Here is a 144,179-nt window from a genome sequence, read left to right on the forward strand (position 1 = left end):
GCTCCTAGCGCGACTATTAAAGAGGCACTCCCACTTGGTAACATTTTTAAAAACACATTTTTTTAATGCCAACTGTCGATATTTGACTTGGGACTGCGCGCGGATCACGAGATATCGATGAAAACATTTCCTCAAAAAAGTACAAGTTTGAATTGCGGTGGCCCACATAAATTCAGCTTCCGAACATCGAACGTTCGGCACTGCACTGGTGCCATTGTATAGTATATGGAGTACGAGTCTACGCTAATGCTAGTGTACGCCACAGTACCACTCGCGTCGGTGATCGGTCATGCCCCGTGGGGAAAGCCGAGTCTTACTGACTTGGAGAAAAAATGGAAAACAAAGTTGCTGATTCCACCAGAATTCGCATAGGTGACTAGCACAGATACGTGCGGTTGATACATAGCGGCCGCCGCGTGGTATGCACTCATACCACGCGGCGGCCGCTATGTATCCACAGGCGCACACGACTCTTTTAAAATAACTTGTCTGTAATTTTAATGTTGAAACATGCTTTTATTAAAATCTGTGCAAATGGAAATCGTGCGGGCAGCTTTTGAGACATACAGTGAACAGTGCCCCGTGCACGACTGTGGCCGCTCGGCTCTACTGTTAAGGTTACGAACTTTATACAAATGGCAAATTTTAAATCACTTGTCACAATTTTAATGTTGAAACATGCATTTTATTGATAACTGTGCGAACGGAAATCATGCAGGCAGCTTTTGAGACATACAGTGAGCAGCGCCCAGAACACGGCTGTGGCCGCTCGGCTGCTGTACACATTACTCTAAAGGTACGAAACTATTTGGAAAAATAATTTTTAAATTAGACAAAATTAAGGTTATTGGCCATCCTCGAGATTCAAACTTCAACTTAATCAAGGGAATACTTACAAAAATCGATCGATTGGCTTCCTAACTTGTAAAGTCAACATCGGTCCTATCTACGGCTGATAATCAGCGCAATGTTTATTTTACGGACAAGTCCCGTACCAGCGCCATTTTCAAAGTGTGCAGCTTGAAGTTGATGCACGCGCATACTTTCCTTTTAAACCAATACGTCATTGTTATTCGTACTGAGGAATGGCCTTCAAATGGCGGTGTCACGGGAGTTGTCCGGAGGTAAAATTTAGCGACTTACCAGCAATGACATGGCCCAGTTGCAGTTTTTTGTTTCAAGAACCCAGTCGATCGATTTAGTACCACGCATGCGACAACACAGAGAAGTTTCAACCCCCAGGGTTGCCAACACGTTTTATTTTACGGATTTTATTTAAATCATTTCCCAATACTTTCATACCTTAGAGTAATGTGTACAAGACAGCCGAGCGACAACAGCCGTGTTCTGGGCGCTGCTCACATATGTCTCAACAGCTGTCCGCATGATTCCTGTTTGCACAGTTATTAATAAAATGCATGTTTCACCATGTTTCACCATTCAATTACAGACAAGAGGTTTTAAAATTCGCCGAGTGTATAAGTAACAGCAGAGTTAAACGGCCACAGCCATGCACTGCACTGTGTGATTTGCACTGTTCACTGTGTGCCTCAAAATCTGGCCGCACGATTTCCGTTTGCACATTTGTTAATAAAATGCATGTTTCAACATTAAAAATTCAGATAATTGATTTTAAAATTCGCCGTGCGCCTATGCATAATGCTGTATATAAAGTCTTCGCAGTGGGAGGTAAAATTGCGTCGTTCGAACTTATTATGGACTCACTAGAATCACAGTCCCTTGGTGGGCTATTCAGCTCTGAGACTATTCGCCCCATAGACGAGTGTGCAGAAGCGAGAAACAGCGCTTCTGTACACTCGTCTATGGGTCGAATAGTCCCAGAGCTGAATAGCCCACCAAGCGACTGTGACTAGAATATCGTCAATCAGCACAACAACAAACCTTTGGGGAATTTCGGGTCATACTCAGAAACGATCGTAAAACTTCGGGATGTGAAAAATACGCGCGGGAAATGACATGTTTTAGCAATATCTCGCGATCCGCGCGCAGTCACCACGTCAAATATTGACCGTTGGCTTTAAAAAATGTGTTTTAAAAATGTTACCAAGTGGGAGTGCCTCTTTAATATTACTCAGATCACGGCAAGCTGACTGTGTTGTCGGGCACGCAAATTAGCTAGCGTTGCTCTGATAGTCGATCGAAGCCCGAAGGCCCGGAGTGCGAAACGGAGCCACGGTATAGTAGTATAAAGAATGGGACATGGAAGGTTTGACACAACAAATATGCAAGAACACCCCCCCCCCCCCCCCCAAAAAAAAAAAAAAAAAAAAATCGGCGGAAGGTTTGACACAACAAATAGGCAAGAACACCCCCAAAAAACCAGATGTGAACTGAATGTGCTCACGTGTTTTACAACAGGTTCATTAATAGTAGTGTGCTTCACAGAACAATCAGATATATGTTATATCATTATATGTAGCAGGTTTCATCAACTTTCGCACAGTACTCTCAGAGTTAAATAACTAATTGCAAAACCTAATTTAATATGCAAATGAGCTATTTATTTTTATGACACTGCTCAATTTTTCATAGGACAAAAGATATCTCTCAGATCCATATATATTGCACGTTTTAATCAAATTTATGGTAATATGCTGTAATTTTGGAGTAATATCACTAATTAAAAAGTTTATTAATATGCAAATAAACTTTTAATTAACTTGACACTGCTCAATGTTTCATAGCACAATTAGATATTTATCAGATCAATATCTGTAGCAGGTTTCACCAAATTTGGTGCCGTAATTTTAGAGTTATATACCTAATTACAAAGTTCATTAAATATGTAAATGAACCCTTAATTAACTTCATACTACTAGCTGCTTTACAACACAGTCAGATATCTGTCGGATCAGTATCTGCGGCAGATTTCATCAAATTTGGTGCATTTATTTCGGAGTTATATGACTAATTACAAAACTTCATAAAATATGCAAATGAGATATTTATTAACTTGACACTGCCCAATGCTTCTCAGTACAATTAGATATTTATCAGATCAATATCTGTAGCAGGTTTCACCAAATTTGATGACGTAATTTTAGAGTTATATACCTTATTAAAGTTCATTAAATATGCAAATGAACCAATAATTAACTTAACACTACTATATGCTTTTTACCAAAGTTAGATATCTGTCGGATTAGTTTCTGCAGCAGATTTCATCAAATTTATTGCAGTTATTTCGGAGTTAAACGACTATTACAATACTTCATAAAATATGCAAATGAGCTATTTATTAACTTGACACTGCCCAATGCTTCTAAGTACAATTAGATATATATCAGATCAATATTTGTTGCATGTATCATCAAATTTGGTGTAGGAATTTCGGAGTTATATCACCAATAACAAAAGTTCATTAAATATGCAAATGAGCAGAAAATTGACATGACACTCACAGTATCATCATAATGTTCTGAGATTGTCATCTGTCAAAAGTTTCATGAAATTTTGTGCAGTATTTCTTGATATATGTCGACACTGCCATTACCGTCTCCATAGGAAACCATTATATGAAAAAATGATATTTCATAACTTCATTAATATGCAAGCCACACTAACCAAAATCTAATCAGTTCTTACCATTAGCATAGGGTACCTGTCTACCAAATCTGACTTGAATCCGTTCAGGCGTTTTTGAGTTATCGTGTAAACAGACAGACAGACAGACAGACACACACACAGACAGACAGACAGACATCGCTACGACATTAGCTCACGTGTGTGAACACGTGAGCTAAAAACGAAAAAAAAAAACCAAAAAGTCACACACACACACACACACACACACACAACAAAGAAACAAAGAAACACACACATGACACTCTCACACACATATATGTCGAGAGAAACAGAGAGATAGGGCTAGGGAGACAGAGACTGAAACATTGACATGTCGTGGTGTGCGGTTGGTAAATTAAAATTGTGGTGACTAATGTTAGTCCAACAATATAGGGTTGATATACGGCCCAGATATGAAACCGGACAAAGTGAGTAGCCCTCGTATTTCATACAAGTTTATTTGATAAACACTACCAACGTTTATATCCTACACAGAGGAACTCAATCAGGATCAAAAAATTGCGAGAACAAAGAAATTGTAAAATTATGACAATATAGTAAAACAGTTCCAACAGACCAAAAAGGGGACACACACACACACATATACCGTAACAGACAAAAAAGGGGAGGGAAAAAATTAAATGATGTATGCAAAATAAAAAAGGCATAAGAAAAAAATAGGAAAAACGTACACATAAAACACTTTTCAAGGTTTACTGGCTGACAGAAGTGGAAAGAATAAAAGAAGCCAGGTGTACTCCATGTACTGTGTCCCCTTAGGTGAACGAGTAAATGCAATAAATACCACTCTTTTTGTGATAGTGTATCAAGGGAATGAATGCAAGTGTTGTCTGCAGAAAGAATCATTTTGACGTTGTATCATGTATCTTCGGTTTTGTTTTTACAAACAGAATAAACTTAGACGCTATACCATCCTATCACACGAGGACATTTGTAGAACTGCGCTTTTTATACTTATTTGTAACCAATCTATTAAAATGGGAAGTGTGTGTGACCTTATTGGTAAATTTTAAAAAAGGGTTTCGTTTCGATTTTTTTACAGGCAATGAGTGATTTCATTGTGTTTGTTATCAAAAATTGTGTGACATTGTTGCGCCAGATGAATGAAAATGAACAGAGTTGACAGATAGAGGTCTTAATAATGTTCTAACTCTCAAATATATAAATATGTGCAATATAGCACTCATATCAACGTTTTTCATATAAGACGAGCAGAATCAATGGTAGAAGGGCCTGGGGAGTAACTGGGGCTTTAAAAAAGTTAGGTTGTGAATGGGTGTTGTGATGTCATAATAGTTGGACGGAATTTTCTCTATCTTCTATGTGTCGCTGTAATATGCTTATTAGTTCACAAACCATCGCTTACAATTATATTCTCTGTTATACGATGATCCGAGGCCTTGTATTGAAATAAACTCAACGTCCAAAACAGTTACTTAATTATATAACTGCAACATTTTAATCAATAATACCTCACAACATATCAACGTCGAATTTGACACCATAAATGTTGTGATGATAAATTTCTGTTCGCATCGAAATTAACTTGCTAACGACGTAATAATGCATTGTACGCTAAATGGTTCATAGTGAATGCAAGTTTTCACAACGAAAACAGACACAGAAAAACTATGGAAATTTTTGGAATTAATAATGACATTCCTAGATTATGATTTTTATTGAATGATAATTCAATATGGAGTAATCTAAAAACCAAAATCCGTCAACATTAAATACCTCAAAATTTTACTTCACAGTACTGCTGTCCAAGACTGCCTGGAGGCTGGTAATAGGGACGAGTATAACTGGTCGCAAGTTTTACAGAGGAACATTGTAGAGGTACTTACAAATTCTTAGCAGGTGTGAAGAACACCTTGGCCATGATAAGCTGCAGGAAAATTCAACACCATCCCACATGGTATATGGCACATTCAGAGAAATACTGATCATTACCATGAGATAGATGGCCCAATGTTCGTAAGGTGTGTCTATTTCTTAAAATCAACTACATGGAACTCAAGACGTTTAACTCGTAGATTATTTTTTCTCTGTATCAACAGACGGTAACTCCTGTGCCTGAAGGTAACGGCATTGATGCTGATGAAGATGTACCTACAAGCGTTGATCCCGGGCATTTGGAAAGAGATGGGACAGAATGACAGTGTCACTATAAAGATTGTAGTACTATTTGTAGTGTGTTAGGGTGTCCATCTGATCTAGAAAAATGCCAACAATGCAAAGTTCATCTCATTCAAATTGAATATTGTAACGCTCTCCTGTTTGAACTAACTTTCAAGGGCATCAAGTCATTCTAACATGCCTAAAACACTGCTGCTAGTTTTGTGGCAATGATAAGGAAATTTGACCGCATCAACTCTAAACTCAAGGAACTTCATTGGTTACCAGTACAATACAGGATCTAATACAAAATACATACTAGGCATCAAATGGCACTGCTCCTGTGTACTTATCAGATCTACTTCACATCAAACCTTCACCTCCCTTACTTCGATCAAATGAAAAAGTCTTCTTCATGTGCCACGGTGTAACCTGCAAACGTATGGAAACGCTCCTTCTCAAGATGTGCTCCCGTTTTGTGAAAGTCTTCTATTGGAGCTTCGCCAGTCGCCTACGTTGATCACCTTTAAAAAGGGTTTGAACTCGCATCTCTTTCAAAGAGCTTTTTGATATTTGTGTTCTTGTTCAGCGCCTTAGAACATTACGTAGTAATGGATTTTGGTGCTATATAAATGTCTTTTATTGATTGATTGATTGAAAGTTTGCAGCTTACAGACCGAAATTGACGGACATGAGGCTAGATAAAGATATTTATTAGAATTGCTTGTCTTAATAAAATTTCATTTGTACACATAATTTAAAAGAAATAAATTAAATTGCACGATGAAGGCTTTGTAAGGATGTTATTTGGCAATGTTCCTCATCGCCTTATCTCTGTTTAATATGACACCAAACAAAAACAATTGTAGGGTTCCGACTACATGCTTTTCAAAAATAGAGTAGGAAGGTCGGGATCGGTTTTTTCTGCCAATGAATTTATTTCTAAGTGTTTTTGTTTAACAATTTTAACAAAACTCATATCAGTTCCTCTAGAGAATAATAGACTCTCTATAATTGACATTGAGCACAGTGCACTAAGGTTTTAGTAGACGCATTTATGATTCCCCGTTGTTAATTTGATCACATTCAAAACTAATATAAATAAGGATGAACACATGACATTTGTTCTCATCAATTACAATATTGGTATTCTGCCTTATATAACTGCACACCCCTTTAGTCTGATGACTGGTTTTAATCAATGCTTTGTTTTTTAAGAGAAAATAGCACAAACTATTGTAAATTGCATCAGATCGTCCAAGAACATGAAATGCGATTATGGTTTTCTTGGCAGTTACCCCCATTCTTAAACTTCTCGCAATAAAGCGAATATATTTTATGATAAAGTTCTCAATTGCCATACCAATATGGAACACTGACATTAGTCTGCTGCACTTCCAGCCATGGTCAAATGATATCGCTAGCAAATTCAACACAAAAAGAGTGGGTTGTACGATACGGAAAAGCTGCAGACGTTCTCTAAAATTTGTTCGAAAGTCAGCTTGTTACCAAAAACAGCGAGAAAGCGGCCAAAGATGTTTGTCTCTACGATGGTATTTGCTGAATGAAATTAATTACATGTTATTGACAACACCGACTCCTATGTTGCTTGTTGCCGTGTGCGATAATGAAGAGATCTCGCTGTTTGTTTGTTTAATTGCCAAATTGACATGTTTTTGTTCCTTCTTTCACATCTGCATTCAGGGTCGGAGGGTAAACTTAGGATAGGTCAAATAACCGGAACCAAAATGTTTTAATATTAAAAACATGATGGTGTTGTAGAATTATACGAAGGCTTGCAAATGTAATAAAGTAAAACCCCGAAACTAACAGTGTAGTGGTGTAATATTTCATCGTTTTGTTGTAGTGTCGCGATTTCTCTGTGTTATTCCGGCTCCATGACACTACTAAGCCGCCACTCGTGACCTTAGCAGGTTATGAAGTGTTGCACCATCAGTGCATGAATTTCGATGAAACGGGATGTAGCGGTATTTTGTATTATAACAGCCACATATAAATGTTACTGCAAATATCACTTTTCATCGGTAAGGTTGAAACACGTGCCGACAACTAAGCTGTTCGTGCAAAAATGTGTTCGTGCAACACCTGTTTGAAACTGCGAGGTCGCTGAACGTGTGTCGGATCTCAGGAAGTGCAAAATTGTACGTCTGTCACTCGAGGGACGAAAGAGAAGGATGTATTGGACTTCAAAAGGAATTCCAGTGCTATGTGCAGATTAGAGGCCATGTGATGGTGGAATCAGAGACAATGAGAACATCAACAAATTAGTAAGAAGCCTCTGCGCTAAAACACCGTTAAGTTAATTCTAATAGGGTAGGAAACGACTGAAACTAGTGTCCAGCAATACATACACGTGAGCTATCTGTTTGTTTGTGCACTCAATATGGTTAATCTTTCTCTCCCTAGCCTTTCCCAGTTGCTAGTAAATTTGTGAATTTGGTTTGAAAAAATTTAGTGAGCACAAATTATGTAATTTTGTACTCCCGCTTATTTTTAACAAGCACTTCTGGTACAAAAGCAAATGAAAATTTGTTTACATAGAGTATGAATTTTATTTACGCTGAACACTCAAAATGTGATACGTATTTTCAAAATATTTATTTATAACGCTCTGCTTAGCATTGAGCACTGTAATTTCCCACTAGGACATCTGTATACATATATGTATATGTAATGTATACTCACACACACACACACACACACACACACACACACACACACACACACACACACACACACACACACATATATATATATATATATATAATATATATATAATAATATATATATATATATATATATATATATATATATATATATATATATATATATATGTTCGACTGTGGTTTTTCAGGTTGTCCCCAGTGTTGTCGGTGGCGTGGTTATGATAAATTCGTTTGTAGGATATTACACACGTACCAAACGTTGTGCTGTTATAATAACTATTTGAACCAGAAGATTGGTACGTGTGTAATATCCTACAAACGTATATTATATATATATATATATAGATATATATATATATATATATATATATATATATATATATATATATATATAATATATATATATATATATATATATATATAATATATAATATATATATATATATGGCATTTAATTTTTTAGTTCCTGCAGAACAGCAGATGAAAAGTTCTCTCTGCCACAGCGTAGAAAAAGATACCGTGATCAAATTTCCATAACACATTAACCAACGAAATGAAATCCATACAGAAACCAGCTTTAGTTATTTCGTCCAACCAGAATCAACGCCCCGTTTGATAAGACTGGTCTAAATTACTCTCACAACTGTCAGAAAAATTTTGGTGGCTGTGAAGAAGTGAAGCTTGTTCACTGATCCGTTGGTGTATTTCCAAATTATTGGTTGGTAACTGTTAGACCTTGAGTGACTCTGTATGGCATATGTAAATTTCAGAAACACATAGCATTTATCCACAATCAAACGAATCTTATTCTTCTTACCTTCCCTTGTCCTGCAACATGCATTCGCGATTCCCATTAAAGCGTCCGGCAAATCGCTGGATAATTGAAGCTGCAGTCCTTGGCTAAGTAAACTTTGAACGGGAAATAAAATCCTTCGCCGGTATCTGACATCGTCTACTTTTATCCTCGAAATAATCGAATATTGTCTTGGAATAGGAGTGTTATGTTTGTCAATGGTCCTTTTCTAATGATGACGGTGCGAAAACTAACTTTGAATTGGTTTTCGTTTATTCCACAGTACTGATCGAAACCAGCTCACCTGTAATCTGAAAGTAATACAGAATGTATGTGGGTGGTTTATATTTGAGTAGGAAAAAACAGAAGTAAAACTTTGTTACCGTTACAGTGAACTGTAACAATATGCTAAAAAGATATTGAGGCGCTAGGCCAGATAAACATGATAAATTATCTAATGGGATCAAAGTTTCTATGGTGATTGCGCACTTCATTCTTCGAAAGTTTGCGCACGCGGTACTTTGAATAAGACTAATGCACTATGGAGTCTACGCGGGCGATTGCTAAATAAAATTGACACGATTAGAAAACATATTTTTCAAATTTCTCAAACGTTTTACTTGCCATATAGCTGAATGTTGTAATATTACAAATTACTCATAAAAACAATGGTGTAACTTCAAAAGAAAAGTAGATCAGCTTACATTTGCAGGTTAAAACGACCTTACTTTACCATCCAATTATTGTCCCAAATTAGTTCCAATCGTGTTAAATATGTTTAGTAGGTGGCGTTCCGATATGTAGGTGAAAGATATTCACGCATTCACTTTGATTTCGAATCAGTATTGATGGGAATTTCAGCTATCCCTTAACATGATACACCAATTCATATTCAAAGACTATTGTATTGCGTGTTATTTCGGATAACAGTCTTATTTGTGACAGCCTCTTCCCCGTCGACCGTGAATTCCACAACAGTGCTGTCGTGTGACAAACTGTTACGTGCATATGTCCAATGGAAACAAGATACAGCAGTGCAACAACTGTATTATTTGAAGTATGCTATTTCTATTTTAGAGGGCAAGACGGTCTCCTTGATGATTTCTATGTAACATCACTCAGATTACAGAATAATTGTGTTATTAGACCTTTGTATAAAATGTCTCGGGGCACCGCAAAAAGCCCGAACATAGAGTCAACGTAAAAAAACAAAGCTCAAACATTTTTGGGCCCAATTTTAGTGAAGTTTAAGGAACAGAAGCTGCAATTTTCAACACTTTTGTTCTGAGTGTTTTTTTAAATTTACTTGTTCTACTCCGAAAAGCACGTGCATAAATGTTCAGCATTCGCTTTGCACACACTGCTTGTAGTGTGCATGACCATTCTTGACAATAAAGTCTTCTCAAAGTCCACCATAACTACATGTGCCGGGAGTGTTGTGAGCTGAACATCGTCGATTCAAAATTGTCAAGTACGCCGTTCACCCTATTTTCTTCTGTCTTTTTTCTGCTGTAGTAAAAACACTGTTTGATTCAAACTATGGTGAAAAAATATAAGGAAGTCGACCACAAAATTAAAACTCAAAACTACTGAATAATATAGAAAATAGCAGCAACTTTGCCCTGGTCCACTGAAAATAATAGTGTCTGTTCTAGTGATTTTTACTCAGCATTCATCTTCATAACATTATTGGTTATGATTTTAAACGATGCCTGTTGCTATTGTTGCTTTGCCAAAATATCAGAGAAAGATTTTTGGGGCGGGCGGCCTAAGATTAAATTGCATCTATTTGTAATACGAAAGAGCATAAATGACATGCCATTATCCAGTCGTGAGGTCGGTAAGTTAAAAATGATGGACATACTGTAAAACCTGTCAGCTTAGGGTAAAATTCGCTTCGGGGACAGATCATTATTTGGACACTCAAATTTTTAAATTCTTGTCTGATCTACTACTTGTGGGGGTTCATTTTAAAGCGCTTGGTGTAAGAAAACTTTTCACCGGCTTAGCTTTTCAAAATTCGAAAAATTTTATTTTTCTCCATAGAGTTAACACACGGATAGCGGCCATTTTGAATTTCAGATATCGGTAAATCCTGAGTTATTTGTTTCTCTAGTACCAAAATTTGCACGGTCCCCGATTTTTATTCTTACTTTTGAAAGAGAACGAATGAAAGATTCCTCGAGGAAAGTTTGAGCAAACTTTTAAGTCGTTTACTTTCGAGGCACATACTACTTTAAAAAAATTGTTAAGAAGAGTGACTTTATCAAGGCAACTTGAAGAATAACTATCAATGCTATTACTTCATGAAAAAGTTGAAACTTTGTACCTTCCCGTGACAGAGTAGCATTGCATGTCTTCCAAACTTTGCTGCTGGCCGACTTAGACTGTTTTGATTGGTTGATACGATGAGGACAGACTCGTGAAATTTTTAACGATTTGTTTTGCCTAAAAAGTTATGATACCGGATAAAGAACAATTTGGTAGATATGACAAACAATGTATTTTATCGGTGGAAGTTACCAAGTCAATCAACCCTCCACTGCTATGCTCTGAACCCAGTTTCAAATGCAAATCTTTCGACTGGATACTATCACTTTGCCATGGATTTCAATTTTACGTTAAATAAAACATCAAATAAACGCAATCTGGAAAACAGAGCAGTTCTGTATTTTTTCTTCGCTTAATTTTGGCAATTGGGTCAAATTAGCAGTTTTTCATTATTCCGGTTGAAATGAGATGTTTGTCTATGTTTAAGAGAACATAAAAATTTATCATAGCGCACAGTCCAGGTTTTAGTAGTTATGACCCGATCTATCAATTTTACCTCATTCAAAACTTATGTAAATGAGACTGAATACGTGATATGTGCTCTCATTAATCACAGTATCTGTATTCTGCATGTGCACAACTAGTACGCCCCTCCTTCTTTATCAGTCCGGGTCATCTCCAAAATTGGCGACTCATTATGATAATGCATTCCGGCATTCAGCCAATCATCGACCAGATTACATCATTAATAAAGTACAGGTCACGCTGGGTCACAAATTACCCACCAAGTGTGATCGGCAGTTTTGGGCCGCTTGGGGACGGACCATTAGATCTTGGGAGGGGGGTGGTCAAAAACAGAAAAAAAAAATTTTCAGAGCAGAAAGTTAGGAAAAAAAAATCTTCAAACTAGTTTGCAAAATAAAAAAAAAATAAATAAGAAGACAAAGGCGTAAAAAAAAAATCTGCAAAAGTCTTTAAAATTTTGAATTTTTTTTAGATTTTACCAACAGTAAGCAACTTTCTGTATTTTTAATACATCCTCCCGGCACATTTTTAATTTTAATTTATACATTTAGAGTGACTGTATCCCTTATACTGGAAGTTGTGATTATCTTATCTTTTCAGGACTTTTGTATTCTGATCACTTGAAAATTATGAAATTATAGAGCCTGTTTTCTACTTGTTTCCTGCGTACAAACAAGCAGGTACACTAGGTAAAACACTGAAACTATGGTATGGTTGTCAAGACAGAAAGTTGTATTTGCCTTTTAAGATCAAGGTAAACAGATGCAGGCCACATCAGTTTTCTTTTTTTTCACAGCATTTTATTACAATGATGAATGCAAGAATGGGTGAACAAGTAGAAACACGTAAATAATGATAAAACAACATATCAAGTCAGTATGTATTATTTTGCTTTTAAAAAGGCATTTTAATTTTTTTTTATCAAAAACAGCCTCAAATAACAACAGCAACACATGTTTTAACATTCAACAATACACTACGTAGAATGCCATCTATCCAACAAATCCCAACACAAAAACACATAAAAGGGTTGAACTTTGAAAGTTTCTCGATAGCAAATACTGAATAAATCTGCATGGTTAATCGTTTTTGTGTAGCAAGTTTCAAAGAAATTGGACAAGCCCTTTCAGAGAATACAGATGTTTTGACCATGAATGGCATAAATTGCCCAAAAAGACAAATATTGAAATTTCAACACATCTATACACATCCAATCAATTTGGACATGCTGCTACAGAGAAATAGATGTTTTGATCAAAAAAGGGAACAATTGCTCTAAAAACACAAATATGCAAATTTCACTATATTATTTAGCTTATTTTAGCTTCTCAGCTTGTCAAAATCAATTGTAAATCATGAGATAAGCATGATGTTTGGTGGGGTGAATGTAGGCATTTCACCACGCAGTAGAAAGGGAAGCCAGGAAACCAAAATAGTCAATTTTCAAAACTTTACGAAGCTACTGAGGAGCAAGAAACCATGTTTCAGAGGAAGATGTGTAATCCGAAAAAATGCTCCCAAAGTGCCACAAAATAACACCATTTTTATCTCTATTTTTGAAAAGTTCCAACGGCAGGAGGGGGACACCCTCTCCTGACCACCCCCCGCAAAAATACTCCCCAAGTACCACCAAATAACACCATTTTAATCTCTATTTTTCAAAAGCTCCAACAGCAGGAGGGGGGACAACCCCCTCCTGACCTCCCCCAGCAAAAATACTCCCCAAGTGCCACCAAATAACACCATTTTAATCTCTATTTTTCAAAAGATCCAACGGCAGGAGGGGGACACCCCCTCCTGACCTCCCCCCGCAAAAATACTCCCCAAGTGCCACCAAATAACACCATTTTAATCTCTATTTTTCAAAAGCTCCAACAGCAGCCGGGGGACAGCCCTCTCCTGACCTCTTCCCAGTGACCGCTTGCGTGGCCGCTTGTGGTGCTTGGCACCACATGTTTGCCCTCTTTATCTTCAGACAGCGACGAACGAAAAAAAAATTATAAATCTGAAAATTTACTCTGAAAAAAAAATTTGCACAGCTAATCTCAATTGGAAAAAAAAATTTCAGAAATTTACAATAGTAAAAAAAAAATTTTCACAATTTCATTGTGACCACCCCCCTCCCAAGGTCTAATGGTCCATCCCTTAATAAGCCGCTGTCTTGTGAATTTCGACGAATTTCGACAGTCAACATAATCCACGTGTTCTGCAGAAGGTCATGTCCAACAAGTAGTCCGATTAGTGAACAAATATTCGAAATATTGACGATTCATTTCTACCCCCAGTTTATCGATTTCGCTCAAGTACCGAGAATCATTTTGTGGGTGTTCGTCATCTCTATTAGAAATACTGTTATAAAAATTATTTGTGTAGGTACGCGTATAACATTTTGCAAGAAAGAAGAGCAATGTCAGAGCTTTAAAACGATGCCTGTTTTGTAGTTGTCAAACGCAGACTAAAAATGGTACGCGATTTTGAAAATGTGTTGACAGAGTGGCCACACAACTGTTCCCCATACGGTAGAATTTGTATCGCTGCCATCTCCGATACAAATGGGGTATTCTGAACGAGCTGTGTGGGTCCTACTAATTACTGCCCGTGACTGCCCGTAGCTGCCCGAGAACTGCCCGAGGAGCAAGTAGGCCAAATTTCGCCAATTTTAACACTAAGCCAATAGCTTGAACTTATATTATGCCAGGCTAACCAAAAACATCATTGATTTAGTGTTTTCTTTAGCGGCTTTAGAACCCGAAAGACGCCGGGCTTTCGACGAAAAAGACGTCCCCATCTTGATTGTGAGATCATACCATTCAGTGCAAGGGGTGGTAGGCTATCAAGCTGTACGCACTCGGCGAGGTTATTGTACCACCTCTCGGACTAAATGGTATGATCTCACTATCATTGCGGATGTCCTTTGAGCGGGGCCGTCTTCAGAGTTCCAAAACCGCCGGAGAAAACATCAGGTTAACGCCAAATCAATGATATTTTTGGTTGGCTGGGCATGATATAAACTGAACCTATCGGCCTAGTGTTAAAATTGGCGAAATTTCAGATGCCGCCAACTGGTAAATTTCATGAATTTCGCAAAATCATCTCAAAACATGTTTTGAAGGCTGATATACCGATTTTTCGTATTTTTGACCTTGACCCAAAATTTGGAGGGGAAAGTAGAGCTGTTCGTAACTGCCCTCCCACTGGCATACGCGGAAAATATGCCTCCCACTGAATTTTGATGCCCACTACCCTCCAGTATCTATAGTCTGCCCGCTCCCCACTCCCCACAGCATTTGATGCTCCCCTCTGCCCTCTCCCCACTACTGAAATTTTCCATTGCCAACTAGATGCCTACTAGGCAACCCAGATCAACGCAAACCGTGCGAGCAGCTGGCAGTATAGCTTGGAACATTGCTCCCCTCTAAGTTAGGCGCTAAATCTCCCCTCAAGTTCTATCAACCACGCCGCTTTCCCCTCCCTCTACGTATCTTCCGGTGCCCACTGTCAAAAATTTTCTCCCCGCCCACTGAAAATGGTGAAATTTCTTCCCCGCCCACAGTAAATATAGATTTTTTCTCCCCGCCCGCTGATTAGTTTTGAAATTTGCCCGCCCGCTGAAAAACTTCGCACGATCGTACGAACACCTTTGTGCACGAACAGCTTAGTTGGCGGCACCTGAAATTTGGCTCACTTTTTCCTCGGCAGTGCTCGGGCAGTTCTCGGGCAGTCCTCAGGCAGTTACGGGCAGTCACGGGCAGTAATTAGTAGGACCGAGCTGTGTAGGTACACGATTTATATTTCCCAGGATTTCAAGCCAGAGTCTAGGAATCACAGCGATGTATGGGGTTTGGTTGTCTTAGCCAGAATAAACTGGTACGCGATTTTGAAATTGTATTTTGACAGAGTGGCCACACAACTGTTCGACATTATGACAGAATACAGCGCGGGAGTTCGACACAGTATGGCGTACGCATGTGGAGGTTGCCAGGAAATACAATTAATATTTTTACTGATGGCGCGCCGCGCTGGCCGCTGATTGGCTAGTGAGAGGGGGGAAATATTATGGTATAGCGTCTCCAATTTTGGAAGTGACCCGGACTGTTTATAGGATTTTGAAAACACTGTAAGTCCCAAGCCCGGGTCCCAAGCCTAGTTTAGCTCAAATATGTAATTCAAAAAATTGGCTATGGTATGGCTTGATCGATCTTTTGTTGCTGTTTGACTAACGATAGACTTGGAAGATCTCTTCTCTGGTCATATCTCAAGGATGTCACCAGAGCCATGCAGCGATGGCAGGAGTACGAGGATGTGAAGGGATTAAAAGCCATAGGGGGAATATTTCTGTTTATGGGTGCGCAAGGGTTAGGGGACAGTTATAAAATTATATTCTGTAAAATCACTTTTTACTCCAAAACAATTGTAAAATGTGTTAAAATAATGCATCATCGAAGTTAGTATTTATTCTTTTCAGACTTTAGTAATTAGTATGTATTCTCTCCAAACACAATTTTACTGACTTTCTCTTTTGAAGTTTTTGACCATTTGTGTTGACATAATAGAGAAATCACAGACGACATTAAGTCTAGCCATATAAGTATGCACTGAAGAAAGTCCTCATTTATTTTGATGACATGGTATTAATCTATATTTTGTCTTTCTAGGTAAATGGCTGCAAACAGTGAAAAACGCATAGGATCGTCCATGAACACATAACATGTTTAAGGTTTTTCTTTGCAGTTTACCTTACAAAGTCTCCAAGCTTTTGTTATTCTTAAACTTCTGGCAATCGCTAAAATCTGAAGCTAATATTTTATGGTGAAGTTTTCCACGGCCTCACCAGCAGGCAACATTGACTGATATCAGTCTACAGCACTTCCAGCCACGGCCAAATAATATTGAACTGGTTTTCGTGATTCCACGGTACTGATCGAGGACGAGATCACTCTCCCCATATTAAACAGCAGTTTTACGGAATGTGGGTGGTTCAAATTTTAAACAGAAAAACAAGAAGCAAAAAACGTGCTGTCGCTAGAGTGAACTGTATCAATAGACTAAATTAGAATAAGATTAGGCCAGATCATTTCAAGGAATCATATTTTCTACGGAATTTCGAGAGTTTGCGTACACGGAACTTTAAAACCTTAACTCCTCACTTCCCCTGACAGAGTAGCATTGCATGTATCCTCAACGTTGCTGCTGGCCGACTTCAGCGACTTTGACTGTTTTGATTGGTTGATACGATGAGGACAGACTCATGAAATTTTTAACGATTAGCGTGGCCTAAAGGGTTAAGATACCGGATAAAGTGCATTTGGTAGATATGACAAACATACATTTTGTCCCCGTCGTTGGAAGGTATCAAGTCAATCAACCACCCACTGCAATGCTCTTAACCCAGCTCGAAATGCAAGTTTTTTGGCTCGAAATAATAAATCACTTTGCCATGGTCAATTTTTCATTATAAATAAAACAGCAAATAAGTGTAATTCGGAAAACTGCACAGTTCCATGTGCCTCAGGGTGGCAAAGCCTAGAAGTGTATTCTTTTTTGCTTAATTTTTGACTTTGGGTCAATTATCAGCTTTGATGATGATGATTCCAGTTGAAATGGGATGTTGGCGTATGATGCTTTACAATAAAATTTACGATGAACAAATAGTAGAAGAGTTTCGTTTCGTAGCGATTTTTTTCTTGCAATGAGTCAGTCGGTTAATGTTTGTTATCGTGTAAAACTGTTTTCACCAGAATTGATCACTAGAACGAATAAAGTTGAAAGATAAAGTCATCGCAATGTTTTGGAAGTAACGGCAGAAATTGGGGCCATAAAAATTACCCGCGGAAGGGAGTTGTGAAAATTTAATTAAAGGATCTCCGTTGTTTATTGAAAGCAGGCCAGACTTAATATCACTGATTTGCAGAAGAAAGAAAAATTAAAGCTGCAAGCAGCGTTGGCGGGGCCCAAGCGGATAACATGGTTGAAAGATCTTGCACTAATGATATTATGTGCAAAATTCGATCTTGGAAAAGTATGATTTTGAACATCATCTCATAGTTACTGTACGTGTCAGTGGGAATTGCATGTTTTACGTAAAATCCAATATGGCGGCGAAATATGAAGGATGTAGCACTTGTGGTTACTGAGTTATGGACATATACTCATATTTAAGGGCAAGGTCGTCGAGGTCACGTGACATTTTGTCAAAAAAATTGCAAAGCTTAGTTATCCCTATATACCAAAAATCAGACCTCTAGCTCTATTGGCTGGCTCAGAATTAGATATGCGCATAATTAATGAGGTACAGGATTTGGTGTCATAAGGTCTCCCATCATACCAAATATGAAGGCTGTAGCACTTGTGGTTACTGAGTTATTGACATATACGTATATTCAAGGTCAAAGGTCATCGAGGTCACGTGACATTATGTCAAAAAAATTGTATTGCTAAGTTATCCCTATATACCAAAAATCAGACCTCTAGCTCTATTGGCTGGCTCAGAATTAGATATGCGCATAATTAATGAGGTACAGGATGTGGTGTCATAAGGTCTCCCATCATACCAAATATGAAGGCTGTAGCACTTGTGGTTACTGAGCTATGGACATATACGTATATTCAAGGTCAAAGGTCATCGAGGTCACGTGATATTTTGTCAAAAAATTGTATTGCTAAGTTATCCCTATATACCAAAATCAGACCTCTAGCTCTATTGGCTGGCTCAGAATTAGATATGCGCATAATTAATGAGGTACAGGATGTGGTGTCATAAGGTCTCCATCATACCAAATATGAAGGCTGTAGCACTTGTGGTTACTGAGTTATTGACATATACGTATATTCAAGGTCAAAGGTCATCGAGGTCACGTGATATTTTGTCAAAAAAATTGTATTGCTTAGTTATCCCTATTTACCAAAAATCAGACCACTAGCTCTATTGGCTGGCTCAGAATAAGATATGCACATAATTAATGAGGTACAGGATGTGGTGTCATAAGTCTCCCATCATACCAAATATGAAGGCTGTAGCACTTGTGGTTACTGAGTTATGGACATATACGTATAATCAAGGTCAAAGGTCATGAAGGTCACGTGACATTTTGTCAAAAAAAATTGTATTGCTAAGTTATCCCTATATACCAAAATCAGACCTTTAGCTCTATTGGCTGGCTGAGAATTAGATATGCGCATAATTAATGAGGTACAGGATGTGGTGTCATAAGGTCTCCCATCATACCAAATATGAAGGCTGTAGCACTTATGGTTACTGAGTTATTGACATATACGTATATTCAAGGTCAAAGGTCATCGAGGTCACGTGATATTTTGTCAAAAAAATTGTATTGCTAAGTTATCCCTATATACCAAAAATAAGACCTCTAGCTCTATTGGCTGGCTCAGAATTAGATATGCGCATAATTAATGAGGTACAGGATGTGGTGTCATAGGTCTCCCATCATACAAATATGAAGGGTGAAGCACTTGTGGTTACTTAGTTATGAACATATACGTATATTTAAGGTCAAAGGTCATTGAGGTCACATGACAATTTGTCAAAAAAATTGTATTGCTAAGTTATGCCTATATACCAAAAATCAGACCTCTAGCTCTATTGGCTTGCCCAGAATTAGATATGTGCATATTTAATGAGGTACCGGATATGGCACCATAAGGTCTCCCATCCTACCAAATATGAAGGATGTAGCACTTGTGGTTCCTAAGTTATGGACGTATATGTATATTTGAGGTCAAAGGTCATCGAAGTCATGTGACATTTTGTTAAAAAAATTGTTTTCCGTAGTTATCCCTATATACCAAAAATCTGACCTCTTGCTCTATTAGATTGCCCAGAATTAGATATGACTCTTACATAGGCCAGAATAAGCCATTTGTATAGCTTAGCTGCAGAGGTATAGGGGAGGTCAAAGGTCATTGAAAAATCAGAAAAATAATACTTTAAAAATTTTCTTCTCAAAAACTGCCTGGTTAATTTCCTTGAAATTTATCATATAGCATCTAGTAGTGTTGCCTATTAAGTTTGCTAAAAGATTTTGGTGTTAGTTCTGGAGAAGAAGTTTTTGAATGATTAAATTGCGATTTTTCGAAAATCCAATGTGGCGGCCAAATCATGCGACCGATCCATATGTCTTTCGCAAACTTAAAGAGATCACTCTAAGGATGACATGAGTAAAATTTAAGTTAAATCGGTGTGTTTGGTTCTGGAGAAGAAGATTTTAATGATTAAATTGCGATTTTCGTCAAATCCAAGATGGCGGCCAATCACGTGACTGATCCAAACGTCTTTCGCAAACTTGAAAGAGATCACTCTCAGGATGCCATGAGTAAAATTTCAGCTAAATCTGTATGTTGGTTCTGGAGAAGAAGATTTTTAAAATTAAATCGGTATTTTTCGAAAATCCAATATGGCCGCCAGGTCACGTGACCAATCGAAATTTGTATACCCAGGTGCACGAGATCTCATAGGTACCTATTAGCCCTGCAAGTTTCAGAAGTTTGCGGTAAGCGGTGTTTGAGTTCTAGGTCGACAAAAAAAGAGCGGAAGAAGAAGAAGAAGAAGTAGAATTAAAGCTGCAAGCAGCGTTGGCGGGGCCCAAGCGGTGAACATGGTTGAAAAATCTTGCAATAATGATATTATGTGCAAAATTCGAGCTTGAAAAAGTAGGATTTTGAACATCATCTAATAGTTACTGTACGTTTCACTTGGAATTTAATATTTTACGGAAAATCCAATATGGCGGCCAAACCACGAGACCGATCAAAACCTTGTTCACAAACTTGAACCACATCACTTTAAAGATGGTATATGCAAAATTTCAGTCAATTCGATGTTTGTTCGGGAGAAGAAGATTTATAAAGATTAAATCACGATTTTCGAAAAATCCAATATGGCGGCCAAACCACGTGACCGATCAAAAGGCCTTTCGCAAACTTAAAAGAGATCACACTAAAGATGTTACATGTCAAATTTCAATCGAATCTGTGTATTGGTTCTGGAGTAGAAGATTTCTAAAGATTAAATCACGATTTTCGCAAAATCCAATATGGCGGCCAAACCATGTGACCGATCAAAACGCCTTTCGCAAACTTGAAAGAGATCACACTTAAGATGTTATATGTCAAATTTCAGTTGAATCGGTGTGTTGGTTCTGGAGAAGAAGATTTTTAAAGATTAAATCAGGATTTTCGCAAAAATCCAATATGGCGGCCAGACCACGTGACCGATTAAAACGCCTTTCGCAAACTTGAAAGAGATCACACTTAAGATGCTACATGTCAAATTTCAGTTGAATCGGTGTGTTCGTTCTGGAGAAGAAGATTTTTGAAGATTAAATCACGATTTTTGCAAAATCCAATATGGCGGCCAAACTACGTGACCGATCAAAACGCCTTTCGCAAACTTGAAAGAGATCACACTTAAGATGTTACATGTGAAATTTCAGTCAAATCGGTGTTTTGGTTCTGGAGAAGAAGATTTTTAAAGAATAAATCACGATTTTTGCAAAATCCAATATGGCGGCCAAGGTCACGTGACCGCATGCGATTTTATTGGCAAATTCTAAAGACCTTAGGCCATGCTTGCTATACAAAAAATTTCAAATCGACTAGACCCCTGGGTATTCTGGAGAAGCCATTTTTAGGTTTTTGGAAAATCCAATATGGCCGCCAGGTCACGTGACCAATCGAAATTTGTATACCCAGGTGCACGAGATCTCATAGGTACCTATTAGCCCTGCAAGTTTCAGAAGTTTGCGGTAAGCGGTGGTTGAGTTCTAGGTCGACAAAAAAAGAGCGGAAGAAGAAGAAGAAGAAGAAGTAGAAGAAAGTTGAACTCCTATAAAACCAATAGGGGCCCAGCCGGTCGGCTTGGGCCCCTAATTAAAGCTGCAAGCAGCGTTGGCGGGGCCCAAGCGGATAACATGGTTGAAAGATCTTGCACTAATGATATTATGTGCAAAATTCGATCTTGGAAAAGTATGATTTTGAACATCATCTCATAGTTACTGTACGTGTCATTGGAATTGCATGTTTTACGTAAAATCCAATATGGCGGCGAAATATGAAGGATGTAGCACTTGTGGTTACTGAGTTATGGACATATACTCATATTTCAGGGCAAAGGTCATCGAGGTCACGTGACATTTTGTCAAAAAAATTGTAAAGCTTAGTTATCCCTATATACCAAAAATCAGACCTCTAGCTCTATTGGCTGGCTCAGAATTAGATATGCGCATAATTAATGAGGTACAGGATGTGGTGTCATAAGGTCTCCCATCATACCAAATATGAAGGCTGTAGCACTTGTGGTTACTGAGTTATGGACATATACGTATATTCAAGGTCAAAGGTCATTGAGGTCACGTGATATTTTGTCAAAAAAATTGTATTGCTAAGTTATCCCTATATACCAAAAATCAGACCTCTAGCTCTATTGGCTGGCTCAGAATTAGATATGCGCATAATTAATGAGGTACAGGATGTGGTGTCATAAGGTCTCCCATCATACCAAATATGAAGGCTGTAGTACTTGTGGTTACTGAGTTATTGACATATACGTATATTCAAGGTCAAAGGTCATCGAGGTCACGTGACATTATGTCAAAAAAATTGCATTGCTAAGTTATCCCTATATACCAAAAATCAGACCTCTAGCTCTATTGGCTGGCTCAGAATTAGATATGCGCATAATTAATGAGGTACAGGATGTGGTGTCATAAGGTCTCCCATCATACCAAATATGAAGGCTGTAGCACTTGTGGTTACTGAGTTATGGACATATACGTATATTCAAGGTCAAAGGTCATCGAGGTCACGTGATATTTTGTCAAAAAAATTGTATTGCTAAGTTATCCCTGTATACCAAAAATCAGACCTCCAGCTCTATTGGCTGGCTCAGAATTAGATATGCGCATAATTAATGAGGTACAGGATGTGGTGTCATAAGGTCTCCCATCATACCAAATATGAAGGGTGTAGCACTTGTGGTTACTGAGTTATGGACATATATGTATATTCAAGGTCAAAGGTCATCGAGGTCATGTGACATATGTCAAAAAATTGCATTGCTAAGTTATCCCTATATACCAAAAATCAGACCTTTAGCTCTATTGGCTGGCTCAGAATTAGATATGCGCATAATTAATGAGGTACAGGATGTGGTGTCATAAGGTCTCCCATCATACCAAATATGAAGGCTGTAGCACTTGTGGTTACTGAGTTATGGACATATACGTATATTCAAGGCCAAAGGTCATCGAGGTCACGTGATATTTTGTAAAAAAAATTGTATTGCTAAGTTATCCCTATATACCAAAAATCAGACCTCTAGCTCTATTGGCTGGCTCAGAATTAGATATGCGCATAATTAATGAGGTACAGGATGTGGTGTCATAAGGTCTCCCATCATACCAAATATGAAGGGTGTAGCACTTGTGGTTACTTAGTTATGAACATATACGTATATTTAAGGTCAAAGGTCATCGAGGTCACATGACAATTTGTCAAAAAAATTGTATTGCTAAGTTATGCCTATATACCAAAAATCAGACCTCTAGCTCTATTGGCTTGCCCAAAATTAGATATGTGCATATTTAATGAGGTACCGGATATGGCACCATAAGGTCTCCCATCCTGCCAAATATGAAGGATGTAGCACTTGTGGTTACTGAGTTATGGACATATACGTATATTCAAGGTCAAAGGTCATCGAGGTCACGTGACATTTTGTCAAAAAAATTGTATTGCTAAGTTATGCCTATATACCAAAAATCAGACCTCTAGCTCTATTGGCTTGCCCAGAATTAGATATGTGCATATTTAATGAGGTACCGGATATGGCACCATAAGGTCTCCCATCATACCAAATATGAAGGGTGTAGCACTTGTGGTTACTTAGTTATGAACATATACGTATATTTAAGGTCAAAGGTCATTGAGGTCACATGACATTTTGTCAAAAAAATTGTATTGCTAAGTTATGCCTATATACCAAAAATCAGACCTCTAGCTCTATTGGCTTGCCCAGAATTAGATATGTGCATATTTAATGAGGTACTGGATATGGCACCATAAGGTCTCCCATCCTACCAAATATGAAGGATGTAGCACTTGTGGTTCCTAAGTTATGGACGTATATGTATATTTAAGGTCAAAGGTCATCGAAGTCATGTGACATTTTGTTAAAAAATTGTTTTTTCGTAGTTATCCCTATATACCAAAATCTGACCTCTTGCTCTATTGGATTGCCCAAATTAGATATGACTCTTACATAGGCGAGAATAAGCCATTTGTATAGCGTAGCTGCAGAGGTATAGGGGAGGTCAAAGGTCATTGAAAAATCAGAAAAATAATACTTTAAAAATTTTCTTCTCAAAAACTGCCTGGTTAATTTCCTTGAAATTTATTATATAGCATCTAGTAGTATGGCCTATAAAGTTTGCGAAAAGATTTTGGTGTTAGTTCTGGAGAAGAAGTTTTTGAATGATAAAATTGCGATTTTTCGAAAATCCAATGTGGCGACCAAATCATGTGACCGATCCAAATGTCTTTCGCAAACTTAAAAGAGATCACTCTAAGGATGACATGAGTAAAATTTCAGTTAAATCGGTGTGTTTGTTCTGGAGAAGAAGATTTTTAATGATTAAATTGCGATTTTCGTAAAATCCAAGATGGCGGCCAAATCATGTGACCAATCCAAATGTCTTTCGCAAACTTGAAACAGATCACTCTAAGGATGACATGAGTAAAATTTCAGTTAAATCGGTGTGTTGGTTCTGGAGAAGAAGATTTTTAATGATTAAATTGCGATTTTCGTAAAATCCAAGATGGCGGCCAAATCACGTGACCGATCCAAACGTCTTTCGCAAACTTGAAAGAGATCACTCTAAGGATGACATGAGTAAAATTTCAGTTAAATCGGTGTGTTGGTTCTGGAGAAGAAGATTTTTAATGATTAAATTGCGATTTTCGTAAAATCCAAGATGGCGGCCAAATCACGTGACCGATCCAAACGTCTTTCGCAAACTTGAAAGAGATCACTCTAAGGATGACATGAGTAAAATTTCAGTTTAATTGGTGTGTTGGTTCTGGAGAAGAAGATTTTTAATGATTAAATTGCGATTTTCGTAAAATCCAAGATGGCGGCCAAATCACGTGACCAACTCAAACGTCTTTCGCAAACTTGAAAGAGATCACTCTAAGGATGACATGAGTAAAATTTCAGTTAAATCGGTGTGTTTGTTCTTGAGAAGAAGATTTTTAATGATTAAATTGCGATTTTAGTAAAATCCAAGATGGCGGCCAAATCACGTGACCGATCCAACGTCTTTCGCAAACTTAAAAGAGATCACTCTAAGGATGACATGAGTAAAATTTCAGCTAAATCGTACTGTATGTTGGTTCTGGAGAAGAAGATTTTTAAAATTAAATCGGTATTTTTCGAAAATCCAATATGGCCGCCAGGTCACGTGACCAATCGAAATTTGTATACCCAGGTGCACGAGATCTCATAGGTACCTATTAGCCCTGCAAGTTTCAGAAGTTTGCGGTAAGCGGTGTTTGAGTTCTAGGTCGACAAAAAAAGAGCGGAAGAAGAAGAAGAAGTAGAAGAAGAAGAAGAAGAAAGTTGAACTCCTATAAAACCAATAGGGGCCCAGCCGGTTGGCTTGGGCCCCTAATTAAAGCTGCAAGCAGCGTTGGCGGGGCCCAAGCGGTTAACATGGTTGAAAAATCTTGCACTAATGATATTATGTGCAAAATTCGAGCTTGAAAAAGTAGGATTTTGAACATCATCTACTGGTTATTGTACGTTTCACTTGGAATTTGATATTTTACGGAAAATCCAATATGGCGGCAAAACCACGTGACCGATCAAAATGCCTTTCGCAAACTTGAAAGAGATCACACTTAAGATGTTACATGTCAAATTTCAGTCGAATCGGTGTGTTGGTTCTGGAGGAGAAGATTCTTAGAGATTAAATCACGATCTTCGCAAAATCCAATATGGCGGCCAAATCACGTGACCGATCGAAATCTGTTTGACAAACTTGAAAGAAATCACTCTAAGGATGACATGAGTAAAATTTCAGCTAAAACGGTGTTTTGGTTCTTGAGAAGAAGATTTTTGAAGATTAAATTGTGATTTTCGCAAAATCCAATATGGCAGCCAAATCACGTGACCGATCCAAATATTTTGCGCAAACTTAAAAGAGATCACTCTAAGGATGACATGAGTAAAATTTAAGCTCAAACGGTGTTTTGGTTCATAAGAAGATGATTTTTGAAGATTAAATTGCGATTTTCGCAAAATCCAATATGGCGGCCAAATCACGTGACCGATCGAAATGTTATTCGCAAACTTGAAAGAGATCACTCTAAGGATGACATGAGTAAAATTTCAGCTCAAACGGTGTTTTGGTTCATGAGAAGAAGATTTTTAAAGATTAAATGGGTATTTTAAAAAAATCCAATATGGCGGCCAAATCACGTGACCGATCGAAATCTTTTTCGCAAACTTGAAAGAGATCACTCTAAGGATGACATGAATAAAATTTCAGCTCAAACGGTGGTTCGGTTCATGAGAAGAAGATTTTTGATATTAAATTGCGATTTTCGCAAAATCCAATATGGCAGGCCAAATCATGTGATCGATCGAAATGTTATTTGCAAACATGAAAGAGATCACCCTTAGGATGACATGAGTAAAATTTCAGCTCAAACGGTGGTTTGGTTCTTGAGAAGAAGATTTTTGAAGATTAAATTGCGATTTTTGCAAAATCCAACATGGCGGCCAAATCACATGACCGATCAAAATGTTATTCGCAAACTTGAAAGAGATCACTCTAAGGATGAAAAGAGTAAAATTTCAGCTCAAACGGTGTTTTGGTTCTTGAGAAGAAGATTTTTAAAGATTAAATGGCTATTTTTCAAAATCCAATATGGCGGCCAAAGTCACGTGACCGCACGCGATTTTATTTACAAAATCTGAAGACCTTAGGTCATGCTTCCTACAGAAAAAAATTCAAATTGACCAGACCCCTAGATCATCAGAGAAAATCCGTTTTTAGGTTTTTGAAAAATCCAAGATGGCCGCCAGGTCACGTGACCAATCGAAATTTGCATACCCAGGTGCACGAGATCTTATAGGTACCTATTAGCCCTGCAAGTTTTAGAAGTCTGCGGTGAGCGGTGTTTGAGTTATAGGTCACCAAAAAAGGAGCGGAAAACGAAAAGAAGAAGAAGAAGAAAAGAAGAATTTGAACTCCTATAAAACCAATAGGGGCCCAGCCGGTAGGCTTGGGCCCCTAATTAAAGCTGCAAGCAGCGTTGGCGGGGCCCAAGCGGTTAACATGGTTTCAAGCTCTTGAAGAGGTGGTAATATGTGAATAAATTGAGCATTGAAAAGTCTTTTAGTTTGTTGTAAAGAAGGATTTTTAACATCATCTCATAGTAACTATAGGTTTCATTCGTAATCATATGTTTTACACAAATCCAAAATGGTATTGCGATTTTCGCAATATCCAAGATGGTGGCCAAATCACGTGACCGATCCAAATGTTTTTTGCAACCTTGAAGAGACCTCTCTAAGGATGACATGAGTAAAATTTCAGCTCAATCAGTGTGTTACTTCTGGAGCAGAAGATTTTTGAAGATTAAATTGGTAGTTTTTGAAAATCCGATATGGCGGCCAAACCACGTGACCGATCAAAACGCCTTTCGCAAACTTGAAAGAGATCACACTTAAGATGTTACATGTCAAATTTCAATCGAATCAGTGAGTTGGTTCTGGAGAAGAAGATTTTTAAAGATTAAATCACGATTTTCTCAAAATCCAATATGGCGGCCAAACCGCGGTGACCGTTCAAAACGCCTTTCGCAAACTTGAAAGAGATCACACTTAAGATGTTACATGTCCAATTTCATTTGAATCGGTGTGTTGGTTCTGGAGAAGAAGATTTTTAAAGATTAAATCACGATTTTAGCAAAATCCAATATGGCGGCCAAACACGCGACTGATCGAAATGCCTTTGCAAACTTGAAAGAGATCACACTTGAGATGTTGCATGTCAAATTTCAGTCGAATCGGTGAGTTTGGTTCTGGAGAAGAAGATTTTTAAAGATTAAATCACGATTTTCTCAAAATCCAATATGGCGGCCAAACCACGTGACCGATCAAAACGCCTTTCGCAAACTTGAAAGAGATCACACTTAAGATGTTACATGTCAAATTTCAATCGAATCAGTGAATTGGTTCTGGAGAAGAAGATTTTTAAAGATTAAATCACGATTTTCTCAAAATCCAATATGGCGGCCAAACCGCGTGACCGTTCAAAACGCCTTTCGCAAACTTGAAAGAGATCACACTTAAGATGTTACATGTCAAATTTCATTTGAATCGGTGTGTTGGTTCTGGAGAAGAAGATTTTTAAAGATTAAATCACGATTTTAGCAAAATCCAATATGGCGACCAAACCACGCGACTAATCGAAATGCCTTTTGCAAACTTGAAAGAGATCACACTTAAGATGTTGCATGTCAAATTTCAGTCGAATCGGTGTGTTGGTTCTGGAGAAGAAGATTTTTAAAGACTAAATCACGATTGTCTCAAAATCCAATATGGCGGCCAAACCACGTGACCGATCAAAACGCCTTTCGCAAACTTGAAAGAGATCACACTTAAGATATTACATGTCAAATTTTAGTCAAATCTGTGCGTTGGTTCTGGAGAAGAAGATTTTTAAAGATTAAATCACGATTTTCTCAAAATCCAATATGGCGGCCAAACCATGTGACCGATCAAAACGCCGTTCGCAAACTTGAAAGAGATCACACTTAAGATATTACATGTCAAATTTCAATCAAATCGGTGCATGGGTTCTGGAGAAGAAGATTTTTAAAGATTAAATCACGATTTTCTGAAAATCCAATATGGCGGCCAAACCACGTGACCGATCAAAACGCCTTTCGCAAACTTGAAACAGAACACACTTAAGATGTTGCATGTCAAATTTCAGTCGAATCTCTGCGTTGGTTCTGGAGAAGAAGATTTTTAAAGACTAAATCACGATTGTCTCAAAATCCAATATGGCGGCCAAACCACGTGACCGATCAAAACGCCTTTCGCAAACTTGAAAGAGAACACTCTAAGGATGACATGAGCAAAATTTCAGCTCAATCAGTGTGTTGGTTCTGGAGAAGAAGATTTTTGAAGATTAAATTGCGATTTACGCAAAATCCAAGATGGCGGCCAAATCACGTGACCGATCCGGATGTCTTTTGCAAACTTGAAAGAGATCACTCTAAGGATGACATGAGTAAAATTTCAGTTCAATCGGTGCGTTGGTTCTGGAGAAGAAGATTTTTGAAGATTAAATTGGTATTTAATGAAAATCCAAGATGGCGGCCAAGGTCACGTGACCGCATGCGATTTTATTTGCAAATCCTTAAGACCTTAGGCCATGCTTGCTATACAAAAAATTTCAAATCGACTAGACCCCTAGGTATTCTGGAGAAGCCATTTTTAGGTTTTTTGAAAATCCAATATGGCGGCTAGGTCACGTGACCAATCGAAATTTCAAGGGTCAGGTGCACGAGAACTAACTACCAAGCACTTGCCCTGCAAGTTTGAGAAGTTTTCGTTCAGCCGTTTAAGAGATCTAGGTTGACAAAGAAACGGCAGAAGAAGAAGAAGAGGAGGAAGAAGAAATAGTAGAACTCGAGCAATACCAATAGGGGCCCAGCCGGTCGGCTTGGGCCCCTAAGAAGAATATTGAACTCCTATAAAACCAATAGGGGCCCAGCCGGTAGGCTTGGGCCCCTAATTAAAGCTGCAAGCAGCGTTGGCGGGGCCCAAGCGGTGAACATGGTTGAAAAATCTTGCAATAATGATATTATGTGCAAAATTCGAGCTTGAAAAAGTAGGATTTTGAACATCATCTAATAGTTACTGTACGTTTCACTTGGAATTTAATATTTTACGGAAAATCCAATATGGCGGCCAAACCACGAGACCGATCAAAACCTATTTCACAAACTTGAAACACATCACTTTAAAGATGGTATATGCAAAATTTCAGTCAATTCGATGTTTGTTCGGGAGAAGAAGATTTTTAAAGATTAAATCACGATTTTCGAAAAATCCAATATGGCGGCCAAACCACGTGACCGATCCAAACGCCTTTCGCAAACTTGAAAGAGATCACACTAAAGATGTTACATGTCAAATTTCAATCGAATCTGTGTATTGGTTCTGGAGTAGAAGATTTTTAAAGATTAAATCACGATTTTCGCAAAATCCAATATGGCGGCCAAACCATGTGACCGATCAAAACGCCTTTCGCAAACTCGAAAGAGATTATACTTAAGATGTTACATGTCAAATTTCAGTCGAATTGGTGTGTTGGTTCTGGAGAAGAAGATTTTCAACAATTTAATCAGATTTTTCGCAAAATCCAATATGGCGGCCAGACCAAGTGACCGATCAAAACGCGTTTCGCAAACTTGAAAGAGATCACACTTAAGATGTTATATGTCAAATTTCAGTCGAATCGGTGTGTTGGTTCTGGAGAAGAAGATTTTTAAAGATTAAATCAGGATTTTCGCAAAATCCAATATGGCGGCCAGACCACGTGACCGATCAAAACGCCTTTCGCAAACTTGAAAGAGATCACACTTAAGATGCTACATGTCAAATTTCAGTTGAATCGGTGTGTTTGTTCTGGAGAAGAAGATTTTTGAAGATTAAATCACGATTTTTGCAAAATCCAATATGGCGGCCAAACCACGTGACCGATCAAAACGCCTTTCGCAAACTTGAAAGAGATCACACTTAAGATGCTACATGTCAAATTTCAGTTGAATCAGTGTGTTGGTTCTGGAGAAGAAGATTTTTAAAGATTAAATCACGATTTTCGCAAAAATCCAATATGGCGGCCAAACCACGTGACCGATCAAAACGCCTTTCGCAAACTTGAAAGAGATCACACTTAAGATGTTACATGTCAAATTTCAGTCAAATCGGTGTTTTGGTTCTGGAGAAGAAGATTTTTAAAGATTAAATCACGAATTTCGCAAAATCCAATATGGCGGCCAAGGTCACGTGACCGCATGCGATTTTATTGGCAAATTCTTAAGACCTTAGGCCATCCTTGCTATACAAAAATTTCAAATCGACTAGACCCCTGGTCTTCTGGAGAAGCCATTTTTAGTTTTTGGAAAATCCAATATGGCCGCCAGGTCACGTGACCAATCGAAATTTGTATACCCAGGTGCACGAGATCTCATAGTACCTATTAGCCCTGCAAGTTTCAGAAGTTTGCGGTAAGCGGTGGTTGAGTTCTAGGTCGACAAAAAAGAGCGGAAGAAGAAGAAGTAGAAGAAGAAGAAAGTTGAATTCCTAAAAACCAATAGGGGCCCAGCCGGTCGGCTTGGGCCCCTAATTAAAGCTGCAAGCAGCGTTGGCGGGGCCCAAGCGGTTAACATGGTTGAAAAATCTTGCACTAATGATATTATGTGCAAAATTCGAGCTTGAGAAAGTAGGATTTTGAACATCATCTAATAGTAACTGTACGTTTCACTTGAAATTTAATATTTTACGGAAAATCCAATATGGCGGCCAAACCACGTGACCGATCAAAACGCATTTCGCAAACTTGAAAGACATCACACTTAAGATGGTATATGCAAATTTCTGTCAAATCGTTGTTTGTTCGGGAGAAGATTTTTAAAGATTAAATCACGATTTTCGAAAAATCCAATATGGCCGCCAAACCACGTGACCGATCAAAACGCCTTTCGCAAACTTGAAAGGGATCACACTAAGGATGTTACATGTAAAATTTCAGTCGAATCGGGGTGTTGGTTCTGGAGAAGAGATTTGTGAAGATTAAATCACGATTTTCGCAAAATCCAATATGGCGGCCAGACCTCGTGACGGATCAAAACGCCTTTTGCAAACTTGAAAGAGATTACACTTAAGATGTTACATGTCAAATTTCAGTCGAATCGGGGTGTTGGTTCTGGAGAAGAAGATTTTTGAAGATTAAATCACGATTTTCTCAAAATCCAATATGGCCGCCAAACCACGTGACCGATCAAAACGCCTTTCGCAAACTTGAAAGAGATCACACTTAAGATGTTACATGTGAAATTTCAGTCGAATCGGTGTTTTGGTTCTGGAGAAGAAGATTTTTAAAGATTAAATCACGATTTTCGCAAAATCCAATATGGCGGCCAAGGTCACGTGACCGCATGCGATTTTATTGGCAAATTCTTAAGACCTTAGGCCATGCTTGCTATAAAAAAAATTCAAATCGACTAGACCCCTGGGTCTTCTGGAGAAGCCATTTTTAGGTTTTTGGAAAATCCAATATGGCCGCCAGGTCACGTGACCAATCGAATTTTGTATACCCAGGTGCACGAGATCTCATAGGTACCTATTAGCCCTGCAAGTTTCAGAAGTTTGCGGTAAGCGGTGTTTGAGTTCTAGGTCGACAAAAAAAGAGCGGAAGAAGAAGAAGTAGAAGAAAGTTGAACTCCTATAAAACCAATAGGGGCCCAGCCGGTCGGCTTGGGCCCCTAAATATTGAATTCCTATAAAACCAATAGGGGCCCAGCCGGTCGGCTTGGGCCCCTAATTAAAGCTGCAAGCAGCGTTGGCGGGGCCCAAGCGGTTAACATGGTTGAATAATCTTGCACTAATGATATTATGTGCAAAATTCGAGCATGAAAAAGTAGGATTTTGAACATCATCTAATAGTTACTGTACGTTTCACTTGGAATTTAATATTTTACAGAAAATCCAATATGGCTACCAAACCACGTGACCGATCAAAACGCCTTTCGCAAACTCGAAAGAGATCACACTTAAGATGTTACACATAAAATTTCAGCTCAATCGGTGTGTTGGTTCTGGAGAAGAAAATTTTTAAAGATTAAATCATGACTTTCCTAAAATCCAATATGGCGGCCAAACCACGTGACCGATCGAACCACCTTTTGCAAACTCGAAAGAGATCACACTTGAGATGTTACATGTCAAGTTTCAGTCGAATCGGTGTTTTGGTTCTGGAGAAGAAGATTTTTAGAGATTAAATCACGATTTTCGCAAAATCCAATATGGCGGCCAAACCACGTGACCGATCCAAACGCCTTTAGCAAACTTGAAAGAGATCACACTTAAGATGTTACATGTCAAATTTCAGTCGAATCGGTGTGTTGGTTCTGGAGAAGAAGATTTTTAAAGATTAAATCACGATTTTTGCAAAAATACAATATGGCGGCCAGACCACGTGACCGCTCAAAACGCCTTTCGCAAACTTGAAAGAGAGCCCACTTAAGATGTTCCATGTCAAATTTCAGTCGAATCGGTGTGTTGGTTCTGGAGAAGAAGATTTTTAAAGATTAAATCATGATTTACTCAAAATCCAATATGGCGGCCAAACCACATGACCGATCAAAACGCCTTTCGCAAACTTGAAAGAGATCCCTCTAAGCATGTTACATGTCAAATTTCAGTCGAATCAGTGTTTTGGTTCTGGAGAAGAAGATTTTTAAAGATTAAATGAGGATTTTCGAAAATCCAATATGGCAGCCAAACCACGTGACCGATCATAACGCCTTTCGCAAACTTGAAAGAGATCACACTTAAGATGTTACATCTTAAATTTCAGTTGAATCAGTGTTTTGGTTCTAAAGAAGAAGATTTTTAAAGATTTAATAACGATTTTCGCAAAATCCAATATGGCGGCCAAACCATGTGACCGATCAAAACGCCTTTCGCAAACTTGAAAGAGATCACACTGAAGATGTTACATGTCAATTTCAGTCGAATCAGTGTGTTGGTTCTGGAGAAGAAGATTTTTGAAGATTAAATCACGATTTTCTCAAAATCCAATATGGCGGCCAAACCACGTGACCGATCCAAGCGCCTTTCGCAAACTTGAAAGAGATCACACTTAAGATGTTACATGTGAAATTTCAGTCGAATCAGGTGTTTTGGTTCTGGAGAAGAAGATTTTTAAAGATTAAATGGGTATTTTTCGAAAATCCAATATGGCGGCCAAGGTCACGTGACCGCATGCGATTTTATTGGCAAATTCTTAAGACCTTAGGCCATGTTTGCTATACAAAAATTTTCAAATCGACTAGACCCCTGGGTATTCTGGAGAAGCCATTTGTAGGTTTTCGGAAAATCCAATATGGCCGCCAGGTCACGTGACCAATCGAAATTTGTATACCCAGGTGCACGAGATCTCACAGGTACCTATTAGCCCTGCAAGTTTCAGAACTTTGCGGTAAGCGGTGTTTGAGTTCTAGGTCGACAAAAAAGAGCGGAAGAACCAGAAGAAGAATATTGAACTCCTATAAAACCAATAGGGGCCCAGCCGGTTGGCTTGGGCCCCTAATTAAAGCTGCAAGCAGCGTTGGCGGGGCCCAAGCGGTTAACATGGTTGAAAATCTTGCACTAATGATATTATGTGCAAAATTCGAGCTTTAAAAAGTAGGATTTTGAACATCATCTAATAGTTACTGTACGTTTCACTTGGAATTTAATATTTTACGGAAAATCCAATATGGCAGCCAAACCACGTGACCGATCCAAACGCCTTTCACTTTTGCAAACTTGAAAGAGATCACACTTAAGATGTTACACATAAAATTTCAGCTCAATCAGTGTGTTTGTTGTGGAGAAGAAATTTTTATAGATTAAATCATGATTTTCCTAAAATCCAATATGGCGGCCAAACCACGTGACCGATCAAGATGCCTTTTCGCAAACTTGAAAGAGATCACAATAAGATGTTACATGTGAAATTTCAGTTGAATCGGTGGTTGGTTCTGGAGAAGAAGATTTTTAAAGATTAAATCACGATTTTCGCAAAATCCAATATGGCGGCCATTCCACGTGACCGATCAAGATGCCTTTCGCAAACTTGAAAGAGATCACACTTAAGATGTTATACATAAAATTTCAGTCAATCGGTGTGTTGGTTGTGGAGAAGAAGATTTTTAAAGATTAAATCATGATTTTCCTAAAATCCAATATGGCGGCCAAACCACGTGACCGATCAAGATGCCTTTCGCAAACTTGAAAGAGATCACACTTAAGATGTTAGATGTCAAATTTCAGTCGAATCGGTATGTTGATTCTGGAGAAGAAGATTTTTAAAGATTAAATCACGATTTTCGCAAAATCCAATATGGCGGCCAAACAACGTGACCGATCCAAACGCCTTTCGCAAACTTGAAAGAGATCACACTTAAGATGTTAGATGTCAAATTTCAGTCGAATCGGTATGTTGATTCTGGAGAAGAAGATTTTTAAAGATTAAATCACGATTTTCGCAAAATCCAATATGGCGGCCAAACTACGTGACCGATCCAAACGCTTTCGCAAACTTGAAAGAGATCACACTTAAGATGTTACACATAAATTTCAGCTCAATCGGTGCGTTGGTTAGGGAGAAGAAAATTTTAAAGATTAAATCATGATTTTCCTAAAATCCAATATGTGGCCAAACCACATGACCGATCAAAAACGCCTTTCGCAAACTTGAAAGAGATCACACTTAAGATGTTACATGTCAATTTCAGTCGAAGTGGCGTATTGGTTCTGGAGAAGAAGATTTTTAAAGATTAAATCATGATTTTAGCAAAATCCAATATGGCCGCCAGGTCACGTGACCGATTAAAACGCCTTTCGCAAACTTGAAAGAGATCACACTTAAGATGTTACATGTGAAATTTCAGTCGAATCGGTGTGTTGGTTCTGGAGGAGAAGATTTTTAAAGATTAAATCATGATTTTCGCAAAAATCCAATATGGCGGCCAAACCACGTGACCGATCAAAACGCCTTTCGCAAACTTGAAAGAGATCACACTTAAGATGTTACATGTCAAATTTCAGTCAAATCGGTGTATTGGTTCTGGAGAAGAAGATTTTTGAAGATTAAACACGATTTTCTCAAAATCCAATATGGCGGCCAAACCACGTGACCGATCCAAACGCCTTTCGCAAACTTTGAAGAGATCACACTTAAGATGTTACATGTGAAATTTCAGTCGAATCGGTGTATTGGTTCTGGAGAAGAAGATTTTTAAAGATTAAATTGATATTTTCGAAAATCCAATATGGCGGCCAAGGTCACGTGACCGCATGCGATTTTATCGGCAAATTCTTAAGACCTTAGGCCATGCTTGCTATACAAAAAATTTCAAATCGACTAGACCCCTGGGTATTCTGGAGAAGCCATTTTTAGGTTTTTGGAAAATCCAATATGGCCGCCAGGTCACGTGACCAATCAAAATTTGTATACCCAGGTGCACGAGATCTCATAGTTACCTATTAGCCCTGCAAGTTTCAGAAGTTTGCGGTAAGCGGTGTTTGAGTTCTAGGTCGACAAAAAAAGAGCGGAAGAAGAAGAAGAAGAAGAAGAAGAAAGTTGAATTCCTACGAAAACAATAGGGGCCCAGCCGGTAGGCTTGGGCCCCTAATTAAAGCTGCAAGCAGCGTTGGCGGGGCCCAAGCGATTAACATGGTGTCCAATTCTTGCACTGATTATATTATGTGCAAAATTTTAGCTTGAAAACAGTTAAGTTCTTGTAAAGAAGAATTTTGAACATCATCTCATATTTGTCTGTTTCATGCAAAATACGATATGGGGACAAAACCATGTGACCGTTCCAGTTGCCTTTCACAAACTTGAAAGAGCTCTCACGAAGAAGGACAAAAGTGGAATTTCACTTCCATCAGTGTTTTGGTTCTGGAGAAGAAGATTTTTAGAGATAAATTGCGATTTTCGCGAAATCAAATATGGCGTCTTAAATTGAGCACGATGACCTACCAAAAATTTGTTTCAAAAGTACAAGACATATATGAATTAGATGCTACTCAAAATTGACAATACTGGAAGGTTAAAATATTCCATCAAATGAATGTATTCATCTTTGAAATTTAGGCCGTAATAATTGCAAATTTGGTTAAAAAATAAATAATTCCATTTAGTCATATATTTTTCCATTCCATCTTTACTGTTCAAAGTTTTACTTTTGTATAATTTTATGACAAGACTGTGAAAATTTAGAAAATCAAGCATGGTGACCCCATCTTTTGTCTTTAATATTTGATTATTCTCATATGCCAGAATTCAAAAGTTTCCATGTGTTCTTTCTTGTGTTGCTGTTTGGCCTGATCTTGTTTAGGTAATGTTTCACTATCATGAGCGTCATTTGACACAAACTCTTCTTCAACTACCATGTATATCAGAGTCAGAGCTATCTCTGTCACTGCTCACGTATGCAGTAACAGTGACACTACAGTAGCAGGGCGGTATCTGATAGTGACAGTTGCCAATAGGCAGTAGCTGTATTAACTTTGATAATTTTGACAATATTTTTGTTCAGTTTATTATACAACTGTGTTCTTGTTCTACTCTCAACAGCATGTTGAACTGTCCAGTATTCAGCTTGCTAGCACAGCCTGCAGCTGTGTATGTGTACCATGCATCAGTGCTGACAACTGACTGTCAGTCTGGACTCTAATTAAACTATCACCTAATACATATTTATATATACAGGCTTTGTCGACAAACTGAACATTGTGTGTTTGAGCTGCTGAAGGGAGACCGCAAGAAACTGTAGTTGATATATTGGATAGAGATTGCAAAAATCATCAACGGTTGCAGCTTCTGCCCTGTTACTACGCTCAAGTTTGATTTGTTTACGACAATCACACATGTTTAGATTTTTTCGAGATAAAAGTCATGGAATGTGACAAAATGGTTGTAGATTCTGTTAAATTATTACTAACATTACAACATTTGAATGACATAAAGATGGTATTCATTTTCATTCAAATTACCTACAAAAAACTTGGAATCAGAAAATGTAAAACATAAAAGGACCACTAAATTTTCAAGGGCCCCCCTACAGGTAGAGCAAAATTTTCAAGCTCCATGAATTTAGCAAGCGATGCTCGGACAGCGCACAGCGTATCGATGACACTTGGGTCAGGGGTCATGACCAAAAACGTCAGTGCGTATTCACGGCCAGCTTGAATCATGCCACGGATCACGGAAATCACGGATCATAAATCCAAATGTTCATGTCTATTACGCAAACAGAACCCTACAATATAAAACACATAATGTTTTGATATGGAATAACATCTTTTTGTTTCACTGACGATCAAGTTAAATGCTCAAATATCGCGACAAGACTTGCGCATTTGCACGACATAAGTGCGGAAGTACGTCGACTCGGCAGATGAGCCGAGCGCCTTCTCTGATAACCTGTTTACGATATCACGTCACAGTACACTGAAAATTCTTGCGAATTCATCATTAAGGAAGCCAATTCACACAAGTTTCTAAAGTCAGTAGGGATATTTGCTTGTTCGCAGCAATATACCACCTACATTTCGCCGTTCAGGAGTGCCTTACTTGCTCTTCGTTGTAAAAAAACCGTATGCTTTTGACGTGACCTAACTTTGCAAATTCACAATCATAGACTTTCCGCAATAGTCGTTGGAGATTTTGTTCAATATATCACGGGTGGTGGAAACCGCAATTATCCATAATCACACAGGCACCTACAGCCAAACACGGATTTCCAACTTATCCGTAACTTGAACAGCCTCTTCGAAAAAGTTCAGTGACTCCAACCCGTTTGGTGGGTCAGCGATCACATCGGAATGATCGACACCCGTTGCACTGATACGTTGTCATCAAGAAGTTTTCTTATGATTTCGTGTTTCCTTGGCTGCCGCCTTTGGTAAAACTTGTTATGTTGTCGACAACTCTGGTGCGTTCTCGCACTGGTCTATCACCGGCTGTTAGGGGGAGGACACGGCGACATTGCACTTTTATATGATATCCGATAGTTACGGCTAATAGACTATACAATATCGAAGATAGATTGGCTCGGCTAGATCTATTAGGTGGTGAAAACAGAATCTAGTATCGTCTAGTGTCGATATTAGAGTCCCCAAATCACCGATAAATATCTGGTAAATATTGGCGATTTCACAAACCTTGCGTGCCGAGGCACAGGGCAAGTCATTCTAGTGTCGTCTACTATCGATATAGAGTCCCCAATTGCCTATAACCATGGAGTAAATATCGGCGATTTCACAGATCTGGCGTACCGAAGCACAGGGCAAGTCATTCTACTATCGTCTAGTATCGATATTAGAGTCCCCAAATCGCCGATAAATATCGGGTAAATATCACAGATTTCACAGATCCGTCGTACCGAGGCACAGGGCAAGTAATTCTAGTATCGTCTAGTATCGATATTAGAGTCCCCAAATCGCTGATAAATATCGGGTATATTTCGGCAATTTCACAGACCGGGCGTGCAATGGCAGAAAGAAATTACAGTGAAATACAATCAAGCTACAGAACTTCATAAAACAAGGTGTTGTTTTAAACCGATGTGTATCAGCGATTTTTACGACATAAACACACTGGGCTTCATGTGGTCTTGTTTACATCTTTAATCAGCTACATGCTCTCAGTTACATAACGCACAAGGGCCACTCCATGCATGTCTGATAGATAATCATAAACAAACACCACACCTTGCAATGTCATGTATCTTTCTTTTTTATTCGTGATGGATAAGTGAGCGTGCATTCAGACACCTACATATAAAATTACCCGAATAGCTTAATTTATGATCCTTGACACTCACATATCAGCTGTGCGTAGACCCCAGTAATTGTGCCCTGGCGGGACCTTGTCCCACTCTTATTCAGTCAATCACACCAGTCGGCCACCCCTTAAAGCTAGTGGCACACTCCTCTAAGTACTTCCGTGGCGGTATACTTGACAACGTCACCTGGCGTACAAAAGCTGGCCGTCAAAGTTGCCTTACACAAGGGGCCGAGATTAGGGTTCGTGTGACTGCTAGCTGACTTTGACAGCGGGCATTGCAGTCTGTTGAGCCGTCTTTAACTTTCAAGTGTACAATATAACATACATCATTGATCGATCTTCTGACTGACGAGGTTTTAAACTGCTGCCTTATGAACATTGAGGCGACTTAACCGATCCAAATGCCTCTCGCAAACTTGAAAGTGCTCGTACTAAGAAAGACATAAGTAAAATGTCAGTTGAATCTGTGTGTTGGTTTTTGAGAAGAAGATTTTTAATGATTAAATTGCGATTTTCGCTATATCCAATACGGCGAACAAACCTTCTGACTGACCCAAACGCCTTTCGGAAATTAAAAAGAACTACCACTAGGTATTATGAGTGTACAATTTTAGTTCAATCTGTGTATTGGTTCTGGAGGAGAATGTTTTTTAAAGATTAAATTACAAGTTTGCAAAACCATATACGGCAGCCAAACCATGTGACCGATCCAAACGCCTTTCGCAAACTTGAAAGAGATCACACTTCAGATGATATACATAACATTTCAATTGAATCTGTGTGTTTGTTCTGGAGTAGACGATTTTTAAGAGTAAGTTACGATTTTTGCAAAATTCAGTATGGCGGCAAAACCAGGTGACCTATCCAAATGCCTTTCACAAACTTGAAAGAGATAGCACTATAGATGATGCATGTACAATTTCTGTCGATTCGGTATGTTTGTTCTACAGAAGAAGATTTTTAAAGATGAAATTACGATTTTCGCAAAATCCAATATGGCGGCCAAACCGAGTGACCGATCCAAACGCCTTTCGCAAACTTGAAAGAGATCACACTTTAGATGATAGATGTAAAATTTTAGTTCAATCGGTAAATCGGTTCTGGAGAAGAAGATTTTTAAAGATTAAATTGTGATTTCACAAAATCCAATATGGCGGCCAAACCACGTGACCGATCGAAATGTTTTTTTGCAAACTTGAAAGAGATCACTGTAAGGATGACATGAGTAAAATTTGAGCTCAATCGGTGTTTTGGTTCTGGAGAAGAATATTTTTAAAGATTAAATTACAATCTTTTGCAAAATCCAATATGGCGGCCAAACCACGTGACTGATCAAAACGCCCTTCGCAACCTTGAAAGAGATCATACTTCAGATATTAGATGTAAAATTTTAGTTCAATCAGTGAATCGGTTCTTGAGAAGAAGATTTTTAAAGATCAAATTGTGATTTCCCAAAATCCAATATGGCGGCCAACCGCGTGACCGATCAAAATGCTTTTTGCAAACTTGAAAGAAATCACTGTAAGGATGACATGAGTAAAATTTGAGCTCAATTGGTGTTTTGGTTCTGGAGAAGAAGATTTTTAAAGATTAAATGAGTATTTTAGAATATCCAATATGGCGGCCAAGGTCACGTGACCGCATGCGATTTTATTTGCAAATTCCAAAGACCTTAGGTCATGCTTGCTATACAAAAAATTTCAAATCGACTAGACCCCTAGGTCTTTTGGAGAAGCCATCTTTAGGTTTTTGGAAAATCCAATATGGCCGCCATGTCACGTGACCAATCAAAATTTCAAGGGTCAGGTGCATGAGTACTAATTGGCTCCTATAAGCCCTGCAAGTTTGAGAAGTTTACGTTCAGCCGTTCGAGAGATCTAGGTGAGCAAAGAAACGGCAGAAGAAGAAGAAGAGGAAGTCAGTAGAACTTGAGCAATAACAATAGGGTCCCAGCCGGTCGGCTTGGGCCCCTAAGAAGAAAGTTGAACTCCTATAAAACCAATAGGGGCCCAGCCGGTTGGCTTGGGCCCCTAACAATAGTTTCAAACCTTTTCCTTAGTTAGGGAGCATTCGTTTTTTTACGGATGGGGGGTCGGTGGAAATTGAGCGACAAATAAAATGTAAAAAGCGACCTCCCTCAAAATCGAATTTCTAAAATTTGACCACCCCCAATTCATCAATTGTAAAATGTGACCCCACTCCAAAAACAAATTCATCAGATTGAATTCATTAAGTCTTCGCACCCTATGGCCCTGAGTTTGGGCCCTTCAAAAGCGTTTGCAAGAAAAAGAGTGACCCTCCCAAATTTTCATGCACAAAAAACAGCAACCCTCCCCAAGATGTCACAGTCCGTATCAATAATATCTTAATTAACTTATGATTTCCCATTTGACCTTTGAACAAAGAATCCTTTTTGAACTTTACAAATAATCACTTTTGTGAAATTCTAATACCATATCAGTTTTTCAGATCTGCTCTTTCAAAAATAATATTCTCACCATGTACATTTATATCAATTGTCAACTTTTTTAAAGAGCAGATTTAGCTAGTTTTGTATTGTAGAAAAATTTCAAAGTTGCCTCAAAAACCACCATGTATGGAGAATCAACATTTTGGTGAAATTCCAAAATCAAATTTCTTTCACACACATGAACTTGTAATCGCCCTAATCTAATCAAGTATGCTAATATCAATAATCGAGAATCTATAAATACACAGATTTACCTAGTTTTGTATTGGAAAAAAGTTATTCATAGTTTCCACATAGACCACATAGTGAATCAACATTTCGGTGAAATTCCAAAATCAAATTTCTTGCTCACACAGGCACCTGAAACCACACTAGTCTGATGCCAATAATCAAGAGTCTATAAATACACAGATTTAGGTCGTTTGTATTTAAAAGAACTTATTCATAGTTTCCTCATACACTGCAATGCATGGTGGATCAAGCACCATTTCGGTGAAATTCAAAAGTCACATTTTTTCCATAACTCTATACAAACCTTGTAAAATTTGACCCCCCCCTCCCTAAATCATTGATTGTAAAATTTGACCCCCTCAAAAGTCTTCGTAAAAGTCACCCCCCCCCCCCCCTCCATGTAAGCAGTCCCTGGCATTGAGACGATGGCCGTCATGATAGCGGAATGCTGGTCAGCAGTTAATATTTAGATCAATGACAACTGTAATGAACTTAAAACACTTGAGCTCTACAAATGTCGTTTTTAAAGGATACATGTTTCATGTTTCGCTGATTACATGTATCCTTCCTATCGCAATGCTCCTTCCACGGGGCCGTCACCACAGTCGCTCGAGAGTTGGGGTATTTCTCGCTTCTGTATACTCGTCTTTGGGGCGAATAGTCCCAGAGCTGAATAGCTCTCGAGCGACTGTGCCGTCACTCATGAACATGTACACTCGTCTATGGGGCGAATAGTCCCAGAGCTGAATAGCTTACGAGCGACTGTGGTGTAATGATTACGTGAGGTCCAGCCATTCCTAGGGAGTCCCGAAGCCTCGTTTCCAGTACGTTCAAAATGGCGTCGGGTGTTTCTCAAGCAGACGGCAACGTTGTCCACGCCGAGGAAGAGCAGATGGAAGTAGAGGAAGGGGAATCTGATTCAAGTAGTAGCGATGACAGTGGAAGTGACGACGGCGGTAACGAGGAGGCCATAACCGCACTAGAAGGCCAGGTAAGTGCCAGACGACGGCCGAGGTAAACACCTCACACACGAGAAGCCGCTAGCCGCAGCCGTTGTTGTTTACCATTTGCATGTTTGCTGCTGCTGCAGTAATGATGCACGTGGTTGATCATGGCTGAATTCAGAAAGAGGACAAGTATCTGATATAATTAAGTTGTGCTGCTATGATTCGCAACAAAAAAACAATACTATATCCGACTACAGTTCGAAGTTGTTGAAATCAAATTTTGTATTCATTGTCTGCCATCACGCCTCTCATCCGTAGGATTTTCAGGTACGTGCAGCGTGTGATAAGTGATGTTACTATTTGTGTACACTCTGACAGTGGTCCCTTGGATATTTTTCGGGGCAAAACCTTAATCATTGGGCCTTGGCGACACCAATTGTCTCCCTCTTGTCATGTATTTGCTGTAACTAGCAGTGACACAGACAGTTTTCTTTATGGTGGTTCCAGGTGTCTGCAAATCCATTTCAGTATGATTTACACGTACAGCTGATAAAATTGCTGCGGAAGGAAGGAGAACTAGACAGACTACGTCAAGCTAGAGAACGAATGCACCAGCTCTTTCCGATGAACGAAGGTAAAGAAACGTTATGGGTCCTCAATCAGAGATCAGTTCTGTTGCTGGCCGAGCTGTGTGTGCATAAACTGCCATGCCGTCACATGTGTTCGGGCAGTAGTGTTATACATGCATGCAGAGCTATTGCTCGCCATGCTGTGTTGAACTTGATGTGATGACACATGATGTCATGTTAAAGCAAGGTCATTGAAGCGGGAAATATCACATTTTCTTGCAATGTAATAGTTGTAAGTGTCGTCCATGTTTATCTACATATTTCCTGTCAAATGTCAAGAACTTTGAATAAACAATAAAAAAAAATTCTCTGTCAAAGTTTCTGCAAGTACATAATGGGAATTGCCTTCTTTTCTGCCTAAATAGAAATTAAAAAATTTCGATTTAAAAATTCATCGGCATCATTTTACAAGTGATATAGCCACAAACTGATGACGTCAAATCGCAGTACACAAAACACAGACGCCTTGTAATGATGGCACTGTGTATTGTGTACGGCGATTTGACGTCATCAATTTGTGGCTTACCACTTGTAAAATGTTGCCAATTCATTATTTGTCAATCCAAGAAAATATCTGTGCAGTGTCCCTGTAAATCAGTACTATCATTTGCATATTTAAAATCACGGTCCCTCCACAGGAGGGACTGTGTTAAAATGTAACAAATTTATTTTACCCTTGTTTGTGTTGATAGATCTTTGGCTTGAATGGCTGAAAGATGAAATTGGAGTGTCATCAGAAGACAGACGAGAAAACATCATGTCATTGTTTGAAAGAGCAGCAAATGATTACATGTGTAAGTTCCATAACTTTATCTATTCCACGATGGAATACAAGAGTTTGGTCAAACCATGTATGGAAGTTACAGAAAGATAGAAGATAAGTCAATTCACTTTGAATATATTGTGACTTGAGGGATTGTGGTTGGACCAGTTCAATCAAGACAGTGTGGTATATATGTCAGTGGTACATACCCTGTCAAAGAGGTCAGTTCTTTCAGTTCTGAGTTAATGCCTACAATGATACAGCTCTGCACATAAAGTGTAGAACAGCAGGAGGGTACCTTTCTATCTTAAATGCAAAGTTACTTATTCAATTTGAATGTAGTATTGCCGTTAACTTAACCATATATCATGTGCGACTTACAGTCATGGTATCTTCAGCAAGATGGCCTGAAAAGAAATAGCCATAAGATGGAATAAAATTGAGCTATAACTGGGCTATACATTTGCTGTATGACTTTTAATTACATAATGATGTAACATTTACAGTGTGAAACTCTGTTAGTGGTGTTATCACCATCTTCAAAACCTTACACTTTGTTTGGTTTGCCAAATCCTTTTCAGCTGTCCCAATCTGGTTGGAGTATGTCCAGTATTCAATAGGCAGTTTGGGAGATGCAGACGGCATGACTAAGATCAGAAATGTCTATGAGAGAGCCATCACTGCGGTTGGACTTCATCTCACCAAAGGTGCAGCTATCTGGGAAGCATACAGGGAATTTGAAAACGTTATCCTGCAGACAATTCAGGTAATTTGAAACATTTTCAAACTCCAAAGTTTGCAGTATGGCCTGGTAACCTATTAGCTGACAGTCTTTGATTTGACCCCATTGCTTTTAGTGGCAAGGTAGGGACAATTTACAAGGAAGTAGGAATGAAAGCATAAATTCAAACCTTACTTGTCATGTTGATTGTTGTTCTTGATAAACTTCTTTGTTGGAAGCTTCTGTCTTCTTTTAATACAGTAACTGGTGGATGTATTGCTATCCTACATTTGAATCTCTACAATGACTTTCATCACGCTCTTACTGAAATAGTTTTGGTTAAAGGGACAAAGTGGCCCATTTTTCATGAATTTTGTTTGGTACGAGATACTACTTATATTGTGTGACATGTTGAAAGATTCTGAATGAATGGGTGACCATGCATATATTCAACCTTGGCTTTAGACAAATAAAATGAAACCAGTGAGAAAATGAATTGATGGTCATGACCATTAATTCATTTGGCGATGGTTTCATGTATCATGTCTAAAACCGGGGTCGAATGGTTACCCCTTCAGTCAGTATCTTTCAACATGTCAAACAATATAAGTATAGTATCTCGTACCAAACAAAATTCATGAAAAATGGGCGACTTTGTCCCTTTTAGAAAAACATTCTTCAACTGCACTTTTGTAATTCTCCATTACTTTTAATAAATTCTTTCATGTGGTATTCTGTATGATATTTGATGTATTTCAGCCAAGTTTGGGAGCCACTGTAACACCAGAAAAACAGGAAGAGATATCTTTGCAGACAGAAAAAATTACGAGTTTATTTAAAAGACAGCTATCAGTGCCATTGATTGGTAAGTGTCAGTTGATATTAAAGTACCTCCTGGTACATTTTAGCAGAATCCTTTCACACTGGTAATGTTCATATACAGAGACTTTAAATGTTGACATTCATTCATGGAATCAGACAGGTCAGAATTTGAACAATTGAATTGTTAAATGTTCATGTGGTGAACTAGGTCAGGTGTATAGCAAGCAAATTTTTAAGAAATTACATGATGGTAGGACTGATATATGAAGTAAAAAATGTTGGTATTGTTAAGTCTGTGGTGACATTCATGGATGTTTTTCACATTGCACTTGTACTCAGTCTGGTTAGGACTTGATTTTACTGGTCAGCTGTATCACAGATGTCTGTACATAACATTCTACAAATTAAAATGACAGTTGATTTTACCAAGAAGACACGCAGAGTTGTATTGTTTTTAGTCCCCACGGACACCGTCCGGGGGGACTTATAGGTTTGGTCATGTCCGTGCGTGCGTCCGTGCGTGCGTGCGTGCGTCCGTGCGTGCGTGCGTCCGTCCGTTCACGCAGATATCTCAGAGATGCCTGGAGCGATTTCATTCAAACTTGGTACAAGGATTACTCCTTATGTCATACAGATGCACGTCGATTTGTTTTGTGATACGATCCAATATGGCCGCCAGGCGGCCATTTTATTACGATTTTTTCATGTACAGAGCCATAACTCAGGCATGTTCCAACTGATTTTATTCAAAGTTGGTACAAGGACATTGACCAATGTCATACAGATGCACGTCAATTTGTTTTGTGATACGATCCAATATGGCTGCCAGGCGGCCATTTTATTACGATTTTCCACGTACAGAGCCATTACTCAGGCATGTTTCGACCGATTTTATTCAGAGTTGGTACAAGGTTATTGACCAATGTCATTGATATGCACATCAATTTGTTTTATGATACGATCCAATATGGCCGCCAGGCGGCCATTTTATTACGATTTTTTCATGAACAGAGCAATTACTCAGGCATGTTTCGACCGATTTTATTCAGAGTTGGTACAAGGACATTGACCAATGTCATAGATATGCACGTCAATTTGTTTCATGATACGATCCAATATGGCTGCCAGGCGGCCATTTTATTACGATTTTTTCATGTACAGAGCCATTACTCAGGCATGTTTCAACCGATTTTATTCAGAGTTGGTACAAGGACATTGACCAATGTCATAGATATGCACGTCAATTTGTTTCATGATACGATCCAATATGGCCGCCAGGCGGCCATTTTATTACGATTTTTTCATGTACAGAGCCATAACTCAGGCACGTTTCAACCGATTTTATTCAAAGTTGGTACAAGCTTATTGACAAATGTCATAGCTGTGCACGACAATTTGTTTTGTGATACGATCCAATATGGCCGCTGTGCGGCCATTTTATTACGATTTTTTCATATACAGAGCCATAACTCAGGCATATCTCAACCGATTTATTCAAAATTGGTACAAGGACATTGACCTATGTCATACATATGCACGTTAATCTGTTTTGTGATACGATCCAATATGGCCGCCAGGCGGCCATTTTATTACGATTTTTTCATGTACAGAGCCATTTCTCAGGCATATCCGCATGTTTCAACCAATTTTATTCAAAGTTGGTACAAGGACATCGACCAATGTCATAGCTATGCACATCAATTTGTTTTGTGATGCGATCCAATATGGCCACTGTGCGACCATTTTGTTACGATTTTTTTCATGTCCTGAACCATAACTCAGACATGTATCAAGCGAATTCATTCAAAAGTATTTTTATCACAGACCTAATGAAGAGGACTCTATCCTCTTTGAGGACCTGTAATCAAAATACCCATTAACAAGTGGGGACTGTGTCATCAACGATGACTTGTTGTAACTACCATAGTCACAATGGGCATTGGGTTAAAATTAGTAGATTAAGAATAGACATTGCTTTTCATCTGTGTTTTCCCAATGCCTTCATGCATACATGTAGTCATCAAGGAAAATGTCAAGGATACCAGATTAAACTTTTCTAACAGTCAGTGTACTTCATACTCATAATAGGTTGAACCTAATCACAGCAAATTTACACTTAGACTGGCCTTGCTATTGACTGTGTTGTCAGTAGGTATTATGAATTGCCTTTGAGTTACGTAGCCTTTTATACATTGCCTGGAGGTGGGGGTTAAAGAGTATCTTTCACCCTATGATCACCATCTTTTTTTTCCGCAGACATGGAGAACACATTCCAGGAGTTTGAGCAATGGCTTTCTGACCCTGTACCTGATCACATCAGTCAAGCTTACAAGAAAGCCTTGGCAAAATTAGAGAAAAGAAAACCATATGAAGATGACTTGGTAAGTCTGTCTGTCTCTCTTCTGTGCTAGCAGACAATAGGCGTGCAGTCTCTCTTTCTTTTCATCAAGATCCAATTAAGATAGTATGATAGATATATTAGAAAACACACAATTAGCATTTGTCAGCTCTGATAGACTAAAATATGTCAATCCAATGACCACATGCTGTGATGGGTATATCATGGCATTTTTGACCAGTTCACAACATAAAAGGCACTTGCTGTCGCTTGTGAGATAGTCAAAACTGAGTTGTATACCTGTTGCTGTGGTAGTTTATTGCTATTATATCATAACAGTATTGTATTGAAATTCTGGCATGAACCATCAAAAAAACATTTTCTATAGCTTAGAGCATGCTTGTGTTCCAACCGTACTCTTTTCCGAATATAGCACAGTTATTTTTGTATCTTGACCAATCAGATCACTGTATTTGCGCCATCAATATGCGCTTGTATGATATAATTGTATAGCAATGTTTTATGCCATATGCTATGCATTTTATTTGCACACTGAATACTTTGCATTTCAACGTAATTTGTTCAAGAGAATTCAAAAACATACAAGTTTTGTAAATTAGTAATAATGGAAATGTTATGCAAAGCTACACGTGTTGTCTCTCTCTACCTATACAAGCAAAGACGGCATTAAAGTCGCTGTTCACTTCTATGTTTATGTTATCCACAGTTGGTAGCAGCTCCTCCAAGATATCAAGAGTACCAGTCTTACATTGAATATGAGAAGTCAGAAGGAGATCCAACACGAATTCAGTGCATCTATGAAAGAGCATTGCAAGAAAACTGCCTTGTTACAGATCTATGGAAACAATATTCAAAATACATTGTGAGTTTTGTTACAGCTTGTGTAATTGGTCAATAAGGGGCAACAAGCTACATTTTACTTTTCTTAATCCATTCAGGTTATCTCCTACTATTCATTGTACTGTATCTAACAAAACTGCTGCAATGCTGTTGACAATAGAATACAACGAACATCGGTATTGTCAACTGAATTTGATAAAATTATGACCTTGCGATTTTCCAATTCATAGTCTGGGTTAAAGTTTTTTGTTTGTCAAAAGACATTGATTTAAAAGTGATAGATTATCATCCATATCATTGTCACACCAATATTTAGAAAATGTTCAGGAAAATTTCCAAAACATCAGGCAAATTAACAATGAGGTAAAATGAACCAATCAGATTGCAGTGGCTGTTACAACGTGTAAGTATAAAAAGGAGACACTATTATTACAATATTTTGTAGTTTTTAGAGATAACTTGAAATTTTTCCATGCTATGCAAAGCTATGCAATATTACATTTCTCTGCCTTGACTTTGATTCTGTTCTCTTTGTGATTGGCATTCATCTTTACTGCTCCACAGGACGGTCAGCTGAAAATTTCTAGAGTTTCTCTCAAAGTCCATGAGAGAGCTGTCAGAAACTGTCCATGGAATGTCGGACTGTGGCAAGACTATCTGCTGGCTCTGGAAAGATATGAACAGCCACATGAACAAATCAAAGGTACAGATTTTATGCACTGAAATTTCCAGCAACATATAAACTACCCGGTTCACATAAATAGCCGTCTGTCGAGCATAGTATGTGTAAAAGAATGTGCTAAGATGAATGCAATCTGATAAACTCTTTTGACGTTCAAGTCAATACAGAAACTTCAGAAGTGTCTTTTCTTATTGAAACTGTCATTAAGATGTATAATTTATTTCACTTTTCAGTCCTCTTAAGTAGCTGACTATAAATAGAATTGTCAAGTGGTTGAGCACTGATTGAATACAAAGACAACTTGCCAATGTGTGATGTATGAGTGTCAGTCAAGAAAGAAGATATTTACATTTTGAGATTTTCCAGATTATTGGACAGCAGCAATCCCTATCTGTGATATATAGTTATTTTCATATTCAGTATATCAATCAAATATTGACATTGTCTTCAGTATTTTCTTGACAACTATACAGTACATTTCTCTATTTCCTCTCCACAGAGGTGTTTGAGAAAGCCATGAATTCAGGGCTGTCACAGGGCACAGAGTACTTCCAACTTTGGCAATCTTACATTGATTACTTGAGACGCAGAATTGATTGGAAGTCAGGTTAGTGTTTATCTGTACAGTATCATCATGTGTTGATATATCGCATAAAGATATCGACTGACATCCAAAGATTTCTTATGTTGAAAGTACCCAAAATCCAAACATTTCATTTCATTGGAGAAAACGGAATTTCATTTTGAGTGCACTGAAATGCACTGGAGAAATTAAAAAGTTTTAATGAGAATTTTAATCTCAATGAGACTCAATTGTGAAGTCATTTCCTTCAAGTGCTCTGTCATGTGATCATGGTGAAGTTGAGGAAAAGATTTCCTTTGAAATTCTTTTAATGAATTGATATTTCTTTTTTCCTCAGATCATGAAGAAGAGTTGGATGAGTTCAGAAAGACAATGAGACGAGCTATTGACTATCTTGCTGAGTGTAAGTTGTCAGTATAATGATGATAATATAAAAGAAGGGTTTTTGGATGATATGTCCAGTGTGATATGAGGATACCAATATTTGTCTCTCTGTCAGGACTGAAATTTCATGAACATCTACAATGGTTCATATAGTTGGTTATTTAAAACTGCATAGTTATGAAATGGCTCTGCCATTTACCATTACATGTAGTTGTATTTCAGGAAGTAGAATTGTGGAACTTAAGATTTCACAGACTCAAACTAACTGCCAACTTCTGTGCATAATTTTGTTTCAGATTTTGGTTCAGAAGCAGATCCCACCTGTAGTTTACAGCAGTACTGGGCAAGAATTGAGGTAAGTACATAATAATCCTTACTCACAACCTATCTCAGCTAGTCTCGGTGTAAAGGCAGCTGTACACACAGCAATCTCAGACTGGTTTGTTTCATATTTTACTCCAGGATGTGGAGCTGTCTTCTGATAATACTTTTTACCATGCCATCACTAATATGTTGCTAATCTTCACACTGGTACTAAACATTGAATGAAGATAAAAGAATAGTTACAAACAGATGATCAGGTGTTTTTCAAACTCATTGCAATTTTTTTTTCATTTTAATGTATACAGGCTGGGCACTGTGACAACAAGCAACTGGCCAGGGAATTATGGGAAGAGATCATGTCAGGTCATGCCAAAGAAGCCCAGATGTGGTTAGAAAATTACAACTTTGAAAGGTTTGCAAGTTTAGTCAGTATGATTTGTGCAATTTTGAAATAGCGTAACCATCTCATAACCATAATACTCATTGTCTAAAGTCAAGTTCAGTTTTCATCCACAAATTTTTTCTCTGTTACATTCGTTACTAATGGTAAATTTGAAACCACCTTACTTCTGACTTCAATCCTACCACACATTTGATCCAATCCTACTGTTTATAATTGTTAATCACTATCCAGCTAAAACTTGGTGTCAAAGTTGGTAGCAGACCTTGAGTGAGTTTAAACAGTTGTCACAAATTTCATGTTATCTTTTCTCTTTGCTGCAGGCTTTTCTAAATTTGAAATCTAAATAATAAATGAGACTCTGTGTGCCTGTTTGAAAGAAAGGAGCTGTAACACTCAGAATTGTAGTCTTTCTGAAACAAGTCTAGTGATGAAGCAATATGACAATGTATACAGACATATGCAGGGAATACAAGTGACATTCAGAAACAATAAATCAGTTACATTACCTTTCCATACAACCACTGCTGGAGCCATCATTTTGCACTCGTCATACAGGGAAGATAACATTTTCTTTAACAAGACCAGTAGATGTAGATACAAGATGTAGGTACATGTAACAGTGAACTACAAGTTGCCTAATGTGGAAATAATTTCAAGCATAGCTAGATTTTCTGTTTTATACTTAATAAACCAGACTAGCCTAGCTTAAAAATTAATCAATATTGTATACCATATTGGTAGTTTTGGAAGACATTACAGAAAGCGTATAGTTATGTTCTTAATGTCCACTAGTATTGACAGACAAATTATGTTGCGTTCTGTCTTTGAAATGTTCCCTCAGGGCCTTTGGTGACATCAAACACAGTAGAAAAGTACTAATCAAAGCAGTACAGTCGAGCAGTGACTGGCCGGAGTCAGTCTGTGAAGCATTGCTCACCTTGGAGAGAGAGGAAGGGACCTTGGAGCAGTATGAAGCAGCAGTCAGCAGAGTGGAATCACAGATGAACAGAGTCAATGAGAGAAGGGTGAAGGTTTGTAGTTTTCAGATGGTGTTAGCATCCTGTAGACATCGTGTACCCACAGCTTATGTGTGTCAGGGGAAGACTATTTGTGTCGTCTAATCCTATAGTGTAGATGTCCAGTTCTGAAAACTATGACACATTGAACAGTCCTTTCATGTTCTCTCATCCTATCGATATCCTGCATCCCGTAGATATCCTATTCCAACCTCTATTCCAGTATTTCCATTTGCCTTTTCTGACAGTGACATGTCCCATTGACACTGATGTATGTTGAGAAGTTTGTAAAAGTTTCACCATCGGTTTGGAAAAAATGACCTCTGATATATGATATGTATTGACATATTCTCTGTGAAAAGGTATCTTTTTCAATCTTGTCAGACTTTGTCAAGTGAAATCTTTGTAGTTGTTGAATTTTAAATATTCATCATGTACCTAACCTTCATCTTGGGTAAAAAGGTTTGAGAAAGTCTTACAGCTGCTTTTTAAGCCATGCAAATCATTGTGTTTGTTGCCTGTAACAACTGCCATTGATACCCAAGGTGCTGCTCTGTTGGTATTTTACATGATGAAATCTTTTGAAAGCGGGGAAAAACATATTTGTTTTCTTTACTGTTCAACGCCAAAACAGGCAGCGGAAAAGGAAGCTGAATTCTCAAAACAGAAACAAGAGAAAGCAGAGCAGAGAAAACAAGTCAAGGCGGAAAAGAAGGCATTTAAGAAAGAAGAAATAAAACCAGTAAAAAGAAAAGTAAGTGTTTAAGTGATATTAGAACTGAAGTGTAGGATGTGCAAGCTGAGGTTCTTTGGCCCATATTTTCTGATTTACTAGCCTGACATGTTTTACAGAAATGTATCATGATTTTCTTGTGTTTGATAAAAAATTTGTCTGATCTGTTCATGTGGATCTGTCAGGTTGGTATCTAATGGATACGTCATCATAGATAACCTCTCATTTGTAAATGTACTAGTAAACGTCAATTACATAATCATTACCTCTTTTGGTTTATAACAAGCCCATTCTCAGTACCTTAAATATGATTTGTCACTTAAGTGAGTCATAAAAGTCCAAGGTGGTTGCCTATATTTTCAATCTGGTGGAATTCCACAGGTAAAAAAACATACGGTAACATAGGTTATACAGGAATTTTATACCAGAAATTCCTAAAAAGTTGAAAAGATGCATAAGTTCAACTAGCTTCATGAACAGACGGAACTCATTGCCACAACAGCAATTGTATTTGTGGTTGAAGTATTTATTTATAAGATCACTATCTGAAATTCTTGCTGTGCTGAGAAGTCAAGTTTTTACCCATAATGCATTCAATATCATGTAGTTTGCCCCCCTAGCACATGACAAAAACTATTTAAGGTAACGAGAATTCTTGTTGCCGCAACTGATTACATAGAGAGAAGCGTCCCTAGTTCAAAGAGCCTATCTGTATGACATCACAGGCATTGTATAGTTTAAGTAGTTACATGTAATCCTTTGCATACAGTAGTTTCAATATGACTACAGTAGTTTCAATATGACTTTGTACAGGAATCCAGTTTTCTCTGTTGTTACCAAGACAAGTTTCTCCACAAAAGCTCTCAGCTGACAACTAAAAAATAAGCTCTAGCTCAACAGGCTCTAATTGTACTTCAGGAAATTTTTCATAATGAGCTATTGATGAGAAAATTGATCATATCCATTATTTTGACAGGTTGAAGATCTTGATACGAGTACAAAGGAAAGACATGACCCACAGAAAGACAAAGATGGGTTTAAAGTACCAACGTTACCTCCAGGCATGCCAACCAAAGCAGTGGCTGATGAACCACCGGAGAAGAAACAGAAAGTTGAAACAACAGAGCTTAAACCAGGGCAGGTGTTACATGACCCAAGCAAAGATGACAGAACTGTTTTTGTCAAGAATTTGTCATATGAACTGACTGAAGACAGGATCAGAGAAATATTTACTAAGGTGAGATGTTTAGGGTTTGAAAGTCACCAGTTTTTATAAGAAAAAAAGACTAACATATGTAGATAGAATAAATAGAACTCTTCATAAGAATAGGCATATTTTTCTCAGAGAAGATACTTTTAAGACACATGTATGGAGTGCAAGTGTGCTAACTTACTGGCTCTCAGCCTTTTGGCCAAACCTGCTTCCAAAATCTCTCAATTAATATATTATCAAGCTCATTCAGCTGTATGTTTTTTTGAGGCTTGCCTGTTGTTCTGCACTTGTACAGTGTATTTCACTGGAAAACGTGACACATCTTGAGGGCCTAGTAATAACCCAGGCTAGGGTCATTTGTAAAATGATATGTATGTGATCAATTTCTCATGATATTTTCATTCGCCTTTGAGTTAACATGTACACGGCAGTGTTTCTAATTTTAAAGTCAAGCAATGAAAATTGATTTATAGCTAACAGTGTTTTTTGAGAAGCACCATGAATCATTGTAAAACATGTATTAAATTATACCAAAACCAGTGTTAAGCTTCTCCATTATGTATTTGATGGCATACACATACATGTGTTACAAAAATAATCAATGTTGCATTTCCATTTACGTTGTCATCTGTTTACCTTGTTTGCTGCAGTGTGGTGACATCGTGGAAATAAGAATGGTGAGCAATTTCAAGAACAAGTTCAAAGGATATTGCTACATTGAATTCAACGATGAGGTATGTATTCCTGCGTATACATGTACATATTCAATTTTTATGGTAGAAACTCTTCCTTCCAAAATTGATGTTTGTTTGTTGCAAAATAGCAGGAGAGTTTATTAGAAAATGTGAGTCAAATAAATCAGTAACATGAGTGAGTTGACCAATCATGATGCATTATGCAACATTATGATCTGAATGCTGATTTCATGTTTATCTTGCTGATCAGTTTTCAGTGAAGAAAGCCCTTGAGCTTGACAGGCAACCTGTGGATGGCAGACCGATGTATGTGGACCCGTCTGTTGATAAAAGTAAAGTTTCATCCTCACAGCAGTTCAAGGTAGGCAGTTGTTTGGAAAATGTACAAGGAGTGGGAAATTATATTTTTAGCTCATATTTGGTTTTATATATAAATACCAAAAAGAGCTTATATGATGAGTCTAAGTGTCTGTATATTTGTGGGTATGTGCGGATGTATGTCCGTCACACACAAAGGCTCCCATACCGCCAAAGCTACTGTCTTAGTATTTGGTGTACAGGTAGATGTAGGGGTTGAGATGTGAATTTGTTCAAATGAACACATCAGTGTCAAAAATGTGCAAATGAGGTAAGAAAAAGCGAAATTCTGAAACAGGCTTGAAACAATCTTACTCCACTGACTTGAGTCATTTCCTGTCATTGTTTATGAACTGTTACATATTAACAGACCTGCTCAAACCATAGACAGTAGAGGGGAGGAAGACCGTCAGTAGAGGGGAGGAAGACCGTCTATGGTCAAACTAAGGGGGCTAGCTGCCTTTCTGCTATGCATATCATGTTGCTAAAGTTGACCTTCAGTACCTAAAGTTTCAGACCTTAATTACTTTTGTCATTCTTGTTTTTCTGGTTTAAATATTTCTTGTTGTTTTTCTGGTTGTACTGTGCAGAAATCATTGTCATAACATCAACGTAGAATTTTCCTGCACTGAACAGATAAACAACATTTATTGTTGATCTTTGGTACCCATACTGGTATGTACCAATTCTGATCAAATTTGGGGTCCGGGGGGACTTATAGGTTTGGTCATGTCCGTGCGTCCGTCCGTCCGCCGTCCGTGCATCTGTCCGTCCGTCCGTTCACGCGGATATCTCAGAGACGCCTGGAGCGATTCGTTCAAACTTGGTACAAGGATAGTACCCTACCTCATACAGCTCAGATGCACGTCGATTTGTTTCACAATGCGATCAAATTGGGCGATGTTAGAGGACTTTTTAATTTTCACCTCCATAGACTCCCATGTATAAGGCAGTCAATCCATAGACTCCCATGTATAAGCCGTCCATAGACTCCCATGTATAAGGCCGTCCATAGACTCCCATGTATAAGGCAGTCCATAGACTCCCATGTATAAGGCGGTCCATAGACTCCCATGTATAAGGCAGTCCATAGACTCCCATGTATAAGGAAGTCCATAGACTCCCATGTATAAGGCAGTCCATAGACTCCCATGTATAAGGCCAAGAAAAATAAAAATTTAGTTTCTCATAGTATTCATATTGCAAAAAGGATGCAGTGACACAGTTTTTAGTCCCCACAGATAAAGTCCAGGGGGCTCATAGATTGGGTCATGTCAGTCCGTGAGTCCATCCATGTGAGTCCATCCGTTCAAGCAGATATCTCAGACACTTTGACAATGTCACGTGACCTTAGTGACCTTTGACCTCAAATATACATATTTGTCCATAACTCAGTAATCACTAATGCTACACCCTTCATATTTGGTATGATGGGACAGCTTATGACGCCACATATTGTTCCTCATTAATTATGTGCATATCTCATTTTGAGCGAGCCAATAGAGCCAGAGGTCTGATTTTTGGTTTGTAGGGATAACTTAGCAATACAATTTTTTGACAAAATGTCACGTGACCTTGGTGACCTTTGACCTCAAATATACATATTTGTGCATAACTCAGTAACCACAAGTGCTACACTCTTCATATTTGGTATGAAGGGACACCTTATGACGCCACATATTGTACCTCATTAATTATGCGCATATCTAATTTTGAGCGAGCCAATAGAGCTAGAGGTCTGATTTTTTGCTCACGTGTGAACACGTGAGCATATGTCGCAGCGATGTCTGTCTGTCTGTCTGTCTGTCTGTCTGTGTGTCTGTCTGTCTGTGGGTCCATTTTCTCAAAAACGGCTGAACGTATTTCAGTCAAATTTGGTAGACATCTTCAGAATTCAAATGGCTAGAACTGAAAAGGTTTTGGTGGGCGTGGCTTGGATATTAATGAAGTTATGAAAGTTTTAATTTTTCTGTTACGCCGCGTATGACAAGTGAAAACAATCGACTGTTTGAGGGCGCTGTGAAAAGTGCTTGTCCAGGTTGGCTACAGCTGGATAGCTCTGGTTTCAACCACGGTCCCTCCGTGTTTCAACCTCGTATTGAACATTAAAAATATGATATTTTATTACTCATTCAACTCACTATTCAAGATAAAATATCGTTTAGCAAATTAGCTTTATCCTTGGTAATTGATTGTTTCCCTCGCTGCTGCTCGATCGCCAGAAATGAGTACATACGTTCTCGCTAGCCCTGCGTACGTACGCAGTGTACGCTGTGCATTCCCTGTGTGCGTTCCTAACACACAGCGTACACTGCGTACGTACACAGGGCTAGCGAGAGAGTTGCCGACATCGACGGTTATTTACGAAAAAAGAATAAAAGACTGGCATTTTTGGAAGCGATCGAGTAGCTGAGGTAGGCAGGGATACGACTTGGGCCCAAGAACGCTGAATTTCGGCAGTAATTTGGCTTTTTACGTCAAGTCCAAAATGGATTTGCAGTCACCAACTCTACGTACGGGTCTTTGCAGGGCTGTGGTGAGCGGGGCTATTAGCTGTAGCGGAACACACAGCATCGTACGCAGGGCTAATACGTTCTCTACCTAGCCTCATGGCATGGAAGTGCTGATGAATAATAACTTTGGGTCAAAGGTATTGAAGTGTCCAATCAGGTTCGTGCACAGAGTCCAAGGCCATGACCTACTTCATGTACTTCTGCTCTGTTTTGATTTTGCTTCGCCATGAAACGTATTCGTCATTGTCCATAGAAGTATGTTTGCTCTCCTTTGAGGTTGTTTGTGAAACAAATTCCGGGATAGGCCTTGGAATGCATACGATCGGCATCGCGGCAGTGCATGTAGCTAGCCCTACGAGTATGGCGAGAGTGTCCGGCTTTGGCTACGCCGCCTCCCACCTCCGGTAGGCGGCGTAGCCCCCGGCGTAGCCAAAGCCGGACACTGTCGCCATACTCGTAGGGCTATGCATGTAGCGTACCATGCTTGTGTAACTGCCGAGCTCAACGTGCATTCACGGTTGATACTCGTGTACAATCATGATGTGTTCAATTCTGATGAAGATTCATGTCTTACTTTTGCAGTCTTTTTTCCGTACGATAATCCCGACAATACGTGTTACTGTTAGACGAGGTGGCCATTTTATGATAAGTTTCAATACTGCACAGCTACATAGCGTCACTATCGTGTGATCGAGGTACAGCGTTGTTGAACGGGATACAGAAACTCTGCAGAGGGAGAAACGATCGTTGACATGAACAGTCAATGTACTTCAGCACGTAGTCCGCAGATAGCGGATCGAGAAAATAAACGTGTCCCAGTAAATAACGGAATATTTATGTACATTAACTCGATATTAATCAAATTTCCAGCTCATCGCAAAAAAATGTATTGCAAAGATTAATTTGTCACTGACAAATACTGCACTGTATGGAAAAAAGTCTGTAGAATAGTTCAAGTGGTATTACCCGAGACAAACACTTGTGTTGTCAATTTTGATTTCATTTCATAAACTTCATACTTCATCGAGTATCGTGTATTTCAGCCTTTGTGAAGCCATTTTATTGATATTTTCAATTTTTGTCTTGGCTTTGTTGTGGAACATGTTGAATCGTCTCCGTGGACATGTAGGCAAAAGTGTGAGGGGGTCGAAGTGACTTGGTACCTGGGGCCGACCAAAACCAGTGTGAATTACTGGGGTCAAAGCGGACAGCGGCTGGGATGACGTGTTCCCAAGCGAGCTACCTTCAGAAGTCTGTTTCATCGCAAAAAAACGTCAACTTTTAAAACCCGTCATTTATTTACTGATGTTATTTTCAGCATCACAAACATATACGCCTCTGCTATGTATCACAGCAAATAGTTATATTTGAGCGCCCCGTAAATGGGATCCTCGGTTTTTTTTTGCGAACCCGGAAGTGTGTCTTGCTCAATGCATTTCCTACCCATAGCGAGGGAAACTGCCCGCGTTCCATGCTCCCATGCACCCTTTTTCAATGCAAGTGCAACGCCATCTGTGCAAAATTTGTGGTGGTATGCTCCCGTGTTATGGAAAACCTCTCTTATTCTAACAATGACGTAGTTGACTTTGGACTTCGATTTCGTAAATGTGATGTCCATGCAGTGAGTTTGGGTTGGCGCGCTTATAATGCAATCTTCGCCCGCCTGCGGTCCGATATCCCGCATTTATTAGCGATATTTATCTGTTTTGACTTGACCAAAGTTGGCAAAACTTGCTATGTACATTAAAGATACTATGATACAAGATTATTGAAAGTCATTTGACATTTTTTTCAGCCAATTCCCAATATGCATATTTAATGAACCTTCCAAATTAGGGATATATACTGGCATTTACTTGATAAAATTTGGCGAAACATGCTGTGTACATTGATCATTATACCAGGTTATAACAGTATTGAAAGTCATTTTGCATTTTCATGTCAGCTGATTCATAATTTGCATAAATAGCTAACAAGCTTTCACGGTTTGGCATATAGAGCTTGAAGGACTTGACCAAAGGTAATTACACATGCTATATTGTGATACAATGACAGTACTCAAAGAAATTAATTATTTTTATTTCAGCTAATTACATATTTGAATACTTAATGACCTTTAGAATTGATCTGTGGTGAAATTCATTGTGTTGATCATAACACTTTAAATGTAGCAAAGCATGTAGCAAAGGTTCAAACTTGCACATAAATGCAATATATAATGAAACACGTGAGCATTTTCAGTTCATATCTGGTTGGTATATAGGGATAACTTAGCAATACATTTTTTTGACAAAATGTCACGTGACCTCGGTGACCTTTGACCTCAAATATACATATTTGTCCATAACTCAGTAACCACAAGTGCTACACCCTTCATATTTGGTATGATGGGACACCTTATGACGCCACATATTGTTCCTCATTAATTATGCGCATATCTAACTTTGAGCGAGCCAATAGAGCTAGAGGTATGATTTTTGGTATGTAGGATAACTTAGCAATACAATTTTTTTGACAAAATGTCATGTGACCTCGGTGACCTTTGACCTCAAATATACATATTTGTCCATAACTCAGGAACCATTAATGCTACACCCTTCATATTTGGTATGATGGGACACCTTATGACGCCACATATTGTACCTCATTAATTATGTCATATCTAATTTTGAGCAAGCCAATAGAGGTAAATGTACGATTTTTAGTATATAGGGATAGACTATAGGATAGACATTTTTTGACAAAATGTCATGTGACCTCTATAACCTTTTACCTACAATACACGATAATGTCAACAAATAAGTAACCACAAGTGCTATGTCCTTTATATTGAGTAGGATGGAAGACCTTATGACAACACATGCTTAACCTCGTTAATTATGCCCATATATAATTGTGGCCAAGCCAATAGAGCTGGAGGTCTGAATTTTGGCATATATGGATTAATTAGCAATACAATGTTGTTTTTTTTTTCAAAATGTCACGTGTCCTTGATGACCTTTGACCTTCAATATGCATATATGCATATCTCAGTAACCACAAGTTCTTTACGCTTTGATTTTGATAGGATAATAGACCTTAAGATGTCACATCTTGTACCTCATTTATTATGCACATATGTATTTCTTGGCTGGCCAATACAGCTAGAGGTTTGAGATCTTTTTTCCTGATTTAGAACCATAACTTATACATGCCTCTTGTTTCAAATTGGGAACAATGACATAGACCTATGTGTCCATAGATCTGAACATATACACTCCAGTGATACTTCTTAATGACCTCATTTCCCTGCCCCATCAAGACTAATACTCCTATTACAAGTGGGGACTATGTCATTGACAATGACTTGTTGCATCTTTGCACGGTTTCTTTTGACATGAATAATTTTGGTGTTAAATTGAACTTTGCACAACATTGCCATAGGGGCAGTTCTTGTTGACATAATTTTGACAAGAAAACTTTAATGGCTGTTCATATACTGTTAAATCAAATGTGCTTGTGAGAGTGTGATGGCTTTTACCTTTACCATACAATGCATAAATGTTAAAACCTAACTCAGATGTTTATGCCAGATTGGTGTGTTCTACTGTTTCACAATGTTTGAGAAGGTATTTCTGATATTGAACAAGTAACATTTGTATCGAGATGTATCACTATGCCTCAGGAATTATCTCTCAACAGGAAACATCTTCAGAAAGTCATCAGTAATCACATGACTGTGGTCATTTTGATTTAGTTGGAGAGACAGTGTTCACATCTCCCTCTGATGAAATTAGACATTTGAGTGTAATTTGGTGTAATGATAAATTTCACAAGCAGTGGATGTCCAAGTACAAAAAAATATGGGGTGTCCCCAATGAACAAATACTGGTGAAGTTTCAAAATTTGGTTGCTCATATATTATTGTTTGCAATATAGTTAGGCTTACAGGTAACTATCCGGGCACGGACAATTGATGGTTTTGAAATAGATAGAATATTCCTCTCAGAATAGGTCTTGTCTGTGTGTCTCACACAAAGTCACTAGATATAGAGGGCGTTGTCATCATTACTGCATATTTGACCACACAATTCATCACAATATTCTCCCTCTGTATTTGACAGTGGAGTACCAACATGGAGAAGAATAAGTTATTTGTATCTGGCTTGCCAAGGACAATCAACAAACAACAGCTGCAGGAGTTCTTCGGCAAGGTAAAGTATCAAATAATACCACATTTTGAACTATGTGAAGACCAAGTTCTCACTTTACTACATCCTTTCAGAAATCTTATCTATGTATTTCTGTTGTATATGTACTATGCTAGCTTCCCTACATATAATACACATACTGGTAATTCTGTCTTAAAGAGACAATAACTTTCTTTATTACATATGTATTGGCGTATTCTATGTTGCACATGAAAAAATAAAATCTGTATTTGTAGAAGCTGACAGTTTGTATACTTCAGCAAAGCAAGCTATGTGCTATCTCAAATCAACCCACATCATTCTACCATCATTTTCCTTCACATTGTCCTGTAGCATGGTACAATCAAGGACATACGGATAGTGACGTACAGATCTGGAACTCCCAAAGGGTTAGCCTATGTGGAATATCAAGATGAGGTAAGTAAACTTTTCATGAAGTCACATGGGTGTTTTGTGTGTATATTGATTTCAAGGCGCGCAAATTTGCAAAATGCATCAAAACGCAATTTTTGTAATTGCTATAGAAAAATAAAAAAGTGTTCAACAAATTTAATCATGGAAAAGCTGAACCTCAATAGAATAGTTAAAAAATAAAAAATATTTTAGTCAATGTAGGTTTTTCATTCATAATTTTTGGTTTCATTTTGCTAGATTATGGTATTTTGTGGTATTCATTGTAACAGTTCTAGTTCAAGTACTGTATAACCATCACAGACTGCTTGCATTTCATGACAAAATACCTATTATTAGAAACCATGAACTGCAGTGCCAGGCATTTCAGTCAATAAATGTTTATGACAATAGATGAAATTTTAGTAAATATAAGAAATGACGTCATCAAAGTGATCAAATCTGATACTTATAAGAGAGTAACGGCACAGGTCTTAAAGCTAATGATGAAATAATGTATGATGCAGTGTGCAAAATAAAATAGTTGACATTAGTATTGACAAAAATCTACCCAGAGCATCACCGAGTATGTCATAAAAATTATGTCATTTCGGTTTATATATATAGGACAATATATCCTAAGAGTAAACTTCAATTCTAAATATCATAATTTGCTTTACATTGCCGCATCATTTAAAATGCCTTCAACATATCTGAAACAGTCCCCAAGTAGTGCAATCACACCTGACATTGATATTTGAAGAGTTTTCACTTTCTCTTTCACCAATGTCAAATCAGGCGGAGGCGGCAAAAGCAGTCTTAGCAACTGATGGCAGTCAGATGGGAGACTTCAAAATCAGTGTTGCCATTAGCAACCCTCCTGCCAGGAAACCAAAGAAAGGCACTACACTGGAGGAAGACTTGCTAGAGTTACCAAGGGGACCAAGAGGGTAAGCATATCACTGTGATTTGTATCATCTTTTATTTTCTGTTAGGGTTTTTCACATCACAGAGAAATAGATGAGTACTCTTCCTCTGCAAAGAATGTGCAGGTGATATGGTACCTTAAAGTAATGTGCAGGACTGGAAAGGTGCTTCTCTTTGATGTTTCAATTTATAAGCAAATCTTGTTTTTGGATGGCAAAGTCTTTTGGTTGAATATATTGAAATTGGAGAAATTCCCATTTCAGCCATCAGTTAAATTATAAAAGGTAAAATATACAATATTTTCTGAAGAAAAAGAGGCAGTTGAATTAATACTGTAACAGTGGTTGAAATCATATGATTTTTATGGTAGGCAAATCCTTCGTCATTTAAATTTTCACTGCGCGCATTTCTCTTTTTAAGTTGATTAGCCCAACTTTTCTATTGAAAACAACAGGAAGAGACCAAACAGTAATGCTTGAAAGGGATGTTCACTGAAATCAGTTTCCTTGTTTCTTTTCCAGGCCTGGTTTCGGACCCCGTGGCAAAGGCAGAACACAGCTGGCATTCATGCCCCGGGCCATCAGCAAACCACCACTTCCATCCAAGACCGGCAGACAAGGGACTGGTGACAAGCAAGACAGCACTGTCAGTAGTACTGGCAGTAGTAACAGTAGTAGTAGTAGTAGTAGTAGTACCACAAAGAAAATGAGTAATGCAGATTTTGCAAACTTGTTCAAGTAGCCGGCTAAGTTAAATAGCAAAATGGTAGATATAGAACTCTCTTTATTTTTCAAAAGTTCTTTTTTTAGAAAAAAACGTAAGAAAAGATAGATACTGATGTGCTGTTTTAATACTTTACATATTTAAGAGATCAATTACAGAAATTGACCAAGTGTTCTTTCTAAGTTAGTGTCCAATGATAGGACACTTTGACTGTTTATAAATGCAAAAGTTTTTGCATTTTTTATGAACAATTTCAAAGCCATTATTCTTTTCAAGCAAGTTGTGTTCATGATATTGTGGTCCCTTTCATAGAAAGCTTTCATTGTTTGCACATTCTGAAGAAGAAATTTGTGACAGATGTAAAAAAAATAAGAAACCAGACTTTTCTGCAAATTGCAAGCAGTTGTCATCTGACCCATCATCAAAGATGTATGGAAGTGTCAAATTAATACTTTACCATGATTTCAACACTGGGATTTGATCTGAGAAAAATTGCCTCACAGTTCAATTGCATACCTGTATAGTTCGATCTGGTCTCACAACATGTTATACCTCTGATGGTACATATTTGATCAGCTGCTTTTACTGTACTTGGTTTATGTCACTGCAACCTGCCAGTGTAAGATGACAAATTCAGGTACGTGTACATTGTGCTAACTGGAGTTGCCAAACATGTGTAAGCTCTGGAGATGTAGTATACACACTGGCCAATTGTCACATGTACAGTGACAGGAATCTTGTGTTACTTTCACAAACACAGAAATACTAATTATCAGGTCCTAACCATTCTATCCAAGAGACAATGAGAGTGTGTAATCCTAAAATATATTCAACATTTGGTGGCACAAGATCTCGTATCATCAGATTTACTGATCCAATGGCACTCACAATTTGCCTGTCATTGTATTCCAACATTGCACGGCAGCTAGACCACGAAAGTCAGACAAATCTGTAATTCAAGGTTTGCATTTCAAATTTTTCTTGTACTTTACAATATGACCTGACATTAAGGGCATTTTCAGAAGCGTTGACACGTATGATTTCACTCTTTTGTCAAAACTTTGATAAAGTTGGTAAAACTCTATCAATGGCATATTCTCCAATATGCTGTGTTTCAATTTGGGTTTTGTAACAGCCAAATTTGTGTTTCAAAATATATTAATCTAAAAGAATCCTGTCTCATTGGCTGAAAAATTGCAAACAGTCACACCCAACTAAACTGAAAAGGGTTTATTGTCTGGCAATGCTTAAAGATCAACTCTTTGACTTAGGCAGGGTGGAACAGTTGGCATGAATGCATCTATACCTCGCAGATAGTTATAATTGTGAGATACATGTAGTTATACAGAAAAGTCCATTGATGTTGTTTAAATGCAGACTCAGTGAAAGGGGAGTTTCAAGCCTACATATTATTTTAGCTGTTGTCTACTCAGTGTACATTTCCTAAAGATAAAACGTCCAAGTCAGCCTTTATTTTCAATGCACATTGGATGATTTGCTTTCAGACAAGTCTGGTAAAAAAGGCTACGCTTTCAGTAGGCTACAATTACTGTAAATGAAGATTGAGTAGAACGTCCTTTTCCTTTTACAAAAGTGTACCTTTTTCCAGTGCATGACAGCTACTGATGTAAAATTACACATTTTATAAGGAAATGTCATGTTTAATTACATTCTCTTGTTTGAAAATAAATGCGAAATGGAAACTAATAATGTGATTGTCAATGTAGTTTATCCCACCATTTGAATGAACACAACAAATCACATAATATCTTTTAAAATATTTTTATTCCATTTGTAAGAGACTGTTCCATTTCTTTATACGTCTAGAATAATGATGATTATGAAGAAACAAGTGTCAATGTTGAGCTCTACTATTTGTCATTCAAACGTAAAAAAAAATAACTTTTGCAGGGTATTTGAATGCTGGAATGGTTCAACTTTGCTGAATTTTTTTCTCGATGAAGTCACAAGCTTCTTACTTTTACGTGTGTTTTCACAAACTTTACTGACCATTCAGGTCCTGCCCTCTATGCATATAGATAATTTGTGGTATTCTTCCAGAAAGGGATGCCTTAAAAGGGTTTGTGCGAGCAGGGAATTTTAATAGTGAATGAATGTTTTTAAGAGAGACAGATTCTGGTCAATTAACAGTTTGAAATTATTTTGAATAAACAGAAAATACAATTTTATAATAGCAAAAATATATCATATTGAAATTTTCTTCACTGCATTGACAAGGAAATATTTAAAAATGGCACTAAACAATGCACAGAGTATGTGCTCGTAAGTCTCACAGTATCTGTACCAATCATTTCTCATATTGGTACTTGTATATGTGGATATAACTATACTTGACCTATTGCTGGCATACAGGATGGTACTGCAGACAGAGTGTCAACAGTATCCATGTACGGTTCATGGTCAAAGTTGAAAACTCCAAATGTACTAAAGAACTCTGTACACTGGAATACCGTACTTCAATAACAGCTAGTCAATGGTGGCTCAAATTTTCATTTCTGTCCCAAGGCACATCACTGGCAGTGATTATTTGGTAGAGGGTCATTTTGGATTTGGCAAAAGAAGCTTTACCTTTCCCGTCTCAGTAATGAGTACGCACAGATTTGGTTATTGAACTTGTGTCACAAAGCGTTTACTTGGATCTTAAAACAACTGTCTTGTTGCACATTCAAAGGTTGATGAGAATCATTCACATGTAGGCATGAGTCTATACAGTAGACTTTGCAATTCATAATTTCATCAGGAAACACTCCTATCACAAGTTTTGTGACCAAAATGTCTGAAACATGCATCTTCAACAATAGTGAGATGTATCAAATTACCAGCCAAATGGTTCCAGTTGTCAGTGTCATTGGCCGTTGGTGGCGCTGTTTTTCTTTCTTGAAGACAGCAAAACTCTGACAAGTCCATAAAGCAGCACCAAAAACAGAACCAAAACAATCCCAAACACAAATCCAATGTTATACACGTAACAGAACATGAAAAAGCCAAGGATGTATCCAATGTTTTGATAGCTTCCTAGGAATCGCAAACTAAGTCTAGGTTTCAAAGTGGCAAGTTTCCTCCGACATATAGGACTGCTGGATGATGATGCTAGATATGGTTGCCAGGATGATATAGACGGTGGGCTGAAATACTGCTTTGCAAGCCGACCAATCATGTCTGTTCTGGAACAAAGCTCTTCGATTTTATCACCAGCCTGAAACAAATGCAGAGAATAAATACATTTGTTCGACAATCAATAGACTACAAGTCTCTTGAACACCAAATAGATCTACACACAATTATTTTCAGATGTAAGTTACCATACTTAACATCAGTTTTGTATTTCTTGGCATCTAATGACCGAGGGACTTTATCATGTTTTTTGAATTGGTATATTTTTGATATCCAGAATCCAATATTTTTGTAGGATATATACATACACACTACAACGCAGAAGGGTACAATACTGCTAAAGATTTAAGGCAGAATTTGAATGGACCACAGTACAAACAAAACCATGTGCACAAACGTGCATAGAAATACATGTATTTCCATAAGCGTTTGTACATGTGGGTTTGTTTGTACCTCAATCACGTGATCTCTTGGGCTTACAGAGTCCGTTGAACACAGTGGTGCAACCTCTTCATTCTGGAGTAGAACCATTAGGTCTGATAGTGATAATTTGCTTTCTGATTTATACTTCTCAATTCATCTTTCCCAATTTTCAAGACTGAAGTTTGCCAATAGAGTCACATAACAAATCATGCACAAGCGTGACCTGAAATATCCCGCATCTTAAGGAAGTTGTTGCATAATAACAATTGACATATGATTGACATCATCATCACTTTGAATAGGGTATGATCATCAAGGGTTGCACATAATGCCAAGGTAAACTAGATCTTCACACAATATTCTGAAATGCTGGTCCTGATATGAAATGCCACTCACCTGTGTATTGATACTTGATGAGATTCTGTACAGGAGTCTGACCAGCGCTGGATTTTCAAAGCTTCTGATTGGCTGCAAGTCAGGATCACCCTGGTAGACTATGTCAAACTTGCGTAGACCATTGGCCAACTGCAATACATGATATGAACAGAACATTCTCATAAAACACACAGTGATGCATGCATTTCATAGCAACCTATGGAACTTTTGTTGCACAGTATTTGTACATATGAGTGCCAGTTATGAATGTTGGTTCTTCAGAACTTAACTCTCACTTGGCCATTGAATCGTAAAACCTTTCAGAAAAACACATAAGTTTTTCATCGATTTCATGCATGCTATTTGAAAATATTACATGTAGCACAGTGAAACACAAACTTTTGACAGCTGAGGTGAGTATATTCAGTATGCCAAATTTGGTAATTACCCAACAACTTGGCTGAACAGTGGGCTACATGCTCTGGTGTTTTCCTTAACAAGAGCCTATTTTATTGACTGAAGACTGATAAGGAATTTACAAACTCAGCAGACAACTCCTCCACCAAGTAAACTGGTATCTCTACACTGGAACAAACCATTTTTGACTTGCACCCCGTTCATAGGAGAGTTTTGAAAGGGGAAATAAAATATTGAAGGGTGTAAAGTACAATATTTTGTAGTTATTTTTCAAATACCAAAAAAAAGACAGGACAGAAACTGACTACCACAGATCATGTTTTACACTCTGCAGTAGCTGTAAAACTAGACCGCTGATGTGCAGCGTGCTCAGAAGATTATATCTGATTGGTTGATTGTCATTATTCACAGCAACTTAGGGAGTCTATTTGTATTATTCAATTACAATGGTCAGATTCAGCAACCAAATTGGATAACAGCTTCTGAGATGCTGCACATCAGCCCAAAGTAGACAGTGTCTATGTCACTTTCTCAAGGGTATAATTTACATTTTAGCGCAATAACCCACCTGGTATCTTCCTAGAGGTGTTAATTCTCCATCTATCATGTCTGGCAGGTGTGATTTGCTTTCATCTTTACCATCTGATATTGAACCCCATGTCACGCTTGTTTCACTGGCAGTGGGTGGATCAACCTGGAAATGACAGTATGGCAGAACTCAGAGAAATGGTCTGACACTTGAAATATGTACACATGAAGAGGAATAATGGAAGGAATAGCTGAGAAAGATGAAAAGAGTGAGGAGACATGGTCAATATAATTATCTCAGAGGTTTTCTTAGAGGTGTAATAATATTACCCACGCCATAGGTACACTTGTTACACTTGGTAGATGTATAGCCATTAGAAATGGCTTTTCTTCTTTGTGAAATCAAATCATGCAATCCTAATATGACCTCATACATATATGACTGTGTGTATGTTAAACCATTTTACGCCAATGGTATGAACCAATCCACTGTTCTCTATGATAAAGTTGGACCTCTAGAGAAGGAAGAGGGGGTGAAAGGGTTGATGCTCTATATATATTCACTAAATGGAGTAAGAAATATTACCTTGAAAACTGAGGATAAATATTGCAATGCCTGATGAAGATGTGAGTCAACCTTCTTGACATCTGTGTGAGGGTCGTCATAGCCGTCTGGATCTCTGTAACTGCTGGATGTTGCTATCTGCTGGTTGAGATCCATGAGTGTGTCCAGACCAAGCAAATGCATGAATCCACCAGATGGACCACCATCAGGTCTAGAAAGTAATTTCAGTGTGCTCTGGGCGTGAAGTATTTTGCCAAGAAGCTGTTGAATCTGGATAGAAAAGTGTACAATATAGAAAGTCACTCTTAAATACCGAAAGTGCCTCTGGAACAGATTCTAGAACTCTAAAAACCGTAAAATTCTGAAATGGTCTACAGCGTGTATGAATTCATTTTGAAATGTACAGTGATAGTACATTATGTTAGTGACATTGGAAAGTTTGTCTGATTGCATTGCTATCAATGAATTGCTGTTTTGGTTTATTGCTCAAATAATTACCCATGGTATGCAATAAACCACAACATCATTAGGTATACCTCAAGATTTTGACCAGTTCATAATATATGTGCATAAGTGGTAGCAAGTGCATATAATGGTGTGAACTGGTCAAAACCAGTGGGTTTATTGCTATACAATCATAAAGGTATATTGAAATTCTGGTGTGCAACGTCAAAAATGAATTTTTTCTCCAGCTGAGAGCTTGTGCATGTTCAACTTTGCTATATCATAAATATAGAATAGAAATTTTCACTTACTGACCAAATCAGATCATTGAATTTGCGCCATCAATATACTGATTTGATGTAATTCAAGATATGGCCTGTTGAAATTTTTAATCAGTCAAAGGCAACAATGAGAGAAGAGAACTGCAAAGGCTTAAATGTCTAAAAGCCGCATTTATATCCACACAGAGACAACAAAAAATTGCACATATTCCATAATTAAAGTCTTACCAAGCTTTGCATTTCTTCAGCAAAAAGAGGTTTGTATATAAACCCTTGTCCTTCAAGTTCAGCCAATTGTTGCTTTAGCACTGCACTACTAGGGGGTCTGACAGGAGATAGAAAACTACCCCCTGCACTAAGGGGTCTGCTTGGTTCAAACCCAAGTCTTGAAATGCTTGGTGTTGCTTGCTCGTATAGTAAACCTTCCGCTGTACAAATGTAACAAAGAGATACTTGTCTGTCAATCGGTAAAAACAGGAATTTGAATGGACCATGGTATAAACAAACCCAAATGTGCAACATGCACACATAAATACTTGTATCTCCATACGTGCATGCACATGGGTTTGTTTTTACAGCCATCATGTGATCCTTTGGGCGTACTGAGTCTGTAGAACTCACTGCCTCCTGTTTATTCTGGAGTAGAACCATTGCAGAGTTTACATTACTTGTATTGATTAAAGGATATACATCTAATTTTCAAATTTCATTTTCTCCCTTTTTCCAACCTCCAAGAATTTACAAATTTATTTCTTGATAGTCAGTAAAAATGGCCAGCCTGCACAGAACAGGACATAATCATTTATTTTAATTATCTGATAACAATTCATGTTCATATACCTAAACCCAAGTGGCACAGTTGTCAGGAATATACAGTACATAAGGCTAATGAGAAGGAATGTTTTGGGGTCACACATCGTACCGAATATCCCTGGTCAGAGCAAAGATTACAAGCATTATGAACAGAAATTTACATTACACCATGTGCATGCGCCTCTCCCATTACAAAGGGTATCTATATGGCTCTTTCCAACACTATGCGAAGAGTTTATTTTCAAAATGAAGAAGAATTTCAAGTTTACCTTCTTCTATCATTTCAGCGAGGTTTTGTGTGGCGTAGATTTTGCTGACCCTGAACAGCATGAGGGCGTTCTTCGATGCACTCAAGTCTTGTCTGTAGGCACGAGGCAGGAAGTCGATGAACAGCGTAGTGTAGAAAAGAAGATTATCTGCTATAAACTTACTCCTAGAAAGATTAAAATTTTAATCAGTGAGTGCACAATAATAACATTTCAAGTTCATAAAATTCATTAAAGCACGAAATGCCCCATGATCAAACATTGTGGGATGAATTTTCACCAATGTTGATATTGTCTGTAATGTGCACAGTGATGGCCCAACAAAAACAAAGAAAGTCACGTGATTGAACGAAAGTATGGTTCTGGTGGGGATAATAAAGTAATTTGGATTGAATTGAACACATTCACCACCATGGTTTGGCCTAATGCTGTTGTTATCAATGGTGTGTGCAGAACTGTCTTTGGGGAACTGGTATGAACAGGTTATTGGCACTATCAACGCTATTGCCACTGGCAAAGTCATTGAAGTTTATAAAGAATTAAAGAAATAAACATTTTACCATTTTGGTGGGACAGATTTGTCCTTTGTCTCAACCCTACTGGTGGTAAATCTTCGGTCCTCTACATATCTCCAGGGTTGTATGAAACTTAACCAGGTTTCCAACATCTGTTATAACAAACAAAGCTATAAATTAACTATAAAGAACGCTTTTCCCTGTCCACTATGATGAAAAATCTGAAGTTTTCATTGCATCTCAGTTCTTCATAGGAAAAGTACAACAATCTGGCTCAATATAACTTCAATTGTTTGACTGATCTTATGTTAGAAAACTTCAATGTATGAGCTCTCCCTATTGTTCAAATTTTTGTACTGCAATGACTGTACATACCAGTCTAAATGAGGCATCCAAAGGCCACTTGTCAAAGCCATGTCTCAAGAATGCATAGAGTTTCTTCTGAAAGATGTGGGGGATGATGGTCCTGAAAGACAAATGGATTAGAGATATAGAAGGGTAACACTAGAAACTGTCAACTTAAAGGATGAGTTTATTTATTTATTTATTTTTCGTACACAAATCATCATTTCAATGTCATGATTATTATAGACTGAGTTACGGTCTGTGAATAATAAAAAGATGCTAATAACAAGTAAGTTTTTGGATGGGTTTAGCTCTTTTGTCATTTTGCACCAATACAACCACATGCCAGGGTTTAATACACCATGGTAATTGTGTACATGCATGATACTCTATCATTTTTAGTATTTAGAATTGAAATGTTTGTGGTTCAAAATCTTGTCTGCAGTTTAAACTTGTCAAAACCTGCACTTATTAAATTGATTGTGTGTGGTGTAAGTTCACGTCATGATTTCATTGTCCGATTTTCACACTTCAAAAGTATTGTTTCGAGGATAGAGGAAAGGTTTGAGATCAAGTGCAAAGTGTTGTTTGTCATGTGCATGTTTACATATATATGGATGGTGGAAATAAGTAATACAAATCAAGGAAGAAATGAGAGAATGTTCAACTCATCTTCTAAAACAACTGATCAACTGATAGTTTCAGTACATGTACAAATATTCATAAAAGGTCATAATACATGTACATAGCATTTGCACGAAAAAGTTTACTATTCCTTGAAAGGGTGAATTTTCAGCTGGATGGAATAATGACATGGATTGATTTTGAAAGTTTTACCTTTTGAGGTCATCAAGAGGCCATTCAATATGCTGCTGGTATGGTGATGTGATAGTGGTGTCTTTTGCAGAGTTCGCAAAGTAATGGAGATGTTTTACCATCATGCGTACAACACGTACATGATCATGACTTGGCCGAAAACTTTCCTGTCAGGGGGAGAAAAACAGAGGGATATAATATACTTGTGGACTGCTATAAAAATGCAAAGCAAGAAACATTGTATGAAACATCCAAAAGGAACCAATACCGATTTGACAAAAAAAGAAGAACAATTTTGAAACATCTCAAATGATATGTAAGAAAGCTTTAACAATATAATGAATTCATTCACAAGATCAACTTACTGCAAACTGTTCAGACAGGCTTCTATCCCGTACATCCAGTGAGTTCTGATTAAGCCAGAATTCTGCCAAGATCTGGGCAAATGTTTCCGATCTCCACTGCTCATGAGCTGAGGGGTCTGACTTCATTGTGGCTTGGCTAGGGGATCTGACCTGAGTGGAAGCGGCACCTCTGATCAGGCCACTGAATGATGGCGACTGATAGTGCTGTGAGTGTGATCTCTGCTGAAGACTGCTTCCATGGGGAGTCTGAAAACTGGGTGACTTCCTGCAAATATACACAACCCATGTGAGCTGACATAGTAACACTACAGAACTTAGGAGTAAGCAAGTTTCCACAATTGAAGGTTGTTGACCTTGTCAAGAATGATTAGCAGTGATCCAACACACTCTTTCATTATAGTTTTAACTATCATCACCATGAACAATCATAAAACAGATGGAAAGTAAAAATTACAAGTTCAAAGATATTGCAAAATGACAATGTATCACGTATCAAGCGATATTGTCTACCTTGCTTGGATGTCTTTTTGAGAAATTAACTTCTCACTATATCAATGACAGTTGATAACTGCATACTTTAGCATTGGCTGGAGTTAACATGGAATTAACAGTTTGTCAACAGCATTATAATATCAGAGAAAATGTTTTAAGGTACATAATTTGTCTTGCTAAATACATTGCATACATGTATACATGCATTGCTATATGCATTTACAATGTTTCATGCCGCTGATGATTTGCATTGCAAGTCTTGCATAATTACTTTCAGGAAAGCTTTACAAGCCAAAGCACATCTTACTTATAACAGTCGTGACATCACAGACAGTTACAATCTGTGTGAAAATTGCATCTGTGTTTGAAGTTCTGAGTTCGTCAACCATCACCATGCACTTCTCTACTCAAATCTGACTCATTTTTGGTTTGCCCTCAAAGCTGTTACACAGGTCAAATTTCAGTTTTTGAGAATAGTCAATCAAATAGCAGAAAAAATATACATATACTTTGCCTTGCACCTGCTACTAACCATATCTTAAATGTATTGAACTCACTTGTGATATACCTATTTTATCACTACTGTGTAGAAACTGAATTGTTTTTCAATTTTAACAGAATATGTCATTGTTATGATACATTTTACAGTGAGAAAAGACATGATGGTACAAATTCAGAACTAAATCAACAAGCGTGCCATAAATGCAGACATCACAAAGCCATCATCATCCTTTCCATCCCCAGCCTTTGGTGCAACCCCACAGTTTCAAACAGTGCGGTTGGACCTGTACAACAGTAAACAGGGGTGTGAAAGGGGTTTCTCACGGGATGCAAGAGAACCATGTGCAACTGCACGCACTTGGGGAGTGTACATATACAGATGAGCCAGTTACAGGGTATAGACACAGGATCAGCGCAGGACTGTGTAACAAAACCAAATACAGTACACACTTACAGAAGGTAATGAAACAGAACCCCATTTTGAGGAATCCTGTCAGAACATAAAAGAACAAGTTATAATACACATAAAATTAAGCATCATTTAGCCAATATGTTACTTAATATGCAGGGTTACCATCTACCAATTTAAACTGGTTTTGCTTGCATTGGCACCAATTATTAAAGGAAGAATACGCCTCGGGACATATTTTGACTCTCAAAATTTTACAATTCTTTTCTGATCTATCCCTTTTAGTTGTAGGAACTCATTTTAAAGCTCTTGTAGTAAAAAACATTTTCACCATCTTAGTTTTTGGAAAGTCAAAAATTTTTCTTCATCATGGTGTTAACGCAGGGATTGCAGCCATTTTGAATTTCAAATATCAGTAAATACATGTAGCAGGTAATTTGTTTCTCCAGTACTAAACTTTGCACAATGACCCCTGATTTTATTCTTGATATGGTAAGAGAATGGCTGAAAGTTTCATTGAGGAAAATTTGAGCAAAAGTTTAGGGTTTCACTTTCGAGACGCACACTTCCCTTTTCACAACTTAAAATAACCTTTAACAAGAAGAGCTCCATGCAGTACAAAAAACCCTAAAATCTTTTGAAGACATTCTCTCGAGGCCGGTGCAGACCAACTGTAAGAAGTTAAGTTATATGTACCGCCACTTTCTCCACCTAGTGTAGTATTTCTCTGGCATTTCAGTACCAGAAAAACAAAATGCCAGAGAGCTCTGAAACTAATCTATGCTTGTCACAGTTAAAGGCATGCACAGCATCATTTGTGATGGTTTAAACAGTGGAGAAATACTGTAATATTTGGATCTTTAAAATGTAGTAAATTATGGATCAAAAATGAAATTGGTAAAATTCAAGACTGATTTTTTACCTGCTGTATGGTGACTGTGGAGAGTGGCCTGGTGAGGATCCTGGGTTCCCGCCTGATAACAGAGAGGCATTGGTATTGTCTATAGGTAGGAAGTAGTTCATATAGTCCTCTAGTATAGTGGGATAAATACACTCTGTGGGATTGCTCCAGAAATTCATGTTCTGCAGGGACAAGAAAAGACCAAAAAATGATGTACATTCAGTAAATGTTTGAAATAATATTGACATTAAGAGAACTTGCCTACTGTTCATTCATTCAAAGTCACTTCTATGTTTTTGCAATTTTCAAGGGCTTTCTTAGGTCAAAACACCATTTTTAAGTATCATTTTTATGATACATAATTTTTCATCCACCATTTTACATATCATTCTTTTGATATCTTGACTAATTATTTCAGAAATTTTGAAAACCACAGGTGGCCTGTCAACTTTCAAGGACAGTCCAGGAGTGTGAGAATCCTCTTGCTATTTTCTGAAATGTGTGGCGACAAAACTGTAAATTCTTCTTGTATATTTGTGGGATTCAGATTGCATGAACATTAATTATATCACATGTCAACTTACAATACTCCTTTACTGGAAGGAGGACATCACAATTTTTTCAAACACTTTATTATAGATATATGATAAAACTTATTTCTGATCACAAGGTCTGTCAGTCATGATAGAAAACACATATCACTTTGATGTATGCCTTTGGCTGTGTCACATTTCACTTCACACTGAAGATGTCAAACCTTGGTACATACCCCACAGTATCTTAAATCAACTGAACAGTTTTCCACTGGAGTAAACATTACTAGCAAATGAGACTAACCACATACTCCATACTTCAAGTACACACTGTCTACCTATAAAAACGCACTAGACAATGTGGATGAACATTGATTAAAACTTTATCTAAAGTTGGCTTGAATGACTTTGCTTTGACTTAAAATAATCACAATCGTATTTTTATAAACAACAGGCAAGGATGTATTGCAATATACAGTGTTGATGTTGTCAAAGTAATAGTTAGGTAGGCTTGAACAAATACAATTTTAACACATTACAGTACATTACCTTAATTATCATTACCTTCATCATAACCATAATTATTTACATTGCCATCACAATTCTCCTCCTCCTCCTCCTCATCATCATCTTCTTCTAACCAGGTATTTTATCATGTCATTAGCTTTCACATGTTAGTATATTAACCCTTTGAGTGCTGTAATTTTTGCCACCAAAATTTTAGTGTAACATTTTACTGATTTTAATGAATTTTTCTGTAAGTCTTTTGATTATTTTGAACCAAATGGACACAATTTTTCATTTGCTATAGTTTTTAGTCAAAATGATGTGAAAAATCTGAAAAACGCTGTCTGCATCATATTTCATGAAGGCTACAAAATTGGACTTTGGCACTCCAAGGGTTAAAATCCTTCAACTTTTTTCCAGTGAAGTCTTTATATCAATATAACCAACCTTTGGGCTTAGCTATGGAAATATTTCTGAAAAGCTCACTCACCTTATTCTTAGGATAAACAATATAGTATGCAAAGTGGAAAAGGAAATATTCAAATGCATCTGATAAAAAAGTTAAGGAAGGAAAAAAAAGAATGCAAAGAACAATTACAATACACTTTCAGAATGGGGAATCATCAAAAGGCTTTATATAAATTCAATTATGTATTAAATTTGGCTTTTAAAAGACAGAGGTAAGATTTGTTTTGGTACTGAAATAACACAACTATGGTTCTACTCCAGCCAGGAGCTACAATTCATAATGCTTAATTATATCTTAAAGTGGCACTCACATTTGGTAACATTTATTTTGCATATTTTTTTAATACCAACGGTCGATATTTGACGAGGCGACTGCGCGCGGATCGCGAGATATCGATAAAAACATGTCTTCAAAAAAGTAAAAGTTTGAATTCCGGTGGCCCACCTAAATTCAGTTTCCGAACATCGAACGTTCGGCACTGGTATCATTGTCAACTAAGCTATGGAGTACGAGTCTACGCCGACGCTGCTGTACGCCACAGTACCACTTGCGTCGGTGATCGGTCATGGCCTGTGGGAGAAAGCTGAGTCTTACTTTGCTGATTCCACCAGAATTGGCAAAGGTGACTAGCACAGTTACGTGCGGTTGATACATAGCGGCCGCCGCGTGATATGCATAGACGCATGCCACGCGCGCGGCATACTGTGTGGCAGACGACAAAATGTAGTCATCGGAGGCGGCTAATATTTGACATGTAAAACTGATGTTTATGTGGTTTGGTTAGAAATTTAATACAACCGATTTAGAATAATGAAAACGACAAAAACTAAGGAGAATTTTTTAAAAACTTACCAGAGGTAAAGGCATAATGCTGTATATAAAGTCTTTGCAGTGGGAAGTAAATTAATTGCGTCGTTCGAACTTATTGTAGACTCCCTAGAATATCGCCAATCAGCACAACAACAAACCTTCGGGGGATTTCGAGTCAAAATTAGAACGATCGTAAAACTTCGGGATGTGAAAAATACGCTCGGGAAATGACATCTTTTTATCGATATCTCGCGATCCGCACGCAGTCGCCAAGTCAAATATCGACCGTTGGCATTAAAAAAATGTGCTTTAAAAATGTTACAAAGTGGGAGTGCCTCTTTAAACAGTACAATTATGTTGCATAGCCTTCCTCTGAAAGAGAATGTTGAATTTTTACAGTGACGCAATTTCGTGTTACTCTATAAAGAAATAAGAAAAACAAAGCATTAAAATTTATAATTAAAATAAGAACAAAACGGTAAGAAGAATTACTGTGATACTAAAAGAATGATGTCACACAAAGGATACTGAGGGATATCACATTAGCCGGTCTTCCTTGACTTTGATAAGAGAACTTATTCCCGTATAAAAGTGGAATAACACCTTCTTGGATAGCATGCCGACTTGGAGCCTAACAGGATGGAAACAAAAAGATGTGTATGTAACTGGGAATATCGAATATGCACACATTTGTTTGAACATTAGATAATTGAAAGAACCAAGTAACATATATCCATTGCAAAGGACATTCAAAGAATCGCACAGCTGGTGCTGCTATGTGCCCCATCTACTGCTACCCTGCTTGGCATTTACTGCTACCCTGCTTGGAGAGAACAAAACTGCTTACCACGCAGCCATGGGATTTGATTTTCTTAACACAGATATTAAAGATCCCATACTTTTGGTGACAAAGTTCATTACTGTCAGAATGCAAATTATTATTTTTGATACTACAGAAAATCGATTCAACTGATAAATAAAGTTTTCTTACCGGAAGACATGACACCAAGAAGTCATATCTGAGATAGTTATCTGACTGCAGTTTGGACACCATTGTCATCAATGATCCTTGCGGTGATAGAAACATCCTAAGTGCTTGGAACTCCGATGGGTGAGTCTGCTTTGTTACAGTCTTCAAACCCCATCCCGGAGAGTTGTTGAAACCAAACAAGCTTTCCAACAGCAGAGGAAATATCGCATGGAGGTCCTGTTGTATTAAATAACCAATGTTACCTGCCGTTTGTTTTCACTGGCAAACATATTCTTATGTATAACTGATATTGACAGAATATTTGCATGATCACTTTGTTCTGGAATTGTGCATGTATACGTACATGTAGGTCATCTTGGTGTACTGTTGTGTAAAATTATAATCTTATGATATCTACATGGTTTAAGAATGTTGTTTCCAGGTTACAGTCTTACAGGTCTTTCACACTCTACGTTCACATAGCCTGCCAAACCTACCAATTAAAAAATGCAGAATTGTTGATATATTACAAGGTTTCTAAACATTTCGGCACTGAACTGTTCTGGCCCACTATATTTCGGTACCAGGCACTAAGACATTTCAGCATCATTCTATTTCCCACAGGCGTTTTGAAAGTGGCTGCAGATAACCAACCATACCATTAATGGTACCAATTTGGCTACCATGTTACTACTAAAACAGTGACTGCCAAGAAACAAACATAAATCGCCACGCTGATAAAAAAATTTTCATTGTACACCAGTAAATGTGAGTTGAATTATTTTTTTTGGATGACACCGTATAAATTGTCATCAGCTATCATAACAGTAACCTTGCAGCAATAACCTTGTCCAAAGGCACAGGTCGCAAATACGAATTTGAGCGCTGCGGTTGAAAGAGTTTACAAGAAACATTGTATGAGTTGTATAAATTTAACAAGAACACTCTAACATGTAAAATAATTGAATGAAAAACTCATTATTATAAAAAATGACAGTGCTGAAATGTCTTGGGTCCTAATGAAGATACGACTTTTGACTGGAAAATAGGGGGCTGTAACAGTTTAGTGCCAAAATGACCAGTTACCATATTATAAGTATTGTAGAGGTCTAAATGGTAGTTTGTATGTACTGTATGTGTATATATGATACTGACCCTCACACTACTGTCATTTATGATGCTGGTTACTTCTTCACATCTTTGCTTTAAGGCTCTGCTGGAAGCCAACTGAAATCTTGTCTGAATAAAGAAATAAATGAAGTGATAGTAAAACATCATAATGCAGCAAAATCTTACATATCTGATAAATTCTTTACAGAATAGCATTGCTGCAAAGCCTTTGGTAATTGCTCTCGTTGACATAATTGTTGGTAATGCAAAAATATTAGTGGTGGGCAAGCAACAAGATGTTGCTCCAACTTTACAATTAACTAAACACTGCAGATCTTGTAGGAAAAGATGTTTGCATGACTCCTTATTTTTCTCCTTATCTCAGTCTGTGCTGTAGACTTGCAGCTAGTAGTGCAGTCTTTGACGCATAAATCAGCACGAGTGGACCATTGTGGAGTGACTGTGGGACAGCCATCAATGGCAAAACCGCTCTCACTTCTTTGTTTATAGATAGTATCAGGGAGTTGGGGCAATGGGTCGCAACTAGTCTCCAAGAGGTGGTGCTCTTCTGACCAGCTGCAGTTTCCTGTCAAAGTTCACGTGAGGGTTTCTGCAGTACAGTAAAGAGACGTGCGGGATGTCTTTGTGATAGGCGCTCAAATGTTTTGAAATAGACCACTTCTGAGAAATAAATACACAATGGCTTGACGTTCATACCCAGTCCCTCTATGGTAAGATCTCAGAACCACGTAATTCTTACCGTTACTGACAGGTTGCTTGTTGTTGCATTGACCGCCATCATTTTGGATGATTCGGTTGTTGGTTGTTTCTTTGTTGAAAAATGTCACTAACCTAGGCGGTCTTGTCTATGCAGGGCACCACCATAGAGGACTCCATACAACTTGGTGACTAAGCTCAGCTGACGCAAACACCGGGTAAGAAAAAGTTATGTAGACAACGTCAGATATTGCACAAGACGGTGACAGTATGATCTTGGGGATAATCTGATGTGTAGTTTTGCTTTTCAATCAAAAACACTGATCAAGCAGAGAGGAACACTTGCCAATATATAAGCTGGGTGACGACGCAAAGGTAAAAGTATCGTAATTTACATTATAATTAATTGCATATGGTTAATATGGGGAAGGTTACCTTGATAAAGTAGACAAAAATTTGAAGAAACGATCAAACATGACAAGAAAAGGCAGTGTTCTTACCTTTTGCACGTACCTCTGGGACATACCTATTGTGCAGTTAACATTACTTTGTGACAAACTTCAGCTCTAAAACATTAAGCAAAACTGATATGAATCATTGCTAATTCCTGCAGCGTGTGTGTTGCTGACCACGCATTGAATGTACATAATTGCACCATAAAAAACTGCGAAGTCTGCATTTTTTAATGCATGTTCTCTAGCACAGAAAGAGTAATCTTATTATTCTAATTAAAAATCTAGCTCGATGACACCACTTTTTATATAAAGTACGCTTTTGAAAATGACTTCTCATTCCTGGTCTTTTCATAAAGTTTCAAGAAAATAACGAGAATGTTTTCTTGCATTTCTACATGCAAACCAATAGAATTGGCTGATATAACTGCAATACCTATGGGTAGTCCCCAATCTCGTGTAATACAATCATATACAGTGATTTCAATGCTTTAATATATGTACAGATAATGTCGGAAAACAAGAAAAATGCTGACAACGGTATCAAATGCAGGAAAGGTAAACGGAAACAAGGTGGAAGTACGGACGCAGAAAGTCGACTGAGCAAAAGGCTTGGTTATATGTTACGTTATGGAGCTGAGAAAGAGGGACTCAGAGTAAGCAATACTGGTAAGATATCACCTCCCCTTGTTTCCAATTGTTACGTGCAGAGAAACGAACAAGGGTGAACTCAGCAGTTAACGTTTAAACAAATTTATTACAAAAATAAAACTAATTGCTAAGTCAGGGATAGAGTACAAGCTTTAAAAGTGTACAGATTACTTATCTCAGCTGGGACGGCAAAGCTCCAGTCTCAGAGTTGTAACAGTCAGTCGGATGAATGAACAGTCCTTTGGCTTGCAGGCTTGAAGCTGCACAAAGTCCACAGTATAAATCCAGCGTTGACAGTGAAGGTCTTGAAAAGTCTTGAGAATGACTACTGCTGGAGTTTAGTAACACACAAGAGACACGATCCCAAAAGTCTGACTGGAAGCTGAGCACGTCCCTTTTATAAAGGCATATAAGAACAATCTAGAACTTTTATTGACATGCTAATTACTGTTCTAAAATTATCTCCCTTACACAAGTAATCAACTTTCCAGAACATTCCAAACATGACTAATTGAATTCAAGGTTGTTAGGTCATCAAGGGCAGTGACCTTGAGAATGTTCTAGACTAATTGAACTCAGGTCATGATGAGTGTGGGGGAAATGACCTACATAACACACCCCCTCTTCAAAAAAAGAAAATTTTTCAAAGAAAAATCTTTCTTTTACAAATGTAATCTTGAAAAAGATTTAAGTACTCAAATTTTTTTTACTCTAAAGTAAATTTCTTGAAAGTGAACAACAATAAACTCTAAATACGAGAGAGACAGTCTGCAATTAAATTGTCTCTGCCTTTAATATGTCTAATATCAAGATTAAACTCCTGTAACATTAAACTCCATCTTAGCAATCTCTGATTTTTGCCTTTAAATTTCTGCAGAAAAACAAGAGGGTTGTGATCAATATAAACCACTATTGGCTGATTTGAAGAAGTAACATAAACTTCAAAATGCTGTAAAGCTAATATCAAAGATAAACACTCTTTTTCAATTGTAGAGTAGTTTCTCTGGGATTTGTAAATTTGCGTGAAAAATAGCAAACAGGATGATCTACACCATGACTATCCTCTTGCAATAAAACAGCACCAGCAGCCGTATCACTAGCATCCACAGCTAATTTGAATGGCAAAGTGAAATCTGGTGCAGACAACACTGGAGCACTTTGCAGTATGGCTTTAAGTGTATCAAATGCCTGTTGGCATTGCTCTGACCAAACAAACTTTACTTTCTTTTTAAGTAAGTTAGTCAAAGGCTCAGTAATTGTGGAGAAATTTGGACAGAATTTTCTGTAGTAACCAGCCATACCGAGAAAGCGCATCAGTTGTCGTTTGCAGTTTGGTATGGGAAAACTTGAAATGGCACTGATTTTGGCATCAACAGGTTTTACCTCACCCTGTCCTACAGTATGTCCGAGGTAAGTTACCCTCGCCCAACCAAACTCAGATTTGGCAAGGTTGACAGTCAACATTGCTTTCTCAGTCAGTCTCTCAAAGAACTTCCGCATGAGCTTGATGTGTTCCTCCCAGGTGTCACTATACAGAACGACGTCGTCAACGTAGGCTGCACACCCGTCTAGCCCCCGGATATGACGTCGTTGATCATCCGTTGGAACGTTGCTGGAGAGTTCTTCATTCCGAATGGCATCACCTTGTACTGGAACAATCCGTCTGGTGTAACAAAGGCGGATATTTCACGAGCACGATCCGTCAAAGGGACTTGCCAAAATCCCTTCAGTAGGTCAAATTTTGTCACATACTTGGCTTTTCCCACTCGGTCGATGCAGTCATCAATCCTCGGGATTGGGAAAGTGTCTGTCTTTGTTAAAGTGTTGACCTTCCTAAAGTCCGTGCACATACGATAACTGTGATCTGATTTGGGAACAAGTATGCACGGCGAACTCCAGTTACTTTTACTGGGTTCAATAAAGTCATTGTCCAGCAGGTATTTGACTTCTTCCTGGAGATATTTCGCTTTTGTTGGATTCAGTCTGTATGGATGTTGTTTTACAGGCTTACTGTCCCCAACATCAACGTCGTGATAGATGACGTTTGTCCTCGTTGGAACATCTTGAAACAGGTGTTTATATTCATGGAGCAGTTCTTTCACCTGTTGTTGTTGTTCTGGCTGGAGGTGTGCCAACTTTGTAGACTCCAGCTTCTCCAGGATTTCTGAGTTCTGAAGCTTGACCGAGCCCAGCTTTGAGTTTAGAGTATTTTCACTCAAGTCAGTTTCAGTATCACTATCTTCATAATGGTTTGAACTGACTGCACTGACAGGCTGAGTTATAGTAGGATTATCCCTATCCAAATATGGCTTAAGCATATTTATGTGACATAGCTGTTTTTGTTTTCGCCTGTCAGGTGTTATTATGATGTAATTTAAATCACTCAATTTCTTATCAATTAGATATGGCCCAAAGTAACGAGCATGGAGTGGTTTGCCAGGAATTGGAAGTAGAACAAGAACTTTTTGACCTGGTTCAAACTTCCGTTTTGAGGTGCTTTATCATATTTGGTTTTCATTGACTGCTGAGATGACTCAAGATTTTCTCTGGCTAATTCACATGCTTTAGAGAGCTTTGTACGAAAATCTGACACATATTGCAAAATATTCAGACAATCATCATCGTCTGATAGGAATTTCTCTTTAACGAGCTTAAGTGGGCCACGGACTGTATGTCCAATACAAGCTCAAATGGGCTAAAACCAAGAGACTCTTGAATTGACTCTCTAACAGCAAAGAGCAGAAAATGAATTCCTTCATCCACTGCTTCTCTGTGTCAAAACAGTAGGTCCTAATCATGTTTTTCAAAGTTTGATGAAATCGCTCAAGAGCACCCTGACTTTCTGGATGATAGGCGGATGACCTATACTGTTTAATGCCTAGCTGATCCATTACTTGTTGAAAAATACCAGACATAAAGTTGGAGCCTTGATCGGACTGGACACATTTAGGGAGGCCAAATAAAGTGAAAAATTTGACTAAAGCTCTCACTATAGTCTTTGTCTTATATTTCTCACTTGTATGGCTTCTGGGAACCGAGTTGATGTACACATTATTGTCAGCATGTACTCATTTCCTGATCTTGTTTTTGGTAGGGGCCCAACACAGTCTATTAGTATCCTACTAATGGTTCTTGAAATGCAGGAATTGGCTGTAAAGGGCCTTTGAATGGTCTGATTTGGCTTTCCTACCATTTGACATGTGTGACAAGTTTTACAGAAATGTGCTACATCCTGCCTGAGATTAGGCCAATAAAAGTGACTGAGAATTTTATGATAAGTTTTCCTGACTCCTAAGTGACCAGCCCAGGGCGTTTCATGGGCCAGGCGCAATATTTCAGCACGGTAGGGCTTTGGAACCACAATTTGATGTTTTTATAGCCCAATCGTCATCAACCAAAGACATCTGGAGGTCTCCATTTACGCATGAGAATACCAGATTTTGTATAATAGGAAACAGAGCTATCTGAAGTTTTACCTTCATCATCTACCCTGTCAAACAAAGACAAAACATCTGGGTCTTTGTGTTGTTCTGCAATGAGATTTGATCTAGAAAATGTCTGACTTTGGTCAGCAGAAGTTTTACTGGAAGTTTCAAATCCACGAGGGATAACGGAATGATCCGTGTCAAACACCTGACTGAGAAAGGTGTCATTTAAGTCAACATCTGTGACATTATTTTGAGAGTATTTTGATTCTCAGAAGTTTTCTTTGACATGGCTCGAGTAATGGCACATGAAGGAAATAAATCGGGTATCTCTTGTTCAATTGGCTCTGGATCCTGATCTAAACTAGGATTATCAGTCACAAGTGGATTAGTAATGACCTTGTCCCCAGCAAGGTCGTTTCCAAGAAGAAGGTGAATCCCTTCAAAAGGCAAAAAGGCCTAATACCTAAAGCCACAGGTCCAGAAACAAAGTCCGAAGACAATAGACATTATGGAGAGGAACAGGAATAAAGTCATTGCAATCTACCCCCTTAATAAGAACTTTAGAACCTGAAAATGACTTTTCAGAAAATGGCAGGGTATCTGCCAACAAAAGAGACTGGGAAGCCCCGGTATCTCTTAAAATTTTGACAGGGGTAGCGGAAGAAAAATCCCCAGCAAGTGATATAAAACCATCATGAATAAATGGTTCGAAAATACCCATAATGCTATCTTGAGAAGAATTGACCTTGACCTCATTAATTGGGGATAAGAGGGGTTTAACCTCAGAAAATGTGTTGCACACATTATTAGACTCTAATTGAGTTGATGAAGAAATAAAGCCGGTGGGCTTAGATCCACTTTGACCACTTTGACCTTCACGTTTTCTTTTCAATTTGAAACACTCTGACATTAAATGGCCGTCTTTCTTACAATAATTACAAGAAAGTGTACCGAACTGTTTGTCAGAAGGAGATTGAGACTTGGGATCTGATGATGTGGGAGTGTTACTTGAATTCTGTGAACTGTTGTCATTTGATTTCTACTCTCCTTTGAAAAATTCTTGGATGAAAAGGAGGAGTTAAATTTACCTGCATTGTTTCTGTAGGAAAAGGACTGGGATGGTTTGTTGAGAAAGGAAGATTTGTGGGTCAATGAATAATCATCGGCCAAACGTGCAGCACCTCCAATGTATCTGCCTTTTGTTCATTGATAAATGTCTTGATGTCACTCCGGATGCACCTTTTAAATTCCTCAATCAAAACAAGTTGTCGTAATTTGTCATAATTCTGACTGACCTTTTCCGAAGAACACCAACGATCAAACAGTTGTTCTTTTGTTCGAGCAAATTCAACATAAGTTTGATCCTTCACCTTCTCACAATCCCTAAATTTCTGACGGTAAGCTTCAGGCACCAACTCATAGCCCTTGAGAATTAATTCCTTCACAGAATCATAATCTGAAGCCTGCTCTACTGACAACTGAATGTAAATTTCTCTGGCTTTACCCACCAAAGCACTCTGCAAAAGCATAGACCAGGACTCCTTAGGCCATTCAGACTCTGAGCAATTTTCTCAAAATGGAGAAAATATTTATCAACATCCTTTTCTTGGAAAGGGGGAACTAACCTGAAATGCTTAGTGATGTCAAATTGTCTGAAGGGAAGAATTTTCCTGACTGTCCAAGCTCTAAACGTCTCATTTCTAACTGTAGTCGATGTTCTTCCAATTCTCTCTCCTTTTCTCTCTGTCTTTCTTCCATTTGTAATTCTTTGTCTTTCATTTGTAATTTTTCCTGCCTTTCCCTTTCTTCCATTTGTAATTTTTCCTTTTCTAATTCCAATTTATTAAGCTCCAAATCTGCCTGTATTTCTAATTTTAATTTTTTGAGTTCGAAGGAAGACTCAGGCTCATAATCTTTTAAGGCAGACTCCTCAAAATGGCCAGAATTAACTAAATGTTTTGCAATCTTGAACTGTATTTCTCGCTTGCGCTTAGATCTTTTGAAATCTACTTTAAGGAAATTTGCCAGTGCTAAGAGGTTGTCTTTTCTGAGGGAATTAAATGCGTCCTGATCAAGGTCATCCATAAATTCGTCTGGTTTGAATTCCGCCATGATTAAATTTCGCTGAGTTCACAGTGTACAGTAGTTTTGAAAAGGCAGGCAAAATGTTGTCAAACGGCTCAAAATATTCGTATCCCGGACAAGCCCCCAATTTTGTTACGTGCAGAGAAAACGAACAAAAGGGTGAACTCAGCAGTTAACGTTTAAACAAAATTTATTACAAAAATAAAACTAATTGCTAAGTCAGGGATAGAGTACAAGCTTTAAAAGTGTACAGATTACTTATCTCAGCTGGGACGGCAAAGCTCCAGTCTCAGAGTTGTAACAGTCAGTCGGATGAATGAACAGTCCTTTGGCTTGCAGGCTTGAAGCTGCACAAAGTCCACAGTATAAATCCAGCGTTGACAGTGAAGGTCTTGAAAAGTCTTGAGAATGACTACTGCTGGAGTTTAGTAACACACAAGAGACACGATCCCAAAAGTCTGACTGGAAGCTGAGCACGTCCCTTTTATAAAGGCATATAAGAACAATCTAGAACTTTTATTGACATGCTAATTACTGTTCTAAAATTATCTCCCTTACACAAGTAATCAACTTTCCAGAACATTCCAAACATGACTAATTGAATTCAAGGTTGTGAGGTCATCAAGGGCAGTGACCTTGAGAATGTTCTAGACTAATTGAACTCAGGTCATGATGAGTGTGGGGGAAATGACCTACATAACTCCAATCAGCACAGCTTCCCTACTTTTTACTGATGATGCTGAAATTCACATTGCGCCAAATTTAAATTGCCTGTTATTGTGTGTGCGTTCATCTGTTTGGAATTGTTAATCACATTTTTAGATCATCTTGGCTTGGAAATGCATCAATTAGGGCAGTGGTGTGAATAAACAAAAATTCACTAAATTACAAAATAAATTGTGGCATGTTGTAACCTGGTATTACTTTTGATGTTGCTTCAATCTGATTAAAATCAGATGTACAGTACAGCGATGTCTACTAACGCGGTATTCTCTTGCTGTTGCCTCTCACTACAGCAAGAGAATACCATGTAAGTAGACGTCGCCGTACTCTACATCTGATTTTAATCAGATTGGATGTTACTTGTAATATTATTAGTAAAAGCATTGTTTCTTTCAGGGTTGTCCACAGGGTTTTTTTAAGGAGCTATCAATACCATTTTTTTGAACAACTTATTTTCAATTTAGTAATCTGAGGAAAGAATACCTTTTCATAACAAAGGAATGTACAAATAATGCAGCATTATGTAAATTGGCTATCTCTCTGTTTTCCCAACCATGGAGAACACTGTCTTTAATGTGATGCAAACAAACATGATGAAATAATCTGCTTTCCACTGATTTCCTGTTATTTGACCATCACATTCGTACCATATATGAGTAAAGAGGTGCTATTACATGTAATAAGTTGCTGCTTGAATGTAGATTTTGATGGTCAATTACTCAAGTAAAGTAATAGCAAAAAATATAGTTAAAAGGAGGGGTCATTGGGATACCTACGACCGATGTAAGGGACTGGTCAGTTTCTTCAGCCTGGGGGGGGCCGGTGGATTCATGGGGGGGGTCACCCTGTTTTTGACTTTGGTGATAGGGGGGTCACCATGTTTTTGAAATGCTCAATAGGGGGGGTCAGTGTGTTTTTGAATTTTGACACAGGCTCATCATTGCCTAAAATGCTAGTGTCAGCCACAAAATTCATCATTCAGTTGTATTTTTCGGCGCACCCTTTGGGCGCGTAACTTTAATAATCAGTCATATTTTTCAGCACGCCCAACTTTAACATATCAAGCATACATACATCAGAGATATCTGTATGTTCAATATTTTTCAGCATGCTCTTCAAGCTCATTACTTTAATATATCATACATCTTTCAGCATGCCCTTCAGGTGCATGACTTTAATATACAAGGCATATATATCAGAGATATCAGGATGTTTCATATTTTTTGGCGCGCCCTTCGGGCGCCATACTTTCAGAGATATCTTGATGTTTGCTAAGTGAAAGTGTACCATTATGAAATCTGCATTTCATATGAAAAGGATGACAAATTCCTGATACTTTTCTGTTCTCTCTGTGAGAATTCAGTATGAGAAAGCAACATGCACAAATATTTCACAATATATATTTGATACAGTGACTTATTTTAGAGATAGAAAAATAACAAGATATCTTTCCTTCTCATTGATGCAATTATTTTCCTTTGTTTCATAGGTTTTCTGTAGAAAGATGCTTTTTTATGAACAAAATAACAGTTAAAAAAGGCAGTTTTTGTCATTATTAGCTGTGCTTTTATGGTTTCAATGTTATACAAGAAAAGGTCCTCTCAGACACTGTACACATCAGATTTGGCTAAAAAAGCTCTCTATGGCTCCTCAGTAGATTTAATTGGATAGTTGGCAAGTCTTAACACCCATCAAAGTTTTTGATTCACTGCTTTTTCCTCTTTGATATTAATGATTGACATCCATTTCTGTACAACAGTTCAGGACATCTGGTTAAGCAGAGAAAGTGTGAAATACATTCACAGCTCATTCAAAATACAGCTCATTCAAAATGTACTGTATTTAAACTTTAAGATTGACACTTTGAAATTCCTATCTTACAACTGACATGTCAACAATTTCACTGAAACATAGAATGACTATTTAAAATATAAATATATGTAAAATGTAAAATATAATATATATATATATATATATATATATATATATATATATATATATATATATATATATATTATATATATATATATAATTTATGTCCATCTTTTGTTTATCTTTGTTGCGCCCGGGGGGGGGGGGGGGGGGGTCACCCTGTTTTAGAAATTTGGAATAGGGGGGGTCACCCTGTTTTCAAAATTGGAATAGGGGGGTCAGCCACTTTTTGACGTCGGCAAAAAATAATCCACCGGCCCCCCCCAGGCCGAAGAAACTGACCAGTCCCTAAACACTGTATCTAGGGTACGTTGGCAATTGATGAAAGTTAAAACACGTTTGTTAATAATGAATATTGTAAAATTTAAATGTGCAGCTATGTTGATATGATGCACCTAGATATCGTACATAAAAGACATTGTTTGTCACCTAGAAAGTCTTACATTCGCACTTCCGACAACACCCTCCTTATAAAGGATAAGACCTGTAAAGGTATTGATTCATTTCATTTCAGAGGAGATTATGATTCAAGTAGTTTCTAAATCAATGAAGAACAAGAAAATAGTGTTGATAAGAAAGCATATTAATTTTATATGTTTTAAACTATGAGCTCCCTTCCGTAAAAGTTAAGTTATAAAATATGGTGTCTTCAATCGGGTTCAAACTCACGACCTACGGTATCCAGTCACCTAGTGGAGAAACAACAGACAGAACCGCTAAGCCAAATCCCCACTCTCAAAAAAGATTGGGTTCAATAAGCGAGCTAAGTTGTTACATTTTCCTGACTTGTATACTGGTATACTTGACTATTGATTTGCTTTTCACAGAACCTTGCCTTTGCCATAATTAAAAGTTGTGTGTTGAATGTATTCATACAAGTTTTCTATTGTCTTCAAGGATTTGTTGATCTCAGGGAGCTACTGAAACTGCCATTATTTACACAACACACAGAGACAGAGGTGCTGAATGAAATCAAACACTCAAAGTCAACCAGGGGCAATAAAAGATTTGAGTTCAGAAGGGAATATGATGGGCAAATTTTGGTCAGAGCCCTCTATGGGCGAAAAATGGAGAGGGTAAAGGGCCTACAAAAAGAGTTGTTTCTAGTCAGTGCACATACCACTTCAAAGCCATCACGTCAACCTGTTTTTTTTCTGTAGAGCAGAGGTTGACAATAAAGAAAGTGAAATGTTGCAAAATGGTGTGCTGTACACAAACTACCTCTTCCCTCAGCATTCAAATAAGCAGAATTCAAGATACATTACTGTAACTGTATGTTTGGAAAAGCTGACAGATTGAATAGAACTAAAAACATGAAAATTATCAAAAACATATGCTTTTGTTTTTTCACCATATTTGGAAAGAAGGCGTGACCAGAAACAATTTTTTTAGCCAAATATTTGAATAAAATTGTCAGAGATAAACTTTTGGATTGTAACATGGTCAGTCAAAATGTTGATGAATCTACCGGCAGAATTTTTGCAGCCTTTGTATTTCATTGAAAAAAGCTATTGGAAGGACATTTTAATCAAATAAATATGGGGAGGGGGGTGTATGCAAAGTCAAATGGTCTGTCTTTCTGTCTTTCTGCCATATTACCACTAAGTAGCAAAGTACTCTAAGTTGGCGTCGTAATATTTATGACAAATGTTGGATGTTGGCAAGTTGTGTTTGCTGTGAATCAGAGCCTGTTCTTTCGTAATTGTTTTTCCAGAATCCTTATCATGAAGGCAGTAAAGTTGTCAGGTTACTGGAGCTCTGCTTCAAGCATATCTGTAAAAATATTGAAGACTATGATTTGGAGGACTTTCCAGATGAATTCTTAGTCAGGTAATATTTCCACTCCACTCATACTTTTTCACACTGCTAACAATACCATTAAATATTGTGCCAGTTTGAACAAACACAATGTTTCATCAGATTTTCATAACTCCAAACTTTCTTTTAGGGTAAAGGGGGTTTTAGTCAAATGCTATGAGTTTTTGGTTACCATGGATACACACTAATTATCCACAGTGCCTTGTGTACTGACTGATTGAATATGTTGCCATTAGTAAATTCATTGGTTTTAATCAGGTGATTTTAAAGGGACAAAGTTGGCCACTTTTCGTGAATTTTGTTTGATACGAGAAACTACTTTTTTTTTATATTGTTTGACAAATTGAAAGATAATGAATGGGTCACCCATTTATTCAGTATCTTTCAATATGTCAAACAATATAAGTAGTATCTCGTATCAAACAAAATTCATGAAAAGTCGCCAACTTTGTCCCTTTAACAGAAAATTTTATTGTTATTTTCCTTCTGTGCATATATTTCCAATACTGTACCACAATACTATCTCTGTCTGTGCAACCGCAAAATCTATTTCAGTTCTTTCTAAAATTTTCAAAGTTCATATATTGCATTGCTTTCACAGTACTGCATTGTTAAAATCGATCGAACTTTCCCACTTTAATTGATACACAACATTCGTTTGATTGAAATGTAGAAAACTTGTTGTTGTGAACATTTATCAAACAAAACTCTGATGCCCTTCTGTTCTTTCAGCTCCATCATACACAAACTGAAACGAGAGAAAAGGCTCAGCAATAATACTATGAGGAGTGCACTTGGCAATGTTCTGGAATCACTTGATCTGGAAGGGGTGTACCTTACAGAGAAGTCACTGAAAATAATTGCAGCAAGGTGCCCCAACCTGAAACACCTTCGCTTGAAGGACTGCGGCTATTTGATTAATGATCAAATATTCTCACAACTGATAAAGGTGAGAGCGCCACCAAAGTTAGATATTGACTGCCTTTGTTTTTTACTAAATTTTGGTTGGTTGATAAGGCCATTTTCTCAACTTCATATTTTCTTTTCTCATAAGACACACCACTTTGAGAGGTAAATATTGTTTATTGATTACTTTCAGTGTAAAAAAAGTGACAACATTTCTATTAATAAAATTTCATATTTTTTTCCAGAAGTTGCCGCTGATAGAGAAAATCCACTTACATGGATGTTCACAATTAACAGGGAAATCACTCACAGCATTAAGGAAGCATGTTCCTCGCATCATCGGTGTCAATGTTGCCTGTATACGAAACTTCACCCAGCAGGACATTCTAGATTTCATCAACGGTTGCCCAGATCTTATCTACTTGAATATCTTGGAGTGTGGTCTTGAAATGAGCGATGAGTTTTGTCTCAAGTTAGCTGACGCTTGGATTGGTTGGAATATCAGGATAATTTATCAGTGATTGACAGCTGACAAAACTTCGTTTCAAAGATTTTTGTCATTTACATGAAAGATGTTACTGTTTTTTCTTTATTTACTGTTCTCTTTCACAATGTTTTCTTTGTTATATGCCATCATATTTTAGGATTTGACCTGTCTTTTGGATATGAACTAGAACACTGAAGGTTGTGTTCTTTTTCTAGTATTTTGCTGCGGAAAGTACAATTTCAGAACATCTTCACCTTAGAAACTCGTTGTTCAATTGCTTTCATATTTTACACAGCAACTTTGCTGATCACGTATGAGCAAAGTGCCATCGATGCCATTTTCTTTTTGTCAACCCGAACGTTTGAACATATTCCATACTTAAATTCATCAATAATGATGGAAGCTGCATCAAATAAATAAATAATTAAAAATAAATAAATAAATAAATAATAGATACTACTGAGAGCTTGACCTTTGCCAGAACATATGCTTACCCTGCTTAAAAATATTGAAACATAACTTATTCAGAGACATAGGAATAAAACTATGACTACTTATACACAGACATTGACAGATGCATATGAATGCAAAGGACAGATAAATACATGGCTACATCGCCCAAAATATGTACGCACAGACTGTTTATAAGGTATTTATTCATTGACAGAAATCGTTAGTTTACATAAATTTTATTAAATTGTTTCAATGTATCCCCAATATCACTCTAACCATTACATCCTAACCATTTCGACAATTGTTTATTGACAGTGATGTAGACATGCGCAGAATTCATTTTGACAATCGCCAAGAAAGACTTGCAGTGTTATTCTCACAATACATCTAAAAATCTGGCCCCAGTTACATGTAGACCACGGCATCATATCATAGCAAAGAAACATAAAGTTATCTTCATTTTATTTTCACCTCAACTGACGTTAAACTGATTGAATAGCATTATTTTTACAAACTGTTCTCCCAGTAATATTAAGACAATAAAGAAAACACATTAGCTGTCACTATAATGCGTCATGCAATACCGAATTGCCCGATCCCTAAATTCATTTGCTGAACATCATACAAAGAGTAGTGTAAGAGTATCAAAGTTTGCAAAATTGATTCTTAACTTTAAAAAATTGACTGAGTTATAATAATACTTAAATATTATTTGTTCTTTATCGCTTCGAAGTAGATAATAGATATTTCCCAATTTACCATCTTCAATTTTTTCCGTTAACCTTCTGCAATAATTCGTTCTTATGAGGAAGAATAAAAGACTTTACTTCAGAGGAAAAAACAGGATATTTCAATTTTACTTATCAGATACTAGACTGAGAATGATTTGTATACCGAACAGCTAACATATTAACTATTTTACATTTAACCGACTAGAACTCTTAACTTTGGTATAACTACGGTGTTTGAGAGCCAGGATATTAAATCGCACAGTAAACTACAGTATGGTGGCGCTGTCCTGGACACCTGGTCTATTTCTTCTCCTGGGCTTCCTCTTTTGTGACCTCACTAGAGTCTGGACCAATCAGAGCCAACAGAATGTCTTTATAGTTCCCGGATGTGTCATCCTATAAGGAAAGTCAAATGTCGATGTGAAATGTAATTTACAATTGAATGTACAGTGTAAAAAATGTTATACCAACCGTACACCTTTGGTTATGAATTCTACCATCGATCCCACGAAATTTTTATACTGAGATTACGATTGTTCTCGGAAAAACAGGAAATACAAAATTATCTTTCATCAGTAAACTTTAAAAAAATTCAACTTCAGGAAACCGCAAGAAATCTTCCATTAATCCTTAGAAATGCAGTTACTAGTGGCATCTGTCTGGTCAAGTGACATAACGAGCGGGAGGAATTCGAAGGAAAAGTCCCAATCGTGGAAAGTTTGCTGAAATAGCATTTGCTGTAAATAAATAACCACGCAGCTCGCACGGATCTGCTTGCGTGGTTGACTCAGTCTTTCAAAGGAGATTTTGTCGACAACCACTAGGAAATCCTTGTTACACTCCTTGGATTATCGCTATTTGAAAATAACATAAAGAAGAGAAGTATTGAATCTTACTGCGACCCATTCGGCCAAAGACCCTTTGTATTCGCTCAGAAATTCCTCTTTGATTGCTGGCAACTTGTTTTCGTTCGTCTTTACGATGATGTGAATCAGAACAGCGTTGTTTGTTCCCAGTCCCTTTAACACAACAAAGAATAATTGAGGATGGAATCTGGTAACACGATCTATTTCACCGCTTCTTCCACCACAGAAAAAACCTACAACTTACAGATGAATAATATCACTGTAGATCAAGCCACTATAACTCCAGGTACCAACACTGGTGGCGTCCCACTAGCTACTACACATCCAAATTTTATTCGATCTCCACGAAACGAGGGTTTAATACATCCATTGAGTTACCTTCTTAGCTAGCATGCGCCTCGATGTACACACCGCTTTGTTGGGTATCAGTAAAGCCCCAGTATTTGTAACTTTTAACCTTTTTTTATGTTCGAAATTACATATTATTCTCTTACATCCATCGTGAAATGTTGTTCAGTAAAGAAATAAGCCAAATTTGTGCTCCTGTAGTGACATACAAACGCTAAATATTGCCCGATCGAGTTGGATTGCCGCGCGGGTTTGTTGACAACTTGTAGGCTGTGCACGTGATCGAGAACGCCGATACTGATGACATCATCGAGCCTGCTACATTCCTGGGGCCATGCCATGACACGCCACAGTGCCTGTGTAATCGCCCACGGTCGCCGGCTGAATGACCTGCGAATGGTTTTATTTTGTTCTTCTCCGTTCAAATACGTACTGCTACTGTGTTTCAGAGGATACAGAACTTTGGCAGAGGAGGCTGACATTCTATTCTGGTACCGTGTGCGTTATATGGATTATTCAAACTGCAGTCGGCAGTGCACCGATGCGCACCCTGCAGTTGGTCACTCAGAACTCCGGGTACCGATGTAAAATCAAGACGACACTATATACACTTGGCTCACTTCTGTAGGCAAATAGCTATCAAAATTGAGTAACTTGAAGTAATAAATTTCAGCTGATTGTCGCTTTAGCGGCAAGGTGATTGCGAAATCCAAGCAATGTAGTTTGGCAATGTATGGTAGGCTGTCGAATGCAGTGAACACGATGGCCTTTGGCAGCAAGTAAGGGAACCGTCAGTATTTACGACCTGGGGGGTCATTCAAAAATTGAAAGTTTTAAGGGGGTGCTTAAAATGTTTTTTCTTTGTCTCACTCTGTCTTCAATTACATAATGATTAGTTGATTATATATATTTTACTCTGATACATATTAAATAAAAAGAAAATACTCTAACAGTACAAATAAATATCAACTAGATGAAGCAAGGCAAAAAACTACAAGTAGCTGCTACTACTAGCAATACTTATTATGAAAGAGAAGATAGTGACGATGAGAATGATATCGTTGTTCATGTACGCAATGGCACCAGCGACATTAAAGATGAGGATCAACAGTGGTGATGATGATGTCACACAGTAGTTTTCTGCAGTCGTTACCAGGGTTGGAAGGAGAGGCTGGGTCATGGAGAAATGTTCTCGACAGATACCACTATAAGTGCACAGGATCTAGGACAAAATTGAACTGTTGTGAATTCATCCTTTATATTATCATAGAAATGTATATTTTATTTGACTTGAGTTCAACAACCATTTGGACATTTAACCATACCATAATGACATGCTACCCATCCAAATTTAACAATACTATATGGTCGGATACTGCTTATTAGGTGAGCTTTTATATCTACATATTGTTACATGGGCTCAGGTAAGCCAAACTTTCTGTTAGAGAGGGGGTTACTCAAAGTCATCATGGTTGGCTGGGGTGCGACTCAAAATTTCGGAGTTTCTAATGTAATTCCTCCGACCCCCAGATCGTAAATAATGACAGCTCCCTAAACAGCTGTGAAGGCCTGAGTCAGAACGATCGGGACCAGTATACGCACTGCTGTATCTCAGCGAAAATTAGAAAAAAACAGTGGAGCTACTGCTAAGAAATTTACAGACTCTTGGCTCTTGATGCATCAGTTACTGAGCTTTTATACTGGTAAAAAGGCATTCTGAATACAGCAGTAAATTTCCTCCCAAACGAGAAAGGATAACACGCGGGCATTCTGCAATGGACGCTGTCAATTTTACCTTGCTGCAGGCCCCACACCAATCTCGGCCCGAGCCTTACAGGACTAGTAGTAGCCGGCCAAACACACAAAAAACAACGTCGCAGTGTAAAATCCGTAGGTCAGAACCGTTGATCATAAATTTTCAGAACCAGTGATGTTTAAAAGTTTTGTATTGATCACTTCATTTAGGTTTATGTGAATGACTTTCTCATCGAGCTGCGTCTATACAATGTAATTGTCCCGGGCATTGTCCATGCAAATTTGGGGCCTGCGCCTTAGCTCCCTCCGATCGTCTGTAGACTACAGCCAAACTCACAGTCCTGAGCAAATTGTACAGTTGTATCATGAATTTTATACAAAAAATATACAAACAACAGAATCAAACAAGGAGGTTAGTTTGCTGTCGGGCCGGGTGCGCAGGGGACGACTTTGCAGTGAGGCCGGGATCTCTCTTGTGTTCGAACTTCTAAGCTTACAATGCCTGGAGCTCCATCGCATCGCAGCTAGCCGATACTGTTGTACTACTGTACTCCTTGTGAGGATTAGATACCCGTTACGTTCGATATTATTTTGAAATACTTTTAAATTTAATAAGTAAGACTTTTGTACTGCATTCAAGATATGATTTTTCCGTTCTGAGCGTTTTCAATTACGCCGTACGGCAACGATATGCGAAGTTGATAGGCTGTGTTGCCTGCAGCGTAGTCTGGCCGTACACAAAACTTCGTTTGAGTAGACGGAGCAGAATCAGTCCCGTCATTTATTTTCAAAGAAATTTTCATTATACTCCATAATGGAAGAAACGACTAGTTCAATGATTACAATGGTGAAGTGTTGAATTTTTATTCACACATGTATTTCTCTCTCAATTCATTCAGCAAACTTGATCTCCGTACCATCGGTCACAACGTGCAGTGTCTTGCTTGAAGCTTACAATCGACTGCCTCCGTCGTTAGTTTAGCTGTTCAAGACGTTTGTTTGCACGGCTCATTATAGTCGGAACAATCTGTAAACACTTACATATTTATATCTTTCCAGTATTTCACCCAACTTTCGCGCGTTTTTAGCTGAGTCTCCAGTTTCGATGGACCAGACCTTTTCGAAGAGCGTATGGTTTCTACGGACGCCACAGTAAAACTTGCGTAGATGTGGTTGAGCATGCGCGGTGGTGTGATTACGTTTCGTTTCGTGTGTCAACAAAGCTGACTTCTGGTCCGGACAAGAGTCATTTTTCACTCCTTTTACTGTTAATCGTGAGGCGGGCTGGGCATGCAAACCATGCGATTCAGTATTAATTATGGTCTACTTTCACATACTGAGGATGTCATTTTAATCAAAAATATGAAAAAATTGTTAAAAGTTACAAATACTGGGGCTTTAACAGACTGAATTTAAATATTCTGTCTCCAACCGCTTTTTACAAAGCATCTCATACCTTAACCCAGTTACCTCAGTAACATGTTTCACCACTACATCCCCTCTATGTCACTGCGTTCCTCCGACATGCAACCCTGAAAAATTCCTATTGCACGTGTACGTAAAACTTTACCGAAATACTCTCCCTGCAGGTGCACATTGGTGAGACACTCTCCCTTAAACCATCAGGGACTCTGAGTCACTTGCTATTTTCAAAAGATCTTTTTAAAAAATTCTGTATTCAGCTTACTTGTCTGATAGCTTGACCCAGTTTCGTGCTCTTTTTAGTATCTGCTTGTGTGCATTGCTTTTTCATGCATTTATCTTATACGATCTCCACGAAACGAGGGTTAAATACATCCATTGAGTTACCGACTTAAGCTAGCATGCGCCTCGAGAACAGACACCAGGACTCACATTTCTACAATACTTAAGCTTGTTTACCGCTTGTAGGGTTCATTTTACAGCTCGTGGAGTAAGAACAATTTTAACCGTCCTAGTTTTATGAAAATCGACAATTTTGATTCTTTTCCCATAGAGTTAATACAAGGGTGACAGCCATTTTGAATTTCTAATTCGGTGAATGTTAGGTAGCTTGTTCCAAAGATTTGCTCTGTATATTCCCTGATTTTTACTCTTGATTTTGAAAGAGTATGGTCGAAAGTTTCATTGAGAAAAGTCAGGGAAAAAGTTTAAGTCTTTGACTTTCGAGATGCATATTACTTTCAGTAAAGAGTATAACTTTAAGTAAATATGAATAATAATTGTACACTCGTCTGTGCCTTTCGGATAGAGCAGAGACGGATCGTTACAGAACTTTATCGATCTGAAACAATTACAACTAAAGTTCAATGTATCTTAAGGTAGTATGTGCCTCGAAAATGAAAGACTTAATTGCTCAAACTTCTCTCAAGGAATATTTCAACCATTCTCTTTTCAAATCAGGAATAAAAATCGGGAGCCACTGTGCAAATTTTGGTACTACAAAACAAATTACCCAAGATTTACCGATATTTGAAATTCAAAATGGCCCCCGTTCCTGTTTTAACTCCACGGAGAAAAATAAAATGTTCGATTTTCGAAAATCTAAGACCGTGAAAAGTTTTCTTGCACCAAGAGCATTAAAATGATATCCAACAAGAGGTAGATCAGAAAAGAATTGTAAATGTTGGAGAGTCCAAATATCTGTCCCCAAGGCGTATTCTACCTTAACCTTGAATCATAAAACTATTACCTTCATTGATTTGAACAGACTATACGCGTAGTAGTTGATCTTATCCATGGAAAACAGAGCTGAAATGAATGGTTATACAGTTGGATCAGTCAACACTTGGCTCTTTATCTGGATACTCAGAATCTGTAAGCTTGAAGTGCAATGTCTCCATTACATGTTTTGTTTGTTGCGCCAGAGAGAAGAGGTCGTTCCCCGGGGTCGGGCGTGTATAACGTGTATAACAGAAGAAAGGCTCATCTGTTAAACACTTACTGGCAGAAGTGTAAATCTTTATTAGAAATGTCACAGACCAAAATTATCAAGATGAAATATACAATAACAACAAGAAACCCATGCCGAGACCTAGGCGCTCCATATACGCTTACACATCCCAATAGTGTCCATGTGCTACTCCACAGCGTATCATCTCAATGATTCGACAATGGGATTTTTCCTTTAATCGTTGTCACCGATTTCTAGTATAGGATTGGAGGAATCGCTCTGATTTTCAGAGATGAAAATTTTGAATGATATTCAGTGGAAGGATTTGATTTGATTTGATTTATTTAGCACAATATATCAAACTCACAAAATACAAGAATAATTGTGATGGATAATACAGATAATTTAAACTTATTTCCTTGGAAAATTTAAATAAACACTACAGTAAAGATTTAAACCTGAAGAGAAGATTAACATGTCAAACACACCTGGAGCCTAAACGCAAAGATATAGTGAAATTATTCAAAGCAAAACAGCCTCAAAAATTTCAACTGTTTCTCTTCTACGAACAGTTCATACCAAGGATATCAGTGGGACTCACAAAGAGGTGCAGTTTCAAAACTCACCGATTGCTGTCATCGCTTTAGCCATACTGCCGGACAGGTCTGCATCGATGACGTCCACGATATTACGTGTTGATAATTCAGTGTAATCATGAAAGGTGAACAGTAATTGAAGATGGCTACGGTTAACCATAATGTTGAAGAAGTCCGAGTCTTCAGCACCCAGTTTGGCATTTCCTTCGCCATACAGTTTCTGCGAACAAACAACAAACAACAAACAAACAAACAAACAAACAAACAGACAAAAACAAGAAACAAACAAACAAATGCAGATATTCATAAGTTTGCGAATAATTGATGAGTAGATATCTATAGTTGATGGACCGACAGTGGAATACATACATACATACATACATACATACATACATACATACATACATACATACATACCAGTCAATACGTATTCTAACATATCTTTTTCAGCTGCGGTCAATTCACAGAAGTTGCTTTCTCTTTTTTAAGCGAAGCGAAAAAAGTGATTAAGGTTCAAATTTCTGTCTCTTCCACGAAAAGTTTACCTTTAGTATTGATAGCATATTATGCTCATAATTTCAGTGAAGAGAGTGTGTAGTGTGTCGATTGGAACAATTTCAAAACTGACCGAATATAGCATTGGTTTAAGGATAACTTGTACAAAGGAATTAGCATTGTGTTCCTCACATTTGCATCGGCTTGCGCAACGCTGAACACCAATTCCCACTTATCTGCCCGACTTGGCTTCAACAGCGCCACCAACACTTTCTGTAAGTCACCTTTTGTACCATTCTCAACATCTTCCTCCAAATTTCGCTTGTACACTGCGAGATAAGAAGAGTGATATCAGTCAGAGTGATGATCAAGTATACATTGTAAACATAACTCAAACTTAATGTTTCTTTCCACCGTTACTTCTAATTGAAAGTAACAAGTGAAACTTTGCAAATGACAAAAATGACAGGTGATTAATTTTTAAAAGTGAATGACGAATTACTTTTGTTGTAGGCTTCTTTCAGTGCCACAATCTCCTCACTGTCGCTGCTACAAATAACGTCGATCAACGCATCTTCATTGATAATTGGTCCCTGTAGAGTAGGCGAAACACAGACAGCTGAATTAGGTGTATATGTGTGAGAGGACAAAAATGATAATTGTACCATAGACAGTCAAGAAACGACTGTCTGTACCACAGTCGCGTGCTGTTCGATACACGGTGACCGCTGTGTGGTATGATGATGCACACAGCAGCCGTCGTGTATTGAACCACACGCGATGGTGGATTTTACCAGGTAAGTAACGTTCCTGTCTGTCTGTCTCTGTCTGTCTGTCGTATGTATGTATGTATTGTTATGTAGGTCACCCCCTAGTTAATGACCAGTTGACCAGTTAATTAGTCTAAAGCATTCTGAAGATCATGTTTACTACAAGTGAAGATATTTTTAGAATTGTAACTAGAATATCAATGGTAGTCTCGAATTTTCTGGTGTTGTCTGGATAGCGTCTTACAGAGCTTAGTTCGGGACAGCACAGATTTTCACAAGACTTTGGGATTCAATTCGAGACCTCCTCGCTGAGAAGTTTGATCTGTGAACTCTGCACTGCTCAGAATTACATCAAGCCTGTATCCAGAGAAGGAACTGACTATGACTCTTATATACTCATCAGTGTCTGTCTGGACTCAAATTCTCTGGAGACTGTAATTTGGTTGTTTTGTGCCGTCCTTGGTAATCTAGGTACATTAAGTTTTAAACCGTTTTGTTGCTTCCATTTAATTCCCCCTAGACTTAGTTATTAATTTTCATAATTTATTTCAAAAGAAAATCGTTAACTTAACTGCTTTTTTCTGTATGTATGTATGTATGTATGTATGTATGTATGTATGTATGTATGTATGTATGTATGTATGTATGTATGTATGTCAAACATTTACAAATCTTTACTTGTACACATATCTATCGATGTATATAAAATACAAACATGTTGGAGTCGTCCGATTTCATATATGCATTAAACTATACAAATCATGTTGATTCGCGAAGTCTGCTTGATTTTGATATCTGAATATTTCCTCACGAACACATGCGCATATGTGGCGACCATGGTCCTTTAAATACCAGTAACTGAATCAACTAGAATGTCAATACTTTCACAGCGTCGCCGGTTCTGCTTGACCATACAAACATGAAACTATGTCTACCTCAAGGGCAAGTCTAACACATTCAGCGTCAAAGTCCGCTGGAGTCCTCAACAATCCAATGCAGACTTTCTGAAAGTTTCCTCTGTGCCATGTATCACCAGCAATGGCATCTACAAGATTCTGAAAAAGAAGTGAAAGTGAGTTTCCTCGAACTGTGCCGTACAAATGTGTTTTAGCAATAAAGGTATACTGTCACCTGTTCCAATTTTGCCACAGTTACCATGGAAAGAGAAAATCTAAACAATCACAGATTTTAAGCGGATGGCCGCTTTTTAAAAACAGCGCCCTCACATGGGCATTTTGAATACCAAGGAACGCCCCTTCGACCATTTATGGGCATATTTAGATTACTGGTGACTGTATACCTTTAACAAGGTAGCTATAAAAGCGCATTAAACAAGCATTGATGTATGTAAAGCCGTCAGATGTCATCATAGAAACAATACCACGTGACTCCTTTGCCAAGAAGGAGCAATGGGTTCAGCGTTGCAACTTCTTTGTATTCTATGATGTTTTTATTGAGTCACTCAAACGAAACGATGTAAAGAAAACGAGTAAACAAACAAATGAATAAATCAATTAATAAATATAAATAATAAATAATAAATAGATATATAAATAAATGAATAAATCATTTTTTCAGTCATATACCTGGCTATACAGAGCTTTATATGTATAGGTGAGTTCTCTTCTTTGTTCACTGTTTGCTGAAGTCAGAACGTCGATTATGACTTGTTCGTCAGTCCCTGTCACGTGACGTGATGGAAAGGAAAACTTGAAGTTAGGTCAGTTATTCCACGCTGAGGTGCAGTCTCTTGTCAAAAGCTAAAGCGATGAGTCAGTTAGGTATGGAAAATAATTATGTGCGTGCATGATATGTAACGCACGTCAAAATTAGCAACGCAACTAGCCTTGTGACAAATTTCTGAATTGACTCTCACACCCAAGTGCTAAATCTTCAACGATGTCCGCAAGGTGTAGAGATCATTGTACTGATGCGCCAGCAGGCTTTCTAGCTTTGTGGTGAAGAGGGCACGAACAAATTAGTCGTTCATAGATACGTGTACCTCGGTATCATCTCGTTCCAAGATTACTTACAGACACCTGGCATATTCTAGGTCATTCCAAAAATCCTACAGCAGGATCATATCAGGTTGTTTATGCGCGTCTTAGAACTACGATAGCCTATCTTCAAAGGCATCCAGCACATAGCAGGAATAAAGCTTATCCCATTAATCTGAACAAAGCGATCAGTTACAGGAAAAAGATGTTCGCACATCAGAAAATGTAGGTACTAATTTTGGCCGTTTCTTTCACGCCATATTGTGTGTTTTCATTGTGAAACCCTGTCTGCTCTCGTTCAAACACGATCAATTTTGGAAATATTGGAAATATAAGTGTTTCTCTCTCGAAAGAGTGAGTACAAATTTAGCCCTGTTACTCAGTGGACGTCCGTACGACACATGGTAAAATGTAGGCATTGACGCGTTTTGTATAGGAAAAATTGTCGTATCATAGATTTGTTAACCTGGACAATATTTTTGAATATTTCGCATATAACCGGGCTGGTTATCGATACCAGTGCCAGCATTTTATGTTTATGGACTTAAATGGCAACGAAATATTTACCTCTTTCTCTCGGATAACAATAGAAAAAACTCATCTGGTTGAGGACGCGATAGCCAGAGATTATCTTTTGAGGTTTTTGAAATTTGTTTCAAAGAATAGGGATGGTGATCGACTCCTATTTATCTTCCTCTAGAAATTGTAAACAGTTGTTTTGGATAAAAAACAGGGAAAGTGAACTTATAATTTTTGCCTTTTATCGTTATGCACTTATCTCAAAATAGTTGTAATCATTTTGTGAACAAAAGGTTACACTCTTTGAACATTTTAGCAACATACGGTTGGCCAACATTGCATTTCACATTGTGGAAATGAAATATTGCAAGGATCTGGCCTGATACATTAAAAGTAGAATGCGTCTCCATAATTTATATTTTGACCAGTTTTACATGTACTCATATTTTCATGCTTAATGGGTTTTTCTCCATTAAACCTGAATACAAAAAGCTTACGCGGCTAGTTGAGATCGACGTGTGCCAGGGTGAACAAAACTTGTATTATATTTTTCGACTCAGTACATACTGCCTTGTATATACTTACCAACTCCTTTGATAGCATTGTATAATTTTTCACTCTCTGTCCTGGCGTTGAATTTCGGTTTTACCTTTCCTGGCTGAAATAATCAATCAATTAAACGCAAATGTTTAATATTTCGACATATCAGCATCGTGATACCAGTGATGGCGCTGCCCATCTGAGTTGTATGCAAATCTCTTGACAGATTTTACGTTAACATCGCAGGGTTTTTCCCCGCGAACTCGGAACACAAATATGACTCAAACTTTGAATTTTGATTATACGTTCGGGAGTGACAAATATTGGTAAAACTATAGAATATATGTCATTCGAGATGACCATTTGTTTCCATGGAGAATTATAAACCCGTAATGTACTCTGATTGTAAGTTTTATTACTTGTTGCGGGTAGCAGGGCTATTAACGGAAACCAACATCGCTTGCATGAAAAAATTCTTGTATAAACACGTATGTAAATCGATTCTGAAATATACTCGCCGTTCTTATGGTTTTTCTCTATTTGCAATCTGCTTAATGAAAGAAATGCGACAATCGTAAAAAGCACACTCTTGTATTGGAGTGCAAGGCATGTATGTCGGTGGATTCTGTCATTGATTTCGATAGGGAAATAACAAAAATGGAAACTCGACACCATTGTGATGCTAACTTTGTATTGTGGAATGCATAAATGACGTCATGTCAGGATTCATTTTGAAATTGATTGAGAAAAAATTTGGCATATAACTCTATTTATTCGTAAATATTAAAATTCATATTTTTCCATACAGCTTATCACCTAGACCGTTCTGAATTTTTAATGAACATTTTATTAAAGTTCAGTTGTTCTTTTCCAACATTGAACTTTGACCCTTGTTTTTTGTTCTTCATTATGAAAGAAATATGTTGGAGTTCCAGCAAATGGAAAGGCTGTTGGTTCATTTTTCTGAAATTTTGAAGAGCGTACTACGTTGTTATGGGTACGTGTGGGCGTTGTTCTAAGGCTCAGATTTGTGGTTTATAAGGTCGAAATCGCGCGCGTTTAGATGCACTATTCAAATTTGGTTATTCATCTGTGTTGTGATGACTACCATTTATCATTTGCTGATGTGAAAATTTTTTATAGTTATTAATTATGAATTCAACCTGTCGCTGTTGGTATACCAAGTGTCAGTCATTATCGCAGCTGGACGTCAATATGCAGTAAAATGTTTTACAGGGTTACTGTCGGTGCCTAGATTCCTAGGCCTATAGTATTAGGGTTCCAGACGCAGACATAATTGCAATACCACGCCTAGTTTTATGTACACAAATCTACCAGTGAAATTTTCACCTGACCAAAAGAGAAAGTCTTTTTAATCTGAGAGCCAATATTTGAATGCGTGTACCTTTAAATGTTTCTTCTTCAGCAAATGAAAACAGAATTTTCATGAAACGCCATGAGTATAAGGATTGCGTGCAGACTGGACACCGGGAGAAATTTTCATTCCAAATAGGTCAACGCTCAGATGCTTCATTTGATGAATTGTACAATTATTTAACAGTCTTCGCAATTTATGCGTCGGAGAATCAACTTTACAGCCCCACAGGGGTGGTCAAGTGAGACAAAATGTGCTCTAAATTTCTAGGAACAGGGCTGAACAAAACTGTAAGCCTGTATTTTTCTAGTTACATCCAATTTTGACAGTCTGTCCTAGACCAAATTGACCATGCAGTGATCGAAAGATTTGCGCGGGGAGAATATTGTCAACCAGTGTGTTGATGTTGGCTAGAGATTGATGGGATTCAGACAGCATGTCACCAAAGACTCCTTTGTTTTTATGTTGTGCAATAATACAACATTATCACAATGATAGCATTGAAGCATTATAAAATATGTTACAATCTTGGATTTCGAATACAATATTAAAGTAAGGTATAATATGAAATCTAATTATATATCTACAAAGAATATTGATATATTTATATATAATATATAACATCAATGTACAGTAACATATTATATTGTATTAGGCCCCTTTACTGTATTATATTGTATTGTATTATATTCTAAGCTTATTATATTATATTATAAGCTTATTATAGTATATTTCATTATACTATAATCTTATTACATAGATATAGGAACCGAAATGAAAAATGAGTAGGACGTAAAACCATGCAGACAGAAATTTATCTGTTTGAACATAATTTTCTGATATTAATAAGAAACGCAACAAAAATGTAAAGTCTAAAAATGTCTAACAGGGTTACTTTCTTTGATTTATACAAACAAAGAAGTAATATTTGGAAACTATAGTATACTTGATATTCGATGTTGATACAACGATGCAAGGGCGAAGTGAAATATTGCTGATTAATCTATATTTTTTTTTCATTTTGCTAACAGATCAACAGAGTGCCTGGACGTCACCTAAATTGCGTTTCACCGCGTTAGCTATACCATATCATTTGAAAATCGAAGGTTTCGATAAATTTTCGAAATGCGGTTGTTCATAGTCAGTTCTTAAACTCTCGAAAATAAATCGACGTGTACAAGGCAGAAAGGTTAAAATATTAAAGCGAATACTTACAGCACTTGTTTCCATGGTCAACAGATCTTACTTTTTAAACGTGAAAAAACTGAAATAACAATACGACATATACATGTTTAAAATACATTGATAATTATACGAAAAATTAACAAAACTCTATTTAAATGTTGAAAAAAAGATAATTGAAATAATTAAGATAATGAAAGATAATTAATTAAAATTTGAGAGCGTTAATTAGCAATCATGCATACCCGTTCTGAGAGTTGTTTGTTCAAGGATGTTTCAATTGTCCACAACACAGTATCAAAGCCGCCAACCGTTTTGCTGCGATCCTCACTGGAGAACCAACAAAGTACTTCTGTGAAAATTCTGATGGGAACGTTGGCAGAACAAAGCGCTGTCACACACCAGGCCTGGTCACATAAGGTACTCTATAGGGGTGTGACATCATTCCAATTTCCATATGCATGAAGCATTGCTTATGTTTCACGTTAAAGGTCATTGTCAGTCATTACAGGTTATGGTGATCGCACTGGAGCAGCTGTTTCAGGTCCAGAAACAGTTCCTCGGAAACATGTATGGACTAAAGAATCATATTTGTTCAAACTGTGCCCCCCCCCCTGTATAAATAGAGTAGGCCGCAAAGCGCACTTCTGATCGTAAAATTCAAGTAAAGAAATTTACCCACAAGTCATCTGTGTTTCCGCTTGGAGTGATGCAGCAAAAAATTTCGACATATAAACTACCATGCCCCGGTTTGGACATGTAGGGTAGCCTAACCTTTGCCAACGAAGAGGAGTTCGAGTTCGAAAACAGGGAAAGGAATCAAGTCCCACTGTTCTTATTCCCTCATACAACCATTTTCCTTAATTAAAAGTGAATGTCTTTTTAGTATTTGACCTGATCAAACATTGTGATCAAGCATTGTGATTGACAGAAAGATTCTGTCGTATATTGTATATGGATACTGCGCCATCTCCGGCTCTAACTTTTGATTGGAGTTGGCACAAATACACAGTAATGGTTTGTTTACATGCCCGTGAATATGAATAATAATATTAACAACTTAAATTATCATGCCTTTACAGCTGAAACGTAAATCGTAATCAATCACAAAATAAAATGGAGCACTTGTGGGCCAAGTTGAGATACTTTTTTCTGAAAACATCACCGGATTTGCCAATTTTTTACAGCGCGAGTGACAGTGCGTCGCGTATTGCTCAGTTCTGGGGCCAAGTCGTCGTTCGCTTGTGAAATTAACGGTTTTCTTGGGTTCGTTGATAATATAATTGAAGTAACAGACTCCGCCCTGACCATATACGTTAATTTATAGGCGTGGGCTCGAAGAAAGCCAAAATTAACGGACTCGGCAAGCCTGGCCCTTTAAGTTTTGGCTTTCCTCTCGCCCTTGCCAATAAATAAACGTTAATGGTCAGCGCGTCGCCCGTTATTTCTATAGTATCAATCATCAGACCTCTACTAACACCTGGCGTACACACATAATATGTAAATATGCAGAAGACAATGCTTTGTACGTCTCAGAAATTGTGTCTTCAAACCACTTGTCAAATCCACAAGCAAGGAGAGATGAATTCGTAAAAAAATATTCACAAGAGGGTCCGACTGTAAAGGGTGCAAATTTGGGGGAAATAATAGTCTTGTTCGGCAACATCAAAAAACTTAATACAGCATTACAGCATTTTTGGTAGGAAAAATAGCATGACGTCATACTGATCAGCCCTGTAATACTCAATGCTTAGACAACTCCAGGACTTTTGTTTAATCTGACTGGAATAAATTTCTAACTTGCAAGAAGTGGCTCTCAGGGGTTAAAAATCTGGGAAATGACGACAGAATTTCTGGAATCGACTAGAAATATCAGGGTTGCTCTCACAATCCGGAAACCTGAGGTCACTGTACAGCCAGGATTTATTCAAATCTCGAAGTCATATTTCGCACTGCCACATTTTTTTGATCCTCTAAAGCTAGCGACAACAGGTCTACTCTCACGGAATAATATATTGCATTGAGTGATATGAATTTTCTATTACACCGTTAAAGCTATAAATGTACACGAGATATTAATGACACCATCGATCAATGAAGACCTACTGAGTTATAAGTATTGCTGGTATATGAGTACAGTGTACTCTCTATGACCTCCCTCAGCCAGTCATTGTACCGGCAGTGAGTCTCGTGCGGTGTTTGGAAAAAAAAGAGATTTCTCCAGCAAAGCTCCCGGGGATTTGAAATTAGCAACTGACATTTCAGTACTGAATGACCTTGGTCAACATCACATTGTTTACAATTCAAAAGCACACGTTATTTTGAACGATGACAATATTTCCAGGGACGCAATAGAGAGCGACGTCTTCATATTCTGATTTGGGAATGGTGTTTTTAAGGGGAAAAGATAATTTCAAAATGAGTGAAAGACTATTTTCGTTGTAGATTTTCGGGGAAGGGGTTCAAGGTATCCGAATAGTTAACATCAACGGGGCAATGCAACACCATATGCTATCCAGTCGCGCCGCAAAATAAGCAGATACCATCCACCATAAGGGAGCGTTCAGTTATTATGGCCGGGGGTGGTCCGGCAAAATCCAAGGGGGGGGGGCACCTCAAGTTGAAAACTGCAAAGGGGGGGTCATGTATTTTTCAAACAGCTCAGAGGGGGGGTCACCTAATTTTCATAAGTATCTGTCCCGTCAAAAAGCAGTTTCAGTGTTCAGAAATATTCTGGGAGATAAAAATGATTCGTTGCATGATTTCATTCTCTGAAGTTATTCACCTGTAAATCTGAACAAAAGTACAATTATCTGTCACATGAACATCTTGACTTGACAGCTCTGGACTTGTCTTATTGTAAATCAAGCTCACTGCACTGAGGGCGATGAACAATTCCTATTACTTACATGTTAGAGATATAGCAAGTTTTGTCAGGGAAATTATTTAACAGTTACCTGTGCTGAACTGCTAGTACCATGAAAAGTTAAATAATACTTTTAGGTGAAATTCCAATATCATAATTGTTGTCCACATCTGAACTTTTAAATACCCTATTTGAATCAAGTACATTTGTATCAATTATCAAACACCTATAAAAGCACAAATTAATTTAGTTTAGCATTGTAAAAAAAATTGTTCTTAGTTTTCTCATAGACTCCAATGTATAGTGAATCAACATTTTGGTGAAATTCCAAAATCCAATTTCTTGCACACATATCAACCTTTAACAATCCTAGGCTAAGTACTTTAAAATGAATTATCAAATGTCTATAAATATACAGATTTTGATAGTTTTGTATTGGAAAAAATTATTCATTTTCCTCATAGACTCCCATGTACAGTGAATCTACATTTTGGTATAATTCCAAAATCCAATTTCTGGCGAACATATCCATTTGTTACCACCCTAATCTAATCAAGTACATTGATATCAATAATCGAGAGTACATAAATACATGGGTTTACCTATTTTTGTATTGGAAAAAAATTATTCATACTTTCCTCATAGACTCCCATGTATAGTGGATGAACATTTTCAGTGAAGTTCCATAATCAGATTTCTTGTACACATAATATGCACCTTTAACCATCATATTCTAAGCAAGTAAAATTATGTTAATTATTGAACATCTGTATATGCACAAGTATACCAAGTTTTTCATTGGAAAAAAAATTATTCAAAATTTTATCATTGACTCCCATGTATAGTGGATGAACATTTTTGGTGAAATTCCAAGGTCAAACTTGTTGTCCACATGCCAGTTGTAACACCCCTATTTCATTTAAGTACATGTATGTAAATTATCAAATATCTATAAATGCACAGATATAGTTTTGCATTGCAAAAGTATTACATAGATTTCTCATACATGTATGAGAAAATATATGTATACCATGTATAGTGAATCAACATTATCAACAGCTGATTTTTAATTAAATCCAAATATCAAAATTTTGTACACACACGCTTGCGCAAAAATATTGCGATCCACCTGTCCAACCCCTTTGAGGGGTAATTTCAAAATTATAGCAAGTCAGAAGGGGAAATCTGAGCATTAACACCTTTTGAGTTTGTAAGGAAGGTCATTTATAAAAATTTAAGCTCTTTTAGGGGGATTCTATTGCTCTATACCCCCGAGGTGTTTGTGTGTGCAGGCTCAAGCAAAGTGGGGGGAGGGGTCATGAAATTTTTGTCATCTTGAAATGGGGGGTCATCAATTTTTGGTGCAATGGGTAGGGGGGTTCACTTATTTTGACTGATGCACAGGAAGAATTTGCCGGCCCACCCCCGGCCATAATAACTGAACGCTCCCTAACCCGCCTTGTCACATGACTTGTTATGTGTTGTTTTCTTTATTGAAAACGATTCAATGTATGCGTGTTTGTGTGCCTGGACAACTTAAGGGGTGGACCATTTGATATCCTGGGGGTCTGGAAGATTGATGAGGTAGCATTTTTTTACATGTTAGCTGATCTAATGTACATTTTTCCCACTATTCCATCTTTTGTCAAGCCTTCTCTGGCTGATATTTTTTTTATTGACATTCGCTGGGAATCTTTTTTCAAAATCTTCCAGACCCCCAGAATATGAAATGGTCCACCCCTAATACATGTTGCAATGCTAACTGCCAACTCAAAGGTTTCGTTTGTTTTATGGTTGATTTTGCAACGAACTAGATCTGCATGATTTCGGGAGAGTACGACACACCCATGAGAAGGTTACTGTAATCATCTTGTTTTTCACATCATGTAGACTTTTGACCTAGCAACTTTTGATAAAACGTTCACTTCTGGTCAATGTATCTGATTCTGGTACGACTTTTAACCCGGCAGTTTTGCAAACGTAGAGTTTGAAATCAGCATCTTCCTTGCATTTACTAGTAATTTGTGTTGAGGTAATTTCAGCAGCTTCAGCATTGGCAATATCGTAAATTTTAGTGGTTTTCTAGGGCAAAACGGTACGGCGTAATGTGCTGCATTTTCAGTTAATAATGAATACTTCTTTCATTTTTTTGTCCATTGTCCTGTTACGAAAGTAGTTTATCTCACACAAAGGTTATTAATTGAATCATCAAAATCTTAATAATGGGTCAATTTGCGTACAAACGGTACACACACCATATTGCAAATTCACAAAGAAGTTAATTACCTTTTACGAGGGTATTTTCGAAGTCTGGTTGTAACATATGTTTGAATGACATTAAAATACTAAAAATAGCTAGCTATAAAGGAGCTTGAGAATTTCACATGATGAGGTTTGTAACGTATCACAGTGACTTTTTAAATAGCATTTCTCACCTGTCAATTGAAGACCAAGAACTGTACAGTATTGACGTTTGTGATTGGACGTATGGTTTTAATTCATATCTATCGCGTGATCGAGACCACGCCTTTTATGTTTCGTATAAAAAAATACTTCGATAAGTTCGATAGGAGCATCTTCTGCTCGCACGGGTCCGTTACTTCGACTACGGTCTCCCACTACCGGGAACATCCAGCTGCCCGGACAAGAGACCTTGGCAAGCGAAGATGCAAGAGGAAGAGCACGAGCACAGGAGCGAGAGGGTCCCGCTACCTCTATCGATATCCCTGACGACATGTAATTTCTTCACGTATGAAATTAACGGATGTTAACTTTGAAGACTGAGAGCCCCTAGTTTTATCATGCATCCCAACGACCTCTCGCGTGGCAATTTCCCGATGGAGGACAATTGTGAACTGTAACAGTCCATAGTTTTCTTGATTTTTGTTTGCTTCTCCTGCTTGTGAAATTTAAAAAGCCATTTGTAATCTTCCTGAAATTCTGGATTACATAGATAGCAACCTTCAGGACTTGTATGAAGGGTCGCCCGCCTACGGAAAAGTCGAAAGCCGCTGAGGGCCATCGTACTTCCTACTTCAATATTTCAACGCGACTTCTCACTTCAAAATTTCATTTCTAAATTTAGAAACTCCTACACATTTCTCACTTCAAAATTTCGTGCGACTTCTCACTTCAAAATTTCATTTCTAAATTTAGAAACTCTTACACATTTCTCACTTCAAAATTTCGTGTAATGGGGACTTCTCACTTCAAAGTTTTGCTTCTAAAATTAGACACTTCGACAAACTTCTCACTTCATAATGTTGACGACCCACAATTCCTGTAACAAGATGGTGGCAGTCAGGACACTGGTCGAGACGGCTGAGATCGTGTATGTTTCGCGATTTAGCAGGTAAGATTTCCATTTATTTTATCATAAGTCAGTTGATGTGTGCAATAATGCAGCTGCCGCGAACCTAATACCGAGGTACGATTGAAAACGTTTGAACACACGACCGATGAAATAAGATGATCAACGAACTGATCGAGGACGGTGATTCCTCCATAATTAATACATTCCCCCACTATTTATGAGCGAATGTGTGTGGATAGGCAATATTGTCACTCACAGAAATCTCTCATACATCAATTGCGTAAATACTTCTTCGATTTCTGCAGATTTCCTCAATTTACATTTACTCGAACGAGCTCTTATATTGTTAGAAATTGTAGTGCTGTAACTTAGGCCTTCTGTTTGAAGACTATTTACAACCGAGATATTTTACCTGTAAAAGGTAACATAAAAGCATAAAAAACATCACAAATGAGTTTTAGTTTAGGTATTTTGTAATAAATGACACTGAAACGTTCATACATCTAACAACAAAATTAAGTTTCTGAATTTATAGGCTCTGGTACGTATTTCTCACTTCAACTTTGTAGATTTAGACTTTGGCATGTATTTCTCTGCCTAAACTACAGTATTATTTTTTTCTCACTTCAAGTTTCGCGAGGACTTCTCACTCTTAAAAATGTCCAACTTCTCACTTCAAAAAATGTCCGACTTCTCACTTCAAAATTTCGCGAGGACTTCTCACTTCAAAAAAATTCCGACTTCTCACTTCAAAATTTCGCTACGACTTCTCACTTCAAAAAATTCCGACTTCTCACTTCAAAATTTCGCGAGGACTTCTCACTTCAAAATTTCACTACGACTTCTCACTTCAAAAAAATTCCGACTTCTCACTTCAAAATTTCGCGAGGACTTCTCACTTCAAAATTTCACTACGACTTCTCACTTCAAAAATTTTCCGACTTCTCACTTCAAAATTTCGCTACGACTTCTCACTTCAAAATTTCGCTACCACTTCTCACTTCAAAAAAATTCCGACTTCTCACTTCAAAATTTCGCTACGACTTCTCACTTCAAAATTTCGCTACGACTTCTCACTTCAAAATTTCACTATGACTTCTCACTTCAAAATTTTTCCGACTTCTCACTTCAACATTGTGTTTCTAAATTTAGACCTATCTACGCATTTCCCACTCCAAAATTTAGCCATCCTATAATTTCTTTCACCACATGACACAGAGACAAGATGGTCGCCAACGCTGGACATTATAATCACCTAGCTGTGATATCGCCACGGTCCCTGTGGACTGTGGCGATGACCCCAATGACCCGATCGCGTTCAACATACGCCACAAGTACCGCTGCGCTGCGATATCACAGCTATATAATCACCGTAACACGGTAGGACTGTCTCACGATTTATAGTTAAGATTCACTTGATCACGATGGCCAAAATTCGTGTAAGCTTCGCGATTTATAAGTTAATTTCATCGTAAGTCAGCTGCTGTGTGCAACAATGCAGCTGGTGCGAGCTTTAAATTTACCGAGGCAACGTTTAATATGTTTGAACAACTGGATGATCAAAGATGATCAACTTACTGATCAAAGGACAATGATTCCCTCACAATTAGGCCTAATAAATTACTCCACCATTTATGAGCGAATGTATGGATTGATAGTATGAACACTCATTGAAAGCTGTAACACATCAATTTGTGTAATACTTCTACGATTTCTGCTGTATCAACAAGCACTGTTCTTAACGGAAGTCGACCGGCATTTACACCGGATATACTTCGAGCTGTAGGCCCTACATTAATCCTTATATTATTAGAAATATCGGGGTAATACTGTAACCTTGTCCTTCTGTCTGAAAACCATTTAAAAACGAGATATTTTACTTTTAAAAGCATTACAAAAACATCATAAATGTGTTTTGGTTTTGTTACTTTCTATTAAACTCCAACATCTTACAAATCACATTCCTAAATGCAGACTTTGGCACGTACTTCTCACTTCAAAATTTCACTACGACTTCTCACTTCAAAATTTCGCTACGACTTCTCACTTCAAAATTTCACTACGACTTCTCACTTCAAAATTTCGCTAGCACTTCTCTACTTCAAAATTTCACTACGACTTCTCACTTCAAAATTTCAGCACTTCTCACTTCAAAATTTCACTACGACTTCTCACTTCAAAATTTCAGCACTTCTCACTTCAAAATTTCACTACGACTTCTCACTTCAAAATTTCGCGAGGACTTCTCACTTCAAAATTTCGCTAGCACTTCTCACTTCAAAATTGTGTTTCTAAATTTAGACCAATCTACTCATTTCCCACTTCAAAATTTAGCCATCCCATAATTTCTTTCACCACATGACACCGGACAAGATGGTCGCCAATGATGACATTATCACCGTAAAACGGTAGGACTGGCTCACGATTTATAGTTATGATTCACATGATCACGATGGCTAGTAAGCGTTGCGATTTATAAGTTAATATCATCTTAAGTCAGCTGATGTGTGCAATAATGCAGCTGGCGCGAGCCTTACCGAGGTAACATTTAACCATAGACCCTCGAGAATAACGTTTCTCGAGGGTCTATGATTTAACATGTTTGAACAACTTACTGATCAAAGCCTTTGACAAAGGACAGTGATACCCCCATAATTTATAAATTAATTGTTGTTTGTATCGGTGTTTATGTTTATAGTCGTGTTGTTGTTGACCAATAAAATTCAACGAACATAAGTCTAATCATATCAAGTTCAAATAGCCTTTGTGAAAGCTGATGGTTTGTGTTACATGTAACGTTTACGTGTTATTGCAGATCAAGGCCGCGGCCGCTGAGTCTTGCCCATCACAACGTCGCTGACCTAGAACTTCTATTAGTCCACATGGCGGCTAATATACGAACTGTAGAATTACAGCAGGTACGTTAAACCAACGTATGCTCGATATTCAGTGATCTTGACTCAGGGATAGCGATACAGAGTTTTATGCATAGGGCTGTGTTTTTCATCGTGAGATTTGATGATGAGAGTGTTGAGAGTCGCTACAGCCGAACGCAACAAACACGAGTCCATGCAACATGTACACGTGGTAACTGGTCAACCGACTGTGCCCCAAACCACACAACAATATTGTAGCCAATAAAGCTGTTGCCATGCATGCAGAGCTTGATAGAGTGAGTGGTTTGAAACCAACTAAGTTCAACGTCGATAAGCGAGTCACTCATGTGAAAGTTTAATACTGAAACAGCGAGAGACATTAGGGAAGCGTCAAATTACAGCTGTTTTGCATCATCAGCGGTGGACGATTTCATCACTGCAACTCCCATGACAAGGGCAAGACTGCTTTTTCTACCCGCTTCAGCCACTTCGGCAAATGTGCATGCTTTAATTGAAGAGGGGTCAAGATACCATCATCCAGGGGTGATGGTGTACGGGTTTGAATCCTCATCAAATAAACCTACATGTATTGTATGGCAAATTACATAATCATTTTGTGACTGCAGCTGTAAGCACACCCTAGTTTAACGCCCAGCCATATGTACATGTAAATATGCACCATTCATCATTGCCATATTCCATCACTGTACAATGTTGAGTTTTATTGATGATATTATAGGTATATGCATCAGTGATACCAGTCAAGCTTTGTGTGGAAGCTCTAGGCTGTCTATTGGAAAGATTTGAGTGGCTATTGCTCTCAGTGAAACCAATATAGATCTCTATAATTTTGTTTTTTTTCTTGTCAATGATTCACAGCTTTTGGTAGCCCTGTTTGACACTAGGAGAGGAGAAGAGCTTTTCCATGTCTTTCTACAGGAACAGGTCAGTAAATATGACATCATCTGTGATTAAATAAGCTTATTTTTCTTCCTCCAGTGAATATTCCTCGAATTCCTCTAAAATAACTTTGCTGTTTCAAAGCATTGTCTTTTTTGTTCACCATGTGAGGTTCTGTAGAATGTAATGCTGTCTTATTGTATGTGTTTTCCCTATACATTAAAAAATTGAAACTGTTGTATAATTAGGTGCTGGATAAAGAAACTGTTTCTCTGATGACTGATGAAAGCTTGAAGGCTATGGGATTGAAAGCTGGAGAAATTGCAAGGTTAAAAGTTGAAGTGGCTAAAGGTAAGTAAATATCCCTGTGATATTTGTATAGTTTCAGGTTGTTCTGTATATATGTAGCTGTTCAGCATAGTTTCTCAAACTAAGGGAAAGGTGACAGAGCACTCAATGGATCGTTTGACTTCCATGACCATTAGAAAGGATCATTTGATATGCTAAAAGTCTGTCCTGGAAGGTTTCGATGGGGGTTTCTGATGAGTTTTAAATCTAGACATGAAACTTGTATAACTTAATTGTTTGTTTAGTGAAACTTGTAACATTATTAAAGTTGCTTTTGATGCATTCTTAATCAAAGTTGCAAAGTCTGGCCAATGTAATTACTGGGATATATATATATATATATATATATATATATATATATATATATATATATATATATATATATATATATTGTATATAAACAAAATTACTTCAAATTACTTAAGTTTCATGCATCCTGCAATCATCAGAACTTGAATTCATTGGTAAACAAAAGCACAATGGTTATTTGATGCACATTGTTGTTACATGCAGAATATTGAATGTCATTGTTACAGGGAGTTGAACAAGTCATTGAAATTCATTACAGAACAAAGACACAGAAGAAACACAGACAAAAGTTCCAGCTAATATCTTATAAATCCTGTCATTGTAATGCCTTTTGTAATTTTTAGTTGAAACATCCACTAACTGTATATCAGACCATGATTCTGTCTTTTTTTGGTTGTGCTCTCTCAGATGAAAAGAAAAAGAATGTCGTTGATTTGATTGAGCAAATACGGCTGAAAAATGTGAAGAAAGGAAATGCTCGGAAGTTCAAAGGTCAAAGGGTATGTCCTGATTTTCATACTAGCCAACCAAAGTCTTTACTTCTAAAAGGCAAGGAAAATTTGTATATTTAAATCTATAAGCCCAATACTTTTAGCAAATCCACTGTCTACATGAAATCTAGCTAGCATTCATAATGTTTGAACATTGATCAATGAAAAACATCCAAATCTAATAACAGGACTTGGGCTGATGTGTATCATCACACTATCCCACACAGTACCATAGAGATGTATTTGTATTGTTGTTGAAAACTCAGTTAAGTCCTTCTGGTGATGTGCAGCGTGCTCAGAAGATTATATCTGATAGGTTGATTGTCACTATTCATAACAACCGAACTTAGGGAGTTAATTTGTATTATTCATTTATAATGGTCAGATTCAGCCATCAAATTGGATAACAGCTCCCAGGACGCTGCACATCAGCAGCAGAAGGACTTAACTGAGTTTTCAACAACAACAGAAAGACGTCTCCATGGTCCTATGTGGGATAGTGTAAATTAATGTACTAACATTCTTGTAACATCTGTCCCAACTGTCAATAGCAATACCAACTTTCAGTTTTCTAATTAATCATCCCAATCAACATATTAGATAGATGAACTGGTATAGGAGACATTGAAAAACTGACTGAAATATAACGTGACCAGTCGTCCAGCAATAATCAATCTAAGTGGCATATATTATTGAAACTCTATGTGACAAACCCCCAAGCACCTACTCCAATTTTTCATATATTTCTCAATTTTCATGACAGATGTTCATTAACCTGCTATCTTGCCGTTGAAAGTGTCATAGACTGATTTTTACATTATGTCCTTTTTATTTCAAACAGGTCACTCACCCAGTGGCAAAGAAACAACATTGCAAGGTTAACATTGGATGGTTACATTCTGAAAATGGTCAAACTTTCAAGCAAGTAAGGTTGCAAGATGGTGGAGGGACTAGAATTTTGGACTTCCCTTCAAGTGATCTGGTAACTGTTGACAGCATTAAACAGAGAAGTCTCAAGGTCTTTGCCAAAGGTATCGCAAAGTTTCTGTCGGCAGACTCTGTGACTGCTAGTGTTGGTAACTTTAATCGGGAAGAAATTGATGACTTCAAAACCATTGATGGGGAAATGTGTGATTTTACTGAATATTTGAAATCACATGGACTGTATGCCAGTAAGATTAAATTATACTTACTGACACAGCCTAATCTGTCTCTGCTAGACAACAGGAAAGATACCTCAATGACTGAATCTGATGAAAGGGTTGAGCAAACCAAAAAAGTCACTGAAGCGTCTTCTACATGTACATTGTCAGATATGCCATCCATATCAGATATTGGACCATCTACACCAAATGTTTCACCCCATATCTCAGCTAGTACACCTGCTATGGGGTCCGATATGCCATCCATACCAGAAGGTGGACCATCTACACCTGCTATGAGGTCTGATATGCCATCCATACCAGAAGGTGGACCATCTACACCTGCTATGAGGTCTGATATGCCATCCATACCAGGAGGTGGACCATCTACACCTGCTATGAGGTCTGATATGCCATCCTACCAGAAGGTGGACCATCTACACCTGCTATGAGGTCTGATATGCCATCCATACCAGAAGGTGGACCATCTACACCTGCTATGATGTCAGATGTGCCATCCATACCAGAAGGTGGACCATCTACACCTGCTATGATGTCTGATGTGCCATCCATACCAGAAGGTGGACCATCTACACCTGCTATGAGGTCTGATATGCCATCCATACCAGGAGGTGGACCATCTACACCTGCTATGAGGTCTGATATGCCATCCATACCAGAAGGTGGACCATCTACACCTGCTATGATGTCTGATGTGCCATCCATACCAGAAGGTGGACCATCAACACCAAATATCTCACTCCCTACCTCATGTAGTACACCTAACACACAGACCAATCCAATGCTACATGAACTTGATGAAATTGAAGTAAGACAAGATTCTGTCAGTCAAGATGATGAAAACTCAGCGGTGAAAACTCTAGCGGTGCACACAGAAGGTCAACTGCCAGAGTTTCAGTATAGTAAGATTGACATTTCATATTTCATGGAGAAGGAATCAAGTTATTCAGAGGTGGTGACAAAGTTTTCTACAATGAGCAGATCTGAATGTCATCAATATACGTCAATGTTCGACCCTGATGTTAGTGAATGCAACCTTCGTGACATTGACCCCATACAGCATGGGTTTAAAATTCAGGCCATTTCAAAGCAGGGCAAACAATATTTAGATTATACCTACGACAATGATGAAGTAAAGTTCACTTTTCCATCTGCAAATGGTGAAAAAATACCAAAATCATTCTGCATGGTCCAGGAGAAATCTATGGATATGATGGTAATCAGTTGATACTTGGTGTAGTGGCATCATGCCATGGACAAAGTGGCACTGTCTACACATGGAAAAAAGATGGCAATATCCTGCTGCAGGGTTGTGATCAATGCTGTTGTGCTGCTATTGAGTCTGGTATATACAGTGTTTCTGTAACATTTGATGAACTTGTGGAAGAGTCTGAGTCTGTGGCTGTTAGACATATTGATCTATCTGAATGTCTCCAACAAATGAGTGAAGAGCCATGTCATGACGAGTTGTGCAAGAGTGGTTTAAGTGAAGCCACTACCCAGAGTAGTACATGTACATCGGGTGTGATTAAAAACTCAGGAGTAGTGAACAACCAGCCAACAACCTCACCAAGAGACACACAGAAGGGAAGGCAGTTAACCGAAGCAGCAGATCATGTCCCAAATGTTGAAACCAATATTTCCAGTCACTGTGAGAGAAAGCAGTGTTGTAGCAGCAGTCCGGGTATTCCTTCTGTACAGATGAGTGATGTAAAATACAGTAAAAAAGATGAGATTGGTAGGGGGACATTTGGTGTAGTCTACAGAGGTAGCTGGGCAGGAACATATGTAGCTGTTAAACAAATAAATGTGAGAAATGTTAAACTTTTCCAGAACCGGGTGAAGAGGGAAATTGAAGTCCATAGCAGAATAAGGCATCCCAACATAGTTCAACTCATGGCTGTTGGAACTGAAAAGAACCAACTGTATATAATTTCTGAATATATAAATGGAGCAAATCTTGAAGAAGTTCTCTTTACAGGAGCAGACTTCAAAATACATAACAAACCGTATGTTGCCAGTCAACTTTGCCAGGCTGTTTCTTATATGCATTGTAATGGAATCATACACAGAGACATTAAACCTGCTAATGTATTGGTAACAAAGGATACTTTGGTCACAAAAGTGTGTGATATGGGTATCAGTAAGCTGAAAGAGATGCATCAGACTCTTCAAGGTGGAACTCAACTTGGTGTTCCAGGAACACCTGCCTACATGGCACCTGAGTGCCTGCTTGAAAAACAAGCTGCCACACCAGCATCCGATGTCTGGTCACTTGGTGTTACACTGATAGAGCTTTTTACTGAGCAAGATGCCTGGAATCTTGATGATGATGGTGATAGTGCTGGTGAAGAGGAACTAGTATCTCCTCTCCAACCCCTGTATGCTATAATGAAACGAAGAGAGAAACCAGAGTCTTTGAAGCTGATGTCAGCATCCTGCAGCAATGCTGTAGTGACTTCCAACGTAAGCATTTGTTTGGATTATGAACCCTTGCAAAGACCAAGTGCATATTCACTTATCAAGTGTTTCCCACGCACAGTGTAAAAGCTAAAGGTAGACACAAATCCGGCATACATTATTCTACATTTTTAGCTCCTCGGTTTTATATACTGAGGAGCTGTTAGAATTGAAAACCAGTATGGCGGCGTCAACTTTTACTTTCTTCTGTCAACTTTTACTTCCTTCTGTCAAGATTTGGCGTCAACTTTTACTTCCTTCTGTCAAGATTTGGCCAATTAACTTCCGTCGATGTGTCCATGTGTCATGTGATAAACTGGTGGGGGCCAATTACAGTGAAATTTGATCAAGCTGCAGAACTTCATTAACCAAGGTGTTGTTTTAATAGATGTGTATCTGCGATTTTTACGACATTAACACAGCATGGCTTGAGTTGGTCTTGTTTACATCTTTAATCAGCTATATGCTCTCAGTTACACAACACACCAGGGCCACTCCATGCATGTCAAACAGAGAAACATAAACAAATCACCACACTTTGCAATGTCATGTATCTTGCATTTTTTACTTGTGATGAACAAGTGAGCGTGAAAGTTCAGGTAGCTTTGGGAATTGACTGGCTAGACCAGCATCATATAAACTTACATGTTCAAAATACATTTGTAAATGTATTTGTGGAGTTCCTGATTGGACTCAATGGTGCACTGCAAGAACCTTTTCAACATAGCGATTCTAATAAAACGTAAAAAAAGACAGTTTGTTACAAGGCATCCTTTTCACTGAAACACTTGCAAACATGATTATGATGTGTTCTATTACTTGTAGCTCATTTCATTTATACCATTTAGACAAATTTTTCACTATTATTTCTATTTTAGCTTTAGGTATTTTTAAAGTTGTAACAGCTATAGTACTTTCTCTTTCGTTCTGTTTTTGAGGTATACTGTGATGAGAATGTTCCTCACAGTATTTCACGATTCGATTCATTTGTAAGAACTAGGATTGCAATGATTAGACTGTTGTTAACAACAGAAAACTTATCATTGTGTCCAATTGTCAGGAATTCCCAAAATTGTTTAATATGTAGATTCACTGAGACTGGACAAGTGAAAATTTTAAAACCTTCCTGAACTTTCAAGCTCATTTGTTCATCACGAATAAAAAGAAAGATACATGACATTGCAAAGAGTGGTGATTTGTTTATGTGTCTCTGTCTGGCGGACAGTGGAGTGGCCCTGGTTTGATGTGTAACTGAGAGGTGTTGCTGATTAAAGATATAAACAAGACCACATCAAGCCCAGCTGTTAATGTTGTAAAAATCGCTGATACACAATACCTTGGCTAATTAAGTTTTGCAGCTTGATCGGATTTCATTCTAACTGGCTGTCAACTTCAATGTGTTTTTGGTACATAGAGATAACTATGGGAGCAAAGTTTTTCAACAAAATGTCACATGACCAGCCACTTCCTGTGTTAATTATGCACATACCTAATTCTGGGCTTCATAATTGAGCTATAGTTCTGATTTTTGTTATGTAGGGATAACTATGGGATACAATTTTTTGACAAAATATCACGTGACCTGTGACCCCAAATATACACATATATCCATAACTCAGTAACCACAAGGGCTACACCCTTCATATCTTGTATGATGGGAGACCTTATGATGCCACAACCTTTACCTCATTAATTATGCACATATCTAATTTTGGGCAAGCCAATAGAGCTGGAGGTCTGATTTTTGGTATGTTGGGAAAGCTATGGGATACAATTTTTTTGACAAAATATCACGTGACCTGTGACCCCAAATATACACATATGTCCATAACTCAGTAACCACAAGGGCTACACCCTTCATATTTTGTATGATGGGAGACCTTATGATGCCACAACCTTTACCTCATTAATTATGCACATATCTAATTTTGGGCAAGCCAATAGAGCTGGAGGTCTGATTTTTGGTATGTTGGGAAATCTATGGGATACAATTTTTTTGACAAAATATCACGTGACCTCGATTACCTTTGTGCTCGATTTCACAAATACTACTGTAGCCTTTCATCTTTTTTGCATATTTATTGCTCTACTGTTAGACTATTGCTTTGCCTTACTCTTGATAGGAAGGACAATCATTGTGCAAACAGACTGCAGCTTGAACTTTTAACACTTAACCAGGTGGAAATGAATGTGAATTCACTTGAATGGCCACCCAACACATATTAGCTATATTGATAAGTGCATATGTAGTGTTGCATTTGTAAAGGAGTTGATTAAAGAGAACAAACATTGTGAAAATGTCCAAAAGTAATCTCACCTGGCTTCATCAGACATATAGTGTTATTTTCTTGAAAGTGTATGCCAAAACCTTTTGATTTGCTTGTATTTGATCTCAAATGACATAAATGTGTACACGCAAATGATTAGTCGTGCAGATTTATGCAGTTTGCTATAAAGAAACCTTCAAAGTTCAACCCTTTTGTGTGTTTTTGTGTTGGGATTTGTTGAATGTTAAAGATGTGTTGCTCTTGTTTTTAGTCCCCACGGACACCGTCCGGGGGTACTTATAGGTTTGGTCATGTCCGTGTGTGCGTCCGTCCGTCTGTCTGTCCATCCGTTCACGCAGATATCTTAGAGATACCTGGAGCGATTTCATTCAAACTTGGTACAAGGATTACTTCATATGTCATACATATGCACGTTGATTTGTTTTGTGATACGATCCAATATGGCCGCCATTTTATTGTGATTTTTACATGTACAGAGCCATAAGTCAGACATGTGTTAACCGATTTTATTCAAAGTTGGTAAAAGGACATTGACCAATGTCATAGATATGCACGTCAATTTGTTTTGTGATACGATCCAATATGGCTGCCGTGCGGCCATTTTTTTATGATTTTCTCATGTACAGAGCCATAACTCAGACATATTTCCACCAGTATCATTCAAAGTTGGTACAAGGACATCGACCTATTTCATACATATGTAGGTCAATTTGTTTCACGTCATGTAGCAGTATCATGTCAATTATTGAAGTTTCGTAATTAGGTTGATATGTCAAGAAATACTGCATCAAATTTCATGAAACTTTGCACAGATGTTAAGCTCACATTGCATTAACAGTGAAAAAGACATTTATGAGTGTCATTTTAATTAATCTGTAATTGCATATGTAATGAACTATCCTAATTAGAGTGATATATCCGCAAATACAGTGTCAAATTTGATGAAACTTGATACAGATGTTGATCTCATAGTGTTGTAAATACTGCATCAAACTTTATCAAATATGGTACCGGTGATAATCTGTTAGTGTTAGGATACTACGCAAAAATATTTTGCAACATCCTGTCAATTAATTCCTAGTTGACTCATTTAATGACCTTTTGGCCTACATTGGTTTATGTTTTCATCACCATGGAACTCATTCTTGGCCATTGAGCGCCATCTGTATCAAAGTATTTTTATCACAGACCTAATTAATGAAGAGAACCTTATCCTCTCTGAGGACTTGTAATCAAAATACCCATTAACAAGTGGGGACTGTGTCATCAACGATGACTTGTTAAGGCTGGTTTTTGAGAAAAAGAACTGAAAATGCCTTTTTAAAAGCAAAATAATACGTTATGACTTGATATGTTGTTTTATCATTATTGACATGTTTCTACTTGTTCACCCATTCTTGCATTCATCATTGCAATAAAATGCTGTGAAAAAATGAACCTGATGTGGCCTGCATCTGTTCACCTTGATCTTAAGGTAATATGCACCTCAAAAGTGAAAGACTTGAACTTTTGCTCAAACTTGCCTCAGTGCAACTTTCCACCATTCTCTTACCAAAGCAAGAATAAAAATCAGGGGTCACCTTGCAAACTTTGGTACTAGAGAGACAAATAACTTGCGATTTCTCGATATTTGACATTCAAAATGGCCGCCATCCCTGTGTCAACTCAATGAGAAAAAATAAAAATTTTTCGATTTTCGAAAAACTAAGACGGTGAAAACTTTTCTTTTGCCAAGAGCTTCAAAGGAGCCCCCACAAGTGGTAGGTCAGAAAAAAATTGATAAATTTGAAGGCCTGAATTTCTGTCCCCGAGGTGCGTTATACCTTAAAGTATAGGATAAAGCCCGAGTACGAGGGCTCTTCTGGTATATAAAGTCCAACCAACGATAAAATGTCGAGGCCGCAGGCCGAGACATTTTATCGTAGGGTTGGACTTTATATACCAGAAGAGCCCGAGTACGAGGGTTTTATCCGACTTAAAAACTATCGCCCCTAACTGATATATTTTCGTTTTCAATGTGTTTACGTCAACCGTCCCTTTTGTCAATGTAACATATCTAGGATGTGAATTAAAACTTTTATTGTGAAATAGCCTTCCAATGTAATGGAACATCCTATAAATGCCCTAGGGCACATTAGTTTATGTTTGTACCACAGCAGATTTTGTGTTGCAGCTGAATTCCGCTGTGTTACCAAATTTTGAATATTAAAACGTACCAGATGTCTATAGAATATGACATGTTCACTTTTGATTGGACAGTACTTTACTACGGCGCTGTCATTCGTTTCTGGAATTTGGTGACCAAGGCTTTACGAGTAGATAAAACACCCAGAATTGAGCACTCTGATTGGTCAATCAACAGTAGATAGTTTTTAAAGGCAAATATAACTTTCTGTCTTGACAGCCACACCATAGTTTCAATGTTTTACCTAGTGTACCTGCTTGGTTTGTACGCATGAAACAAGTAGAAAACAGGCTCTATAATTTTATAAGTTTGTGATCAGAATACAAAATTCCTGAAAAGATAAGATGATCACTCTAAATGTATACAAGAAAATTAAAACTGTGCCTGGAGGATTTACTAAAAATACAGAAAGCTGCTTCCTGTCGATAAAATCTAAAAAAATTCAAGATTTTAAAGACTTTTGCAGATTTTTTTTACGCATTTGTGTTCTCATTTATTTTTTTATATTTTATATAACTAGTTTGAAGATTTTTTTCCTAACTTTCTGCTCTGAATTTTTTTCTGTTTTTGACCACCCCCTCCCAAGATCTAATGGTCCGTCCCTTACAATAGCTTTGCCTAGCAATAAAACGTGATTAAAATGGTCATTGACTTTGATGCCAGGAAAAGCTACATCATGTCCCCTCTGGCTACATGAGCTTACAGGATTCATTGCAAAAGCTTCAATGCTGTTGCTTCTAATAGGATGAGAACTGTAGCCACTCAATAATTAACAGTTTTAGCTCTACAAGGTGAGAAGCATTGTGTGTGTATAAGAAGTGCAAACTTTACAAATAGCGTTCCTTTTTTAAGGTAGTATGCGCCCTGAAAGTGAAAGATTTAAACTTTTGCTCAAACTTTCTTTTAGAAATCTTTCAACATTTCTCTTTCAAAGTCGGGAATAAAAATCAGGGTCACAGAGCAAATTTTGGTACTGGAGGAATAACTTAAGATTTACCGATATTTAAAATGGAAAATGGCGGCCATCCCTATGTTGACTCTATGGAGAAAAATTAAAATTTTCGAATTTAGAAAAACTAAGCCAGTGAAGTTTTCTTACACCAAGAGCTTTAAAATGAACCCCAACAAGTGGTATATCAGAAAAGAATTGTAAAAGTTTGAGAGTCCGAATATCTGTCACTCAGGCACATTCTACCTTAACTGCTGCAGATTGACTCACAGGTCTACGTTTCTTTTATGGTGTACACAGGTCACAAAGAAAAACACTAAATGCTCATGCTCGTCAAACGTTTAGTTTATTTCACTCATTTGGTCAACATAGTTTGACATGCAGCAAGGTCGTTAACTGTACTGTTCGATAGCATGTAGGAGTTCCAAATAAAGTTCATTTGCTTCATTTACTGTTGTTGGCACCTGTTGCTGCGGTTTAATTTCATTGAGTAATTGAACAAACTCGTCACTACAGCCATACAATGGAGGTATTTCTGAATACAAATCAGACAATATATCTATCTCACTTTTATCTGCTCTGGTTCCATAGTCACGAGTATTATATATGCTAGGTAAGAAATACAATACATCTGGTTTGCCTCTCACATTTTCTGCATTTCTCTTGCTTGTAATAAAATGCAAATTCCATTCAACAGCAATATCATGAAGCTCTTGTTGTAAAACACCCATATAACAGAATCGTAGACACTCTACATGTATAGGATCATGATCATGGAACAGTCCACTGTCTCTTAAATCTTTGAAATAGTTAATCCACCAATCAGCACCCTGCTTGCGCATATTGCTCCACCATGCCTCGATCCTCTGGTTCGACGTACTTTTGCCGTACATGAAACTGTTAATTCCAGCAAGATCATCAGAATCATTCCATCTGAAATATGGTTGCAAATATTCAAGAGCAGAATTTTCTGTACCTCGGTCGCACCTTAAAACTCTTGGAACAAAACCAATTTGTTTTACATAGTCAAGAAAGTAATTGCTATGATATGTGGGTTGTTATTGCTGGTAGCAACCTCCAACCACAAAATACGCCTACTGAAACCATCGACTGCCCCGTGAATTGCAAAACCAAATGGTTTCAACTTGTCATAGCCATCCACATGCCAGATAAAATTTGGTCCTGGTGAAACATATTTTCTTCTTAAAAGGCGATGCTTTTTACGCCTCTGGATACCGTCAGGATCAAGGATATTTAGCAGGTGTAGAACAGTATCCCGATTCACCCGCAGACCGTATTTAATTTTTAACCTCTTCCACATGGCTCTGTATCCAAGGCACTTCCCACTACCTTGTATTTCACTTTGTATGGTAGCAACCACTTGTTGCAAGTTTGATGCTGTTCCTAGACATTGTCTGCGTTTCAGGCCATATTTCTGCAGAAGTCGCTTCAGATGTCGTAGACTGAGAATAACACCTGCAAAGTTACAAATGATTCAGGCTCGTAAATGTCAAAACATATATATTTTATTGATTATAAACAATTTAAAAAGTGATGGAGGAGTATCAGTATTACGACTTAATGCTACAGACACCAACAAGTGCTCTAATTAGCTTAAGCGCATTGCAAATATGTATATTACTTCATTCAGATACCGCAACATTGAAAATGTGTTCAGTCATTGATTGGAATGAAACAACATCACTAAGAGCCCCAAGGTATCTAAGACAACAGCCTTTATGTGCATTTGCACATTGAATACTTACCGTGAGAGATGGCCAATGCGGCAAGAATTTCTTCGTTTGAATAGCATGCACTGAAATAAACCTGAATCAGACTCTCTCTATAAGCGCTTTCATCGGCTTGAGCATTGACTGCTGGTGTGTAGTCAGGTAAAATGCAATTTACTGACGACAATCCAGAGCAAAGAAAACATACGAGGAAGACGATCTTTCTACCATCCACCTAAAATAAAGGGGAAAGGGTTGTACATTTTTAACAGTAATAAAATTTCAAATGATCATACAATCAGGTATAGACGCGTGGAACGTGTTTACATAAACTCAAAGATTAATGTTAAAAAATATCAATATATCTTTCATGGATGACGTCTTTGTTGTGATTTGTCTTTTAACTTCCTTTACTGAACCGAACGTTTCGATGGGTTTTGGCGAGTTGGTTGGTAACCCATGATGGAATTTCCACATCTAAGGTATAGAAATACATAACACAAGGTCCGTATTAAGCATTCCCCAAAGATACGCAACTTAAAACCAACCTTCTTAAAATGACCAGACATCATCGTACTTCAATACCCACGACACTGTTGGCAAAATAGGAAATATATTTTAGTTAAGACAAGTAAAAACATCTTGTACAAGCCAGTCATCATGCTGACACTCATACTGCCAAGCAAATTTTTAGCAAATGAAAAGAAAAACTTACACTAGGTCTAAATTTCATCAACGGAAAAGTTTGACGTGAGAAATATGCGATCAAGTGTAAGCTTAGAATCGGAAATTTAAAGTGAGAGATGTACGTCCAAAGTGTCAAAAGTAGAAACGAAATTTTGAGGTGACAAATCAGAAATTTTTTGAAGTGAGAAGTGAAAAATTTTGAAGTGAGAAGTCGGAAATTTTTTGAAGTGAGAAGTCCTCGCGAAATTTTGAAGTGAGAAGTCGGATTTTTTTTTGAAGTGAGAAGTCGGAATTTTTTTTGAAGTGAGAAGTCGTAGTGAAATTTTGAAGTGAGAAGTCGGAAATTTTTGGAAGAGAGAAGTCGTCGCGAAATTTTGAAGTGAGAAGTCGGAATTTTTTTGAAGTGAGAAGTCCTCGCGAAATTTTGAAGTGAGAAGTCGTAGTGAAATTTTGAAGTGAGAAGTCCTCGCGAAATTTTGAAGTGAGAAGTCCTCGCGAAATTTTGAAGTGAGAAGTCGGAATTTTTTTGAAGTGAGAAGTCGTAGAGAAATTTTGAAGTGAGAAGTCCTCGCGAAATTTTGAAGTGAGAAGTCCTCGCGAAATTTTGAAGTGAGAAGTACGTGATAAAGTCTGCATTTAGGAATGTGATTTGTAAGATCTTGGAGTTTTACTGTATAGAAAGTAACAAAACCAAAACACATTCATGATGTTTTTGTATTGCTTTTGAAGACTAAAATATCTCGCTTTTAAATGTTTTTCAGACAGAAGGACTAGGTTACAGTATTACCCCGATATTTCTAATTATATAAGGATTATTTAGGGCCTACAGCTCGAGATATATCCTTTGTAAATGCCGGTCGACTTCCGTTAAGAACGGTGCTTGTTGATACAGCAGAAATCGTAGAAGTATTTACACAAATTGATGTGTTACAGCTTTCAATGAGTGTTCTTACTATCAATCCACACATTCGCTCATAAATGGTGGAGTAATTTATTAATTGTGAGGGAATCATTGTCCTTTGATCAGTAAGTTGATCATCTTTGATCAGTAAGTTGTCCAAACATGTTAAACGTTGCCTCGGTAAAGCTCGCACCAGCTGCATTGTTGCACACATCAGCTGACTTACGACGAAATTAACTTATAAATCGCGAAGCTTACACGAATTTTGGCCACCGTGATCAAGTGAATCTTAACTATAAATCGTGAGACAGTCCTACCGTGTTACGGTGATTATAATGTCCAGCGTTGGCGACCATCTTGTCTCTGTGTCATGTGGTGATATTATGGGATGGCTAAATTTTGAAGTGGGAAATGCGTATATAGGTCTAAATTTAGAAACACAATTTTGAAGTGAGAAGTCGGAAATTTTTGAAGTGAGAAGTCGTAGTGAAATTTTGAAGTGAGAAGTCGGAATTTTTTTGAAGTGAGAAGTCGGAATTTTTTTGAAGTGAGAAGTCGTAGCGAAATTTTGAAGTGAGAAGTCGTAGCGAAATTTTGAAGTGAGAAGTCGTAGTGAAATTTTGAAGTGAGAGTCCTCGCGAAATTTTGAAGTGAGAAGTCGTAGTGAAATTTTGAAGTGAGAAGTCCTCGCGAAATTTTGAAGTGAGAAGTCCTCGCGAAATTTTGAAGTGAGAAGTACGTGATAAAGTCTGCATTTAGGAATGTGATTTGTAAGATCTTGGAGTTTTACTGTATAGAAAGTAACAAAACCAAAACACATTCATGATGTTTTTGTATTGCTTTTGAAGACTAAAATATCTCGCTTTTAAATGTTTTTCAGACAGAAGGACTAGGTTACAGTATTACCCCGATATTTCTAATTATATAAGGATTATTTAGGGCCTACAGCTCGAGATATATCCTTTGTAAATGCCGGTCGACTTCCGTTAAGAACGGTGCTTGTTGATACAGCAGAAATCGTAGAAGTATTTACACAAATTGATGTGTTACAGCTTTCAATGAGTGTTCATACTATCAATCCACACATTCGCTCATAAATGGAGAGTAATTTATTAATTGTGAGGGAATCATTGTCCTTTGATCAGTAAGTTGATCATCTTTGATCAGTAAGTTGTCCAAACATGTTAAACGTTGCCTCGGTAAAGCTCGCACCAGCTGCATTGTTGCAAACATCAGCTGACTTACGACGAAATTAACTTATAAATCGCGAAGCTTACACGAATTTTGGCCACCGTGATCAAGTGAATCTTAACTATAAATCGTGAGACAGTCCTACCGTGTTACGGTGATTATTATAATCACCGTAACACGGTAGGACTGTCCAGCGTTGGCGACCATCTTGTCTCTGTGTCATGTGGTGATATTATGGGATGGCTAAATTTTGAAGTGGGAAATGCGTATATAGGTCTAAATTTAGAAACACAATTTTGAAGTGAGAAGTCGGAAAATTTTTGAAGTGAGAAGTCGTAGTGAAATTTTGAAGTGAGAAGTCGGAATTTTTTTGAAGTGAGAAGTCGGAATTTTTTTGAAGTGAGAAGTCGTAGCGAAATTTTGAAGTGAGAAGTCGTAGCGAAATTTTGAAGTGAGAAGTCGTAGTGAAATTTTGAAGTGAGAAGTCCTCGCGAAATTTTGAAGTGAGAAGTCGTAGTGAAATTTTGAAGTGAGAAGTCCTCGCGAAATTTTGAAGTGAGAAGTCGTAGTGAAATTTTGAAGTGAGAAGTCCTCGCGAAATTTTGAAGTGAGAAGTCGTAGTGAAATTTTGAAGTGAGAAGTCCTCGCGAAATTTTGAAGTGAGAAGTCCTCGCGAAATTTTGAAGTGAGAAGTCGTAGTGAAATTTTGAAGTGAGAAGTCCTCGCGAAATTTTGAAGTGAGAAGTACGTGATAAAGTCTGCATTTAGGAATGTGATTTGTAAGATCTTGGAGTTTTACTGTATAGAAAGTAACAAAACCAAAACACATTCATGATGTTTTTGTATTGCTTTTGAAGACTAAAATATCTCGCTTTTAAGTGTTTTTCAGACAGAAGGACTAGGTTACAGTATTACCCCGATATTTCTAATTATATAAGGATTAAGTTACAGCCTGATATATAAGGATTATTTAGGGCCTACAGCTCGAAGTATCGTGTAAATGATGGTCGACTTCCGTTAAGGACAGTGCTAGTTCATACAGCAGAAATCGTAGAAGTATTTACACAAATTGATGTGTTACAGCTTTCAATGAGTGTTCATACTATCAATCCACACATTCGCTCATAAATGGGAGAGTAATTTATTAATTGTGAGGGAATTACTGTCCTTTGATCAGTAAGTTGATCATCTTTGATCAGTAAGTTGTCCAAACATGTTAAACGTTGCCTCGGTAAAGCTCGCACCAGCTGCATTGTTGCACACAGCAGCTGACTTACGATGAAATTAACTTATAAATCGCGAAGCTTACACGAATTTTGGCCATTGTGATCAAGTGAATCTTAACTATAAATCATGAGACAGTCCTACCGTGTTACAGTGATTATAATGTCCAGCGTTGGCGACCATCTAGTCTCTGTGTCATGTGGTGAAAGAAATTATGGGATGGCTAAATTTTGAAGTGGGAAATGCGTAGATAGGTCTAAATTTAGAAACACAATGTTGAAGTGAGAAGTCGGAAAATTTTTGAAGTGAGAAGTCGTAGTGAAATTTTGAAGTGAGAAGTCGTAGCGAAATTTTGAAGTGAGAAGTCGTAGCGAAATTTTGAAGTGAGAAGTCGTAGCGAAATTTTGAAGTGAGAAGTCGTAGCGAAATTTTGAAGTGAGAAGTCGGAAAATTTTTGAAGTGAGAAGTCGTAGTGAAATTTTGAAGTGAGAAGTCCTCGCGAAATTTTGAAGTGAGAAGTCGGAATTTTTTTGAAGTGAGAAGTCGTAGTGAAATTTTGAAGTGAGAAGTCGGAATTTTTTTGAAGTGAGAAGTCGTAGTGAAATTTTGAAGTGAGAAGTCCTCGCGAAATTTTGAAGTGAGAAGTCGGGATTTTTTTGAAGTGAGAAGTCGTAGCGAAATTTTGAAGTGAGAAGTCGGAATTTTTTTGAAGTGAGAAGTCCTCGCGAAATTTTGAAGTGAGAAGTCGGACATTTTTTGAAGTGAGAAGTTGGACATTTTTTGGAGTGAGAAGTCCTCGCGAAACTTTGAAGTGAGAAAAAAATAATACTGTAGTTTAGGCGAGAAATACATGCCAAAGTCTAAATCTACAAAGTTGAAGTGAGAAATACGTACCAGAGCCTATAAATTCAGAAACTTAATTTTGTTGTTAGATGTATGAACGTTTCAGTGTCATTTATTACAAAATACCTAAACTAAAACTCATTTGTGATGTTTTTTTATGCTTTTATGTTACCTTTTACAGGTAAAATATCTCGGTTGTAAATAGTCTTCAAACAGAAGGCCTAAGTTACAGCACTACAATTTCTAACAATATAAGAGCTCGTTCGAGTAAATGTAAATTGAGGAAATCTGCAGAAATCGAAGAAGTATTTACGCAATTGATGTATGAGAGATTTCTGTGAGTGACAATATTGCCTATCACACACATTCGCTCATAAATAGTGGGGAATGTATTAATTATGGAGGAATCACCGTCCTGATCAGTTCGTTGATCATCTTATTTCATCGGTCGTGTGTTCAAACGTTTTCAATCGTACCTCGGTATTAGGTTCGCGGCAGCTGCATTATTGCACACATCAACTGACTTATGATAAAATCAATGGAAATCTTACCTGCTAAATCGCGAAACATACACGATCTCAGCCGTCTCGACCATGTGTCCTGACTGCCACCATCTTGTTACAGGAATTGTGGGTCGTCAACATTATGAAGTGAGAAGTTTGTCGAAGTGTCTAATTTTAGAAGCAAAACTTTGAAGTGAGAAGTCCCCATTACACGAATTTTGAAGTGAGAAATGTGTAAGAGTTTCTAAATTTAGAAATGAAATTTTGAAGTGAGAAGTCGCACGAAATTTTGAAGTGAGAAATGTGTAGGAGTTTCTAAATTTAGAAATGAAATTTTGAAGTGAGAAGTCGCGTTGAAATATGAAGTAGGAAGTACGATGGCCCTCAGCGGCTTTCGTACAAAGGCATGCTCAGTGCTAGGGAGCTGCTGCAAGTGCAGGACCTGGAGCATCAGCTGGTTCATTTCCTACCGAATGGAGGCGCTTTGATTCGCGTCTCCACACTGCCATCCCTACAGTACGCATCTGTGATTTGATATACGTTATTTCAATTGATTTTCAAATCAAAGACAGTCGAAAAAAAATGCAGTTTGCATAGGTCTGTATATAGCGATTCCAAAAGGGGCACTGCCAGTCAGTTGTAAAACATCTTTCGACATATTTTCTCAAGTTATGCTTTATTTCTGCCAATGATTTTAGAGACGTGTTAACCGATTTGAAGTAAAGTAGAAGAAGTAATGACGCTCTGATCTTTATAATTTATCAATAGCGAATATGTTTGTGTAGCGTGCTATGTATAGTGACTATGACAGCATGATTAGATAGCGAAAGTGCCGACATTTGATACTTTGAACTGGCATGTACAACTCACAATAGTTTTATGAAATTTGCCGGACTTGTCCCTGTTTATCAACCTTGCCGCGCCGGCGTTTTATGTCCGTTAGTGTATCAGAATAGAGCCTGCCTGTAGACTAATTATAACATTAGAATGAAATTCACATCAAGAATCCTTCATTTAATACGCAGTTTTCAGTTTACTTTCTGTACCCTCCCGTATTGATTTAGCAGTCAGTGCCTTATCTCGGCGCGGCTAAAAGGGCGCCCTCAATGTCAAGAATTACACCTCAAATATTTGAAAATTATCACCGATTTTCAGCATTTTCTCCTTTGGATCTTACCAGAGTCCGTTCAAAAGTCACCAGGGTTGTACATTAAACAGAACAAAAGGCATCAGTAGCGTTTCTGCCTCTCTTAAGGCTTTAAATCCGGCGGAGGAAGAAGAAAAGCTGTAACTAACCCACTTTTGCTGTAACGGTCAAAATTGACATCGATTTGACCAGTGAAAGGGGTTTTGGAGAGAAAGTGTTAGCAGGTCACTTTTAAGGGAGATTCACGAATGGTTTACGTGGGGGTAGCTTTTCGCCTCTAATGCAAACCTCTCGTTGCTTGAAATCCTGAGCACTGACGTAAAAAAGAAAATGAAATCCCTTTTCAATAAGATCTTTCGTACGCATCTGATATCACAGTTTCACATCCCTTGCTATGGTGTATCTATATTAAAATACGAACAATAGTTATGAAATAATATTTATTTTTAGTAAAGAATCTTTCTTGCAGCCGTCTAAACCTCATTTTACAAATCATGAACTTCGGTAAACTTTTATTGAATATGATGCAGGTGCCGCCAACTAAGCTGTTCGTGCAAAAAGGTGTTCGTGCGCAATTCTTCAGCGGGCGGGCAAATTTCAAAACTAATCAGCGGGCGGGGAGAAAAAGTCAGTATTTACTGTGGGCGGGGAAGAAATTTCATTTTTTCAGTGGGAGGGGAGAAAATTTTTGACAGTGGGTAACGGAAAATACGGAGAGGGAGGGAAAGTCGTGGGGAGATATAAGCGCCCAACTCAGAGGGGCGCACTGTTCTAAGGTATAGTACTAGCTGCTTTCAAGGTTTTGCGCTGTCTTTGATTGCCTAGAGGACATTAAGTGGGCAATGGGGAATGTCAGTAGTGGGGAGAGGGCAGTGGGGAGCTTGAATTGTTGTGGGGAGCGGGCAGACCATAGATACTGGAGGGCAGTGGGCGTCAAAATTCAGTGGGAGGGCATTTTTCCCGTGTCTGCTAGTGGGAGGGCAGTTACGAACAGCTCTAATTTCCCCTCCAAATTTTAGGTCAAGGTCAAAAAAATAAAAAATAAAATCAGTATATCAGCCTTCAAAACATGTCTTGTGATGATTTTGCGAAACTGATGAAATCTACCAGTTGGCGGCACCTGATGATGTAAACGTGAGCCATGAATACATTTCGCGTCACAGCGAGCCATTTCTTCATTGAAATGACAACAGCAGCCAAAAAAATGCATATGCAAGTCCCCTAAACAGGTGTTATACCAGCTCTCAATACAGCCAGGTCAAAGTTCGACACCCTTTCACAAACAAGTTGGAGATATACATGATAACCTGCCTTACCAAAAGCCCATTTTCTCTTTTATGTACTTCACTAGCCTACTCAACTACCGATTTGTACTGTACAAAATGATATATATATATTTCCTCTGATTATTCATAGTCTATCATCGCTCACCTTAAATAACCTAGCCTGACTAACGTAAGACGTATGTTGTTATAAATAAACGGGAACTTTACAGGAACATTTTATGTTCAGAACGTCGTGGCAACATAGCATGCATGTTCATCCGCGGGTCTCTTAATTATACAAACTTCTAATGCTGAGCACTGGATGAAAATAATGGATTATATTTTCAGCATGGCTTGCAAAAAAATCGCTCTTTCCGGAAAAGAGTGTGGAAATTGATTTCTTTGTAGTCAACCAGTTTGACAAGTTTCTTTCTCACGGCAGACAGTAGGGAAAAAAATTATATGGCCAAATTTTCATAATATTGCAAGAAGTCCGACCGACGGCCATGGAGTAGATTTGCTCTCTCTTTACCAGTCTGCCGAGGGCTATAGGAGATAACCCCATGTGGTGAGGAGAGGGCAGTTTGGAGCATTTGTAATGCACAGAGGCTGAGTTTGCTGTGTTTTAAAAGGGGAAAAGTCGAGTGGTACCTGTCAGTTGTAAAACATCTTTCGACATATTTTGTCAAGTTATGCTTTATTTCTGCCAATGATTTTAGAGACGTGTTAACCGATTTGAAGTATTGTAAAAGTAGAAATGACACTCTGATCTTTATAATTTATCAATCTCGAATATATTTGTGTAGCGTGCTATGTATAGTGACTTTGGCAGCATGATTAGGTAGCGAAAGTGCCGACATTTGATACTTTGAACTGGCATGTACAGCTCACAATAGTTTCATGAAATTTGCCGGACTTGTCCCTGTTTATCAACCTTGCCGGCGTTTTATGTCCGTGAATGTATCAGCGGCGTTTTATGTCCGTGAATGTATCAGAAATAGAGCCTGCCAATAGACTAATTATAACATTAGAATGAAATTCACATCTCAAGAATCCTTCATTTAATACGCAGTTTTCAGTTTACTTTCTGTACCCTCCCGTATTGATTTAGCAGTCAGTGCCTCATCTCGGCGCGGCTAAAAGGGCGCCCCCAATGTCAAGAATTACACCTCAAATATTTAAAAATTATCATCGATTTTCAGCATTTTCTCCTTTGGATCTTACCAGAACCCGTATAAAAGTCACCAGTGATGTACATTAAACAGAACAAAAGGCATCAGTAGCGTTTCTGCCTCTCTTAAGGCGAAGGAAGAAGAAAAGATGTAACCAACCCACTTTCGCTATAACGGTCAAAATTGACATCGATTTGACCAGTGAAAGGGGTTTTGGAGAGAAAGTGTTAGCAGGTCACTTTTAAGGGAGATCCACGAACGGTTTACGTGGGGGTACTTTTTTCGTCTCAAATGCAAACCTCCCGTTGCTTGAAATACTGACCACTGACGCAAAAAATGAAATGCTTCTTCAATAAGATGTTTCCTACATATATGATATCACAGTTTCAAATCCCTTGCTATGGTGTATCTATATGTAAATACGAATAATATTTATGAAAATAATATTTATTTTTAGTAAAGAACCTTTCTTGCAGCCGTCGAAACCTCATTGTACAAATTATGAACTTCGGTCAACTTTTATTGAATGTGATGTAAACGTGAGTCATGAATACATTTCGCGTCACAGCGAGCCATTTCTTCATTGAAATGACAACAGCAGCCAAAAGAATGCATATGCAAGTTCCCTATAACAGGTGGTATACCAGCTCTCGATACAGCCAGGTCAAAGTTCAACACCCTTTCACAAACAAGTTGGAGATATACATGATAACCTGCCATACCAAAAGCCCATTTCTCTTTGATGTACTTCACTAACCTACTTAACTACCGATTGTTAATTAATACTGATTTGTACTGTACAAAATGATTTCTATATTTCCTCTGATTATTCATAGTCTATCATCGCTCACCTTAAATAACCTAGCCTGACTAACGTAAGACGTATGTTGTTATAAATAAACGGGAACTTTACAGGAACATTTTATGTTCAGAACGTCGTGGCAACATAGCATTCATCCGCGGGTCTCTTAATTATACAAACTTCTAATGCTGAGCACTGGATGAAAATAATGGATTATATTTTCAGCATGGCTTGCAAAACAATCGCTCTTTTTCGGGAAAAATGTTGGAAATTGATTTCTTTGCAGTCAACCATTTTGACAAGTTTCTTTCTCACAGCAGATAGTAAGGAAAAAAATCATATGGCCAAATTTTCACCATATTCCCGAGAGACAATTTGCAAGAAGTCCGACCGACGGCCATGGAGTAGATTTGCTCTCTCTTTACCAGTCTGCCGAGGGCTATAGGAGATAACCCCATGTGGTGAGGAGATAACCCCATGTGGCGAGGAGAGGGCAGTTTGGAGCATTTGTAATGCACAGAGGCTGAGTTTGCTGTGTTTTAAAAGGGGAAAAGTCGAGTGGTACCTGTCAGTTGTAAAACATCTTTCGACATATTTTGTCAAGTTATGCTTTATTTCTGCCAATGATTTTAGAGACGTGTTAACCGATTTGAAGTAAAGTAGAAGAAGTAATGACGCTCTGATCTTTATAATTTATCAATCGCGAATATGTTTGTGTATATAGTGACTTTGACAGCATGATTAGATAGCGAAAGTGCCGACATTTGATACTTTGAACTGGCATGTACAACTCACAATAGTTTCATGAAATTTGCCGGACTTGTCCCTGTTTATCAACCTTGCCGGCGTTTCATGTCCGTGAATGTATCAGAAATAGAGCCTGCCAATAGACTAATTATAACATTAGAATGAAATTCACATCTCAAGAATCCTTCACGCAGTTTTCAGTTGACTTTCTGTACCCTCCCGTATTGATTTAGCAGTCAGTGCCTCATCTCGGCGCGGCTAAAAGGGCGCCCCCAATGTCAAGAATTACACCTCAAATATTTAAAAATTATCATCGATTTTCAGCATTTTCTCCTTTGGATCTTACGATAGTCCGTTCGAAAATCACCAGGGTTGTACATTAAACAGAACAAAAGGCATCAGTAGCGTTTCTGCCTCTCTTAAGGCTTTAAATCCGGCGGAGGAAGAAGAAAAGCTGTAACTAACCCACTTTCGCTGTAACGGTCAAAATTGACATCGATTTGACCAGTGAAAGGGGTTTTGGAGAGAAAGTGTTAGCAGGTCACTTTTAAGGGAGATTCACGAATGGTTTACGTGGGGGTAGTTTTTCGTTTCAAATGCAAACCTCTCGTTGCTTGAAATACTGACCACTGACGTAAAAAAGAAAATTCAATCCCTTTTCAATAAGATCTCAGTTCGTACGCATCTGATATCACAGTTTCATATCCGTTCCCGTGGTGTATCTATATTAAAATACGAACAATATTTATGAAAATAATATTTATTTTTAGTAAAGAACCTTTCTTGCAGCCGTCGAAACCTCATTGTACAAATCCTGAACTTCGGTCAACTTTTATTGAATATGATGCAGGTGCCGCCAACTACGCTGTTTGTGCAAAAAGGTGTTCGTGCGCAATTTTTCAGCGGGCGTGTAAATTTCGAAACTGATCAGCGGTCGGGGAGAAAAGTCAGTATTTACTGTGGGCGGGGAAGAAATTCATTTCCCAGTGGGCGGGAAAAAATTGTTGACAGTGGTTAACGGAAAATATGGAGAGGGAGGGGAAAGTCGTGCTTGATAGAACTTGTGGGGAGATATAAGCTCCTAACGTAGAGGGGGCAATGTTCTAAGGTATAGTACTAGCTGCTTTCAAGGTTTTGCGCTGTCTTTGATTGCCTAGAGGACATTAAGTGGGCAATGGGGAATGTCAGTAGAGGTAAGAGGGCAGTGGGGAGTTTGAATTGTTATGGGGAGTGGGGAGCGGGCAGACCATAGATACTTGAGGGCAGTGGGCGTCAAAATTCAGTGGGAGGGCATTTTTCCCGTGTCTGCTAGTGGGAGGGCAGTTACGAACAGCTCTAATTTCCCCTCCAAATTGTAGGTCAAGGTAAAAAAAAAAGTAAAATCCGTATATCAGCCTTCAAAACATGTTTTGTGATGATTTTGCGAAACTGATGAAATCTACCAGGTGGCGGCACCTGCACTGTGTTTGGCAAACATCTTGGCCATGTTGCACACTTATCATTGGCGGATTAATCATATGTACTTGCCTGCAAAATGTGAATGAATTTTGAAGTCATTCAGCAATATTTAAAATCTAAATGCTTCAAATTGTTGTGGTGTTTGACTACTTTATATCAATAGCTAAGTTGTCCAAAGTGAATTATATAGTTTTCAACATTAAGATTAACTGCAACAACATGTACGTCTCATTGAAAAGAACTATCAATTGTCAGTTTTTAAGATGGTGTCCAATGTACACTAAATTCACATCAAAAATTAATGTTTTCCTCTTTGTCTCGTAATAGACTTCTACAAGGACGGTCAATTGCAAACCTTGTTAAGTAAATCTAAATCAAAAACGATCCATCAACACAACCACATCGTATTGTTGCATGGCTATTATTTCTTTGTTATCTCGTACACTGCAGTGTTTCCATAATTATCATCTGAGAATCTAGAATATCTGAGAGTAATATATGCAGTGTTGGTTGCAAGTGTCTGAAAGTAGTCTCAGAAATATCTGGCGTTGGTCAATGATTTCATATTGCTAGCATGTGAAAAAAACTGGCATTCGCCAATATCTAAATTTACAAGACAAGATTTAGACTGTCAGAAAACGGTATCATGGCAAGCACCAAAAAGTCAAATAACGTCAAGCATTGCAGTTTATTTGCACGCACAGCAGTAAAGGAACACGAAACCACCAGCTTTGCTGTACTGCTTTGTGAAAAAAAAGCTGGCCCCCTCCAAACTAAAAGTGCACATTTCCTTCTTATTGAAGGTTACTACTGAATGCAAATACATGTTTCTTACACGGTCAAACAAAACGCTAAATGTGTCTAACAAAAAAGGAAGTATTTTTCACTTCAATATTCAATACTGGGCCCGATCATCAATTAATGCACGGGTCACCTAAAGTTAATTTATATATATATTTTCCCTAGCATATTATTTTTGCAAATTATTTGACCACTCTACATACGTCGTCAAATTTTAGATCTTTGCTTGGTTCACAAGTGTGCCAATGTTTTGGCTGATTGTCCAGATATTACCTATAAGCTTCATTTTTACGTCCCTCCGAGGCGTCTCAGGTCTTCTGACTTATTCAGAATACCCAATCATCGAGTAAATCTCAGGAAGTAAATCTCGGGCAATGAATCTTTTAAATAATATAAATCGTTTTGATGTTGATCTGTTTTCTAGTTTTTATGTTTTATGCAAAGTGTATACAGTTCTTTTATTTCTTGCTGATAAGCCTTTAAGTGTTGAATGTATTTGATGTTTGTCGGTCTGGGTTTTTTTTTTTTATTTGATGTGTGTTTTTTTGTTCTGTCTTGTCCTCAATTTATTATGTACATTTGACTGAATCCAGTTATTGGTCTTGGCCTGTTGGGTTTCAGTATAAATAAATAAATAGATTAAATAAATAAATAAATAAATAAAGAAATAAAGAAATAAAGAAATAAAGAAATACAAATAAATAAATAAAAATTAATATTATATCTCCAATAGTCAGTGTCAATTTTTTGCAATCCTTCTGTTTCGCTCAAAAAAGCGTTAGAGTGGCCGATTCGAAAAGCATTTTAAAACTACGATAAATATCTTTTGTTGGAGATCTTAAACTGTTAATTGTTGAGTTGTAACATGTTTACGCTAATTTATTATTGACGCCAAAATCAAATGTGCACTGTGATGAGTGTTTGAATAAAAGTATTAATCTTTCATCGTGTAGGCTTACTCGTGTGTCGAAGGATTGCGCAAGTAAATAGATAATTCCAGAGACCTGGCATTTCGAAGTCTCAAAACTGCTGAACAAAATATTGCCTCTTTGACGAATCCAAAGATTTAAAATATACCACAAGGATTACTTAAACATCTTTTTCGCAGGTCATATCGCTGGACAATATTCCCTGGAGCCTGTGGGGTCTTCTCCTAGTCCGGATCATGCACTATTTCAAAGTCTGTCTCCAACGCAATGCATCGTCGACGATGTATAGCCCCTTAATTCCGTAATTTTCATAGCTTCTAATTTTTTCTCTGTTTTCTCGGAAAGAGACCGGTTGATTTTTGCGCTTCA

General features: G+C 37.8%; 7 protein-coding genes across 10 annotated transcripts; 4 read left to right on the forward strand and 3 right to left on the reverse strand.

Moving 5' to 3' along the window:
* Positions 1-43,150: 43,150 nt before the first annotated feature.
* On the forward strand, positions 43,151-66,436 carry LOC139145634 (squamous cell carcinoma antigen recognized by T-cells 3-like). Its single transcript, XM_070716907.1, has 21 exons — positions 43,151-43,351; positions 43,815-43,941; positions 44,629-44,730; positions 45,281-45,465; positions 46,180-46,285; positions 48,499-48,623; positions 49,308-49,463; positions 50,006-50,144; positions 50,623-50,730; positions 51,044-51,109; positions 51,387-51,445; positions 51,720-51,826; positions 52,659-52,848; positions 53,468-53,587; positions 54,543-54,803; positions 55,430-55,513; positions 55,725-55,835; positions 62,448-62,537; positions 62,868-62,951; positions 63,723-63,874; positions 64,373-66,436. Exons 1-21 carry the CDS (start codon positions 43,196-43,198, stop codon positions 64,590-64,592), a joined length of 2,748 nt encoding a protein of 915 aa, XP_070573008.1. The 5' UTR covers positions 43,151-43,195; the 3' UTR covers positions 64,593-66,436.
* LOC139145635 (sphingomyelin phosphodiesterase 4-like) lies at positions 66,343-81,825 on the reverse strand. Of its 3 annotated transcripts, XM_070716908.1 has the most exons (18): positions 81,782-81,825; positions 81,325-81,483; positions 80,610-80,693; positions 79,476-79,691; positions 79,013-79,115; positions 77,696-77,754; positions 76,187-76,347; positions 75,310-75,345; positions 73,863-74,127; positions 73,519-73,664; positions 72,712-72,802; positions 72,382-72,488; positions 71,825-71,988; positions 70,971-71,170; positions 70,039-70,287; positions 69,493-69,618; positions 68,529-68,657; positions 66,343-67,791 (listed from the first exon to the last, which is right to left on the reverse strand). In XM_070716908.1, exons 2-18 carry the CDS (start codon positions 81,364-81,366, stop codon positions 67,441-67,443), a joined length of 2,529 nt encoding a protein of 842 aa, XP_070573009.1. In that variant the 5' UTR covers positions 81,367-81,483; positions 81,782-81,825; the 3' UTR covers positions 66,343-67,440. The 3 variants fall into 3 exon arrangements, with proteins under 3 accessions (XP_070573009.1, XP_070573011.1, XP_070573010.1); XM_070716910.1 differs by lacking the exon at positions 75,310-75,345 and having other exon boundaries at positions 81,782-81,823; XM_070716909.1 differs by lacking the exon at positions 81,782-81,825 and having other exon boundaries at positions 81,325-81,487.
* LOC139145638 (F-box/LRR-repeat protein fbxl-1-like) lies at positions 81,426-93,932 on the forward strand. Of its 2 annotated transcripts, none has more exons than XM_070716913.1 (6): positions 81,426-81,499; positions 82,240-82,402; positions 91,450-91,628; positions 92,267-92,382; positions 93,103-93,319; positions 93,522-93,932. In XM_070716913.1, exons 2-6 carry the CDS (start codon positions 82,243-82,245, stop codon positions 93,795-93,797), a joined length of 948 nt encoding a protein of 315 aa, XP_070573014.1. In that variant the 5' UTR covers positions 81,426-81,499; positions 82,240-82,242; the 3' UTR covers positions 93,798-93,932. The 2 variants fall into 2 exon arrangements, with proteins under 2 accessions (XP_070573014.1, XP_070573013.1); XM_070716912.1 differs by lacking the exon at positions 81,426-81,499 and adding an exon at positions 81,515-81,656.
* Positions 93,933-94,399: 467 nt separating this feature from the next.
* Positions 94,400-108,923, reverse strand: LOC139145637 (annexin A13-like). The gene is made up of 11 exons (XM_070716911.1): positions 108,508-108,923; positions 108,296-108,344; positions 105,751-105,823; positions 104,236-104,330; positions 103,585-103,704; positions 102,382-102,472; positions 102,072-102,208; positions 101,415-101,604; positions 100,588-100,646; positions 95,844-95,966; positions 94,400-95,343 (listed from the first exon to the last, which is right to left on the reverse strand). Exons 2-11 carry the CDS (start codon positions 108,308-108,310, stop codon positions 95,248-95,250), a joined length of 999 nt encoding a protein of 332 aa, XP_070573012.1. The 5' UTR covers positions 108,311-108,344; positions 108,508-108,923; the 3' UTR covers positions 94,400-95,247.
* Positions 108,924-116,812: 7,889 nt separating this feature from the next.
* LOC139145639 (uncharacterized) lies at positions 116,813-121,008 on the forward strand. The gene is made up of 6 exons (XM_070716915.1): positions 116,813-116,849; positions 117,257-117,359; positions 118,197-118,262; positions 118,466-118,568; positions 119,283-119,374; positions 120,207-121,008. The coding sequence occupies exons 1-6, from the start codon at positions 116,815-116,817 to the stop codon at positions 120,957-120,959; spliced, it is 1,152 nt and encodes a 383-aa protein (XP_070573016.1). The 5' UTR covers positions 116,813-116,814; the 3' UTR covers positions 120,960-121,008.
* Positions 121,009-121,699: 691 nt separating this feature from the next.
* On the forward strand, positions 121,700-123,848 carry LOC139145640 (uncharacterized). Its single transcript, XM_070716916.1, has one exon. The coding sequence runs from the start codon at positions 121,969-121,971 to the stop codon at positions 123,073-123,075; it is 1,107 nt and encodes a 368-aa protein (XP_070573017.1). The 5' UTR covers positions 121,700-121,968; the 3' UTR covers positions 123,076-123,848.
* Positions 123,849-128,739: 4,891 nt separating this feature from the next.
* On the reverse strand, positions 128,740-135,772 carry LOC139145641 (uncharacterized). The gene is made up of 4 exons (XM_070716917.1): positions 135,538-135,772; positions 130,689-130,733; positions 130,177-130,375; positions 128,740-129,886 (listed from the first exon to the last, which is right to left on the reverse strand). The coding sequence occupies exons 2-4, from the start codon at positions 130,710-130,712 to the stop codon at positions 129,429-129,431; spliced, it is 681 nt and encodes a 226-aa protein (XP_070573018.1). The 5' UTR covers positions 130,713-130,733; positions 135,538-135,772; the 3' UTR covers positions 128,740-129,428.
* Between the last annotated feature and the right edge of the window lie 8,407 nt (positions 135,773-144,179).

The sequence above is a fragment of the Ptychodera flava genome, chromosome 12 (genome assembly GCF_041260155.1).
Source record: "Ptychodera flava strain L36383 chromosome 12, AS_Pfla_20210202, whole genome shotgun sequence".
NCBI lineage: Eukaryota > Metazoa > Hemichordata > Enteropneusta > Ptychoderidae > Ptychodera > Ptychodera flava.

Excerpts from the sequence above, each read along its gene's own strand:
- LOC139145637 (XM_070716911.1), bottom strand. Across the intron at positions 103,705-104,235 it reads ATAAAGCTCTGTATAGCCAG|AATCTTGTAGATGCCATTGC; the intron begins GTATATGACTGA and ends CTTCTTTTTCAG. Across the intron at positions 100,647-101,414 it reads TAAAGCGATGACAGCAATCG|CTCTGTTTTCCATGGATAAG; the intron begins GTGAGTTTTGAA and ends CATTCATTTCAG.
- LOC139145640 (XM_070716916.1), top strand. The coding sequence starts at position 121,969 with ATGAGTGAAGAGCCATGTCATGACGAGTTGTGCAAGAGTGGTTTAAGT.
- LOC139145638 (XM_070716913.1), top strand. The coding sequence starts at position 82,243 with ATGTCGGAAAACAAGAAAAATGCTGACAACGGTATCAAATGCAGGAAA. Across the intron at positions 82,403-91,449 it reads ACTCAGAGTAAGCAATACTG|GATTTGTTGATCTCAGGGAG; the intron begins GTAAGATATCAC and ends ATTGTCTTCAAG. Across the intron at positions 92,383-93,102 it reads CCAGATGAATTCTTAGTCAG|CTCCATCATACACAAACTGA; the intron begins GTAATATTTCCA and ends CTGTTCTTTCAG.
- LOC139145634 (XM_070716907.1), top strand. The coding sequence starts at position 43,196 with ATGGCGTCGGGTGTTTCTCAAGCAGACGGCAACGTTGTCCACGCCGAG. Across the intron at positions 50,145-50,622 it reads GCCACATGAACAAATCAAAG|AGGTGTTTGAGAAAGCCATG; the intron begins GTACAGATTTTA and ends TCCTCTCCACAG. Across the intron at positions 54,804-55,429 it reads TCAGAGAAATATTTACTAAG|TGTGGTGACATCGTGGAAAT; the intron begins GTGAGATGTTTA and ends TGTTTGCTGCAG.
- LOC139145635 (XM_070716908.1), bottom strand. The coding sequence starts at position 81,366 with ATGATGGCGGTCAATGCAACAACAAGCAACCTGTCAGTAACG. Across the intron at positions 71,989-72,381 it reads AAATCTGTCCCACCAAAATG|GAGTAAGTTTATAGCAGATA; the intron begins GTAAAATGTTTA and ends TAATCTTTCTAG. Across the intron at positions 70,288-70,970 it reads CTGAAGAAATGCAAAGCTTG|ATTCAACAGCTTCTTGGCAA; the intron begins GTAAGACTTTAA and ends TTTTCTATCCAG.
- LOC139145639 (XM_070716915.1), top strand. The coding sequence starts at position 116,815 with ATGGTCGCCAATGATGACATTATCACCGTAAAACG. Across the intron at positions 116,850-117,256 it reads GACATTATCACCGTAAAACG|ATCAAGGCCGCGGCCGCTGA; the intron begins GTAGGACTGGCT and ends GTGTTATTGCAG. Across the intron at positions 118,569-119,282 it reads AAAAGTTGAAGTGGCTAAAG|ATGAAAAGAAAAAGAATGTC; the intron begins GTAAGTAAATAT and ends GTGCTCTCTCAG.
- LOC139145641 (XM_070716917.1), bottom strand. The coding sequence starts at position 130,712 with ATGATGTCTGGTCATTTTAAGAAG. Across the intron at positions 130,376-130,688 it reads TGTCTGGTCATTTTAAGAAG|GTGGATGGTAGAAAGATCGT; the intron begins GTTGGTTTTAAG and ends CCTTTATTTTAG. Across the intron at positions 129,887-130,176 it reads CGCATTGGCCATCTCTCACG|GTGTTATTCTCAGTCTACGA; the intron begins GTAAGTATTCAA and ends GTAACTTTGCAG.